Genomic DNA, 144,179 nt, shown 5'->3' on the forward strand with positions numbered 1-144,179 from the left:
GTCACAAAAGTCCCATATGAATGCAGTAGAAACAAGTGTACATGATTGTCCGTCACTAAGACAAATTGTCTAAATGCTGACTAAATACATAATGAAGTTAATTGGATTTAAAAAAAATGTGTTTCAGACATAAAATCCTCATACAGACGTGCACGGCTGATTATGGGATCCCTCTGTGTTGCGTAAAACGTTGTGCTGATAATCCATGCATGTCTGCAAACACAGGCCAGGTGATTATCCAGCAGTGTTACACAGACTGAGGGAGGGAGAGGGAGAGAGGCAGTGGGTGGGGGCAGAGCAGAGGGATATATCAACACAAATAGATAGGCCAATAGAAGCACAGGGCTGACACAGGACGGGTAAACAGGAGGAGGGAGACGTAGAAACAGAAACAGAGAGACACCTAGAAGAAGAAGAAGAAGAAGAAGAAGAAGAAGAAGGATTCTCTACCGACACGCTAAGGAATGCAAAAATGGCCCTGAAATTTCTTAACAGGAAACCAACCAAGTTTTCAACCTAACAGGATCATTCTTATTTAAAGTCACTTTTGATTTACTTGCTGGACGAGCCACAGCTTAACTGTTGCGCTGGACCTGTTGCGGAAAACACAGGGCCGGAGGAAGGGCACCAGGAGGAGACGGGCTGCTGCCAGGTCGAGCAAGAAGCTTGAGCGCAGTCTCCGTGGGGCGATGAGGACGGCCAGGCGGGCCAGCAACGTGGAGGTGCCCTCCTTCCTCCGCCAGCTGGTCAAAGAGACAGAAAAAATGGTCACCTTCTTCTTCAAAGGGGGGGCCAAGGAAACAGGCTCTGGGGAGGAGGACAGTTTAGATGAGGACGACTCGATGCCGAGCCCATACCTGGAGCGTCCCATCCTGGAGAAGCAAGTGTCAGAGGGGGGTTCTCAGTTGGTGAACTATGCTGTGGCGAGCATGCAGGGCTGGAGGTCTCAGATGGAGGATGCCCACACCTGCATGCCCCAGCTGAAAGGAGAGCTGTCAGAGTGGGGGTACTTTGCTGTGTTTGATGGACATGCAGGCACCACAGTGGCCCAGTACTGCTCCAGAAACCTGCTGGAGCACATCCTGCGAACAGGTACAGGACAATTAGTGACTAATACGATGAATCGAATTATTCAACATGATTAAAACTTGTACTGAAGGGGGATGTACGTCCAGGTGGCATATAGCTCTTGTTCATTGAGTTTAAATGCACTTACTGTAAGTCACCAAAGCATCTGCCAAATTAATGTGATGTAATATCATATATGGTAGAACCAGAACATTTTAACAAAGTCGTCATTTAAATTGAAAACTTACTGCATTTATATTTCCAATAAATTTAGAGCCGTGAACTGATCGGTAACCATATGAGAGAAGATTAACAATCACAATTACATGACAGTCATTTTTTGTCTGCAATTCTTGTTACTGCTACCTGTCATTGCCACTGATTGCCATTACCTTCAAAAAAGATATTCTTAAGCTATCTTGGTTGAATAAAGGTTAAACATATCCAGCTCTAAACTGTATTTGACACTTCAGCATCATTATGGCGGCCATGTTGTTGCACTGGGGCCACTTTACCTCAACATCACAGATGATGTTTTCTCTCTGTAGTGGATGTCTTAATTTCCAGTGGGCTATTCAATGTTAGTGAAAGTGAGCCACGGATTTCACAAATCAAACACAAGACAGAACCCCAGTTTATGTGGTACCTGGGTCCGTGTGTTACAGCCCCTAAACAAACAACATGGCAGTGCCAGAAACTATACAGAATTGTGTCTTAAAACCAAATGTTTTCCCCTGGTTTCCCACAGGTGGAGTGAAAGCAAACGAGGACCCCGAGCAGGTGAAGGAGGGGATCCGTGAAGGCTTCCTGGACATCGACCGCCACATGCACAAACTGGCTCGCCAGGACAACTGGGACCGAAGTGGCTCCACTGCGGCAGGCGTCATGATTTCACCACGCTACATTTACTTCATCAACTGTGGGGATTCCCGCACCCTGCTCTGCCATAAAGGCCAGGTGGTCTTCTACACGGAGGACCACAAGCCGTTCAACCCCAGAGAAAAGGAGCGCATCCAGAACGCTGGTGGTTCTGTGACCCTGCAGAGAGTGAATGGCTCGCTGGCTGTTTCCAGAGCACTGGGGGACTTTGACTTCAAGGAGGTGGACTGGAGGCCGCAGACAGAGCAGCTGGTGTCACCGGAGCCAGAGGTGTATGAGCTGGAGAGGACGCCCGAAGACGAGTTCATAATTCTAGCCTGTGACGGTGTATGGGACGCCATTGGTAATGAGGAACTGTGTGCCTTTGTGCGCAGCCGTCTGCTGGTGTGCAATGATCTGAGAGAGATTTGCACCCAGGTCATTGACCTCTGTCTCTATAAGGTGAGATGTCAACACCACAATTATAGCATACAAACAAGGTTCATTATGTGTTATGGTTATAGTTGTTATGATATATGTATATTCAAAATACAGGAAGGATGAATCACGGAAACAGATCGAAATAATTTGCTAATTGATGAAAAAGGGGAGCAAAAAGATGATACCTCAGCATAAAGGCATTTTAAACAGCTTTGTCATGATTAGGGATTGGAAATTTTAAATACTACTGCAAATTTAGTATTTGAGTTTAGGTACCAATAGCACTTTTTTCACAGCACCCATTTTGACATGAAATAGTAGCGTAAACACAACAGGTGTTACCAATTATACTAATTAAGGTTCTGTTCCATTTAGTGTATCAGCCTTTCCAGTGAGCCAACATTCACAATAGCAGCACCCTGACTCTGTTTGACCTGACTGGAACTGAACCTTCATTGGTATCATTGGTAACACCTGTGTTTAACCTACTATTTCATGTCAAAATGCTGTTGAGATTGAAGGTTGATTCTTGACCTTAGAAACAGTATTTGACAAAACAATGTAACCCCACATAAACGTTTAGTAGCTGCTCTTGAACTTTAAATCTTAAAAAAGTTCAAACATCTACATTTCCTTGACAACCGCTACTTTCAACAAAAAACTTTCAGTTTACAAAAATGTATTAATGAAGCTGGAGTTTTCAAATGTTGAATTCTGCCATAATAAAATGTATCAAACCTTTATGTGAATCATAGCTATGGGTCAATGTGCTCTAGGGACCTTAATACAGGCAGTGCAAAAAAACATAAGCTTCCCAAACTACGACTGCATGCTGAATTGATAAAGATGGTGATGGATGAGGATTGCTGTGATCATTTTGTGGAAACAGTGAAACATTTTGATCCAAAGCGTATAAGTTACGTTTCCATACAGTGTCTTATTTAACGTTTGTCAGAGCCGCCATCTTATCTGTCTCATACATGTTAACCAAAAGCACAGATCAACTGTATCATGGAAAAACATTTCAGTTCATCTACTTAACTACCCAACACCTGTGTATATGTAGTAGTGTCCTGTAGCCTAAACTCAGCTCATAGGACTTTTCTACGACACACTGTGTTACAGCAGGAGGATTTATGAATGGGGACCTTTACATTAAGAAGTGGGTGTTGTGGGCATGTGTAGACCGTGGGCAGGGTCTCTGTGAGGAGGAATCACCCTGTCGTTGTTATGTAAGTAGATTTATCCTGCAGGTCCTCCTAATGCTTGTTAGTAGCTGCCCATCTGAACACCCATGAGCCTTTAGCCCGCCCTATAAATAGCTGTATTAGGACACGCTGGGGACATGGGATAGGAGCGGAGAAATGCTACACATGGCTCGGATTAAGACTGAATGCGAGTGTGTTGACTGGAGCTCAGTGTTATGGATCTATGCACACCGGCTCAGAGGTTTTATCCTGGCCGGGATGGGCTGCTATTTATTTCACCTGAAAGGGCTTACTGTTCTGTACTGTTGAAAGACTGCATGTTCCAGGACACACTGAGCCTTACTCCTCGCATCTCTGACGTCATAACCAACAGGCTGATAGTTGTAAATCTGTGATCACTTCATTTTGGCATTTCTTTGCTGCATTTGGGTGAACTAAGCACTAATAAAGATATATCTGCAATAGGGTATTTTGGTTTGGACAATATATATTGTTCAAACCACAATATACTGTATCTCCATCCAACCTGCCACAGACCTCAGTCCCCTGCTATTTTCCCTTTCAACAGGTCTATTTTAAGTGATTTCAAGGGAGGAAGCAGTATTAAGATCCTTAAGTAAAAGAACAACAGTGTAAAAACACTGGATTAAAACGTTTGCATAAGTATCATCAGTAACATTTACTTAAAGCATCAAAAGTAAAAGTAGTCAAATGCAGGCAAAGGGACCCATGCAAGTTATATTATAATATATTATATTATTGGATTAATTACTGATTTAACATACATTAAACTGCTGTTTTAGTGCTTCACTAATAATTCTGTGTTCTGTCTCCCTCTGCAGGGCAGCTTGGATAACATGAGCATCATCATCGTCTGCTTCCCCAACGCCCCCCAGGTGTCACAGGAGGCACTGCAGCAAGAGGCAAAGCTGGAGCAACAGATTGATATGAAAGTGGAAGGTGATTTCCTTTAAGAGTTACTCCCCCCCCCCAAAAAAAACACTACACTTCAGACTACTGTTTGCTAACTCCTTTATAACCGTTTTGACTCCGTCCTTCACAGAAATTATCCAGATGATGAGGTCCAGAGATGAGGACCCTGACCTTTTGTATGTCATCAAATTTCTGGCTGCAGAAGAGATGCCAGGGCTTCCACCAGGAGGAGGCATCACCAGCAAGTGAGTCTGAGCAATTAATCCGCCCCCTCCGAAACACACAGGAACAATTTTGGGTAATCAAAACAGAAATACTTTCAACATATTAAAAACGGTTTCTCTCTTTGCAGGCGAGACTGTATCATCTCTGCATATCAGAAACATATCATGACTCTCAGATCTCAGGAGCCAATGGTAAGTTGATAGGTAAAGACAATTTTAAAAATGTCTACAGTATCACAATTATATGCCCAATTTACACAATTTTCCTGGTCTGCGCCAAATGTTTTATTACTTTTTCAATTAATTGATTACTCAGTTTGTCTATAAAACATTAGAAAACATATATAATATTCCATAACGTAGATATTCAAGAATTTATTTTGAAATAGATTAAATCATAACTCATGAACTTTTTTAAAATGACATAAAAGTACTTGCTGCCAGCCTGGAAAAGAAAGTGACGTCTACAATTCAGATATTCAGCGCCAGTAACATTATTGTCTTGTGACGTTTAAAGGACATTGAAGGATCGGAGGAGGACTCAACCTAAAGCTGTTACCGTGGAAACAGAATCATCACCAGCCTCACCATCTCCATGGAGACCAGCTTCACGAGAAACTCTACATTTTAGATGAGCACTAAGCTAATGAAGGATACTTTGTGCAAAATATTCTCTTTGAGCATTTGTTTTCTGGTCAATTAAAGTGAAATTGAAATCAAATTGTCAATCACTGAGTTGCTTTAGTAAAACTGGTACTCTCTATATATGTTTAATTTTAATAATAGTATATAAAACAAAAATATTTTACCATAAAACAGTATGCATATGCTAGAGGCTTCTGTTTTGTTTAAGGCAGCTCATTTTACATTACTGTGTGGATGATACTGTATACAAACTGTGGCCTGAGTGTGGAAACTAATGATCTGACACTCCTATATTCTAAAGCAATAAATCACACAAAAACCCAAAATAGTATTGCACACTTCAAAAACAACTTGGATGTAATTTATGTGCTCCACACATGGGCTACATGTGTATCAGAGAGTCTCGTGAGGGAACGCAGTATCTCTCAGTAAATAATTAGTTTGCACAATGCTGTCAGGTTGCACGGTGATATTGATAGCAATGACTTGTTACAGCAGGAACATAAACGTATGCCACAAGAGAAGAAAGCCAGAGGGGGAGACACAAAAGGATAAAGAACGCAAGAGAAAGCTGGAGAAAGAGATGGAGGGGCGGTAGAGGGCCATACTAGGTAAAGAGGATGAGATGTTCCCAGGAATTAGCACACATACCTCATTAAACGTGGACCCCCATGGCACTTTAGAGGGGATGTGTCATGTGTTACGTCACCGTGTGATTTAAAAAGTTGTTCTGCTGCAGGAAAAAGATGTGTGCAACGTGATTGAGCTCAATGTTACTGTGGTTTGTTCCATTATTATAAACCTCACAAAATGTGTTTTTGATATGTTTTTCATTTTACAATATTATGTTTATGACATCTAGATACACTTATTGTATCAAGATTTACAGTAGTTTAGGTTTTTAATGATTTAATTATCATCTGTTGATTCATTTCTTGATTAATGGCTTTGTCTATAAAATGTCAGAAATTTAAAAAAAAAAATCGAATTAACAACATTTAATAATTAGACCATATAAAAGGAAAAAAAAACAACCAAGCAAATTATTACATTTTCAGAAGCTGAAGCCAGCAAACGATTGGTATTTTCAGCTTTAAAACTCAAATGATGAGTAGATTATCCAGATTATTATGTATTTCCAATTAAAGGACCAGTGTGTATGATTTACCTTGCAGTATTCAATTAGTTTCAACCTGTAATTAACCTGGGAATGACAATGGGCTGTGAAGTGTGCAGAAGAAACAAAGGTGGCCGCAATTCCTCTATTCATGATATGCTACTAAAAACATACCTATGAATATTATATTCCATTTCTGCCAATAGATCCTCATAAATGTTACACTCTGGACCTTTAATTTAATGTATTATTCAGCTAATATATAAAAATATATGCCTGAAACATAACACTAGAGTTAATCTCTCATTGTATCTCTCTGCATTTCATTCAAACATTCAAAACCAAATAAAAGTGTGTGGGACATTCGTCACACTGACTGAAAACTACACAGGAGATACATAAAAATTAAAAAAAGATAGTTCAAGTCAAAGTCAAGACTGCCACATGAAGATCTCCGGGCTGGGGTGGGGTGGCGGGGGCTCTCTGTGGCAGTCATGGGTTCTTCAGAATGTGTTGAGAGGGTGTGGTGAGGCTCGGCACCTCTGTATTAATTGACTGAGCGGAGCTTTCACTGGACAGAGCGTCCTTCTCACCTCCTCACGCCTGACAAGTCAGATCACTCAAATATTCAACTCAGGACGGCACTGCTCGGCTGGGAACGCTTGTAGAGAAATATAAAAAGAAAAAGAAGAGGAGGAAAAGGAGAACAAAGGGAAAGGCAAGAAAGAAAGAAGAAAGAAACATCGGACAGAAAATGTGAGTAATGACTGTGACTGTGTTTGGGTGGTGTTTTTATAAGCAACATGGGGGACAAAGTGGTTAGTGCTGCCTTACAGCAGGATGGTGCTGGGTTTGAACCTGAACGGAGCCTTATGGTCCAGAGCAGCTGTTTACAGCCTAATGGCCACCAGAGGGCCCCTAAACCAGCAACTACTGCCAGGTAAAGCTTGTATCTACAAAACGTCAACATTTTATAGGAACTAACAGAAATGTCAATGCATTTGGGGGGAAGTTTATGAGGCCAATGTTTTTTAAATGGTATCAGTCCAGGCTCTAACTTTATATGACCAGGACATTGCCCCGTTGACATTAAAAATCTATTTTTACACGAGTGTCCTGGACAAGATGGCTGCAGCAATAGCAGACAGAGACTTAATAAAATAGATACGAAATCAAAATAGATATGAAGAGTGATGAAGGATCAACTAGTCAGCTGTGATCAAAGGGATACTATCAGACTGATAGAATAACAGCCATCAATATTAGAAAGTAGATACACATAGAGTATATAAACATCCATAATCCTATTTTAAGTTTGGTGTTCATTTATTTATTTATGTAAAATTAAAGAACATTCTGTATTTTGTACAGTGATAAGAAGTAAAGTCAGGGGTCAGTTCGTCTTGCCACTAACTCCTTGGGCAGCCCTGCTCTAAAGTTTGAATAACATAAAGGAAATATATGATTATGCTAAAATAAGACAGCACAGGTCAAATGGATATATTCCAAAATGTGACTCATTTTACTTTGAAAATCCCTCTTTGTTTGGGGCGGCAGTAGCTCAGTGTGTAGGGCCTTGGCTTGGGAACCGGAGGGTCGCCGGTTCAAAATCCCACAGACCACAATGTGGAGTGTGGACTGGTAGCTGGAGGTGTCAGTTTCACCTCCTGTGCACTGCCGAGGTGCCCTTGAGCAAGCCAACCTAACCCCAAGTGTGTGTGTGTGTGTGTGTAAGAATAAAAAAAGAGTGAAAAAAAGAATTTCTCCAATAGGGGATTAATAAAGTACATATCTTCTTCTTCTTCTATTGGGAAACCTTCACTGGGGCCTTTAGGAAAGGGTTTGTGATTAATTTGTGGGGTGTCACGTGACCTGCAGTTAATTGAATCAACTGAAACACCTGTATAACAGGAAGTAGCAGGGGGAAAGTTTTGAGTACTTCTGAGTACGGTGGTTGAATCCTGCAGCAGTGTTACCATCTGCGGTCCTCCCGTGGTTCACATGGAACAGAGTGACAGAGAGGAGACAGGCAGCGCGGTATGGAAACAAACAGGCCCAAACACAAACTTCAGCAACAGTTGGCCAACTTCTGCCTGCTATAAGTTGCCTGTCTGTTTATATTAATATTAATCTCACTACATGTCCTCCTACCTGCAGCCGGGCAGGATGCCTCTGAACGCGGGAGACACCGGGTACGGCAGAGTGCCAGGTCCCGGGCTGTCGGGCAGTGAGGTAGCCTCGGAGTCGGCCCCGCTGCTCATCCCGGTGCCAGAGCCGGAGTCGGTCCAAGAGTGGCAGCCCATGAGCAAGCAGCAGCTGGAGGTCGCGGCGGGGGGGCCGGGCTGGAGGAAGGTGCGTTGTTACCTGGTGCTGCTGTTCTGGTTGGCCTGGGTGGCCATGCTCGCCACCTCCATCGCTATCGTAGTGATGAGCCCCCGGCCGGTCGCGACGCCGCTCAGGTGGTGGCAGAAGTCGCTGTTCTATCAGCTGCAGCCCGACCTGTTCACCGAGGGGCAGGCCGAGGAGTCAGGGGGCGTCAATGGTGAGGAAATACCGGTATAATTTTTTAGAAAGGAGCAATATTTTAGAAAGTTTTGTTTTTTTGTTTTAGCCCCCCAAAACAATGCGCATTGTTCCAGGTGCTGTCAATGTGTAACCTTCATGAGGAGCACATTCATTCAGTTTGACTATCTGCCTCCTGGTGGCCACTTAAAGGAATGACAGTACCTCCAGACTGACCCCCACGTATCGTTCATGCTTTGGGGGGACACATACACTTTCTGTGTAAAGTGTAGTGATGGGAATGCCGGCTCTTTTGTTATGTTATGTTTATTATTTATATGGATTTATTAATTTAATTCAATTCAATTAAATTTTATTTGTATAGTGCCAATTCATAACAGTAAAGTGGCAGCTCATATTTATATTTAGCACACAAATTCAAGAATAAGGTTAAATATAAATCCAAAACTGAAATATGGTTTTAAAAGTAGATTTTGACACAAAACTTCAAGATCATGTAAGAAAGAAAAAGAGAGCCCACTTTAAAGGCCCTTGTCATGTTCATTGATACTGTAGCTTAAGTAATGCATTGCTCAGAGGTTGGTTGGTGGGAACGCAGTTTGTGAGAACCAGGTGGCTGTTATTAATTAGACAGTGTTCGAAAATCTTTTATCAGACCACAATCCTTGACAAAGCGGAAATCGGGCTGTTTGATCACTGTGAGAACGCATCTTATCTCATCTCTACTTAACATTAAATAGCTGCACATGGCTCTCATCAGAGCAGAAAATTACTGAGAACAGATAAGTTACCTTTTAAAAACAAGAACACCACATATGTTATGATCATCTGTTGCAACATGAAGCAATGTATTTAGTACTCTGCGTGAACCAAACATAAATGATGACTAAAAAGTGTACTGAGATTAAAAATAGGCACAAATGAAGTGAGGAATGATGTTGGTATGAAACGTTACTAACTCAGTTTAATGTTTGATCTCTCAAGCACTGTGTGAGCAGCTTCCGTACCTCAGGTCCCTGGGTATAGGGGCCCTAATCCTGGAGGGTCTGTTTGATAAAGAGGCATCTCCTTTCAATGTCACTGCAACTGGTGAAAGGTACAGCACTTTGGCTCAGATCCAACATCTGCTTGCAGAAAGCAATAAAGCAGGCAAGTAAATGACTAAGAATAAGACTTTTTTTTTTTTTTTTTCCTGCATGAATTGATGATTAATTCTTTTTTTTATTGTTCCTGCAGGTCTCAAAGTGGTGTTGGACTTCTGTCAACTGGATCTGTTGGGACCTCAAGATGTATCAGGAAATGCAGAAGAGCCCTCCAACACAGTACATGTACAAACCTATTCTCTGGTCATGCTACTAAATTCTCAGTGAGGCTAGATGTAGTATAACATAACGATACTTCTTCCACAGCATGTACTCCGGTTCTGGTTGGAGCAGGGTGTGGACGGCTTTGCAATCTGTGACACGGATGCAGCGTATTCAGAAAAGGTAAAATGATGCTCAGTAGTGTTTTTGTATTCTAACGCGCCGAGTTTCCACAAACTAATTTTCCAATAAAATATTTACATTTCAGACTCTGCTGGAGTGGAGAGGCGTTTTCAAGGAATTCAGCAAAAAGGAGGAGGAGGAGGAAAGGTATCGTTACACATGCAGATGTGGACAGATGCCTTTGTTCGTTTATATAATGAAGCTCCAAGGTGGTTTAATTTTTTTGTCTGTGTGTCTCTTCAGGATTGTGGTGGTAAAACAGACACAAGACGCTCTGTTTCCTCTAAACAACGTTACGCTGGTGGATGTGGTCATGAAGTCGATTCTGCCATCTTCACCTCACCTACTATCTGCTCAGGAAGTTGCTGTTGCTATAGAGACACGCCTGCAAACAAGAGAAGAAGATATATGGCCCAGCTGGAAGGTAAGACATACCGTATGTGTAGGGACCACATACAGTGAGCATAATTCAGTACATAATAAACTTCTATTAAAGTCCTTTTGTATATTCTGGTGGCAAAGTACAGTCTGAGTAAGATTTGTTTTATAAAACGACGGGGAAGCTTTAAATACCTATGTCTTCCCTTTTTTTATATATTTTATTTGGCAGAAATGTTTCATTTAGAAAGCATATAAATACTACTTGATGGTATAATTTTACATACTTTTACAAAGCCTGCATAAGTTGAATATACTGAATGTAGGACTGCAACTAATCTGATTCTTTTTTTTGATCAAATTAATTTTATTGTTTGGTCCCAAACATCAGAAAAAAAGTGAGAAACGCCCAAAAGAGTCCATGGCGGCTTTTCAGATATCTGGTTTTATCTGATCCAAAGGTATTTAATTGAGTAACATACTGTGTGTCAAAGAAAAGCAACAGTAACACATCAGTTTGTAAATATATGAACTCACATTGGAGAGACTTTAGCAGAAAATATTTGCCATCTTTGCTTTTAAGTCACTCAGTTATCAAAACTGCAACTATTTTGTCAGTTAGGTTATTATACAACTGCAATGTGTTTCTGCAGATTGGAGGTAAAGCTTCTCATGACTTGAAGAAATTACTTCTGGTGTTGATGATGACGCTGCCAGGATCCCCTGCAGTCCAGTATGACGAAGACATCGACCAAACACAGGTGAGGCCCTGCCTGAGGACTTTGAGGACCATTAACTATCCATTTCAAAAGTCAGATGTTACCAAATATTTTTTTCCATACAGAACGTGTCTCTGAAGGCCGGCTCGTCACATGGAGAGATGAATGAACCATCAGACACTCGTACAGTGAGTAACGAAGCCAGTTCGTCCATTCACATCACGTCATTAACAGTCTGACCCTTGTCTCTACCATCCCTCCCTCAGGACAAGAAGAAGGCGAAGCGTTTAGCTGTAGCTCTCTTTACCTCCCTCAGTCGCTCCAGAGCCAGAGAAGAAGCTCTTCTGTACGGCAGCTTCACTTTCCTCCCCTTCAATTCCTCCACCAACTCCTCCACCAACTCCTCCACCTCCACGCTACCCTCTCCTCCATCTCTTGCAGTCCTGGCCTACTTGCGCTCCTGGGGTTGTGTTCACTTCCTCATCCTGCTCAACGTCGGGCCTGAGGTTCATGCCCTGGATCCTGCCTGGGCCCCGAGTCTACCTAAAGCTGGAGTGTTTGTGTCAAGCACAGGAATGGACCGTTTAGGAGCAATGACTCTGGACACGTTGGAGCTGCAGCCCCACGAAGCCATCGTCATCAAACTGTTTGAGGCAGGAAGCTACTCGTAGAGCCTCCGTAGTCAGCTGTGTGGAGATTGAGCTACTGAGATTTGAGTTTTCCTCTCACAGGAGGACACACGTCTGACACAATTTGTTTTTTAAAGTTTTGACTGGTTTGTGGTCAGAACAGACACAGAAAATAAAATACTGCTTGTGTGGCATCATTTGTTGTCAGTATAGTGTGTCTTCTTTAGTCCTCTGGAGTTTGTTTATTCACTGGTGAATTCACTGAAAATGTTTTATTTATGGTAATGTAACTTGTATATGATGAGACGAGCTGAGAAAACCAATTGAAAATGCTGTTACGCAAAGAAACATGAATTAATATTTTCATAGTGAAGTCACAAACAAGTTGCAATAAAGTCACTCAGCATGTAATTATTGTGTGTGTGTGTGTGTGTGTGGAGAGAGAGAGATATAATGCTACCTTAAACAACTCTTTTAAGTGATTATCCCTAAAGATTTGTAGGGTTTTAGCAACTATGGTCATTTTCTTGTGTTTTGGGTCCCTGGCATGTTTATAATTTGTTGAGTTAACAAAATAATAAATCAGACTTAGTGCTTTTTTTTTTTTTTTTTTTTTTTTACATCAAAGAAAATGTGACCTTTCGTGATTAATTTCCATTCTTGTGAACATGTGGCCTGTGTTATGAACTCTCTGCAGAGGCGTTAATCAGTCCGCTGCCTGCGCTGCTGATAAAACAAACCACATTGTCATTCTTATTACTCTCACATGTGAAATCTTTTTCTCTGATACCCTGCAGGAGATCTTTTGCTGAGCAAGTCTGCACAGTTTTGCAACTGCATTGATTTACAGCATATGAACGTAATCCTTTTTGCCACTGCGCTGTCCCTGAATATCGACTGCCTGTGGAGAAACTGACAGTTTACCCCGTGTACACCAGTTAACCACACAGTGGTGCTGCAGAACCAGTCACTGCTCTGCTGATCTTCTAACAATAAATTATAAATGAGGCTTTGAGGTCATGAGTTTCTAAAGATGGCAAACCAATATTATTACATAAAAATTTGACTGTTTACATGATAAGTTGTCATCATTCATCTCTTGAATACAGTATTGTTAATGTTGCATGTCATTTTTATTTGCGTGAACCCTCCTTATTTCCCACATAAACCAGCACTTTCAAATGTAAATATTTATCTGTCAGTATTAACACTTTAGCTTTCTCTTACTCTGAATCACATGTCTGTTACTATTTTGTAAAAATGTCACATTTTTACACACACACACACACACACACACACACACACACACCATTTTCCTGCTGCATCATGACCTCTGATTGCTAAAAGTCAAATTAATAACATAAATATTTTGTGTACAAAAACAAGATTGCTCAGGCAATGCCCTCTAAAATCACTAAATGTTCTCAAACGTGGTGAACATATAAATAAGAACACAGACCTTAATGGGAATCTGAATGTTGCTGTTATGTAATGTTGCTCTCTCCCAAACTTTTATTTATGGAGAAAATGTAATTTCCAGAGTAACTCAACAAGTCAGTTACATGAACTACTGTTTCTACATTCTGACTTTATTTAATTTGGACAAGTTTTACTGAAACTTGATATACTGGAGAAAAATTTATTAGGTTATATAACTTAATTTCACTTTCAACATCTCCAAATAGCTACAGTCTTATATAACGGAGCACCACATGTCAAATGAATGTTCCCCTGTAGTCAAGGTTGACGTTAGGGTTGTAACAAGACAGAAACAAATTATAATCTAAACTTAAACACAATCATCTTTTGTTTATGTTGTCACTGCTTCCATTTCATATACTGTAAACGCACAGCAAATGTGCTCAGGTCCCACGACAGTTAAGACCTATACATGAGCTGAGATAAAGAGCAGTATGTTTTTTTGACTGTTAAACATCACAAAATCAGCATAAACATTTAACAAAACATCTCTCTGTTTCTCTTTGGGAACATATACAGACATAAGTTGTGAGACTTTTTTGAGTTTTTTTTTTGTATTATTAACACTTTATTTCACATGAACAAAATGTGTACCATATAATGAATGCTATTTTGTTTTCTAAAATCAATTCTTTCATTCATTTTTTAAAGGATTTACAACTCAAAAAATTGCACCCTCAAGGGTCAGATGTGCTAGTGGTAATGTGTATGACTTACCTCGGGATCATAAATGACTGAGCATTTAAAGACTATAAAGCGAAAAGTGAATGTGCAACACAGACAAAAAGGAAAACAAAAAAAACTGAACTCAAATCACCACGTCTGCACTCCACTGCATAAACCAAAACAACACAATTGCAAAGACAAACATTATAGCACAGTGTAAAAGGCATAAATATACTACATTTAAATGCAGTTACAGCATTAAAGTCAACAACAACGGACTAATTCTCACAGTGCCTTTTGGAGCAGCAGAGTTTTTCAAACACAGGAGGCTCTTAAGAGACCATTCACAGACAATCATCATCATAGATAGCTTAGAAATCAGTGAGGGTGAGAAGGAGGGGTGGAATCAAAAGTTCATGCAATACATTGAATATGAAATCAAGTCTAGTTTGAGACTAAAGGGACCTTTTAAACTGGATTGACTCACTTTCAGGCATGGTTGGGAATCGTCCTAAACTTAGTCTAGTCTCGGATTATCCAATCTTTTCACTAACTTTACTTTTCATTTCTTGCATTTTTGGACTGTGAGAGGGCTTAGATGATTTTAACAACAACAGTAACAATAGTAATTGATAATTTTTGAACTGACCACAACGACCGACAAGATGAAATTCGAATCTATTTGTACATTTATTACATACATCATATTCATGTTTCATAGTACTGGCAGTCTGTGCTGCAGGTGGAACAGTGTAGTCTGTAAGGAAACACCCCTGTGTTATTTGATCTATTTCAACAAAGAGCAAACGGCACTATGAGTCAGACAAGTACTTTCTGATAGGAACAATTTTCACAGGTACAGTGTAAATGCAACACAGCTAGGACCCAGACTTCCATTTTTATATTCCAGTAGTAACTAATCCAAATTCAAGATTTGTGTTTTTGAAAATCACTCTTTAGCCTCACTAGCGTTGTCACTCTAGAGATGGAAATGTCATCCATCTGTCCTCCACTTTGGTACTATCAGATGGATTGCCATATTTGGTGCCATCTGTGGTGCCAAGAGCATAAATTGTGATCACTTTATAGGCCCCTTAGCTTTTCATTTAGTGCCATCATAAGGTCAAAATGCAATTTGTCCAATACTTTGGTTTATTTAATTGAATTGAATTGAATTCATTTTTTTTGTTTAGCACAAATTCATAACAAAAGATATCTCCAGACACTTTTCAAATGGAGTAGGTCTAGACCGTACTCCTTATAAAATTTATGACCAAATAAACTGCAAAAATTGATGATGAGTCTCAGCTGTGGTTTGTTGTATTGTGCTAATAAGCAAATGTTAGTAAGGAAACACACTAAAGTAAGATGGAGAATATTGTAAACATTGTACCTGCTAAACGTCAGCATGTGTATTGTCATTGTGAGCACATTAACATGCTGGCATTAGATTTTAGCTCAAAGTAAAGTTGTGCCAAAGTGCCTTATAAGGACAGCAAGTGGGGCTGTAGACTTTTAGTTTTGTTAAGACGTGATTATTAATATTTATACTGCACTTTGTCTGAGGAACCTGCTTCATCTACATCTGTTCATTTATTCAAGTGACAACTTCTCCTCATTTTAATAAAATATGTGTCTCTGTTGCATCCCTCTCACTGATGATGGATGCATTATAATTCTGGTCAAGGGAATTGGATTACCAAGTCATCAACCCCAGTGATGACAGGGAAATAAAATACCATCTTCTCGTTGACTGTGACCTGCATCTCATTTAATCAGTCCACTAAATCAAGAGTTACCTGGCCAGTACCTTAGAAGAGAGAAAGAAGACAGTATACATTCATGCATATTGTGTACCCATATAGCTTTACCCGAGTGCATATATTCAGATTTTTCAGTATATTAATCATAGGCATGATATGGTTTGATGTGTTCCTTAGTGCTAAATTACAGTGTTGTTTGTTTTATGGCACAACGTTGAAACCGTTTCCATCAGTCAGTGGAAGTTTCAGACTTAGTGCAATCATTCTTTCCAACGTTAGTTCATAGGGAAAATGGAACGCGACATATAGCAGATTTCCACTGGGACAGATACTTCTTTGTCAAAGTCTTTCTGTCGCGAAAGGGTGAGCGGAGAACTCCTGTATGCAAATGTTAAACTTTCATTTCAGAATGCACCAATGTTTTATCAAACATGAAAGTCTCCTAGCCTCCAGTGACCCTGTACAGTTGAGGATTTCTGTTGGGTCACAGAGGTAAATTGGAGTACATGTTGGTCTGTGGAACTGTCGCGTCAACTGTCACATCTGGAGGGTTGCGCTGAATGTAATTGTCAAGGGGTAAAGACAGAGCGCTGTGTGCTGTTGTTTTCACAGCTCCTTTGCTGAAGTGGCAGCTCAGCAGAGAGCAAAGGTGGCGAAACACAGACTTGCGGCAGATGATGAAAACCCAGGGATCCACAATGGGGTTGAGGGCGTAGAAGCGGAACGCCGTCAGGTTCTCTGTGTCGCTGCAAAATGGGTGTATGGCGTTGATAAAACCTGCAATCTGAAGGAAGAGAGGGTTGGGGTTAGACAGAGTCTTTGCTATTCAGAGATTACAAATGTTCAGAAGGTTCTCCACACGTCACCAGTTTACAGAGCACAGGCATCCCCTCTTTCATCCTGCTCAGAGTTCACATAATGTAATGCCAGGAAAATACGAGAAAACTGTGTCTTCTGTTTTAACCGTTACTTATCCAGAGCAGGTTTAGTAGCATGAATGACCATCTGTCCTCAGCCATTACAACACACAAATACAGCCTATTATTTGATACCGGTCATTTTGGTGATTTGTTACTAAGATTAGGATGTATTTTAGAAAGCTTACATTTATAGTATTCAGTAAAATGTTATTTGAATATTATGGGACAAACAACGGTTCGGAGAGATCAGTATTATATCTTGTGTCATCACACTTAGAGCAGGTTTTCTTTGGTGTTTTGGGTGTGTTTTTGTTTATGATGCCTGACTACTAGCATACCAGGACAAGCTGACAAGTGCTTAATCAGTGACTACTGTTGGAAAATAATCAGTGACAATTTTGATCATCAGTTAATAGTTTCTACCAAAATATCAAAAACATTTGCTGATTACAGCTGGACTATTTACAGCTGATGGAAGACATTGCATTGGGCTGTGGTAAATGGTGAGGGACATTTGTCATTATCTTTTTTTGTCGTAGACCAAATTATTAATTGACTAATCAAAGAATCAATATATTAATTACAAAAACTGAAGCTTGCTCAGGGGACACTGTTTTGGTAACCCGTTGTCACACAAGATCAAACATATTGTCTGCTGGATGGAGCCAAATCGAACTGATTCAAGTCTCTGTAACAGCAGAACACGATGGACTTGTCGGCACTTTGGTGTTAAAACCAGATGAGGATACTAACCGTGTGTTTAGTATAAGTGTCAGTTGAGACTGTGGTTAGTCTTGTTACCAAATGTCAACATCCGTCTCGGTATGCCAATGCAACGCGCTCTGTGGGAACATGCCTTTAATCTTCAGGAGTACAAAGTGTGCTGATTACAGATGCTACACAATAAAACCACAACTTTTTCCTGCACTGACCTTTAAAATATGACACGCCACAGACAGGCATTCTAGACAGCTGCAGCTGGCTGCTTATTCATCCTGGGCAGAGACAGGAGCAGCAGCTGGCCCAGGAAGCTTCTTTGTCACCTCACTCCTCTTCTCTATCAACAATTCTCCATTTCCTCCATGAAATATCCAACAAACACTGGACTAATTAATGGCTTGTGCTGATTGAGTACTCTTGTGCATTGGTGTAAATGTTTCTCTGTTGCTATGGCCTGGGCTGAAAACTAATAAGCTAGAGACAGAGTAAGAGGGGCCAGAGCCAGGCCAAACCAGACTACCAGAGGGACCAGACATGGTACTGACTATGTCCTCTCCATGCTCATTAAATAGCTAAACTCACAAGGATGTGGTCGCTTATATTGATCTACATCTACACCCACAAGAAAACAGGGGGAGAGAGAAAGAGTCTGACATCATGCAAACACAGAACAACAGCAATTATTTTGTGATGCTTCTATGGGGATGGTGAGCTCAGTGGCAAAATTGCTTAAAAACCCTGGAACAGTGTTGTCATCTTAGAGGTCAGAAGTGGTTACACTCCAAGTGGAACAAAACAACGCCCGGATGTTCCTGACTTTTTAGGAAGTTATCATATTGTTTCAGGTTTTGTGAAATTTCTTGAATTGCACAACCGATGTTGGAGTCTCACTGATTCCACAGGCTTAATACCAGAAGTATTTATGGATTATAATAATACTCACACAGACACACACGCGATCAGAAATGAGATATACACAGATCGAGATGACGTGGCCTCAGTTTCCCCTTCCAATAATGTTTCCTTGCAAGAAACCAACTTCACATTTTGTAATTTGACCCGAAGCCACCTCTTTGTCACAGTCAGTCAATTTTCCCACATCAGTTACTCTGTTCATTTGCACTGGCATTTAACAGAAAATGTCAAGTTATGTAGGCTAATGAATATCTCCAGGATTGGGTTGCACCCTCTTTTCACAAATCCATTAGTTTGTGTGTTAAGTTCTTTCTTCTTCAGTTAGCTAACAATTACACTTTGTAGTTACTAGGTGTGATTATTTAGTAACAACTAATGTAAGAAGTTGCCTGTGTGATGCAACACATTTTAATTTAGTGTTGTGTAAATTTTGCACCCTTGTTTGAACTCAAACAAAGTGCAGTTTGAACTGGCTCCAGTTCCATTTGGAGCTTTTGTCAGGATATCAGCACAAGACAGGAGGCACAAGATCCAATACATGTTTCAAAAGCCTCAGAAACAATGTGAAAGATGTCCTTTTTGGACAAGAATCACAACACTATTAATTGTCTTGGCTTATCACCAAAAAAACAAGCCTTATACAGGCAACAATTTGTTATTTGAATTAATACTTGAAGGAAAAATGAAACGTGAGCCTACTGGCATAAAACACACTAACAAACACAATGACAAATGTCTCTTTTGCTCAACGTGCAGTTATCGTACACTTCATTCATCATGCAGTGTTGCCAGAAACTTTTCAAACAGAAATGCATCCTCATACGCTCTCCATCATCCTTGCCCTTGTTGTCTCGCTCCACATTACCACCCTCACCCTTGCTGCTGCTTCTGCATGCCACCCTGCCTCTTATGGTTGTCTCAGCAGACCTCAAGCCCCAGCAGAAAGGGACACTAATCACAAGCTGTCTTCTCCAAGCACTACAGGCTGTGGGGCCAAAACTGTGAGATGTCAGACTCTCCTTAAACAGGAGCATATTAATGTATCAGTCTGTGGATGAAGAGCAGGCCAGAAACGGTACGCAGCAGGCGAGGATCAGGGTGAATATTCTGGAGAACAAAGAATCGTGTCGATGCAGAAAGCTTTGATGGAACATACTGCGAGCGAAAGTAAATTTGTTCATACGTGTCCTGTATAAACAGATGCATATAGCACAGTCACAGACGGATGCACACACATTGAATGTTGTACATGTGCAAACACGCTCATTTATTACCATCCACTGCTCTGTGATCTTTATCTGGACTCATATCTTAAACTACTGTCAAATAAATAATTTTAGGACTGCAACTAACAATTATTTTAATGTTTGTTTAATCTGCAGATAATCTTTTTTTATCAAATCGATTCATTTCTCTATAAAATGACTGAAAAAATGTGAAAAATAGCATATCCTCACAGCTGGGGAGCTGGAAATAGGAAATGTTTCGGCATTTTTGACTTAAAAGATGAATCAATTATGAAAATATTTTTCTGTTTATCGATTTACTGACTAATCAATCACTTCTTTCAGGTCTAAATAATTTAACTGAAATCTCGACTGAGACTCTTCATATACCTGGACCCAGCTGGTGTGAATGGGTACATCCTGGCAGAGACACATAAGATGCTATTTGGGGCTGATGACTCCTGTGTCTTTCAGGAAACAGACCACGTAATGGATGTCTACACTCTATGACCCATTATTTTCCATCTTCTTGGTCCTGGAGGACTCTTCCCAACTCCTTCTTCCTGATCCTGTTTCACTGCAGAATCATTACATGGGGATGAGAGGAGCCAGTGAAGAGATTACAGGCCTTTCACAGAGGACTGTTTACAGCAGCGAGCAAGCACACAGAGAGAGAGGGAGAGTAAGGCTGCAGTCTTGCACAAGTCTTTAAAGGAGTTTTTCAACATTTCCGGAAATATGCTTATCTTTCCAAGAGTAAGATGAGAAGATTGATATCAGTCTAATTTATTTTTGTTAATCCAATAACTGCTTTTTGGTCCACTTAGAGGTAGTGAAAAACTGGAAACACAACACTAATATATTGTCATCTTTTAAGTTAATATGGCAAACCTGATAGCAAACAGTTGCTTATTTACACATCCAGCAGACATGGATAATGGAAGCATTTATTCTGGAGTGGAATATGATAGAAGAAGTCCAGTATTCACTCACTCACTTATCTTCGTTCAGTTTTGGTCTCCCAACAACTCCTGAGGAAAATATTTTGTTTTTTTAACAGCTAAATGTTCCACTATTCGGTAAATGTGTTTGTCTAACTTCGTGTGTCGTTTGATGCCGAGCAGGTAATGTGCGGTCGCTTTATCAGAGCCTTTTCACTCAAAACAGTGAGAGACAATCAAAACAACAAAGCTGCGCTCTGTAGTCTTATTGTTCAGCTAATAACATGCTAACTTACTGATCTTCCCCTTCTGCTATCTGTGTTTAACCGTATTCAAAGCTAGCAACCTGAAAATGGCACGTTGCCTTCATCCTGATCTGGTCACAAACAGTACGAACGTAAACAACCTTGCAGCTGTTATCTTTCTTTTTTTGCGAGAATTTCACCATTTTAATGCCATCCTCCACACCTGCAAATGTTCAACCAAAACAAGTCCCCAACACTATTTTGCAAGGGCTTAGCACAGCCGACGCCATTGGGATTCATTCAAAGAAATACAAACAAGGGGTTTTCCTCCTATGTGATGGGTTCAGCTAAAAGTGTGTCATTCTGGCGATGCAAGACTACAATGTACTTAACGTAAAGGCATGAGACTAATATCAAGAGATGATATTTTACAGAATATTGAACTTTTCCTTTAGAAAGAGCTGCAGTTTGATGTGGAAATTAGGCCTAAGTATGACAAAGAAATACGGTTTAAAGGTGTGTGAAACGAAACTAGTTTTTAGGTTGGAGACTGAGTTCTTTAAGCCAGGTTTATTCAGTTTTTCCATTGCACCTCTGCTGTTTCCATTGCACCTCTGCCCTACCTCCTAATCATTCAATCAGTCAATTTCCATCCTTCATTTCTTGTAACTCAGTATGAAGTTACAGTTCAGAGAAAGTTCAACATTAATTCAAAAATCTTTACACACTGTCCAATAAAGTGCATTGATCCAGGATTCCCAAGAACATTGGTGTTGATTGAACACTGGATTCCCACCCACTGCCTTCATTTCAAGTCAGTCAAAGAATTAAATATAAATGTTTCTCCCCCGGCTGTCTGACCTCTGCCACAGATTTAGTTCCTCTAGGACCACATAATAATGCTGGTGGAGAGTCACACGGTGGGTTAATGTAAAGGAAAGCGTGTTTCTGTGCTGTAGGGGAATTTCACAGAATTTCATACTCTGCAGTTAGAGCGTGAGGAGGTGGTTTGTGGCGTGTGAGATACAGAAAAAGATACAAAAGAAGAAGAATGAGTGGGTGTGCGCTAGCGAGAGCGTTAACATGCATCTGGTTCATGTAATCAATTTGTACAGTAAGTTCTCCTCAAGCTTTGTTTAGTGGCTTTTTCAACACAGAAAGCATATCTCTAGCATCACAGATGTCCTATAAATGTAAATGTGTTCTGTTTCAGGAGCAAGAAAACATTAAAACACGTGGCAGAAACACAAGGAAATAACCTCTGTTAACTTTCATCAGGGGAATTTCCCTGTCTGGACATCCATTAGTGAATTTCCTCTCTAACAAGTGCCTGAGACCGCAGCGAGTTACCTGAAGCAATGAGACCTTTTATAGCGTTTTCAAACCAGTTGTAGAGAACAGTCATCACTGCGACACTCAACTATCTGGGAGGAAAAGTGACCACAGGTCAAGATAAAATATTTTTCATACACACACACACACACACATACTTGCCTTCTGCTATAAATCATGCCTGTTGTTTTATTCTTCATTCTCTTCCTCAGTTTGTGAAAAAAATGACATATCAAATATAAGATGCAGCTTTTATGTCAACAGAATCTATATTTATCACCTTTTTTTCTCATGAGTAATGTAAAGGGAAGAATTTAGAAAGTGGCCTCTGAAACTGTCACTGTGAGGAGTAAACTGACATACATGTGAAGCTATAAGAGTTGCTGTCGACTTGACAACTGATGTTACCAAATATAAAGAAGAAGTGAAAGAAGCTGTGAAAGCCTGAAAACCCAACTTACAAATTGAAATATGAAGTGGGCTGATATGTCTCGATAAGAAAGCCCTTTGGCAATGTCAAAAGGACGTTGCAACCGAACCCAGCGCGTTAACCCCTTCTCTTCAACAGAGATAAAGCTGCAAGAGGTTTCTAATGTACTTACTTTATGCTGCTGATGAAAAAAAAGAGAAACTGTAATAGCTTTAATGTATGCGATTGAATTGCAGTGTTTCATTTCACTACTTGGAGCTAATTTAGATCCGTTTTTTGGTTTTGTAAGACAGTTGGGTCACACAGAGCCACATGGATGGCAATTACCCCCCACTTTTTTATTTCCTGGCCCTGTGCACACTTCATCATTTCATTTGCTAACCACTGAGCACTAGGCAATAAAAACGGTGTATTTTATTTTCTTTGGCAATGAACACACATCTACTTGAAATAATTTTGTTGTTTTAAAGCGATACGAGTTTATTCATCATTTCTATCGCTTATGACAACAACCTCATTACTGAGCTCGGGGAATGTGACAACATCTGTGATAACAATATAAGGGGTCAGACAATGAGATCAGTTGTTCCCAATCTTTTCTATCATTGAGTAAACCGACGACCCCTGACTAAATGACATATTTTATGGCTGTTATGGATATTTCATATTATATTCAATGCATAACAATAACAATTTAGAACAACTGATAAACAGTGTTTTATTAACCTGAATACTGAACACAATAATTGCATAAAGTTTGACAAGTGATTTAGAATAATTTTGAGCAGATTTTTCCCTGTGAATATAGTTTTCTTGATATTTCTATAAACATTTATATATTTCTTTGTTTGTATTTTTTTTTTTTTTTTTTTTTTAACAATCACATATACTTAATGGGCTTCTTTTTGACAAATTCAGTGTTTTCTTCTCCCTGGCCATTGTTCTATTAGCAGCTCTTTGCTTGTTGTAACTGTGTACTTTTCTAAAGATTCACAAGGCTGTTTAGCAGAAAGTGAAGGCTGTCTGAATATAGCTTGTCTTCAGGTCTTCACCATTCTTTTATCCTGTGAGGTTTTATTAATTGTATATCTTAAATAATAATCTAAACATTTAAAACAATTTCATTTAGTTTAGTTTTTCAGTTTTGAGATATTGGCTTACTTTATTTTTTTCGTACACGCCTTAAAATCAAGAAGGCCTAGCGAAACCCTGTGAAGCTCTGGCAACCCTTAGTGGGCATTGGGAACTAGTGCTTTAGACCACTTGTATATTTTATATATTAACATTATATAATGTGGCTGAACTGGTTTAATGTTTTTTCTGCTCATATTGATTTCCATGTCACATTTTCCCAATTTCCTAAAAAAAAAAAAAAAAAACTGTTCTGTTATGTTATCACAACATATAGTAATGATGGGCTCTACTCTTATTGTAATTCACCTTCCAGTCACCATACAGGGTATAAAAATCCCAGGGGCTTAGATATGTGTGTTGGGTACTTGAAGCTAAAATGTATAGCTTTTGAGGTTAAAATGTGGTACTTTCATGTCATCTGAATGCTGGAGTATTGCTACAAGTTAAGACTGACACTTTTACTGTGGCTCTGTTTATATGCTGCCATTAAGTGTTACTGATCTGGTTAGCGGCCCGCTACCTTTATGACAAGGCAAATAAAGTCTGTTCAAATCACACCTGGCACTTTTAAATTGCATGATGTACTTCACCCCAAGCGACTTTAGTGTCTAATTTCATTACTAACAAATGATAAATTAGATGTGTTAAGACATGATATTTTTTTGCACACAACAGTGCATAACATAAAAGTGACATTGGATATTGGGTGCATGATTATTGTTTTTGGAACATCGTTTCAATTACTTCTCACTGTCATACAGGGCATCAATGTGTAAACTTTTAACCTGTTATAGGTTGTGTTGGTCAGTCATTTGAATTAGTACAATCAAATCCAGATGTAAATGTCCTGTTTAATATTCCAGATAATTTTATGTGGCATTTAAACAAAGTTACTTGATGAATACATAATATAACAGTACATAACAATCAGCCAAGTCTTGACATGCCGGCCTGCAGTTTCCTCCAAAGAACAACAAACCAGAGCTAAATCAATCTTTCATTTCAACACACAGTGTGTAGGTGTTTTTGTTTTGTTTTGGGACTCTAAAAACAAACATGACATGTTATGCCTCATTGAACTAAAATGATGATAGGAATATCACAATGTTGTTTTTGGTTAAGCACAATAACATTGCATAAGTAACGCCAACTGTTGAGTAACATGCAGCATAATGGTGTAGATTACAATGTCACTATGAAGTATAACCAACAACAGCTCTAACTGTGCAGGTTGGCACAATTCAGACTGTGTTCAACAAATCTATTTTTTCTTAGCGCTGCTAACATGAATTGAGGAGAACCAGACGTGCTTCCATTACTTGTAAATGTAAAATAAATGCTAAAAAGTAGCTTTTATTTATTTTTTTCATCTTCAATTATCCTGGGAAAAGTTGGCTAGCTTGTTGTTTTGTTAATGATGGTCAGAACAGTTGGTATCCAGCATTCCTCACTGTCAATATCCAACTATGGGTTTTTCCAACTGGGCTTCTAGGACTATAAATCTGTGTGCCGGGCTGCCTGCCTGGTGGGCGTCAGCATTAAAGAGGCATCTAAGGCAAACTCTCAAACAGTAGATAATAACAAGGGTGGATGCCTGGATTATGGAATTCATCACAGACTGGTTGAGACCTAAATTTAATGAGGCGAATTTGTGACTAATAATAATTAAAAACGTGGTTTTAGTTTTTGTGTTCTTTACTTTACATTTTTCCCATCCAACGTCAGATTACAAGAAACCACAACATAATCAATGTGGAATAAAACACGACAACTGCTGTTAACATATAAAACATTTTTTTAGTGACAGATGAAACGATTGATACCACTATGATGTCTGTAAGGTAGCTGGTTGATTTAGTTTAAGTTAAACACCAGAAACAGCAGGACACAACTCGTCTGGCTCGGTCCAAAGGACTATTTCTCACTCTGACCTGTTGCCAGGTGACCAGCTGAGACACCGGAGAGTCACATGTAACAACAGCAACATATTTTTACCCTTTGGTTGTTGCACATTAAACAAATGAGATGTAGCATGTTTATTAGTGAGCTTTAAATGTGCTTGCAGGCAGATATTGTTACCTCTGAACTGAGCAGGCTAGCTTGTTTCCACCTGTTTCCAGTCTTTATGCTAAACTAACAGTCTGCTGGCTGTAAGCGTTATATTTAGCGTACAGACGTGTGGCGTCAATCTTCTTATCTAACACTCTGCAATAAAGCGAATAAGCTAAATCTTTAACTATTTCTTTAAATGTTATGTATTTGAGTAGCCAATGCAGTTCTCAGCCATTTTATCTTATTACACACACAAAAATTAGTCTATGAATATCTTTTCTGAGCTGCACATGTTAAAAAAATATAAATGGACTAAAAATAACTGATATGAGTACTAACAGTTTGTCAGCATTATTATAAAAAGCCAACTGTCAAGCTCCTGTATTTTAGGACTTTTAGAAAGTCTCTGGGGGGAGATGAGGGTGGGGAGATGATGATGGGGGGGGGGCTCATTCCCATCACATATTTTCAGGTTATTTGCACTAGTAAACATCAGCTAGGGTTCACTGGGCTCTGAAATCGCAAACCACAGAATCCGCACTGGCTGCCTGGTTGCAATTATCTTGTTGAATATGTTTAGTCCCTGTTGTCTGCATAGTCTGGCTCAGACGCTCTTTGAAGACAGAACTTTAATACGCAGGAGAAAAACTGTTTTGGAAAGCTCTCAAAGATGATTTCAGGATGCCTGTTCCCAAAATGTAAAACAAATACGTATTAAACCGGAAAACAGGGTGCAGTTTTCTGCAGTTTTAACATGCAGGAATAATCAGTTATTGAAAAAGAAAATCTGAGTGAGTCATACTGTGTCGTCACATCCAGGATCAGTTTTTGATTATTTACTAATTGTGATAGAAAAGTGAACACGCAGCCAGGCCACCGCACAGCACAAATATGTTTTTTAAGGCGAATGCTATGAATCATAGCCTATCTGATGCCAGCTGAAGTCAACTTCATAGAACAGGAAAGGGAATAAACCCCAGATTACATCCATACTTCCTTTACTCAGTGATTCGGTTACACTAAAAGATTTAACTTTTGTAATTAAATCATGTGGTTGAATTCTTATTTTACTAGTTTTTTTTCTACTTCTGATCAAACATTGATCTGAAACGTGTCAGTCTCATGTCGCCCTTAGTAATATCAGGCTTTTATTGAACTATATATCAGCAGTTTCCCCTTTTTCACACATCCCTCAGCACAACAACAGATGATCACCACACTGGTTTGTTTGATGTGAGGGTGTTGTATTTTACTGCTGTGTCTCAGCCAAGTCATATATCTCCATTATCTCCTGATCATATTGGCAAGGTGAAGTATGAAACAAGAATCCTTTTGTTCTCTACATTTCCCAGAAGATAAATGATTAAGTTAACACCAGGAAAGCCTTTGGATAGCCAGTTCCATTTCGGATACGTTTCTCAGTTAGCAAAATACCAGCATTTGTCCACGTGCAATATTCAATATTTTAAAACTCTTTATCTCTTCTCATTCTTCTTTATTAGCACACAGCAATGGACACATACAGGTAGCAGGCTTCTCGTTAAAGGACCAGTGTGCGGGATTTAGTGCCATCTAACAGTGAGATTGCAGATTGCAACTAACTGCAACCCCTTGACACAACTAAGGAGAAATTCCTGAAAAATATGAAAGACCCTATCTTAAGCCAGATAATCTTTATTTAGCACTATATGACCCTGCGTAGACTGTTTGGTTTTCAGGTCATTACTGTTTTGGCTCACTGTCATCCATCTCATACCATTGTTATTAGCTGCAGCAGGGAGCTGTTTTTAGTAGCCCTGAAGAAGCCAAAAAAAAATTTTAAACTGATTCATTTTATCAAGATTTTAATCCACTCAACTTCATAGATGTGAATCAGGACCTTCAGTATTTTGACTAATTAGCTTGTGAAGTACTGCAGGCTACATCTATACAGTGTGTCAGATACATTTAATTAACATTTCATACATGATACTCCTCAGCTAATTCTCAGCTTGTAGGTTCCTGTTGTGAACATTAATTAAGCTGTCACAAAAAAAACTACTAAAATCTTGAGGTGATTAGACATATTTGACATGTTATTTTAGCTTTTAGTGGTTTGCAAATGTTGAAAGGGAGAAATAATAATAAAAATATGTGGATTTTAATTTGAATGCAAAAAAATTGCACTCCATCCCTAGTCTACACCAATGTGCATATAACAAATAATTCATAGAGATAAAAGTTATCGAGCGATATAACTGTTTAGTCAAATCCTAGAAGTTGTCATGTTCAATTTTGTTTTCTATATTTTCACACAGTGACACTAAAAATAGATTACAAAGAAATTACATAGTCCTATACCTTCACAGCTTAAATAGTTTTTTATCTTTTTTATCAATATCAGTCTTTGCATATCAAGTGACCCCACGAGGGGTCCCAACCCTAAAGCTGAGAAACTCTAAACTAGGGTGTGGTGTACATTCCACACAATGCTGTTTAAACAATGAAGGTGTTGATGGATAGACAAATAACAGCGCAAACGAATGGCAAGAAACCAAAAGGACAAACATGGAAAGGACTAAATAATGGACGTACGGTAAACTGCTTCGTGAGAAAGATTTGCTGATATTTTCTCTATGTCTTGGCAACAACTGTGAATACTTTCAAACAACATCTCTGATAAACCCTATTTAGACACACAACCTGCTTCCAAAAAGTTAAATATTAATTGAAGCTTCTTTTAGAGGGCAAAGACGAGGAAGACACTATCCAAGAAAAGATGGAGAAAGAGAAAAGAGTTCATCTGGAATGCAGCAAAAATCCAAAAGCTGATGGTCTTACAGCATATAAATATACACTTTTTGATTGATTCTTGAACCTAGGGGTTCAACTAATGACTGTATGTATAATTGATTAATCCATTTATTATGATGTCATTTAATCAATATATTTTAAATGTAATGACCTCGCAAATAGTTTGCTTTGTCCAGCAAACACTCCAAAGGATATTTTTGAAATTATCTTCGACTGAGAAGCTGAAACAAAAAAGTTTGGCATTCTTGCTTGTTACAGTTTTGTTTATCAGTTATCACCATTGTTGTTGATGATGAATTTCTGTCAATCTATTAAATTAACTGACATATTGGACCAAATGTTTATGTTTCAAAAAGTGTTTAGCAAGAGGAAGTGGAAGAATCTCTCATATACGCTTGTTTATAATATGAGTAAGTGAAGTGGAATACATTTATACCTTCTGCAAGCCTTTGAAAGTTCCTTTCATTCATCTTTATGTTGTTTGTCTCACTGTTTTCTCACCTTTTTGCTCTGTAATATTGACAGCAATCATCAACTGCCCTCCTGTCAAATATCAGAGTGAAAACTACCTGAACTTTAAACACAAATGAAGACACGGTACAGCATCTTAGGCCGACTGCTCCTTCTCGTACTTGCAAATTGATTTTAAAAAAATAGAAAAAAACAGTGTGGCATGTTAATAATTTATATAAAGTTTGCCTGAAATCTCAGATCATATAAAAGAAGCTGCATCAAGCAATTTAAAAAATAAAAATCTGTATTTTAAAATAGCAGCTAACTACATGTCTCTCCAATAACTCCTGCAACAACAGCTGTTCAGTTAGAGGATGATTAACTAAACAAATGAGTCTGGAGGCAGCTATCGATTGGAGACGGCAGATTTATTCTGGGCTGACTGCTCTTCATCTCCTAAAGACGCAAGCACAACTAATACCATTTGCCAAGATCAATAATATTTTATTATTTGGTCGATGTAATAAACTGTTGGACGTTGAGAAGGAGATTCTACGAGGAGAAGTAGAACGTGTGCACGGATTTTAAGCTCCCATAACTATAATTATCTGTTGAAACATACCTCATTAAATACATGACAAACAAGTGTAATTAATTACACGTGCATCTTGCTAAAACTAAACAGTGTGCTGATTCTACTTTTGCCTTATCTCAAGGTGTTAACCTATTTCCCTTTTTAATTCCATGAAGCTATCTTGCACAGACGCACACAGCTTAATGAGGATGTGGTTCTGAAACACACATGGGTTTTTTTTACATAATTTTTTAACAGTACACAGCAGTGTTAATTAACTGTAACTGTGTCCCAACTGACACAATAACAATGCCGCATGGGAATTTAAATTACCGGTACAAGCCAAATTTTGACTCACTGAGACATCTTGTTACACTCTGCCATCTCCACTGACACCCAATGGAATACAGATGTGATCTAAGTGGCAGCCCACTGTCCTTTAATGAGTCATGAAAAAAAATTATATTTACTAATATGCACTTATCAATGCAATAGTATTAAAAGCAGAACTTATGTACACTTCTAAAACCTCACCAATGAATTTCCACACATCATCTGTTGCAACTACACATGTTGCCCACACTGCTGGGTTTCTTGTTCAAGGATGTTTGTGTAAGTGTGAATGCACGCCAAGAGGAAATATTTGGGGAACCTACATGTCATACTTCCAATACTGAAAATGTTGATTATTCATAAAGACACTATGGATCTTGCAACCTTCATAAAGAACAACATATTTTTACTATCAGTTATATTCAGCAATTAAGGGCATATAAATTAAAGGGTCATCAAGAGTTCAGCATGAGGGGACTATTGCATCTAATGGTATTTTCTCCCTCTACATTGCTTGGTTTTACATCAAAGTAATGTTTTCATAATGTAGCTGCAGAGAAAATATGTGGTGAGGAGTCTGACTGGAAGTAGACGGAGTTCAGTCGGGACAGAGAATGCATAATACATGAACACTCAAACAGGATATTGTCGGTGACGCAGTGTCAGTGTTCAAGTTAACATTGTATTGATTTCAAATGCACAAAGATTTGGCCACAGAGTTAACAATGAAGCTGTGACGCATTATGACTTATTCAAAATAGGGCTACATTGACTGTTTCCACTTCTAGAGAACGATCTGTTTAGCTGAAATTAAATTTAGGATGACATGATGATTGAGGGGAAAAAGAGGTGAGTTTTAAGCTTATAAGACATTACAGTTTAAAGTGCATATAATCAATAGGGTTACATAAGGAAAGGTCTTAGTTCCCTTTATGCTACATGTAAAAACATACAACTATATATAACTTTATAGTAACAAATTATATATATATACTAAAATTATGTACAGTAGAATTGACTAATAAGTCATAAAAATAAAAACAGTTTTACATAATTGAGTGCTGAGGATGAATGAAGCAGTCTCACAGCCCGAGGGAAGAAGCTTCTCTTTCCAGATGGCAGCAGGGTGAAGAGACTACTTCTATGTGCTCTATGAAGCACTTTAGTGTCTATCAGTTTATTGTTTTGGTTTTCCAGCCCACAGCTTTACTGTTTTTAATTCGCCATTCTCATCAGAATTGTTTCCAGCTGCAGCTCCAGCTGTTTTCAGCACAAAAGCTCTAAAAAAAATCCACTATACACAGCCAAAAGTCAAAGTTAGCGAGTAGCTGGTGAACACAGTGGAGCATTTAGCAGCTAAAGGGACAGATATTTCCTTCAAGAGTTGGTTGAGACCAAAAACAGAGCTAAAAGAGAGAATAGTGGACTTACGTTTACCAGGTGGCCAGAAAAACTTGAAATGGATGTTATGTTGCAACATATCTGCGATTGTAAATAAGTAACAAGTTCAACTTAAAAGCTGAAGTATTTGCCGCTTGTTTTTGCTGCCGCCAAGTGGCCAAATAAATTAGTTAATACAGGTCAAAATCTCAAATAAAGGCGTTAAAGGCACACTATGCAAGATTTTTACCTTACTATAACAGCCTCAAAGTCATTTCGATGGTAAATGAACTTGTAGTATAGCGAATCATCCCGCAAAGCAGGAGAGGGACGCTGTTGGCAGAACCAGCAATGCAAGTCTGAAAGGTGGCGTCCCGCCAAATCTCGCGAGAATCACAAATTGCTTTACGGCGTGACGTGACATACATCAGCGACATAAGAAGCAGCCTCAATGGAAGACACTAGCAGGCATTCACTCAGACGTTACCTGGTCAGTAGACATCTTCGGAGTCTATCTTTGCCTGTTCGATGTCCGACGCTTCCATCCTACTGAACATGTACCGGTATACAGGGGGGAGGGGATCAGGGCGCGAGTACAGAGACGCAGAGCCGTATATAGAGACGGCTCTGGTGAGTGGTATTTACGACAGTTAACGTTAAATACCGTTAAGAACTCCACAGCGACTCTAGGGGTGGCTGTTTGACAAAACCGGACAACTGCATAGTATGCCTTTAAAGCTAATTAGACATGAGGCAGCAGAGGACTCAGTCTATTTCCGCTACAAAATGCATGAAAACTCTGCTGCTAGGTTCAGGTAAGCACACAACGGGGCCATGGGCTCATGAATATTTTTCCATCCCGATAACTAAAAACATACCATGGAACAATAACCTCTCCTGTTCTGTTTTTACCCATCTGCTCTCCACATCTGCCTTTAATCACTTTTTGTCATTCTGTGCCTCAGCCATTAAAAATATCTCTGGCACCTGCTCCTCTCTTGTTGTCCTCTGACTAAACCCTAAGGCCACGATCTGCAGCACCCAAACACTTCAAGGACACATTAAAGGGGGTTCAATATCTACACATCATTACCTCGAGGATCTTCATTGCTATCATTTGTTGTCCCACTTTTTCCTGTGTGGCTCAAACCGAGTAAAACATACAACAAACCAGGATAAAACTGGTAATGAAAGGAAGGATTAACAAGCCTGCAGCCTTGTGACTGCTGTAATAGGAGTAAATGTGTACATGTTCATGTTAAAGTGTGTGTGTGCTGTGTGTACGCTGAATGGAGGATTAAACGTCCACCACTAAGAAAGGTAATTGTCATTGTTCATTTCCCATAGCCAGCTGCTGACTGCAGAGCATCATCTTTCCTTATAGAAACCTGAACGAACCTCACTGACATTTATGTCCCAGCAGCACCTGAGGCACCCCGAGCACAATAGTTTGGGAGACAAAGGCTCCTGTCTTGACTCTGTTACAGCATCTCATATCTCATATCGGTACCAATACCATTACCATGACATTTTTCATTCACATTGAACAAAAAACAAAACACATTATGGTACAATTACTCACTTCAAAGGAAGAAGCTGTTCAAAGATCTGGGAGCAGCTGGAGAAACTGTGGTCACTTTACTCAAGCTGGACTAAAAGGATGAAATAATACTGAATACGAGCAGATACAGGTTAGCTGCACGGGCTAGCCAACAAGCAGCACAAAGTTGAACTGAAGAGATTTTCTGTTAGTATCAAAATTGGTGCCCAATGACAACACATTTTTGATGCTCTGAAGTATTGACGCAATTCTGTCAGTGCCATAACAGTATTGAAGTTCTGCACCCAGCCCTACATTAACTGCACCACTCCCATGCCGCATGGATGCATATGACACCTCAGACTCAGGCAAAGGTCATGGTAAACTACGCTGTTGTCACACAGACTTCAACCATTATTTCCACATTTTGTGTTGTAGTAGACTCATCTGATACCACTTCTGGGAGCCATTACAGGGATTTCAGCATTGAGTCATCTCAGACAACGTCTGGATTTGGGGACTTCCCCTCTTTGTCCACACTGATTTACTAAATCTGGATCCAGTTGGATGTTGGGAGTGTCCTTGAATAGCTATCATCCTGTCATTCTGCATATTTTCAACAGCATTCGAGTCTGGGCCTGTCGAGGGGGTTAAGAGCTCCTGGCTGTTTTGGAACAATTCTAATGTTGATTTAGTTGTATGCTTAAGGTTAAAGACCTGTAGGGTTATAAACTGTAACATTTATCTTAATGTTTAAGCTGTTTTAAAGCGGGATTTAATCAAGAATTAGTTTTCATATGGCTCCTTTAACTAGTTTGCTCAATCTTTCTCTCCTGAACAAGCGAACATGGGTAGGTTTTGCATCTTCAAACAACAGAACCTTTTGCTTTATACTGTTTCACATAGCTTTTTTACAACTTCACTCCATATGCTTTTGTTTGGTGGTTTTCAGCCTGTCAAAAGGCCCAGATTAATGAGGTGCTGCACTGACTCCTGGAGGCATGATGCCCTGTGACTGTAAATGTGTCAGAGCTGTCGTTTATCTTCTTCCTGACAATCATCACCATAGCCCAGTTTGCTCAGAGCTATTGGACGGGGTTTGGTATTTCCATATTTCTTTTCCAAATCACAGAATGTACTTTGCTCTTGTGAACCACCCCAAGACTTTTTTTTATTTATTTTTTTTGCATTTCAATCTTTTTTTGGTAGCCACAGGGGAGAGAGGGGTTGTGAGTAAGAGGATGCTCAGGCACGTCTACATCGGTGACACAATACACAGTCATGTTGATCGTTTCAGGCTATTTGATTGATCTACAGGTGGGACTTAAGGGCCAAATGGCAAATTGTGCCAACAAAAGCAAGGAAGAAGAAGACTGCTAGCAAGCAATGGTGGATGTAAACAGAAGGACGGAAGTGCCTTCAGTAAGTCCTTGGAGATGCACACAATGTGCTTTGATGAGAAACACTGAATATAAACAAAACTTTTTTTACATCTCCACAGGGTCTCTTTAACTCTTTTTTAAATATACAACCTCTTGTCTATCATTCTGCATGTAACGTACTGTAATCATCATAGGATCTAGCATTTTCACTTGGTGTAAATCATCTCATTGCAGCTGCTATGTAATACTTTCAGCAACTCAGCGATGGATAATTTATTTCATGGATCTTTGTCAGGGAATGGTATCATCTAACCTCATGCACACAAATCAATATTAGTCTGCTGACTAAGACACAGACATGGTAGCTACACTAATGGAAAACCTTCATGACTGATTCAGATCTGCGCTGCTCCGGATTACAGTTGAAAACCTGCTTTGGGGTTATTGAGAGCTTCTTATAACACTTTTCTCAAAACTACTGATTAACATGATAACGGGTGAAATTTAGAGCTTACAGTCTTGCGTATAGGTTGTGATATGAGTGTAGCACTTTACTGATCCAGGTATTGATAGGCAACATATGGGCCCCAGGCAGGTTCTGTGGTCCGCATAGGAACAGCAAGGAGAGGGGATCTTGGTGATGATCACATCAGTCTGTACCTGTCCCCCGGAGGAGATTTACTGAAGCGAAATAGGCCTAATGGAGTTGTGTTGATTTCCTTTTCTGAGGGAAACCGTCAATACAAATGAAACACCCGAAATACTCACAAGAATGTAAACAGCACTTAAATCATCAGGCCCGACAGTGCGGTGACTCCATGTAGGAGGATGATCAGCTTTAACACTAACCCATCTATTAAATCTTTGGATTTCTTCTTTTTGATCATTGTTTTAGTCTGTAGAAAATGGTCCATCAAAGCCTCTCAGAACCGGAGGTGACATCTTTAAATTGCTTGTTTTGTCAAATCAACAGTGCAAAACCAGAGGATAATACATTTACAATGATTAGGAAAAGAAAGTTATGTCATATCAATAGTTTTAGGGGGAAAGTGTTATAGGACACCCTCAAATTAAATTTAAAGAGCAAATGGCATTTGTGCTTAAACAATTAGCAAAATTGTTAATTAAATTTCTTTTGATCAATTTACAGTTTCAGCATTAATTCCTATCATCCCAATCGGTGTATTTAATGTATGTTAGTTCTATTAAATACATTTGGTGGTGTAACCTTACATAATGTGTTTATTATACTCGGAGGGAAGGCTTTAAATCAATGAAATTGTGTAGCTGTATTTTAAAATGTTTAACAAGCAGTAACCATATTTTCCATATGGCATTTGTAACGATGTGTCAATAGTCCTTCCTAGAACAACCCGAGAAGGACCTCATGTTTCACGCAACATCAAACAAATTAAATGTTCTTTCACAGAACAGCTGCAGTGATAACATTCATCACATCAGGTTCAATTGGTTAATGGCACTTTATCATTTTTTTAGCTGTCTACTGTCATTGCACATTATATGTACAGTAGGTTTAAATCAGTCAGAGGGGATGTATAACATCCAGGGCTGCAGAGTGACAAGCCTGGGAACCTGGTGTATTTCAATTAATGGTGAACAGGACAAACATTTACAGTAATTTTTATTATCTTGAAAGTTAGGTCAACCCACTACACAACCCACACACGAGCATCTCCACAAAACAACTTGAATTTCTGAAAAATTCCCACACATCTGATTATCTTTTACCACTTCTCTTGAACTAATGCCGACTGAAACGTGAAAATTAATAATTAATAATTAACACCAGTTAGTTATTAATAATTATTAATTATTAATTAATAATCTTGTTATTCACACCTCTGCAATGTACCTACCAAAGAGCTACTGCATAGATTTTTGTCCAAAAACCACTTAACAAATGCGAGATCTTGCAACGTGATCTGCAAAGTCGCCAACATTAATCATGCCTGAGGCAAAGAACGCTGGAAATAATAATGTTCTAATTACAATCATGCATCTCCTGTCTTGCCAAACTTGCTTTAAAAAAAGGATGCATTCATTTAATAGCACCTGCTTTACCTGCTGCCCACCAACATGCAGTCCCTGCTGATGAGGGCAAACTGCAGACGGAGGCGATTCTTCAGAACTTGAAAGCATCGTTTTCCAAGGTATATTAAGTTACATTAAAGTGCTCTGAGTAAACTAAGACTAACTGGAAACATCTGCTGGAGCAGGAACACATGGTTCGTGTTGGCACATCGTTGTTTATAAGCAAGAATAACGACTGAATGCAGCTTATATACTTGCATATGCAAAAGAGCGAACTCGCAAAGATGTGAACTGTGTCAGTGCTGAGAGTAGAGTCAACTTACTCTTACCTTTACTTATTCATTTTCACAGAATCATACTTTCTTGACAACATCTGTTATGCTTTCTGGCAAACTAACTGGTGTTAATCATGAGGCCACATCAGTCTGGAAACATGTTAAGTTGGTTGAGATGCACTCATTCACTCACTCACAACACCACTGAGTCAGTCTTTTTCAGTTACAACCACAAAGACTTTCATGCACATGAGCAAACAAGCACATAGACACACACGCGTCCTCTGAGATGACACATAAAACACTAATCACTTAATAACAGGGTCTTGAATTATTCAGAATGATGTATGAATGATCAGGCTAGTAACTCTAGATTGTTTGGCAGAGATGTTTAAATTATGAACATGTATAAGTAAATCTAAAATCTGTTTTGCAAAAAAGTATGCAAATTAATTTATTTTGGAAAATAAAATTGACCATTTACTGTTCCATTTATAAATTACTTTGCCATTGAGCTTTCTAATTTTATTTAGAAACTGAAACATAAATGTACATCTAAGACACATAAACGCTTTTGCAAATAGAGAAGTTGGAGTTTCGGTTTCCTGAAGCCTGACTCACGAAGTGTTGACAAGTGTATATCATTATCACTGTTCATTTCCCGGAGCTCTCTCTGCCACCACTCTAGGCAAACTGCCCTACGTGCACCGTGGGTTAGTCAAAACCTTCAAATGTTACCACAAACTATCCAGATGCAGACTATGAGTAGTTGGTGAAGGGCAAGAACAAGAACAATTTTTACTGCTTCCTGTAAACTAATTAATCATCCAGACCAGGCTAGGCTAAATATGTGAAAGCATGGATTCCTTTATAATATAACTCGCATTAATCACATCCTCCAGCTGGTTTTTAACTTCTCAAACTTGACTTTCGCCAGGACCTCTGGCTAATGTTAAGGGGCAAGAGACAGGAGGCTGGTTTAACTCCTGCCAGAGGAGCTTCAAGGCAGGGCAGGGACCAGTCTTCCAGGGTTGTCAGGTTGCAGTGACAGATATGGAGCTGAGTAGACGAATGCACAACACAAACATTCACAGTGACAGCGTGCCTTGTGTGGCGAAGGCTGCAGTCTCAGGCACACCTTATACTGGTGGAGTCAGCAGAGCAGAGCACAACCATTAGTGAGACTCCAACAGGGCACACAAACACATACCACAGCAACAAAAACATCAACGGTCGCCATGCCAGCTGAGCTTTTATGTACATAATGATTACATACCTGCCAACTTTTCAAAAAACCTTTGAGTGAGATTTTGTCGGGGGTGACTAAATTTATGCTGCCACACAAGTTGGTGGCTCAGATATCAGAGAATTGGAATTCATTTGATGTTGTACCCATGTTGTACCCTGCATTCTGGTGGTTTGTGGGGAGGCCCAAAGCTGTTGATAGGGGCAGCCTACTGGAGATGGACAATACTGATTACATTCTGAGAAGCAGACATAGCTTAAGGTCCATCCCCAGGAAATTTTGGATTAAGTAGATGTGATTTCCTGCATTCTGGTGGATTTGGGTGGTCTGCTAAAGATGTATCAGCAATACCTGAACTTATTCTGATTCATGTTCGGCATCATGACTTGTAGTGCCTTCTAGACTTGAGCTGAACATTCAACCAGAAAACTATTGTTTTTGTTGCCTAAATGACAGCCTGTATCACAATAAAGCCTTATTCATAGACCAGTGTTTAACATTTGACCTAGGTACCTGTAGGTTGATTGATATTTTGATTAGAATGGTATTAAACTAATTCTTAACTAAAACCTAACCTATGTTGTGAATAATTGTATTCTTAAGAGCACTTTATGATTAATGTTCAGCCAAAAACGGGTCTCCTGCTACTTGTTATGAAAGCTTTCACCACACTAAATCATGTTCACATGCATAAACACAAACAAATAATTTATATAGTAGATTTAATTTATATAGAGAAAATAGATTCTCCCGCTGTCTTTCTCGGTATCTCTTCTTCTGTCGCTAACTTCGGGGTGCCATAGACTGTATATATAGAACGGGGTGCAGCATATATGGGTGCAGCGCATAGGGTTCAGTGGCGCTCATCAGCGGCATCTACAGTCGGGGAGTTTAAAAAGGAACGAACGAGTCTCGGCCCCACATCGGATTTTTTTTGCGTGAGAAATTGGATGTGTGGTGTGAGTGTGTGTGAAAACAGGCAAAACCTTGTGTTACACGGCGAAAGCGTGAGAGTTGGCAGCTCTGATAATGGTTACAGAAAGAGGAGAAGGAATTAATTTTATTGATGTGGACTCATAAGAGGTTGGGGAACTCTCTAATACTAAAGTGAGCCTCCTCCAGAAGAGTGTGCAGAAAAACATTCCGTCAGGGACACGTGTTAATGGAACAAACCCACCAAAAATCCCCTTTTCTGTTCCCTTTTCAGAACAAACCTTTTTGCACCTCGTTTTCCCATGAAGATGGTTAGTTCATGTTTCAACAGCGTAATAAATGACTAAGGATGATGTCAGTTCTTTCCTCCTCTTGCAGTGAAATAAATCCACAAGATACAGACGCACCGTCATTCAGAGGTAAAAGGGGAAAAAATGCAGAGGACCACCACACAATGTTACACACAAACACACACACACACACACACACACACACACACACACACACACACGAGAGAGAGAGAGAGAGAGAGAGACTGAAAGAAGGTCAAATGTGAACTTACAGTGAGCGGCAGGGAGCAGACCACAAAGATGACAGTGATGAGCGCCAGGAGCACCAGGTGGTCCATCTCCTCTTCCCCCTGTCCGAACCAGGCCAGACTCAGCCTCTTCCTTCTCCCCATGGACCCGACCGAGCCGCGCCGCATTTTCTGGCTCCGGTGCATCTGGCACAGGCTGACAATCACCGAACCGTTGCACACAAACACCGCCAAGATCAGCAGTGCCATGAGAGAGGAGTAGGAGAGAGAGAAGGCCCGCACCAAGTTGGCCCGGTCAACCCCTGTCGCATCCATGTCGATGAAGCACCATGTCCCGGGACAGTACTGTCTGAATTTACCATAGCCGCTGTATGGCAGGAGGCAGAAGGCCAAAGAAAAGAAGTAAATAAAAAAAAGAGTGAACTTGGCGAAGCGGCGGCGGATGTGCACAGAGTAAAAGTAAGGATGGCTGATGGCCAGACAGCGGTCCACGGCCATGGCGCACAGGATGAGCGTGGGCGCCAGGCCGAAGAAGATCATAGCGAAGCCAAAGAGATTGCACAGGCCTTCGCCGCCCAGTTTGATCAGGGACATGTTGCGGGCGTAGCAGATGAACACAGGCGGGCTGAGGAGGCAGGTGCCCAGCAGGTCGGTGAGGGCCAGCCCGGTCACCAGGATGCAGAAAACCGAGGACCTGGAGCGATGCTCCTTCTGGTGCACCCCGAGGATGAAGAGAGCCAGGAGGTTTCCCACCACACCGGCCAAAAACATGGTGATGCTTGGTGCTGGCTTGTAATGTCCATCCACGGTGAGGCTGCCACTGCAGGTGGTATTGATGCACGATCCGTTTGACAGCATGCTTTTGTTCATGTTTAACGTGCTGAGAAGAAAATCGCTGCTCAGTGCGAAATCAGTAAGGAATCGGCAGACAGCAAAGGGAAACCCTGACCTATTGACACCATCATTTGGCAACTTAGAAGGCGGGGTATGGCAAGATCCATAATGCTGAGTTACACATGACTCGTAACCTTCCCCCCTCTCTCTGTGTGTTTTCTTTCTTGCAGACAGTTGTGTAATATTTCTGTGAAACAAGTGACACAAGAACAAATCTTAGTGTTCAGACATTAAACTCTAACCCCATCAGGGAGATATCACGATATTCGTTTTCTTCTCAGTATAAGGCATTTTTCTACTGCTGCTTACTAACTGTGCTCTTACACTGTGAAAGTCCCCTCCTCAGCACAGTTTTAGTGACTAATAATCACTCACCTTTCACTGACTCTGCCGGAAAGCAGCAATACTTGAGCGACTGCTTAAAAGTTCCTTCTTCTTCTGTCTGATCGTCTTCTCTTTTCTCTTCCTCCACGGATTCACACTCCTGGTTTGTTAAACATTAATAATACTGAGCTGATATTCACATGCGGGGTTTAAAACTACCGGTGTCGGTAACGTGTCGGCTGACAGACTGAGAGACTGACTGACTGAGCTCTGAGTCTCCTCTGCTTTACTCTCTCTCTGTCTCTCTCTCTCCTCCCAGTCTCTTTTCGGATCAATGTCTGGTCCCACCCACTATAGGCTACTGGTGCACCGAAAACAAATTGACAGATAATTGTTAAAAAGAAATGTTTATTTTAAAGGTAACAAATGTGGAATAACTTCCAAACATAATGAATTGTCTCTGGAGTAATTTACGACGCTGAAGTTTGCTTTCGATTCGGCTTTAAGGGAAAACTTAAGGCAGATTGAATTTAAAGTGCTGAGCGACAGATCCTCCGTTTTTTGCTCCTCTGACTGTTGTAAAAGCTTTAGCGAAAGCCTTAAAGCTGCTTGAAACACACTTTAAAATTTGTGAAAACGGTATTTATTTGTCAAAATAAATAAAAAGAGGAGATTTTACGCTCTATTGAACCCAAAAACACAAAACTTGTCAAATCTGGACTACATTACCCCAGAGAGGCCAAATAATGTTTTGAATATCATTTCAGATTTGTGAATTTCATTGTTTTTTGACAAGTCCAGGTATAGAGATATAAATTGGGGGGAACAAATCTCCCTTTTAGCATTTTGACAAGTAGAATAAAGTTTTCACAAATTTGAAAGTGTGTTTCAGACAGAGTTAAGGCTTTATCTAAAGCTTTTAGAACAATAAAATGAGCTAAAATACAGAGGATCTGTTGCTCAGTTATAGTTACGTTTTCCCTTAAATGCAGAATTGAAAGCCAACTTCAGCCTGAATAAATTTCCATTTTCCAAGATATTGTAGACCGATACGTTTGTGTCCAGAAATAGAAGCAGATAGAGCTGCGTTATGAGCACACTAGATATAAATATCTTGCCCCACAGATTTAGGCTCAACAATAATTGATTTGAATTGCAGTATAAACTTAAAGAAATAACAAAACACAGCGAGAAATGATTAAGTTCCAGGGAAATGACACAGAGAGTTTGGTCAGCATTGACTTGTTCCCCCTTGTGAGCTCAGAAAAAAATGTAATCCAATTAGTCTTTGTGTAAGTATTTGGTTTGGCATTGCCTCTCCTTGGTTTTCAAAAAGGTGTTTTGAATAGACTTAATCTCAGTTTACATTTCATGCAGCCTTTGGTACAACTCAACTGAGAAAGGGTGAACCGGTGCTTCAGCTGAACATAACTGCAAATAAAAGAATGTTTTCTCTGCTTGATTTTGCCTCAGTTACCCTGCTGATTCATTCTTCTTCTTCTCTGGATCCTTTACTTTGTTGTATTTGTGCAGCCTTTGGTGAAATACCTGTAGACAGAGGTAACAGTGTGTGTACTCTGGAAGAGGCTGCATGCTTTGATTTCACCCTCAGGGTTAACAACACTCTCTTTACTCTTAATGTGCTGTCAAATGTTTGAAGAGTGTCTGACAAAAGTGTAACCAGAGAAAAATTGTTCGGAAAAAAGAATGAGTCTTCATACAAACCACAAGGACGCATGTATTGGAATACTTTAGTACAGTCAGGACCCCCAGATTGATACACATCATGAGACCCGTATTTGATAAGATGTAGTCTCAGGGATCCCTGTCTATGTGTGTGAGATTGAAGCCTATAAACAGAATAATCATTTTAATACATTCTCTCTCTGAGCTAACTTTTAGCCAATGAAATAATGGGGAAATTAAAATATTCCCTATGTTTCTGAGGACTCCTGGAATCATCTCAAGGGGTGGTTACCCAGTTGAGAACCACTGCTAGTAAAATATTCATTCAAAATTTGACCCAAGTAAAGATTCTGTATCAAAGAAATATAGTACACAAGTTCAGGTACTTATTATGCAGATCGAGCCCTTCATTATAATATAAACTGTACTGATTTTTATAGCAGATGAAATTGTAATTAACAGTTTAGTATTGTAATTAATCTTTTTGGTTCTTACCTATAATAATGCATCATATTTTAAAGAACATCTCGGAGGGAATCTTTTAGGTAAAAAGTCTGTTTCCCTTTCAGATGTAGCGGAGTAGAAGTCGCCATGAAATGGAAAAACCCAAATGGATGTACTTTGTTATTTTCCATCACCACAAAGGCAAGAAGGCTCGATTTTTTTATGGTTTCATTTTCCAAATAACATTTTTGGTTTTTTTTTCTCCCAAAGGGAGTGTGACCTTATTCATTTGTCCACTTAGTGTCTGACGTCTGAAACACCACTGGTAGATGTGACTAAAGCTTTTTTTTAATGGATCTTATTGACCCAGGAAAAATGCCTCAGTCACGCTGGCCGTATTTGATCATTATGCTAAACCCTATCTGGAGGCAGTGATGCAGATGTTAAAACCCCAACATGGCCATAGTACACTTACACAGGTGATTTCACTTAAAGTTCCTGATCAGACCTCTTCAGATTTTGTATTTTCCTCAAACTCTGTTACACTGGTTACAACTTACATCTTAATAGTTATTCTTATTATGTATCACACCTTCATCATTCTTACCGGTAGATGTAGTCTAACATGTCCCATGATTCTCTGCATCCCCCAACTTCAACCTCAGCGAAGGTCAAACAAGTTAAAAATAAGCAAAAAAACACACAGAGGAGAGCAAACTGAATCATCTGCAGGCACAGTTGTTTTGTTCTTCAGTATGGTTAGGAGACAGTCAGGGCTGAAGGATAAATCGCAGAACACAAGACACAACCAAGAGCTCATGCCAACTGCTATGATGATATGTTGGTTGATGCACATAAAATGACACAAACACACATAATGAACACATCACCATTTCCGCAGACACAGGATGTAATAAGGCTGAAGTTCCTGAGGAGCCATTGCTGCGCTCTCTAATGGTTTATTTCCATGACACCTAAAATAAGCACTAATAAAATCATCGCGACCAAAAAAATGGTCATGAATACAAACTGCTTTATAGTAATTACGTTTCGTTGCTCACTTTCCCCTCGCAGTTGTTCCACTTGATTGCTTCCTGTTGCTGTTCCGTCTGTAATTGACGAAACATAATGATAACAGTGTAGTGCAAGTGTTCAACTGTGGATGGAGTACTGGAGATCAGATTTCTCCTTGTTTTACACTCTGTAAATGAAAGTGTTGATGCACAGTTACTCAGCTGGTTGTGGGGTAGTTTGCTCGCTGGCACAGGGCACTGTGATATTGTTAAACAAAGACATGCAAATATTTGTTTTAATCTTCTTCTCACTTTGACTCCGTCTCTCCAGCCTTCACTCCTTCCGTGGCAAACACAGCTCTAATTTACTTTTAACTATCACAAGACACCCTAAGACATGGGTGGCACGCAGGTCGTTTACAGCTGCCCCGCTGATAAAACAAACCAGGCAGTCACCTTTAAATAAACAGCAGGCATAGACGCATTAAAACAAACGCAGATATATTTATAACTGAGACACAGAGATCATAACACTTGGTCATTTTACACGTTCCTATTTGATACATATGCAGTTTGCAATGAGTGCAGCGAAGCATCGATTTACAATAGAAGCTGCTGGTGTTTAGTGGTGATAGTACGTGTGTGTTGTTAATTAAAGAGTTGAAAGGTGTGGTGACTCAGCTTTCAGAGAGAGCAAACATGCAGTTCAGGTGAAATCCATATCCAAAAGTTAAGATGGGTGACTGGATGGTTTTGTAGTTGGATGGATGAATGAATGGACAGACAGAGTGATGGATGGATCAATGAATAATGGAGGATAGATCTGAATGAAAGAATGGACAGATAGATGGAGGGATGGATAAAAGGGTGATAGATGATAATAGATGGATGATTTATAGAGGATCAAGGGATTAATGATGTATTGATAATAGATGGATGGATGGATGAGTATATGAATGGATGGATAGATGGATGGATGAGAGATGGGTTGGTGGAAGGATGGAGGATGATGGTTGGAAGGATAAATGGGTGATGATGGGTGGATAAGCAGATGGATGATAGATATGTTGGATGGATGGATGTATGGATTGGTGGGTAAATGGATGGACAAAAGGGTGATGGATGATAATAGATGGATGGATCTATAGAGGCTCAAGGGATCGATGATGTATTGATGGATCATAAATAGATGGATGGATGGATGAGTGAATGAATGGATGGATTGATGAGGGATTGGTTGGTGGAAGGATGGATGGGTGGATGGATGGATGGATGGATGGATGATGAGTGAATGGACAAATGAGTGGATATAGAGATGGATAGATGGATGGATGGGCAAAAACAGGACATTGTAACTTCCATGATAAGGCCCCTTTAAAGTAGATTCAAGAACCGACGGAACAGAAATAGAAAAGGTGGAATCAAAACAAAAATGTCTTTTGACAATTTGAAAAATTCCAATATATAACATGCATAAGTATGGGCAGCAACATGATACACAAACTAGTATGTTGTATGTGTGTGTGTGTGTGTGTGTGTGTGTGTGTGTGTGTGTGTGTGTGTGTGTGTGTGTGTGTGTGTTTTGTCTGGAGCTGTCGCACCATGAAAAGGATATGCTTGGTCATCATTTCCTTCTTCAATTGAATCCCAGAGAAAACCATAGGGCTGTACAATTAATCAAATTATTATTGAAGTCGCAATATGGCCTAGTGTAATGTGCAAATGAGAAAAGCTCAAAGTTTTTGATTAAGATAAAATGTGTGATAAAACAGTGTTATAATGAAGTACTGCAGTGCTGCAGAGATGACCTGGCCTACAAAACATGTCGGTTTGGTACAGACCCAAACAAATTTATCATCATTATAATTCTATCTAAATTTTCAGCAAATTTTTGATGCAAAAATTATAATTCCCACTCTAATCATGAATCATACTGCAATCGTAATGTTGTGCAACCTTACTTCTATCCACTCACAGTTAAATGAAAGAGATGTAACATGTCAACCTCTGGATTGTTTTCCGTGAGTACAAGCGCACATATTTTCTTGCTGGTGTAAAACATTAGCGAAGAATGTCACAATTTTCAGGAAAAGAATCAGTATCAGTAAAAACATTGTGCATTTATCGTAACTCATAACTCAATGGAAGACGATAGGACTATCAAATAAGTTTGTCTTGACCAGAATTCACGACACTCATAGAGCTCAGGGAATTTCGGTCTTGGTTATTTTTTTCCCCAACTCTTTCATCCCTAATTGAAAGCAGAATGTTACAAATGATGCAACCCTGAACATGAAATAGAAACCCGAATCTGTAGAGACTTTAAAAAACTCAGCTTTAATTCGGATTTCATTATGAGGTCACATTTGATATATGTATGCTGTGTGACCGTACATATGTCAACGTTCTGTGTGAGCGTCTTATTATATTTCAAACCTGCAACCCACACTGTACATACTGTTACAGTTCCAACTCTGTAAAGAAATTCACTGAGGGGAAGGACAGCAACATGTATGGGTTAGTGAGAGAAAAGAGATGACAAAAAAGGTTTCATGTCTTGCTACTTTTATTGAATCTGATTGCCATATTTGTTGAGCGTTTCCTCTGTAATCTTTAGAGTGTGTTTTCATTGCTAGATAAGTATCACATATGTAAGTCATGGAAACATCAATAACCAAATCATTTAATTAGCCAGCACATGTTTTCAGCTGTGCATGCCACAATGTCTGAGAGTTTCTGCCTTCCAGAACTTCAATTCTGTCTTTGTGTTTGTTTTTGCATTCAGAAATCCAGTGATGCAAAACATGGTTTTAAGAACCATAACGGTAAACACTGCTCAATGAACCGGCGGCCGACGCTGACTGCAAAGATGTGGTGAGGAAAGATGCTGCTGATGTGAACAGTGAGACCACACACAAGGTTGACATTATGCTGATTAACATACTTTGGGTGTATTTGAGCTTCTGATGCACACAGGTTCTTTGATGTCCAAGTATGATGGTGACATCATGTTTAAACGAAGAAGAAGTCTCAAAGTCTGTATTTTTCATGATCACTAAATCTCTCCATATACAGTATTTCTTTGTTATGTCCTACAGATTGTTCACTCTAATTTTTCACCAACTGGTTGAAATCTCCAGCGTACCTGCTTTTAATAAAGCTAACAAAGAGTTTTGTCAGAATTTGAGTCAGTGGTTTGTCTTGTGCAACAAGTGCTCAATAAAAAGCTTAGCTAGCTGTCCTCTCTCATTTCCAGCTGTAGGTGAATAAATACTTTTAAAACCTACGTTGGTAAAAAAGTACGTCAGAAGAAGAAAAAACAGAACAGATAAAAGTATAAACATTATGTGCAACAGTAGTATGAGTTTATGTGTTTTATAGGTGTTACAGCACATTAGTTGTGGGATCTGACTTTGCTAACATTGCTACAGTGTGACATAAAACACATTCAAAAATATTAAACATTAAACATTAAAGGACTAGTGTGTAGGATTTGGTGGCATCTAGCAGTGTAGTTGCAGATTGCAACTCACTCACTTCACCCTCCCCTTCCAAGTGCGAGGTAGAAAGTACGGCGTCCACAAAATTCTCAAACAACGCAAAATGCCCCATGTTTGGTTTGTTCATTCTGGGTGACTGTTGAAAAGGTTTAACACAGGGGATTCGTGTAAGAGGACCCACTCTCCCTGTAGATATAAACAGCTCAATCTACGATAACAAAAACACTATGATCCTTCTTTTCAGGAATATTATATTCTATTTCTGCCAGTAGATCCTCCTAAATGTGACACACTGAACCTTTAAAACCACATTTTAGCACTAGACATATTCTCATAGATGCTTACGTTATGTGTCATGTGTCATACAATATATTTATTGGAGCTTTGAGATCTGTAAACTGAATTCTTATAGTAAAATAACCTTTCAGTTCATCTGCGTTGCTTAACTATTTGAACTATTTACCAAAGAAAATGGTTAAAAGTTGAGTACTGAAAAACATTTGACAGCCCTTTAGTAACACACACCCACAGATGCAGTCATGGTACAGTGGAAATTTACACAGAAACAGACAGGGCTTTCCCAATCCTGTAGACAATACACAGGCACCTATAATACAGAAATAATGGTCCAGGCCTGCATTGGCTTACCTTGTTTCATGTAACTTAAACCATAATGGAATTTGAAGATGTTTTCTCTCCTAACAGAGGTTGTTTATTCAGGAGCTTCCCTTGTTAGTTGTATAGTTTCTGTCTAAACAAGCGTCGGCTGGCATGGATGTCGTCTCATGCTATGCTTCCCACATACCAAATGAAAATTAAGATGCCGAACTCAGTCAACAACATATTTGGTGATGTATAAACTTTTCTCTCTTTAGAGCACACGCCCAAACACAACATCCATTTGAGGGTTGTATAAATGAATATTTAAATCATTCTTTCAGGTCCAGGGGGCTGCCCCTCTGACAGTGTATCACTCTAAACCCTCTGAAACCACCAATACAACAAGCACAGCCACTTCATGCAGTAATTGGTCGGGTCTATAGTCTATGCATGTGGAGCTCCAAGAAATCAAAAGTGAAATGCCAGAGATCCCTGCTCTTTGCGACAGAAAGAGAAAAGTTAGTTTCCCTTTTCTAGTAGTGTTTAAATGAAGAAGTTTTCACTTCCCTTTCCATTCTGTTACCAGTAACAGACAGTTGTTAAAGTTCAGGAGCTCAGCAGGCAGGAACTGTCCTCCCATGTGGGGTTGTAATCTGCAACTACACCGCTATGCCACTAAATCCTACACACTGGTCCTTTTTTTCCACAAGCCTCATATTGATTTAATTAGAAATAAAAATAAAAATAGACTTGCCATTTTGACAGTATGTTTTGTTTGACAGTATTAACTTACTTTATCTCATTGATTCTGTGTAGATGACATTTCTAAGACGTGTGTGTGATTGGAGATGGTGTGAGCCCTCTTATTTGTATGTCCTTGTGGATTGTACTATGTTGATTGTTTTGTGTCGCTGGATTGTTAAATTTATTACCATTACTATTATTTATGAGTTTATTTTTTGTTTAAATGTCTGTTGATTTCCATGTTTTTTGTGTCTGAGGAAGAAAAAACAGAAAGCCATTGTGGTCTGACATTAGAAAAGGGCCCTGTTGGGAATTCTCCAGTTAAAACCACTTTATTGATGTATTGATAGAGTAATAATGTGCTGAGAACAAACCATTTAAGGCCAAGAGAGGATTTTCTTTTCTTCTTTTGAGCTTCCCACATCAGTATCTTTTATTGATTAACACTTACAGTTTGCCAGGGATGACTCATAATCTCATTTTAAATACCATCACCTTTTTCTTTCACATTTAAAATTTGAAATAAACACTAAAAATCAAGAAAACTAAGGTTTAGCAGTTTTCAGTACCTGTTCTATAGATATATTTTTGATTAACTATTACGGTATTTTGAGCTGGTTTTGAGACCTTGTCCTGTTGGGAAATTTCCAGTTAAAACCACTTTATTGATGTATTGATAGAGGAATAGCATTATGAAAAGGCCAAGGGAGGATTTTCTCAAAACTAATGGTTTTGTCTTTTGAGCTTCCCACATCTTTTATTGATTCATGCTTCCAAGGATGACTCACCAATAATCTAATTCTAAATACCATAATCTTTTTCTAAACAGTGGCCGTCATCATTTTAATAACCCAGAGCTATTTTAATTTTGAAAACTGATAAAGATATTATGTCTATCAGATTATTTTTTATTAAAATGTTCTATAAGCATTTGTCTGTGCGATAGTAAGCTCCAGTCATAGTAACACAGCACAATCAGGCCATGATAGCACACAACAATGTCTGAAATGTTGTGCAAGAGACAGCCTAGTCATTATATAAGCATACACATGTAAAATGCTATCAAATGTGATTCTTTATGCTGACGTATTACACATCTTTTCAGTCAGGTTGTTACTTGAACTCGATGATCGTTGCGAGCACATGACATTTCTTATCATGTACTCTGTAGAGAGGCCTTTACATAATGTCCTTTAGTACTGTGAAAACTGCAAAGAGCTAGAAGTTCTTGATGTCAAATGTATAATAAGACAAGTTCAACTGCTTTTGAACATTAAAGAATAAAACTGAACACATTTTAAATTAACAACAGTAAAATCTCCAGGCTTATTAGAGTGTGAAAAACTTTGAACACACAACTTCTTAACCTAACTGATACTGTAAAATGATCTCATAACACATTATGTTATTTGTTAAAGGTCTTCTTCATGAACTTATAAATTAAGAAAATATCACACAACCACATTTTAGTTGTTACATTTTTGTGCAAATGTATTAGTGAGCATCTGGTTTCAATGCAGGGTTAAATGTGGAAAAGGAATTCAACTTTGTGTATTCTTCTTGAGAAATTTCCAGAAAACATTTTAACAGCGAGCATCCTATTGGATGAGTGGTTAAGATGGATACCACATAACCGCAGCATTCCCGGTTTTATTCCAGTCAGGGACCTATATAGTATGTTAAGTGTCATTCCCCTGTCTCTCTCCAAATCAACTGCCAAATAAAGACGGAAATGGAAAAAAAAAATGGTCCCAAAGAAGAAGAAGAAGCTACCATTTAGATAAGGATTTTATGTTCTCATAGTGGATGTGCTGGTTTTCACCTCTGACATTAAACATTTCTCATCGTTCACATATGAAACACATAACCAGAGAAGAGTTAGAAAGAGTTGTGGTCATTTATTAGCTAACTCTCCTGAGTGTTAATCAGCAGAGTTACTAAAACAACTGAAGTAGATGGAGGTCTGGACATACAGTCATCATGAGCAGTGGTTCCTACGCTGGGGGTCAGGATTCGCCCATGGTGTAGCAGAGAGTGAGTCGCGAGATGAAACAACAGAAACAAACATATTTATGCTGCACAAAAAAAGCTTATTTTTCTGAGTTTGGCCTTTTATTCTGGCCTCTAAAATATTCCAATATTGGTTTAACAGGCCACCAACCTGTGACAAGATTTGGCAAATTGTGTTAACGGGTCACAAGCCAAATGAGATGGAGACCACTGTTGTAGAGCAATTGTCCTCCACCTTTTAAAGCTGTGAGCCTCAAAATAATCAGGTTGGTGTTCACAACCCCGTCTGCCTGACGCACACAGGAAGACCATTGCTGTGCTCACAGACAGAACAGTGTAGTGTTTTTAGATTTATTGAACAGCACTTTCACAGTCAACAATAGCAGCTAGAAATACATGTCCACATTACTGAGGTAACTGGGCCTGTTAACATGTATAACGCCTATAGTATATAGTGCTTTTGAGTTCTTGTCCCCTGTTGTTTTATGTCATTAAAGGGGTGACACTGCTGTGAACTGCTTCCCGTATCTCATTCCGCGCTGCTTCCCACAAAATGCTTTTGTATTTGACTCCACAACCATTTGGCGACCCTCAGAAACGATCTCACGACCCCCAGGTTGAGACCCATTGTTGTAGAGGACCTCGTTTTAAAGAGCAGCTCAGTGTTGTTGATGGTGTACGTGGGATCAAGTACAGCGTTAGATATCGAACCAGACACACTGAACTGCTGAGAACAGGAATACCTCCAGCTTTTAAGAACTACTCTGCATCTATGTTTGTTTCAGTAGAAACTGGAGATTAATTCACCACAACAGCTGGTCTGATGAGCAGAGGAAGCGCTGCTTTTATTCTTCACTGGGTGTCCAAACAAACAGGTGCAAATCAGAATAGACTTTCCAAATGTCCCTTGTTTCTACATTTTGAATAGTCACAGCCAGAAAGCATATGGAAAGCAATCGTACTAGGATGTCTTGTGAGAGACAAGAAGGAAGACAGTGTGCAGGAGAAAGCAAATCTGTTTTATTGCATGCAAAAGAGCTGCCAGCAAGAAGCATGAGATCATGTCAAAACAGCAGATGTAAGACGAAAGACGGGGATTCTTTGAAGGGATAGTGTGTGTAAATTAAATGAACTATACAAATAAATTGTTCCAAAAATAGTTACATTGTTCTGGAGTCTGCATTGTTCAGTACAGTTTACATAATTTACTCCACAGCCCGATCCCTGAGGCATAATGACAATGAAAAGGAATACTCAGTGTTTCTCCAGTGAAGGGGTGATTAGGTTACATTGCAAAGTGTACACAATTATGAGTAGTGGGTGTGGTGCGCCTGAGCAAACACTTCAATAACATACCACACTTCATGCACACACACACACACACACACACCCATATATATGCACACAAACACCATCTTTGTTCAGCATTTTTTAAAAGAACTGGCTGTCTCTAAACAAGCTGCATTTCATCAATTGTTATTGGAAACTTACCTGTTTTTCATTTGTTCATTCAGCTGTTTTCAGTTATATTGTCTTATCTCCTTCCTGTCTCAGCCAATCTGCATGTGCTGCACCTGTCTTAACTTAGACAATGGTAGTAGTTGAGTTTGAAGATGTTGAAACAGCACCACCTAGTGTTAAAGTTATGGTCAAATCCTTTTTAACTGTACCAGGTTTGTGGTGGTGTCTAGAGGTTGACCTTTATTCATGTAATCATGTTTGATTAGACAATGGTGTGGACCAGGGGCTTGGTAAAGATGTATATTGTGGCCAGCAGTGGTGGAAAGTAACTAAGTCCATTTAATCACCAGTACTTGAGAACATTTTTGAGGTACTTGTATTTTTAGTATTCAAACTTTAGGCTACTGTTTTACTTCACTACTTTTCAGAGGGACCTTTACTCACTACTTTACTTTTAAGTCCATTACATTTACTTGACAGCTATGTAATATTTGTAAAAATGCTTACAGTACACATGAAGGCATCAGCAATAATATAATGTATAATAATCCACATACTGAATAGCTCAGACTCTTTATTTAAGTAAACGCTGCAATACCACAATGTAAAAATACTTAATTACAAGTGGAAGTCCTGCATTCACTAATGCTGTTGCATTAATGCACTAATACACTAATAATGTTACTAAAGTAAAAGCACAAAAGTATTGGTGACAAAATGTACTTTAAGTTTCAGAGTGCTGCCTTTTATAATTACATCACTGGATTATTATAATTGATGTAATAACATTCAAGCAGTATGTTAATAGGTTGAGGTGTAGTTTATTTTAACAGCTTTATATACTGTTGGGTAGTTTAATTGTTAATATTGGATATCATATTTTATAGTCATCATATATTTTTTATGTACAAATGAAACCTGAAAAGTATCCAATATCCAATGCTGTCCAATAAATACAGTGGGGTTAAAAGTAGAAGTCCAAAGTAGCACAAAATTAAAATACTCAAATAAAGTGCAAATATTTGAGTGCGAAATTATACTTTCCCACCACTGAAGATGATGCTGTAGATTTAAGGCTTTTTGATAAATTAATTCTGATATTATATTCAAAGTGCAGCCAACAAAACCAGCATATCATTTAAAACAAATATCTATAATTCTCAATTTATTATTGCACAACACAGTGGGAGCTGCACCAGTGAGCCTTTCCAGTCTGCCATTACACAACCAGAGAGGGATAATCACACCTGCCTGTGATACTGCAGTTCTTATTGTCCTGCTGAGTGTGCTCCTGTTTCCTAATTCATTTATCTACTTAACCACACGATTAGCATGCGGACACGGGTCCAATCACATCTACCTGCTCCAGATAAAGCCTCGCCCCATTTGCTCTTGATTTTGCCTGTCAGCGAGAAGGCGAGCGCTCCTCGTTTGCATTTAGAGCGTCTGGGTGAGAGGTCACGACACTAGAGCTGACCTGGATTACCACAGGCTTCTGAAACAATCTCATGAGCCACTAAATATAGCCTGTGCCTGGGATGGTTTCTCCAGTGAAGAGGGTAGGGTGACCTGACCTAACCCAATCTAAGACTGTCTGGGATTACTGCTCCTTTTCTGGCACAGGGGTGCTGGCAGGAAAAGGATTTAGTGCAATATGGAGAGACGGCATTTGTGAATATTAGTCAGATTTCTCTTCCGGTCATTGGCTTTAAATGAAAACAAACAACAGGAAGTAAAATACAGATTCGTGTTCGAATAAACGTGACAATGAAATGTAGGTGAAGTAAAGCTCAGTCAATTTATTGATTTATGGAAAATATATCACATCTTTACATTTTTGAGATACCTTCAGAAATTAACAGTCCATTTACCATTTACTTCCCAACATCTGAATCAAAGCTAATCAATTAAAACGCCTCAAGCAGAGCAGTTTTTTTTTTAAGTTTCGTGCTTTGAGGAAATCACAAGATACCTCAGCTAACGTGCTTCTTAAATTTAGCCAACTGTTCAAAAAACCCTAACACCGAAACCAATCTCACATCTAAAGCTTAATCCTTTTGCTACAACCCCCATTTCATCCCCATCTGGAAGTCCCATTCTAATAGCCCAAATGAAAACACATCACCCCCACCACAAGTAGTGTTTGTGAATATACAGTATATGTATTCTGTTCAGTAAAACAGCAAGCAGATTGAAGTTTGAATCACTGGACTACAAATCGAAGATCAGACAACAAGGACGAGAAATGAGTGTAACTTATGAGTTGTTATAGCAGCAGCAACAGTGACATTTGGTTTCTTTTTCTTCTTTTAGAACAAAACCTTTATAATATCCACATGGTTTATACCAAAGTGCAAATATGTTCAACTGCGTGTATTTTTATATGTTATTATATTAAGTAGAGTTATTATATTCTAATGAACTACGAGTCTTGCAAGAAGGTTGAGGCGTTTTAGAGTATTATGGCACATTTCAAAACCGAAAACATGTCACAGGTAATTTACTACAACAATAGGCAATGCAAACTTTACGACACACTAATATATATTGATATATTTGGTGACCAAAGTTTGTCATCAATACATTAATATTTGAGAACACATTTATAAAGCATTACATCAATATTGTATCATCAGGATATCTGTTTGCAGAACAAATGTATCAACTGCAATCCTCAACTGTGTTTTTACAATTATCATCCTGAAGCAATACAACATACTACTGTCTCCAACCAGTGCTGCGGGCAATGTAAAGCCCACGACTCAAAACAAAGACGATATAATATCCCCAAGGGGAAAAAACATCAGCACTTTTCAGTCTCTCATTCTTGTCCGAACTCTTCAAGGTATAAGGATGCTCATCTCCAACCGAGCACCAATGAACACCCTACATCGCAACTATTTGCTCTTGCAATAATCAATAGTGACACAAATTTTACAGATATATAGCTATATAGTAATGTATATACCTCCAGTGTGTACACAATCTGACCACTACCTCTGATGGGATCAGAGCCTCCTTGTTGTGACAAGAGACCGCCACAGAAAGGGTGCATGCAAGAAGAGGACTCAATTCAGTATTTAGAGAATCACCACTGGTGCAAGAGAGTCAATTTTCTTTGTTGAATACCGGAAAGAATTAAATAGCCAACTTCTACGAACTGTGGCATGGGTTCCTATCCCTCTGCCTTTTCAGTGTTGCTCTTTCCTCTAAATTAATCAGGAGCTGGGTGACTCAGCAGAATCTTGGTCTGAAGTACAGGGCGTCGACCCTCATAAAGCTTGGTCCATTAACTTCTCTAGGGATTATTCTGTTGGTGTTTGCTAAACAGATACCTTAGAAGTAGTTGGATATACTGAAGCACAAATTGCAAAATTCTACAGATAAGTGATTTTTGGGGGGGAAGTTTATCTATCGTTTCATAATTGTTCCTTTTTTTTGGTTCTTAAAGACAGTGATCTTAGGAGGACAAGCAACGTAGAGAGAAACGTCAGTGTTCTCTTCACTTGGCGGTCATCATCTGGACGAACTCTGTACAAAGAGCAGAAAACAATGTTTAACACAGATGCAAATTTTGGCAGTTCAATCAAGTTATGTTGAAAGACATGTTTCCTGATTTATGTCTTAGCAATGTAGCAGTACATGTGTTTGTTGTTCAAATAACATTTTAGTAAAAACACAAATATCCTGTTGCAATTAAAACAAGACGAATGGAAGAGAGAAAAATCATGCAAGCAGTTGTACGTTTCTAATTAGTGACTCGTGCAAGATAAAAGCACATATGATTCATTTTATTTGTGTGACAAAAGGCAGAAAAACAAACAAAAAGAACATCTCACCCTCGTAGTTGACTTGACCGTCGCCATCAATGTCAGCTTCGCGGATCATCTCATCCACCTCCTCGTCAGTGAGCTTCTCCCCCAAGTTGGTCATTACGTGCCGTAGCTCTGCTGCACTGATGTAGCCGTTACCATCCTGCAGACGGCAACAGAAGAACTGCTGTTATTGTATTTATTTTACCATTTTACATTCTATGATGTACTAGGACAGCTGGGTCAGTAATATGTACTGTACTTCTTTAGCCTCACTTGTACTTGTATAGCAAGTTAGCCTGCTAAAGATTACTGTTCAGCTAGCAGAGAGACACAAATGAAAAAGCCTTTTAATGGACTCAAGTGTTGCGCTGCAAATAAATCTGTGATCTTGTGTGAAAGCTCAATATCAATATTGTGAGTGGTGGTAACGTACCTTGTCAAAGACTCTGAAGGCTTCTCTGATCTCCTCCTCACTGTCTGTATCTTTCATCTTCCTAGCCATCATGGTCAGGAACTCAGGAAAGTCAATTGTGCCATTACCTGTGCACAGGGGTTGAGTTGGGATTTATTATGTGGGGCAGGGTCTGTGGTTTCAGGGTTACCATGGGTACGTGTGTGTGTGTGCATAGACTACAATACCTGATTGATATAATTTGGCAAAGTGTAAATAATAATAATATTAATTCATATTATGTTTAAGTGTTTTTAAAACTGTCATCCCTACCTTGTCACCCACCTATCACTGCCATCTGTGCTGACAGACTAAGGTGACTGATCTGTTAGGTAGCTTTTAAGGAAACAAATTGACAAAAAAAAAAAAAAAAGGGAAATCCCTGAAAGTTCAGATTTTTGCAGGTTATTACATAACCTCATTTAGGTCTATTTTCTCTATAGCTTCAAAAATGTGTTTGTTATTTGAATTATTAAGACCGAGAAAAGTGTAAAAATATATACATTTCGGAAGATGTGCCAAGTTAATCATCCTCTAATGAATAGTGTAGGAAACTAATTTCTTTTCTAGCAAGAGGAACATTTGAGAAGAAGATGACCCCTAATTATACATTTTAACAAGTACAATTTTCCCGTGCTATTTGTCCTCACCATCAGCGTCCACCTCATTGATCATGTCCTGCAGCTCCGCCTCAGTGGGGTTCTGTCCCAGAGAACGCATCACAGTCCCGAGCTCCTTGGTAGTGATTGTACCATCACCATCCTTATCGAACAGTGAGAACGCCTCTTTGAACTCTGTGCAAGTGGAGAAATAACACCGTTAGCATGCCATGAGCATTCACTTCAATTAATAGATTTCACTTTCAGTCTTTCAAGAAGTCTAGAAAGGAAGAAAAAGACACTGTAAGCATTAAGAGGTAGGGCGTATTAATAACAAAATATCAATAAACTTGAGTATCACAATATTTTGTTGTGGGATATTGTATTGATTCTCAAAAACATATTCTCGGTTTTTGTGTTTAGATAGCTAGATAGTGTTGTAAATGTAACCTGGCGGTTATGATGTTGGATGTGATGAAACACAGTTCCCACTGTTCTGGTTGTATTAAAAAAGTATACTTTTTTTGTACTATGACAGTTTTCCTAAAATTATTATTATTTTTTAAATTGCAATAAATCTCCTTGCTTACAGTATCGCAATATATCAAATTGTAACCCCTGTATTATCCTACGTACTGCCAGATACTTGCCAATACAGAACCCTATTAACAGGACCTGTGCATGATTAATTCAATGCTACAAAGGAACAAAAGGTGAGAGGCTGGCACAGCTTGAGTAAAAGCACTGGTGCATCTGTTTCAGAATTATAAGATCTAAAATTGATGTGCATATTTGAGATTTGCACCTTGGGAAGCCATGTGAATATAATTAACTAGCTAGTCAGTAGGATAAGACCATAATCAGGACAGGACCATCATTATCCTCACACACCTTTGGTTCCTTTAATCTCTTAGAAACTTAGTTTCTTAGATTTGGTGGTGAGCTGCTAATACAAACTAAACACCATTGGTTGCACTCACCAGCAATCTGCTCCTCAGTCAGCTGATCAGCCTGTTAACAAAAAGACAAGACACTGATTAAACATTCATAGTCCATAACAAACATAATTTAGGTCAGACTTACTTCTGTATTTGGGTGTAACATTCATGCTTAAAAAAGTAGTCAAATGTTAAATTTAGTTGGTTAGTTGAAATTCTAGGTGATATTTTACATGATGATACACAAAATAATACACACTAAGTCATCGTCTTATTTCCATTGTGGTTATTGATGTGGTGCACATCCAAGTCCACATGGATAGGGAACATTATTCACTCAACAAATCAATAAATATATTGTATTCGTACTGTAAACAATGAAGCCGCACCATGTACTCAAATACAATAGTGTTTCCATTAAATTAGTTCAGAGTTTTGTTTGAGTACTGAAAATGACCAATGCATTTTCTTTTACAGTACAGGCTACATAAACCTACGTAGCAGATGACATATATATCTTAGTTAGCCCAGTACTCCTTGTCCAGTTTTGCTACGATTTACTTGAAAACCATAAAGCTCCCAAACAAGAGATTATATGGTCGTTCATTTGAATTCACCGTAACCACGATACTAGCTACACAGGTTTAGACAACCTGGCTACATATAGAGGCTGTAGTAGGTTTCTTTTTATAGCATCAGCTCAACACATAACAGGACAACTCACAGTGGAGATTGTCTTGAAGGACAGGAGAAGTACATTTTAAAAACAAAACAGATGTGCTTTTGTTTTTAGGGTCTTAGTTCTAGTGTAGCAGTGTAGTGTCCATTTCATATATTCCTGTTTTCAATGTCTGTCTTCACCAACATGTCACAGTTGCGACAGCAGCTGTTCTTTGTGAAGGAAGGAAGGAAACCTCAAACTTTAACCGTCACCTTTCGTGCCTACAGAGGGTCTGTGTATGATACTCCGAGATTCATTTTGGGTGAATGTGACTTTAAAAATGCAACGAAAGCTTTGGGTAGGCCTAATGAGGAGCACCTGCAGCAGACTCCACTGAGTAAACAACCTACACAGACCTATGCCAATGCAAATACCCTCTAAACAAACTAATTCAAAACAGACACAGATACTATCTGACAGCTGGACCCAGACTTTGCCTGTGATCTACCTAAAGACCCTCCTTACAGACACAAAGTAATGAAAAGCCACTAAAATAATGCTTAACCTCACTGTCCTTTATCAGGGGGGCTTAATCAAGGACAGATTAATTGCTGGGCCTTATAATCCATTAAAGATGATATTTTACACACAGTCTGAAATTAAAGACTTGTTGCATTGCTTAAGTCATAGATCAAACACGCCTGAGTGTTTTATACAAACCACAATGCTAAGACCTCGTGGCAATGTTATCCATACCTGTGCTGCTCTTAGACAGGCACTTGATTCATTTCAATTCATTTTTAAACTTCATCCAAGACGTCATTCTCTCGTCCTCATGAGGTCTTAGCAGGCCTGTCTAAGTCAGTCAACATGCCCACTTCAGGCTGAGAAAGTGTGATGAGGGACGGGTATAAATACTCCACAGCCCGAAATACCTACGCCTGCTATAATTAGTGAGACACGAACAGGGTCGCCAATGTAGCACACTGAATATCATCGCAACTAACCACCTCTTTGTATCTTTTTTTGCTGAACAGATGTGAGGCTCGGTTCATTATCATAGACTAACCCCTGCGCCAACTGTTGCTTGACAGTGCTCGCTGCTTTGTGTCTGTGTGTAGTCCTTCATACGGTCAGGAAATGATTCACAGATGATATGGAAACAACTGGCACGATGAGACAGAAGAAGAACTTTACTGCTGCATAAAAATAAAACCTACAGACAAAATAATATAGTACTATTATGTATTGGGTAAGTGATTAAGATAAACTTATAATGCTATAATGTCGTACAGCCTTAAAGACTCATTTAAGTACAAACTAAATAATGAATTAAGCAATTAAATTCTTACTTGCTCTACAGCTATTAGAAATAGCACTGGGTACCGAAACACCGGTTCCTGTACAACCGGTAACTACCAGACCGAATCGCAATGCAGATGTCGGTGCCTCATTTCGGTACCAGAGCTGTCTATTAAAATATTTGCCCTCTGGTGCAGACGTAACAGCACGTCCCAACACTCGTTAACATAACAACACTTGGTTGTAGAGGGTGGAAGCATCAGGCGATGCAAGGGATGCACTTGAAAGCAGAGAGATGCACCGTGCTCGACAGCTTGTGTGACTCCATGCTAAGCACATTGACCAGCAGCGTGGGCGCCTCGGCCCCGGCGATGGGGCGCATGGATAGTAGACGCTATGTGTCATCATGACTTGTCATTTAGAAGACAATTAATAAAGATGACAGCAGGCTTTCCTCAGATCAGCAAATATGATCATATTTCTGCAAAATAATTGCTCAAGTCTGACGCAGGAGTTTGGAAAATACCAAGAATAGCAGCATTTTAAAAGTATAGTTTTGGCCCCACTATCAGAAAAACCCCAAACAATACTCAGTCTTAATTATAAACTCTAATAGTTGCAGCTTTAATACATGAAATAAACAATAATCTTGTTTCCACTGCGCCCATGTGCTCTTGCACCACAGATGAATGATAAATGAGTTTCTAACAATCCCTTTTCAGAACCAACATAACATTTCCGTAGCCGGAGGCCGTGGTAACGCCATGTGTTCTTCGAGTCGATTTCAATGAGTCACCGTGTTGGTTGAGGGGAGGAGGGGAAGGGGGGGAATAAAAAAGATGGGAGCAAGACAGACTGCAGAGTACCCATTATGTCCACCGCCAACCAGTCTGGTGGTGCTGAAGCAAGCAGTGTCTGGATCAGAGCACAGTACAGTGGAGCGTTAGAGGATTTGTACGGCTGCTCAGCAATACAGCCCTGCTGCCTTTGAACTCATCATATCACATATTCTCATGTCGAGGACAACAAAAAACTCTAATAGGGTGCTGCAGGTTTAAATCTTAAAGTCAAAAACACACACAAATACACCACGTGACTGCTGTTGTAGCATGATCCAAGTTCTCTTACTTGGCAGCTGACAATATCTACCACAGACCATGTGTCTGTTCTTTCACCAGGCGGAGAACAATAGCAGGGAAAGATAAAGGATGAGACACAAAGGCAGGGATTCAGCTGTAGTGGCACAATGGGCCCTTTATTTAAATATAAATATATATATATATATATGTACACACTTAGTTCCCATTTTGGAGGGTGCACTGCGGGTCCTGACAGCCTACTGCACCAAGCATGGTTTGGTTCAATGCAGGGGGGGGAGGGAGACGCGGAAGGAGGGGTGGCAAAGAGGATCATTCAGCAGGAGCAGAATGCGGTTCAACTATATGCCGCAATATGTAACGGAGGAGATGCTGTCATGGTGGTTTGTGCGAGAAAAAAAAAAAATGTTGCAAAATAACCTCCATGCAGTGATACACACGAAACAATTGTTGCACACGGCGAGCAGCACACTTCTACCTGTGAGCTGGATGCTTATGTAATCGCAACTGATGGTGATTACAACCTTTTTCCCTGCTTGTTGCGCATGTCACACTATATATTCAAAACACCCTGCTGGTGGTGCGACTGCAGGAGCTAAATGACCCCCCACCGATGTTGCAGCAACTAAAAATGGTAACGTTAGTAAAGCCCAGAGTTGTGATACCTGTCTTGCGAGATTAACGTAACGAGATGGGTTTCAAGATCACGTTAACACAGGACGGTCTATTCTTGCACAGCACCCCCCTCCACCACCCCCCTCCACCTCCACCACCACCACCAGCACCAGCACCACGCCCACTCTCGACTCAACCTAACCATAAAAAAACCCTTTAAAATCAAGCATGGAGGTTAATTTAAACCCTTAATATTCACAAACACTTGAGCTTTAAAAAGGCAGCTGTATTACTGCTGTCTCCTCTCACACGTCGATGTGTTGACGTTATGCTGCGCAGTTCACACACACACACACACACACACACACACACAACACACACACACAGCCTGCTAATAAAAACATAAAAACATAAAATGGGTTTTTTTCTCTCATCAACTGTCAACAACAAAAAAAATACCACACCGACCAAAAAACTGCGATACAACGATGTTATTGTGGTGTAACGTTGTTATATAAACCCGCACCGCCGCATAATCTCTCCTGCAAGATGTCCAGCTAACTAAACACATTAAAAAGCCGTCGTTAGCTCGTATTTAACTCGGGTTATTTAGATGATATGCTGCAGTGCAATAACGATTACCTGCTGGCTGTTATCTGAAACCGTAACCATAGCTAAGCTAACATCAGCTACGAGTTAACGTTAGCAAGCCCCGTACTCACCATTGTCCCGTAGACTTTTTTTTCTTTTTAAAGCTCCGCGAAGATCACAAAACGACCAGTGTAAGGTTTTGTATTCGCCTTACTTAAGAGACTCCTAGTCCAATGAAGAAACTCGAACTTTACTAATATATATATATATATGTATATATGAGGAAATCAGTGCAGACTGTAACCCGGTGTTGCAGTAGAGTTTCCCGGAGACCTCAGGGACGCCGGTTTGCTGTGGCGGAGTTAGTAGATTACTGTATCCCTCCGCCGGTACACCTTTGGTCCTCCCACTCAAAACAGGGACAAAATACCGGATCACCGCACATGTGGAAGTGTTTTAATCCCAATACGCGTCCACTGTGCATTGCTGAATATTAATTTCACACATAACAAAAGAGCAAAAAAAAAAAAAAAAACAACCCAAAAAAAAAAAAGATTATTGCTCTATATAAACGCGCAAAGATACAACCCCCACCACGCCGTCTCCGGTGTATGGAAGATTAACAATGTCTAATGTGATAATGGAGTTGGGAGATGCGAGGTGGCTGGCTTCTAGGAAGTGTTTTTCGTCTTTCTGTATTCACATTAATTATTATTATTTTCAACAATATCTTCAATGTTACCAAACAGAGAAACAGGACTGTCTCCTGCGTATATCAATCATATAGGTTTATGTTGTGACCACCAGTGTCAATTATTAATTATTCCCTCTCAGAAAATAATAAAATCTTATGGCATCAGAGACCTGCAAAGGACAGTGACTTTAGGGAGCTTGGCCTGGGATCAAGGTAAATATTGCAAGACGGCGCCACGTACGGTCGCCTCGGTGTATTGGTGCGCATTGTTTTTTCTTGTTTTGTTTGTTGTGTGATTTTTGTGTGATTTTTATAATTTTGTATTTTATGCACCAATTTACCCAGACATATTCCTCGTAGGTGTAAAAACTTACTTGGCAATAAACCTAATTCTGATTCTGATTCAGTTCGAACCTCTGCGCCAAAATAGAAAAACACTAAGTAGAAGTTTAACCAAATAATTGCATAGACTGTCGATGATGCCTCTCCCTTAATATACAAATGCTAAAATATGGTAGTGTGGACGTAGCCTTAAAAATAATAAGTGCAGCAGTTTCAAAAACTCCCACTCAAAGCCGAGGCTGCCCTCTTCTGACTAGAGGATGCAAACACAGTTTTTTTTTATAAATGTGACATTGAGTCTCCCCAAACAGTCGACTCTGTCTCATCATTAAAAGGCACAGGGTGATTTAGAAAATTAGAGCCCCTTGCTGAGCATAAATTTGGCAATAATGTTAATTTTTAACACCAGCATTGATGTGTTTCATCACTGTATTTAATAAAGTAATATAATTCAGTTTACAGCTCAAAAAACCACATGAGAATTCATGTATGGTGCATACTCTTAACACAATACCCATGAGCCTTAGCCATCGTTGCCATGGAGAGGAAGCCATTCAGAGGCATGAATCAGAACAGTAGCAGATTTAAAGATCCAGTATTGAAGGATTTAGTAGCATCTGGTGGTGTAATTGTAGATCACAACTATATCACTTTACTCTTCCCTTGCAAGTGCTGTGAAGACACTATGGTGGTTGGAAATAAGCCAAAAAAAACCAAAAAACAAATAGGCCTACGCCATCTAGAATCAGTGTTTGTTTGGCCCCTATTGTGCTACTGTAGAAACGGTTCAACATAGCAGACTCCATCAAAGGCAACCCGCAGAATTTAAGATAAATAAGATATATCTGTAGATATAAACACAACAGCTCATTCAACTCACTCAACATGGCCATTCTTATTTTCAGGTGATTACACACAAATGAAAACACATGTGTTAATATTACATTAAATTTCTTCCAATAGAGCCTATTACATATTGGACCTTTAAAAGTGCTATGTTGGCACCAGTGCCTGAGCTTGAACAAATATCCAAGGGGGGCTCAAGGCAGGAGGGCACCAAATTACTGGCCAGCGTAGCCATGCATAGTGAAAATGATCCATCCGGTGGCTTCTCCAGGAGAGAATCCCCAAAATAATGCATTTTAATCACTTTCCTAATAATCTGACCAAAAACACAAGGAGGAATCACTTAGGTGTAACAGAAAATGAAGTTTAGTTTATTTACATATGACGATCTTCATACATCAATATAGTATATACCAAATAATTACGCCAGTATCAGCAGGGTGGGACATTTAATCAGCGAAACTAAAAACTGTGGTACTGTTGCTTAAACAGACGAACCCACAAGCAGAGTATGATTACCAAAACAAAGTTTTATTGTTGTCTAGTTGGGGCTGATGGGATGGTGAGGTGAGGTTCCAGCTGGCAGACAGGAGCAGGGGTGGAGGCAGTGGAAACTCGGGAAAAACAAGGTTAAGTACGTCAGTGCCAGGGAAAAGGTGTTTTATGAATTTCACAAGATCTGGGGGAGAGTGGGTGAACCAGGGGTGATTTACCGCATGACTAATAACTGACAGGTTTGAGCAGACAGGTCCTCAGCCAATCAGGGAGAGTGTCAAAAGTCCCACACAAGCACAGAGAGACAGACAGGAACACCAGAGAGGGGAAAACAATAGAAACAAGAGGAACGAGTATGGTACCATAACAAGTTATAAACTTGACAGAACAGAGGGAACAAAATTAAACTTTTAGCCTCTAAAATTGTTTATAAAAATGTTTTAGACAGCTCTGATGGAGCTCAGGATTTATCAGGAGGTTGCTGCTTTACTGAACAGTTTTACTTTATCAACCTGGACTGTTACATTTTAAATAAATACAAGTTTCACTGCTGTGCATCGTGTGTAAATGTCCACAGTGTCTCTCTTAATGGGGAGAAGCTTCACCCTATTTCCCAATCTGCGGATTATTACTACTCATATAAATCATATCCACCATTGAACACCACTGTACAAAAATTAATCCAAAATATCCCAAATACAGCCGCTGCCATCTTGTGCTGGTGACTGTAACCCATGTCCCTTCTGCAGCTGGCTTTAAAATAATGTCTTACATGCACTTTAGTCTTTAGACCTGTACTGTATATTCATAGCCCTGTTAAATCATTGCTGTATAATATATATTTGTTTGTTATTTCTACAATATGTCCCTACCTCCTTCTGTAACCTGTGCAATATTATATTTTAACTTTAAATCACATTTGTATAAACGATTCTGTATATAGTGTACATACAACACTAATTCATATTTTGATATCTATTTTATTTTGTTATTTAATGTGTCTGGAGCTGCAGTAACAAGTGAATTTCCCCAGTGTGGGACCAATAAAGTCTATCTTATCTTACGTTTAACTTCATAGTTCAGGAGACTTAAAGGCCTGTAGGAGAGCTTAATTTATCAGAGGCTCGTCCTTCTTCAGCAAAAGAGAAATTCTAATAATACTTTAGCTAATGGAAAAGGAGCCTCTACTGATGGAAGCATATTTACCGACTGAGGACCACACTGGGGCCGAAAAGAAACTTTTTTTAATGCTATTTCCACAGCACACCAGGAGAGGGAGACATTGCACTAGTATTGCCTACCTACAGTGACACAACATCCAGCGTAACAGCGGAAACGAGCCCACGAGTGTCAATTAACAGCGAATCTCCTGACACACAACAAATCATTTCATTTAAATAGTCAACTTTTTGTTTAGACCTCCATCTAGAATGGAAAATCCCAAGCCTGCAGTGATTACCTAAAGTGTTTTGTTTTTCTTAATATTTTCGATGGACGGAAGCATGATGAAGCTGATGCAATTATTTTGTTACTTTTTTTTAGTAGTTCAAAATGCTGATTGAGCAGACGATAGACATAGCTTTGAGGATGTCTGGTGCCGGGTCCTTGCGTAAATAAACAAAGCAATTAAGACACACGAGGATGATTCGACCAATAGACATGACACAACGTCTCAAAAAGCCACGTTTTGCGTCAAAATATTTGGCTCGGTTGGGAGACGCCGGCCACATTACCCGACTTTCCGCTTAAGTAGACATAGGTCTACTTCTAGCTTTTTATTATTTTCATTCTTTTCTTTCATTGGTTAAGGCGTTTGAGTATTGACACACAGCGCTTCTTAGACTCACCCACGCAGACTGGATGTCTTGATCATCTGTTGTCAATAGAACCGCTGGTGATGCAGGCCTATCGGTACACAGATTAACATTACAATCATGTGCTGAATAGTTTCATTTCTTGAGAAACATGTCCCAGCGTAGTAGGCTCAGTAGTAGGCTAATAGTAATGGTAATATATAATATAAATGTATTATTTCAAGGTCTTCAAGGCTTAGAATACTTTATACTTTATTGAGTTGGCTAAAGTAACAAATGACCAGTTGCGCTTAAAAAGATATATTAACTAACGCCGAAGATGACCAAAATATTACTTTCACCACTATTATCTACTTGGATATTCTCTGCCAAACTGAAGGGCCTCTGTTAATAACCGCTTCCTCTGGGTCGGTGGTGTGGGTCTGTTGGGACCAGGATGTGGGGGGTTTCATTTTTCATGTGCCTGGGGTCGATCGATCCGCCCACCACTAGTCAGTAGCATTGTTTCAATTCAATTCAATTAAATTTTATTTGTATAGCGCCAATTCATAACAGAGGTTATCTCAGAACACTTTTCAAATGGAGCAGGTCTAGACCGAACTCTTTATAACATTTACAGAGACCCAACAGTACCACCATGAGCAAGCACTTGGCGACGAGGGCAAGGAAAAAACCTAGGACAGACCCTTCGGCTCTAGGTGGGTGGTCGTCTGCCTCGACCGTGTATGATCGTTTGTAGCCGTGTCAAAACCGTATCCCCTGTGATTTCTAATCTTTTAATTTTGTAGATAAATGACTGCACACACAAGCATGACAGTAGCTGATGTCATAGTCTCTTACACGAAGTGTAACATGGCAGAGTTGTTGATGATTGTGTTTTATTGAACCTTAAATATACAAAATATGTGTGTATATCTGTGTATTGCCTGCCTCCTTCACGATAACGGTTAAGGTTGACATTAATAATCCACTCAGCACCAAATGTGCTTGAAATAATTAAATCTTACACAGTTAATGTTGCTGAAGCAAACACAAAGCAAACTATATCACATCTAGCACCTGAGCTATCTGAAATAAACAACATTATTAATTAATTCTAACCTTTTTATTACTATAAAACTACAGATTACTCTTTGTTGACAATATATTGAGAAATAGTTTACTTTGGCCAAGTAGATTACAGCCTTTTCATATAAACTGTCTTGGTCTGTTTTGCAGATATTTATCTGTCTATGCTCCTGTTGCACACTGTTTCCACTTTAGATTCATCACAAAGGCATTTACCAATAGCACTGGGAAAACAGGAGCGCCATACCGTGCTGTGGCCTTAACAGGAAACTGCTTGCACCTGCTGTCTATGCGGATTGTTATCTTCACAATAACATTTGGGTGGCTCGGAGTCAGAAAAACAGAGTTTGAACAGTGGTCTGAGTTGCAGCCTGTAGTTACAGATGCCACTATACATCCAGGCCAGTGTCCTCAGCATCCAGTTCAGTCCCTGTTTGATGATCACAGAGATGGCGTTAAAGAGGGAGTAAGTGCAGCACACTCCCAAGAGCATCAGAAGACAGTTCCCAACCTGGTACACCCGGGTGTCCTCATGGTGCTCTCTCTGGCCACTGACAAAGTCTCCAAAGCCCACTGTGCTGAACGCCACAAAGCAGAAGTAGAGCGACTCCAAGTAACTCCAGCCCTCCATGGCTGAATAGAGAGAGGCTGCCCCACATGCAACCAGCAGCACAGCAACAAAAAGGATGAGCGTGACCTGGTACACAGACGGTTTCCATTCTTCATTTCGGTTACCGTCACTGTCCTCCAGTCCGCTGTGTCCACCTCTCCTTCTGTGGCACCAGAATATTAGGAAGCTCAGTAAGGTTATGACTCTCTCCAGGAAGAGATTGAAAAACAATATTGTAGACGAGCACCCGAGCAACCCATAGAAAACAAGCAGGACCTTCCCTGTCAGAGTGGATGGGGCAGTCACTCCAAATCCTATAGAGAAACACTTGAGGTTAAGGGTCACATCTGTAATAACAGATACTATAACATCAATAACAGACACTATAACATCAATAACAACAATAGTATCATTGCACAAATGCCTTGATTGTTTGCTTAAATGTTAGCAATATCATATATAGTTGAAAGAAAAAGTATGTGAACCCTTTGGAATTACCTGGATTTCTGCATAAATTGGTCATACAGTGTGTTCTGATCTGCATCTAAGTCACAACAATAGACAAACACAGTCTGCTTAAACTAATACCAAACAAACAATTATATGTTTTCATGTTTTTATTGAACACACCATGTAAACATTCACACGTTTCCTGTAGTTGCAGATCAGACCTGCAATAAACTAGGGAAAACATTTTTCCATCCGTTTTAAGCAAAAAAACCTTTTCTAAATTATCTACATATGGTGTTTCTGTCTGTGGGGAGAGAGTCTGTGACTCCTGCTTCATGACTCCTGCTTCATCCTACGAACGTAAGAAAATGAGGACCCTGTGACTCTTGTTTATTGACTCCAATATGCTACTATATTACACTAAATTAATATTATACTGAATTATTAAAAGCAAAAAGTCTGCTTTTTTGTTGATTTACTGAGTGATGACTTGTTTGGTCAAATTGCATAACTGCTGAAGTGAACTGCTGTTATCACAAAGTGTGTCATGTATGCATGAGGAGTGATTGTGTGAGAGAGTTCGTGAAAGTCCTAACTGAAGCCAAATACTCAGTATATAAATAGGTAGTGTGAAGAAGTCCTAGGCAAGTCACTGTGTGTACTCATTGATCTAGGCGGAAGTAGTGAAAAAAAGACAATAGCATCTTGCTGAGAAACCGCTGTCTATTGCTATATAAATAGGCAGGGCAGGCCCGGTAGTGAATACTAGCCGAGATTCCGCTACATTAGGATCATCCTTATGGTCTGTTTGACTGTAGGGCTAGGCCGGTTCATAAAAGTAGTTTAAAGTAGAAGAAACAAAAAATAAATAAAAAGACTTAACAAACATCGTTTTACCTTCAGCAAATCCTAGGCGCTGAGGTAGATAGTCAGTCAATTCAGAACGCTGCAGCACGAGTACTCACAGGAACTAGAAAAAGAGATCACATCTCTCCTGTACTAGCTTCTCTGCATTGGCTCCCTGTGAAATGTAGATTAGAATTTAAAATCCTCCTCCTCACCTATAAAGCTCTTCATGGTCAGGCCCCTTCATATCTTAAGGAGCTCATAGTACCCTATTACTCCTCTAGAACACTACGTTCTCTGAATGCTGGGCTACTTGTGGTTCCTATAGTCTCTAAAAGTAGAACAGGAGCCAGAGCCTTCAGTTACCAAGCTCCTCTCCTGTGGAACCAGCTTCCAGTTGTGGTTCGGGAGGCAGACACCCTCACCACATTCAAGAGTAGGCTTAAGACATTCCTCTTTGATGATGCTTATAGTTAGGACTGGATCAGGTGAGTCCTGAACCATCCCTTAGTTATGCTGCTATAGGCCTAGACTATCGGGGGATTTCCCATGGTGCACTGAGCTCCTCCCTTCCTCTCTCTTTCTGCACTCATTCATGTCCCATTAATGCATGTTACTAACTTCACTTCTTCCCCGGAGTTCTTGTGCTTTCTCGTCTCGCAGGTTCTTATCGATCCTTGTGGAGCCTCCTGCCATGGTCCTGCTAGATTGCCATTGCCAATACTGTTGTTGCTGTACACCTGTCTGTCTGTCTGTCTCTCGCTCTCTCTCTCTCTCTCTCTGCCTCTCCCTCTCTCTCTCACCCCAACTGGTCGAGACAGACGACCACCCACCTAGAGCCGGAGGATCTGTCCTAGGTTTCTGCCTTTTAACAGGCAGTTTTTCCTTGCCCTTGGTGCTTGCTCATGGTGGTACTGTTGGTTCTCTGTAATTAATGTTTTAAAGAGTTCGGTCTAGACCTGCTCTATTTGAAAAGTGTCCTGAGATAACTTCTTTTATGAATTGGCGCTATACAAATAACATTGAATTGAAATTGAATTGAATTGAATTCAGAGGCGGAGCTAGAGGGGTGGCCAGTGCTACCCTGGCCACCCCTGGAACCTGATTGGACAACCTGGGTGCCACCCCAGTTGATTGACAGGTCACTGTATGTCACGTCGAAAACAGCAAGATTTTTAAACGCAAACAGAGAAGGCAGAATAAACAGATAACAATGAAGAGGAAGGGAGATATTTCCAACTTTTTTGCTAAAAAAACAAATCAGGCACAGACAGATCCCAGCCCAGATATCAGCAGCCCGGGCAGCTCCCAACATGAAACTAGCCAGGCAAGTCATTCATTAATTCTCATGCCAATGGTGTCTTTATTTGATCCTTGAGCTGAGTCTTGCGCAGTGTCCGTGATATGCAGCCTTCTCTTTGTTTTGCCAAGACACCGACCACCCTCTGGCCACCCCTTGTATAAAAGTCTAGTTCCGCCACTCTAGTCAGTGAAATAAATTAACCCCAGAAGCTTAACAGGAGAAGAACATACAAGAACTGTATTAGTACAGTTGAGTCTGCATGTCCTAAATAACTTGAGTGAACATCATAAAGTGCAGCTAGGAGAGCTAGTGTTGGTTACATTTGGAGCATATCAATTACTATTCTTTAAAGCCTAATGATTTTATGGACCCTGTTCTTGTGCTATTGGGTATGCCTAACGTTACAACACATTTTTGGGACAACAAATATTAGAGATGCTGAGGACATAATCAGCTAAGCTACACTACCATATATATAATATAATAATATCAATTATTAATTGTACACAGGGGTAAAGTAAAGACATTCTAGTCAAAAAAATGAAAATGGGGACGACATATTAAATGAATTTTGGTCTTGTCATATAGCTGGTGGAAATGGTTGATGACAATGACGAGGACAGCGAAAGCAAATACGATCGAACTAGTTCCAGATCATCCTGTACCCAACAGCCCGCCAGACACCTATGAACAAAGCATGCCACAGAAGCATGCCACCAGACATGCAACAGCTGTATGCTCCCCTTTTAGTACAGCAGAGCTTAGGGCTTTAGCTGCAGTATAACGGTTAAGGATGATGATCCCACCATTTTATTGCGTGCTCTGGCTGAGGTACCGTCGACTGCTTCTGCAGAGGAGAACCAACTTTGGTTTGACAGGGGAGTTGTTACAGACTCCATTGGACGGTTTTCGTTCTGCCGCAGGGTGGTTGGTGGCACCTGCATCTTTGATACCACAGTTGTTTGTTGTTGTGCATGGTGTTTACCATGTCGCAAGGGGGGAAGTATTGAAAGTGGTACGAAACACTTGGTGGTCTCCATAGATGGTCGCTACAGTGAAATCTGCGTAGAACACAACATCAGATGGCCATTTTAAGCAAAGCCTGTACAAAAAAAAGTTGACAGATTCAATCTGACTTAATAGCTCACATGAAGTGTACTTAGAACATGTAGTCAACCTGCATAAGAAGGGAAATCTATCATCTAATAAAAAAAATGTAACACAGGGGTTTTTTCTATGTTTAGGCACAATGGCATTTATATAATTAATTTTAAGTATTGACGTAAAATGAGAAGGTATCATTGAGACAGTTACAAAAGAAAAAATAATGTTTGAAATTGAAAGTTCAGTCCTAAATAAGGGATTTATCAGGGGATTATCATGTACTATAATATCATCATATTGTATGTGGATTGTTTAGCAGGACTTTTTGAGAAAAAATTGAAGAGGTAACATTCTGTAATCTGGACACAAACTGGTAAGAGAATGCATTTTTGTTTTTGTGAGTGACAAGAGTCACTCAAGGGGGGAAATGTAGTGGGAAAATGCATTCAGGGGTAAGGGTCTGTGAACATGAAGCAAACTATATTATGTTCTGTTATTCCATGTTTAATTTTACAGGCTTACAGTATAATATTTTATGTTCATGTATGTTCATCCTCATGTTTTCACACTCTGGCTATCTCACCCTAGTTAGGAGAGGTGTTATTCATTGTGCCATGAGCTAAGCACATTCCAAAGGCTTTCTCAGGGAAGTTGGGCATCAGATGTGTTATGAGTACTGGTTATCAGACGTTAGACATCATTGGGAAAGAGGCTACATTCTTTTGGAAAGAGGCATATAATAGATTTTCCTTGTTCAAGTCAGTTGTATCCTGGGACAACTCGGCTGGCTTGCATCCTGTGTTGATGCAAGTAGTTCTTGCCCGCCAGCTAGTAGTTGGCAATCGTTCTCCAGCAACGAAACCCAGTAAACTACTCAAGGATCTTGCCAGGGCGTCGCCAGTTTTACTATACAAAAGTATATATATATATATATATATATCATATGTACGTGATTTGATATGATATGATGAAAAGAAGAATACATGTTACAGTACACACGTTACTGTTGTACTGTGTCTACTTACTTACTTACTTACTTACTTACTTACAGTTACTTTGCATACATACCATCGTACAGTTATTACAACTACATTAACGTTACAACCTAACAGATTGCTAACAGGATTAAAGGCATTTTGCTGCCCCAGCTGCTCGTGTCTGTTGTCTGATGCTATGTGGAGTGGATAAGCAGGTAGGCTACAATGTTTGACATCCTGCTAGCCATATATGATACAGCCTAGTTGGCGTAAGGTTTTTTTTAAACTAACGTTACGTATCAAGCTGTCATTCGCCGGCTAGCTACAAACATGCAAACATTAGCAAACGTTAGCGGGTAACGTTAGCTAGCTAACTAGTTACACTCGCATTTGCTTTCATTATGAAGATATTCCTGTTTTTCACCTCCCATACGACAGCGTTGTTAACCCATCCACCCTTGAAGAAAAGATAGCTATCCGTACTTTTGTAGGCTTTCATTTTTTGTGCGGTGTAAGGTGACGTATATATGTAAATATATTTGTTTCTTTCCCACCAGGTAACCATGGTAATCACGTGACTGCAAAGTATGAATACTCTTTGATTTCTGTGAGTCGGGTGTCACCATTCTGGATAGCTTCAGTGGGAGTTTGTGGTCTCTCACTATAGTCGGAAAGCTAAAAGTTTAAGTCAGATAGACATCAATTGAGGTGCATTAAAACAAGAAAAATTAAACCACAACATTAACCAATGTTCTTGTTTAGTGTTTTACGTATCGTAGATTACATTACCTCTGTACAGGACGGCCATTCCTAGGGAGAGTAGCAACAGTTCTGAACTTTCACCATTTATAGACAATTTGCCTTAACATGGACTGATGAACATCAAGGCTTTTAGAGATACTTTTGTAACTCTTTCTAGCTTCATGCAAGTCAACAATTCTTAATCGTAGGTCTTCTGAGAGCTCTTTTGTGCCAGGCATGGTTCATATAAAGCAATGCCTCTTGAGAATAGCCAACTCAAAACCGGTTTGTGTTTATTATAGGGCAGGCAGCTTTAACCAACTCCTCTAATCCCGTCTCATTGATGTGACTCCAGGTTGGCTGGCACCTTATTCCAATTAGCTCTTGGAGTCATTAGCCTAGGGTAAACATACTTTTTCCTCCCTGCACTGTGAATGTTGGTGTGTTCAATAAAAACATGAAAACATATAAATTGTCTGTGTGGTAATAGTTTAAGCAGGCTTTCTTTGTTTATTGTTGTCACTTAGATGAAGATCATAACACATATTATGACCAATTTATGCAGAAATCCAGGAAATGCCATTCTTGCAACTGTATCAGGAAAAAACTGTCTTATGCCCACTCAGACTGCTCACTGAATCGTGGAACTATTTGTTGCAAGGACTATGACTCAGAGACTCATAGAGTAAAAGTTCACATTTATGGACTGCACAAAGGAAAAACAGATGGGCAGGAAAAAGCAATTCAACTTTTTCAAAGGATCAGGGAAGCTAAGCAGACGTGAGAATGTCAGACTAAAAATTGGCTGGTAATGTGCCATAAACATGTTCTCTCCCTGAAGTGGCGGAGGTTGCTTCCCTCCTTCCCCTGGTTTATTTTGATAATGACTGTACTGGATTTTAGTTCAGACACACAGGAGATGAAGTCTTTTCATTAAGGCGGCCTTCACTTGTCACTCACTGAAAGCAAATAAAGTAATCTTCCAGCTGCTTGACACATACAGTATTCTCACTGTTTTATCTCTGCCATATGGTCACAGTTTGTCTATCTTAACATTAACCCTGCCACAGAAATTCTCCCTTGGGGATGAATAAAGTTTTTGAATTTAATTGAATATTATTACACTATTTTTGTAATTTGTTAAATCTCTTTGTGAGCGCTGTCTCCTTAATGTGCAGCAAACCATTAGTTATTCACAATTACTAAAAAATAATATAAAAATAATTATGAACAGTATTATGTTCCTTCCATGGGTTGTATATGTATTCCTCATATCCTCTTCCTGTAGGTTCACCCACTGTATCCTCTCTTAGATTGATGAAGGCCAGTGGAAGCGGATTAAAATATTCCCAGATGAGAAATAATGACTTTATGACGTTCTTAAGGTCAGTGTGGTGTCATGTGCGTGTTGACAGTTCACTTTAATGTCATGTTACCATACACTGCGGTGCCCATGTGGTAAAGAAACACACTCAGTTACATATAAACATAACTCTTTTATCATATTGAAAGATTATGTCTTACATCACACTTTGCTTACTACATTAAAGTCATTACTAAAAAAATATTAATCTTTCATGCACATCCAGTAAGAAAATATTTACGTCACAACGTGCTAGAAGGGAGGAAGGAACGGCTCATTAATGAGGGAACCATCATGAGTCATATGAAATGTCAAATGTTTGGCCTTTGAAAACAAAAAAGTTCACCAGGAAATCTCACAAATCCCAGGTGCACAGTTACATCATGAGCTGATTACAGTCAGTAAATACATAAGTTGTTGTAAAAAGGAAATTGATCGGGCTTAGTGGCATTTGTACCATGACGAGGAGCGCCTAAAGATAGTGCATACAATTTGAAGGCTGTAAATTGATTCTCAGAGATGAGGCTGGCTTCCTTTTTATCTTTGAGACATGTTTGTCCTCTATAGGTTCAGGTGAAATATTGATATTTTAATGGACTCTAGTAGAGTTTGAACGATCTTTCCCTTGTGGACCTCACCAAATCAATATAGCTTCATATGCCCTGTCTAATTAGGTTCATATGATTAGTTAAATTGTGTGAATTGTTATAAATTTGTATGACATGGACGTGGTATTGATTGGCTGTCAAAGGGTCCTCCCTGTATATAGACATGCTGGACATCTGGCCTCTATTTTATATGTTTCTATCTGGCATAACACTTTGGCTACAGCAATCACAATGATACAACCTTCACAGGGTAATGAAGTAGTTTGTGAAAATGACTGTACTTATCAGTGTATTAAGTTAACTTTCACATTTAACTGTAAAATCATGACAAAGTTGTTATTCATGTAGTCATCTGACAGGCTGGTAATTTATAAGATGGTTTACAATAACCGTGGCACTGTTGACAGATTTGTTCTTTTAATCCTTAAAAGCTATAACTCTACAATATTTCCAGTAGTGACTCACCAATGGTGGAGACCACAGTTCCCACAAAGTAGAATGCACCAGGGATGTCCCATAGGGCTCTGCCTTGTTCTGTCCGGATGCCTGCAGTCCTAGCCTCCTCATAATGGTGCAACAGAGATTTCAGGTCTTCATAACTAATGTTGTGCTCATGACGGAAGTCCTGTAGCCTCCTTTCCCAGAGCAGGTGAGCCTGTAGCTCCGCTGGTCTCTCCAAGGAAGAAAATATGGCAGCACCAGCCAGCATGTAAAGAGCAATGAGCACAAAGAGCAGGTAGAAGCGAGCAGTTTCCCTGCTGGGGATCAGGGATGGGCAGCAGCAGGAGAAATATTTCTTCATTGTCACTTGTAAAGGCTGCAGATGGATCTTCTTTGTGTGCTGTAAAACAATTTAATGTGCTAAGCAACCGCAACAAGATAAATTATATTTGCGCAGTGGTTTGATACCATCACTACACAGGTTCTACAGGAGAGACCGTTGTTAGTGCTGTTTGCTCTTCTCTCCGTCTGTTTTTAATCTAGTTATCTTATTTAATGCAATTCACACGGCTTACAAAACAACAGTTTCTCCTTCCGAAAATGTGTTGCTAACTGTTGCTTCTGTGTCTGCAGGTGCCTTTAACTGTGGATTTAATGAGCTGTGTTTGGTTACTGCTTATCACCAGCTCAATAATCCATCTTTACTCTTCTTTTATGAGCCACAAACATACATAAACATATGCACTGCTCTCCCTTGGTCTTTTTTGGTCAACATATATAGAGTAACATAAAACAGATAATATGTGTGTTTACTGCCAGAGTTTGTTTCACAGCTATGAATCATTTTGCTTCTAGACCCACCCTAATTTCTTTCCATTGTATTTATTATTCCTAGTTATCAGTTTTTTTGTGTGTTTTATTTCTGTGGAAACGTGTACCTCGAGCATGTTTACAAAAACACGTTCTTGGACATGTCTGTCTGGAAGACATTTTAAAGGAATACATTGGTAACACTTTATAATGAGTACACACTATAAAGCATTAGTTAAGCATGAATGAACACTGAATTCATCATTTATTACGCATGAATACACATTAGTATGTAGTTTATAAACACAGTTAAAAATGATTTATTCATCATTGATAAGCACATTAATTATGGATTAGTAAATACTGAATTCATCATTTATAAAGCATGATTCTGCTTTAAATAGTCATTACTATGTGGTTTATTATCACAGTTATAAAATGTTTTACTCTTCATTGTACTATACATTTCTGCATGCACTTGCACATCCACTGTTCAGACATGTATTAATAATTAGTGACTGTGTCAGCAGATGTTCTATAAAAACTCACAACAAATTCATTTTCTAATGATGGCCTACAAACAGTTATTAATGCAGGAATTCACAGTTACAAAGCACTTACTACTCGTTAATTAAGTATTTTGCGCGAGCTCATGTAAAGTGAGCACTATCTATGGCTTATTAAGCATTTACAAATGAGATATAAAGGCTGACAATGCCTCGAGACTCAAAATGTTCAGTTATCTTAACCATAACTAATGTGCTTATCAATGATGAATAATACATTTTTAACTGTGTTTATAAACTACATACAAATGTGTATTCATGCATTATAAATGATGAATTCATTATTTATTCATGCTTAACTAATGCTTAGTAGTGTGTACTCATATCTGTTTCCCACCAAATTTGTTTTGGCTACTTTTCAATTAGTTGTTCCTAATGGCATGTTAAGTATTTCAGCCTCTCCCTAACAGCTGCTGTAAGGCACGTCTGGCATTTTCTTTACCAGAAACTCAGCCCTTTTATTTAGACATTCCAGTCTGTAACATGAAAATGTGTCTGGAATGGAAAATAAACAATAAGAGCCAAATGGAAAGCGATCAAGCTTCTTTTTCTCCTTTCTTTCCGTCTATTGATCATTATGAGTAACTGAAAGTTTTATATCACTCCCACACACACACGTTTTTATACCAACAAAGTGGAAGAGAAATTAACCTAATACTAATGACAATAGCCTATTTTATACCTTACAATACAGTTTATTCCATGGTCGGGGTGAATTCTGATTGACTGGGTGTCCATTCCTGATGTTTGACACCTACTAAATAGAGACAGTTAAACTGTTAACTGTTCTAAACTAACACACTGAAATCAAGCTACTTAAAAATCTCATAAATATGTCTCACAACACTATGTGTGGTCCTTCAGTGCCTCATCCTCTGAACACCACAGGGTGTACACGCATTCCCCCTCAAGTGCCCCTTTGAACTATAAGCGATCATCCCACCCCCACATCCACTCTTCAACTTGCTACTTCAGGCTGCAGCCATCAGTACACACGCCCTGTCATACATGAAAATCTTAAAAAACAAGGTGGTGTAAGTGGGATAATGCCCTTTGAGGTGTTCATAATCCGAAACGAATGGACCTCGCAGATGCAACTGTCCAAACTCGTTTTGGCCTCGACTTCCTCCATTAACGGTTGGTCCACATAGGATGCTGTCATGGTCGTGGCTCTTCCCCTTCATCTTTCCTTGTGTTTTCTTATGTTTCCCATTCCCCTTTGTGTCATATGCTCGGGTCTGTCTCTGGGCCTTTCTCATTCCTCTCATTTCTTCACACGCCTGACGTGATCACACGAGCTGCTGCTGCCACCCTATCTTTCTATACTGAGTTTGCCTTTGATAAATACAATACAATAATAGTTTTGTTAACATATATAAAGGCGACCTGCGTTTGTAGATAAAAAGGGTTTATTCTAAGGTAATGAAACAGCAATTCTTATTTTCAGGTGATTATACACAAATGGAAAACACACCTACGAATATTATATTCCATTGATAGATCCTGCTAAATGTTACACACTGGACCTTTAAAGTCCTGACAAAGAGCTGCAGTGGTTGATACATTCTGGCTTTTCTAATGACTTGGCTATTACAAAAAAGGATTTTTAATATATTTGAATATGATATAATACAATAATAATAAGTGCCTGGATGGCCTTTTGGTCCATCCAGTTTTCCCCCTGTTTCTCAGAGCACCTGACATATATATTTATCTATGATTGAGTGTTTAGAGCAACCAGTCATCTTCCTTTTCCTACCATAGCAGAGGAGTTTGAATTGTTTTTGATTAAACCTGCTTGGTCCTCATGAACTAGAACATTCATATCGAGAGGCAAGAGCTTTTTGTTTTCTTAAACTTTTTAAAGATATATATTATATAACATACCTATGAATATTATATTCCATTTCTGCCAGTAGATCCCCCTAAATGTAACATACTGGACCTTTAACGCATTAACTATTTGAGAAACCAAACTGATGCCAGAGAAGACTCTCAAACAGCTTTTATATCATTAACAGTACAGGATGAGGTCAAATACATACACTGATGTTACTTGTATGGACTTATATGTACAGTATACAATAGAAAGAATAGTACGGGAATGCCATTACCCTATAGTGACAGCATACTACCATAAGTTATGAGTTGACAGTGCATGACTACATATGTTGCTTCTTCAGCCATTTACACTAATTACATTGTAGTTAGAGTATGTGGGCTATAAAATAAAGCAGGGTATGTAATATGTAACAATGTATATGTATTACTTTGGTATAATTCTACTGTACAGAGTATCATTGCAATAAATACTATTAAAAGTAAAACGAGGAATGTCAATGTGATGACCCCTCCCACTCTGGTTGTTCTGTGTGTTTCCCCTTCTTCTGTGCAGGAGTGTGGCTGGAGGATGAGCTATACCTGATTTAAATTGCTCCCTGATTGCTAGGCTGTATAGGGAGCTAGGAGATAGTTAAATATTGGTTAAATAAATGTCTTTTGTGTTAAAACCTTAATTGCCTGTGTGGTCTCCCTTGTTTTGTCTGAACTTTGAGCCGGTTCATGACAGTCAATCTAAGTGTTAAAACAGACCAGTCAAGTTCAAAGTAAGAGATAAAAGATGAAGAACAGTGTATGGTATTTGTGTTCTGTGTTAGATCTGTGGCTCTGAATGGAAGCTTGAAGCCTTTGGGTAATGCTGAATTAAGCTGCAGCTATACACATATTATGATGTACTTTTTCCCTTATCTCTACTGTTCAATACCCTTCAATTGTTGGGATTTTTTTTACTATAAAACAATCCACAAGCTAACATAAATAGAAAAAAGACCTGGGAACCAATATTTCACCACTCTCTCAGCATTTGTTTCATGACCCTTCCCAAACTTCCTATGAAACATTCAGATTCTCTTTGATAGCCGCCCTACAGTTGGCTTCCATAGAAAGTTATGTAAGGTATGTGCCAAAAATACTAGTTCAAAGTGGAGCCATTTGAAAATAGTTTTGCCTATCCCTTGGCCTGGTCAGTGCTGTGACACATGGATTTGTAAAAAAGGGCTGTGTTCCCTGGTACAGTAAGTGTATATGGCTGTATATAATTGACTATAAAAAAGAATAACTGTGCAGGTAAATTAAAATGATTCTGGGTGTCTCATAGAGATTATTGTAAAAGTAAAGGGTGGATTGAAACTCTCAAATGTGAGTTGTGTTTGTGTTGCAACATGGCAGGCTCCATGAAAGGCGACCTGCGTTTGTAGATAAAAATGGTTCATTCTAAGGTAATCAAGGTGTTGCATATGCGCATGTGTAAGTGTCCATGGGTGTGTGTGTGCACATAAGCCTGGAGAGTCGCTTCGTCTAGCCTCTCAATCAGTGCCTCGGTTCACATGGTGTCATCACGATAACACAGCAGTTTGCCATGGAGACGTCCCTGATCAGGTCCTAAACAGAGTCAACTATCAACAGGTGTCCGTGTGGGAAGGGAGGGAGGAATAGGGCAGAGCATCTCAAGAGAAATAATGGCATTTGAGTAGTCTTTAATACTATAGTATGACAGGATTCAGTGATATTGGGATAGGGAAGTGGTTTACATTATTTGTGGCAAGGTGGTTTTTGATTAACTAGAAAATTCATATCAAGAGGCAAGAGCTTTTTAAAAAAAAACTGTTTTAAGACAATTGAAATTACAGAATAATTTACATCAAGACAAGGTCTAACCTGCGGTAGAGGAACAGCTCTATGCATGAGGAAGTCTGCTCTGTGTCTGAGTAATTGGTTATATATATTTTTAAGCCTATCTTAATATTATACTTACAAATGTACAATGACAGAATTATAGGTCGCTATGTTAATTCTTCCTTCCCAGCAGCATGGCTTTGAGATAAACTTGAAAAAAAAAACCTTTAAGATCTTTGCTTTGTACCTCCCTCTTTGGAGCCAATTCAGGGTTCACATTCAGGGCCATATTTTTTACTTCAGCTATTTTTCAGATTCTTGAATGTGCTATAATACAGATTTATTTAGATTGGAAGCAAACCTTGTTTTATGCCTGATGAATATCTTCCCCACCTCCCACATAACACTGGGATTATCCCAATGCGGTCAACTTCTAGTATCTGCACAAAACATGCATTCATTTTTATTTTCCTTTGCCACTTTCTGTAAATTCCATTAAAATAGCTTGAATGAAACCAAAACCAAAAAAGGTCCCAAAAAACAATAGTCCACTGCAAAGGATACATCTTGTGATGTCAAAGTACCATTGTGGTGAAAAGCTTCGACTAAAAGAAAGTTAAGTTAAAGTCAAAGACTATGTAAGATAAGACACAACAAGTTCTTCATTAGATATAACTTTATTTAAAAATATACTGTCACATATTACAAATAAAGTGCAGTATAAAATTGTTACAAATATTTTTAGTTAAAATGAAAATGTTTTTATAGCTTAAATTCCCATCTTTCACATATACAGTAAACATTAAGTTTACAGAGTGTTGTGGAAATTTCTCTGCTGCTGGTGAAGAATGAAATAGAGAACTTCTGCCGGCCGACAAGTTTATTTTCTTTGCAAAGAAAAGGTCAATCAACACGCGAGCGGTCAAAGATGAAGAAAGACCCCGAACATGGGGAGATCTAAACATTTATACCTGAGGACCACCTCTTTCACACACCTTTGTCTGCTGTAGGGGTGTGGCCCTCCAGGAAGTGCTTCCACACCCCTCTGCCCACTGCAGGCATCGGGGCCGACCCCCTACTGGTGTGTTTTACATATGAGGTGTCCTGCAGGATCTTGCATTCAGGTGCAAAGCCAAGTGCAGATATCACAATCTACAAAACACAAAAGGACCTGGCATCTTGTGTTAGGAAGGGGGAGGTTGGGCATCTGCAGTGGCTGAAACAAAGAAACTGAATCTACCATTACAAGAGTAATGTACAGTTCAAATTCAATATAGGCACCAGGTCCACAACCTCATTACAGTACAAAATAATATTAACATGAAAAATGGCAACCTAAATGCAACTAAGGAAAACAGAAATTATAATTACAATTTGGGATACTTGTATCCCTGATATTTTTAAAGAAATGCTCATCAATTTACATGTAAACATACAATTGTATGAGTGTAGGACTTGTGTGCATTTGGCATGTAGATTGAAGGGTACAATCAGTAAACCAAAAAATAGACTAATAAAGTTATGAAAATGGTCTGAACAACCAAACATATTAGCTGATAGCTGGTTAGCTTATGTGAAAATCATATAAGTAGTGCCATGATGGCAAAGAAGTCAGCTACTTTCAGGCTAACATATTCCTTGCAGCTTTTATCGCTGTAGCGTCTGTAAATCTTTTGTAATGAATAGTGTGTTATAAAGCATACAGATAAATATGTCGTCATGCACCATGTTGGGCAGTCTTACTATAGTGGTTACTGCCTTTAGTAACAGGTAATGGATAGTTAATAATCCCAGTAATGCTACGTCTCTTATTTGAGGACTGACTGTTTGGGACATGTTAGCTTAATGCAGAAGCTCAAGGTCAAAGTTGGCAGCTAGCCTACAACAAAGAAGAAGGAAAACACCTTAAAAATGTTATAATTTACACATTGTGTCTTCTAGTTAGTCTCTTGTAAGAGTACATTCAGGAATCACTAGGGTTTTGGAGTTTTGAGTTGGAGGGAGTGGGTATGGATAGGATTTCTAGAGTGCTGCCTGCAGCCATAGACCATCAGAGGGCCTGAAGGATAGAGGTTGACTGGGTGACATTTGTTTGTGGTAAAAAAAAAAAAAAAAATATTCAAAAGTAATACTGTAAATTGCCAAAGTTATTATTTTCACTACAGAGTAACTATGAATTGCTAATACATAAACAATACACAAATAGTATTGTCACTGTGTTGTAAGTTGGCAACTTTTTTGCTAACAGTTTATTAAAATTTAAGTTTAACTACTGATATGTGTAATGTTCTTAGTTAATTTAATAATTGTAACATAATAATTTTCTAACAGTAATGTCTAACGTCTTATTTTTCTAAATAAATATTGTTCGAACCATTTTAAATAATAAGCGCTGCCGGTTTAGCTGCTAATTAGGTTGTTCCTGAGTTGGCCAAAATGAACATCAGTGCTGCCAACAGATGTGGAAATGTACTTCTGTCGTACACAATGAGATAACATCTTTCAACAAGTCCAAATGATGCAGTAAAGACTGGCCCAGAGCTATTTTTTCCATAGGGTCCCCAGAGTAAATTAATTTCGCCCTGTCCAGGGCTGCCACACCAAGAACAATAACTAACAATAACAATGCAAGCACCCACACCATAATAAACAATTAAGCCAGCTCTCAATGGTCAGTGAATACCTCCGAATCGTTGGCTGGTTGCATGTGAAACCACAGGGCGTGGAGGCTTTGGAGTTTTTAAAAGGCACCTTTGAGCGAGATGGGAGAAGTTACAGAAAGCAATGTAACATGTAATGTAACTTGTAACTGCCACTAATGAGTTATTAGTAAAGTGTTGTCATTACTTTTTCGGTGAGTTAAAAATATTGAGTGATAACAGTAGATCTGACCAGTGCTGACCAACAGATTAACAGGAGGTCACCTGACTACACTTGGAAGTAATGAAATGAAATGACTGGAGAATAGAGTCATGGTTGAAATCAGTGAAGACATTAACTTCATTAAAGAAGTAGGTCTTCCCATGGATCAGTTTCGGGAAGTTGCAACGATCAGGTTTTTTTAGGATGTGAGGCGAGGGCAGAGGAATCATAGTTCTTCCATGGATTTTCAGCACACTCCTGAACACGATGCTGTGCAGAGACACACTGTCCACAGTCCCGATGAGCACTAAACAGGGACATAAAAAGAAAATACATTCAATTTACAAAACCACATGTATTCATTACCAGTATTTGTTACCAAGTTCACAGAAAAATATAAATGGTAAACTGATATCTTACTTTCTTTACAAAGATCTGTTTCATTCAGGTTGTTCAGTGAGAGAATCATCTTGTTCTGATGATGTCCTGGTTGGTGTAGTGGACTCAGCTTATCTGCACAGCATGACCACAGAGAGGTGTTGTAGTAGAGGTGACCACAGCATCTGAATCTTGTCTTGGCAGAGTAGAGCAACTCCTTGTCCTCATGTGAGCAGCAAACATCCTAGTTATAAAGTAGATTTAAAGAATTTTTATGAACCATATGAATGGTCAGTAAAAATATGCTTGATCTGACCCCTGATATCACTGTATGTGTCCACGACATAAAATATGTAAACTAAATAGATCCATAACACACTGTTGGGGATCTCACCAGGATTATGGGCAGAAGTGTTAAGAGTGGTGCACCAGATGGTTGAGTTTTGGTATAATATAAATTCAAATTCAAATTTATACCTATATGCCATGTTAAATTTACATATAAAATAAAAAAAAATGTGTCAGATTAGAGATGTTGTCTTCAGTTTGGTGTAAGAATCTGTGCAGCACTTCTTCTGTCTCTAAGCTATAAGATATAAGTTTACGCATACTGTTATTTTAGACAAAACTAATTTACTGAACAGTCCTCGTGGTAAATATGTCGGCTTGGCGCGCCTTCCAGAACTGGACAAAAGGCTGGATGCATTGACCATTTAAAACATGTCAAATTTTGTAGTTGTTGAAGGAATATTGTTTTTCCTTTTTGTTACTTTTGACAGAGCTTGTCTAGTTGTTTGGCCCCTCTTTCAGATTGTGCTTACATACTCTAAAGTAAGATGGAAAATGATCAGATTATCCCAACAAAATTTGCTTTAAATCTTTTCATCTCTTGAGGTACATTTAAGTTCATGGATGTATTTTAAAATGGGCACAAATCATAGACCCTGAACAGTGTTAATAATGGTAAAAATAAAACCTACCTGTGCTTTTTGCAGAAGGGATCCACAGCACCGCGCCGTATGTATGTCAGTGCCTAACGATGTCAGGTTGTACAATGTCCCTGCGCAGCACTTCATCTGGTGGTTGCTTATGTTGTATGCTTTCACTCCACAACATTGCATGTTTTCTTTGGGATGTCTGGGAGGAGAAACACAGTTCGTAGTTAATATCAAATGAGGTGAGTCAGATAAAACTAGGCTATTACTATACACTAAGGACAGAGGATTTTATATTCAAAAGAGGGTGAGAATTTGCTTTCTCTGGTCATTAAGTACATGGTCATTATGTCACCAGCGTAGCTCTTTGTCAGCATCTACACAGGATATGTTAAGCCACAGTACTACTACTATTACAGTAGTTAGGAAAATAAAGTGTGCTATTATGTGACTTTAGATACTAATTAAAACAGAGGAATAACTGTTCGGAAACCAAGCTGAAATGCTTTGTGTAAGTTATACTTGGCAAAAGAACTGTAAAACAAGTTGATACACAACAGCCGAGAACTACTACATTATCATGTCGATCTGATCCGTTAAGAAACACTTGCTGACTTAGATCTAGCAGACACAGATAACGCCTATGTCTGTATCTCTTGGCAATATTCCCTCTCCCTCTAGCTCTGCTGTGCTCACCACCAAATCCTCAGAAAAATATCAAGGTTTTTATCTTCATTTCAGTAATAAATTATATATTATTACGATATTGATGAGAGTAGGATATAATTCAACCAGCTCAAACAATACTAACCATAAAACCAAAACTGTGACCTTAGGGTTAAAAGCTGAAAGAGCTGCTGAGTTGAGTGATAATTCTCTCTGGAACTACTGCTTTCTTATTTGATTGTTTTTAAATATGTGTTAATGCAGCTTCATTCAGAATGCCAGAGTAAATCATACTGTAACTCTTTAATGTCAGAGCCCCATTAAAATATTTTAATAACATATTATATTGTCTACCCCTAGAAGATTCCGTAAAAGGGTAATCACAAGCACATAAGATACAGACAGATTTTAAGCAGCAGCAATCCGAGACACAGTCATTCTGTGTGTTTTACACATTGGCAGGAAAAGATAGGAGGTAAAGGGTGAGCGGAGTTGCTGGAATGAAAGCCTGTCTGGAGACAATCAGCTCCAGAGAATTTTCCCCAGCATTCCTGTCTAAGTTTGTCTGTATCCTCACGCCCTACGAGACACAAAAATTTACTGTTTTCCACTTGTCTGTGGAAACACAATATGAGGGGAAAAAGCACAGTTCCAGACACGGCGACATACCAGGCCGATTAAAAAAAAGGTCTCCATGCTTCACTGCATTTTATCATCTTTTCATGCACATGCACATAAGCACCTGTGTCCGTCGCAGCACATTTCAATGTGAGGTCGATAGACTTCTGTCCCGCAACAGTGTTGTCCGGGTGTAGCATGAAACTGAGAACAACATGTAGTCCATTTAGTTGGGTTGTAAGGAACACTGATCTCTGAACATTCCTCTCCATCTTCTCTGTCCTTGTACAAGGTGTTATTACAACAGAGAACTCCACGTTCCGCCAAACCATAGGGTGTCTCTCCGCAACACTTGAATCAGAAAAAATACAATAAAGTGTGCAGCAATACAGACACAAGTAGGCAAGGCACTGTCATGCACACATACAAATTCACATATGGTAACATATATGTATGGATTTTGACAGAAATATGAGGAAAAATAAAGACCTAACAAAGAAAAACAAATGCAAATATTTATCTAAACACAAAAAAATGTGCTCAAGTTGCTGAAGTCTTACCAGAGAATTTCTATATCATCCTTTAGCATGTGTGGTTACTGTTAATAACGCCAACGTCTGCAGGGATTTTTATACGATAGACACAAAACACTACGATGGCTGTATAAGAGCAGCTGGGTGGAGCTTTGGGCTCTCTCATCAAATTTGCACCAAAATAGCAGTCTTGTTTTTGACTCACTGATGTGGGGGTGAAGTTCTCAAATTCATGAATAATTATTGGAATCTTGGATTATATAAAATATATGTCTTGTTTTTATTGTTTAAAAATGTTACATGAGGCCACATTACACTTAAAAATAATTCTGCCTTTTACTTTTTTCAAGCACAAATGGAAATTCCCACAGAAAGAAAAATACATCCTGTCTCCACCCAGCTGACAACATTGGAAACAAGAAAAGGTCATTACTTGATCCATCCAAGGTTTCCTCTCTGACACACAGCCGTCACAGCAGACCTGGGTATGTGGGTTATACACAGTGGGAGCAGCATCACATCGATCTAAACAGAGGGAGGGGGGATATGGGAGTGTGGGGTGGATACAGGAAAATAGGAGTTAATGTTGCATAGAAATGTGTGTATGGAAGGGTGAGAGAGGGTGGGTTTATGGAGGAGGAGGGTGTGGGGATGAATGACGTCCGCAAAAGCTGGCTCAGAGGAAGACAGCAAGACTAAGACTTTATGGAGGTGTGACAAAAATCAACACCTGGCTCATAACATGTCTGTATTTCCAGCACCTGCAATTTCAGAATATATTTCTCAAGACAACACTCTTCTGGGAAAAAAAGGGTTGGGAACCATGTGTTTCCCTTTTCTATTATTTCAGACACAGCATTCAGTATAAACTATGACCTACTCTTTTGTCCACTGATAAAACGGGCCCATGTTCTCAACACCCAGCTCTGAACATTAAGGAGCAAAAATGTTTACAAGGCACCAGCAGTAAATCACCTCAGGGATGGGTGGAGATAGAAAGCAGAAAACGTTATCAAATTACTGCCTGGAAACTCTTCAGTGAGAAATATCTTCCATTCAGTTCACACACCCATTCTTCTGAATCTGTTTTTGCTTTAAATGTTTTCCTTTCGATGTTTGTCTTCTTTGATCGATTTGTGTGTGCAAACTTGTTGGACATTTCACAGCCTTTTAGTGTTGCTTCTCTCCTCTGTCACCTTCTTTAAGAATTTAAGTATAGAAGTGCAGGTGAGAAGCATTTACTTGACACTGTCCTCACAAAACAAAACAACAGGAACAATGGGTTAATTCCCTCTTTAATACCTTCAACACTGTTTTTCTTTCACACATGAGAATGATCTTTCCCTTACCCTTAACCAAATTGCTTTGTGACAGATCAGCACTCATATATATCAGTCTTGTAACATAACAGGAAGGAACAGATGATACGGATAGGGATGTCTCTCTCTCTCACCCCAACTGGTCGAGACAGACGACCACCCACCTAGAGCCGGAGTATCAGTCCTAGGTTTCTGCCTTTTAACAGGCAGTTTTTCCTTGCCCTTGTCACCAAGTGCTTGCTCATGGTGGTACTGTTGGGTCTCTGTAATTAATGTTTTAAAGAGTTCGGTCTAGACCTGCTCTATTTGAAAAGTGTCCTGAGATAACTTCTGTTATGAATTGGTGCTATACAAATAAAATTGAATTGAATTGAATTGAACAGAAAACACTACTGTACTAATACTAAATACAATGTGCAAACAAACATGGATTGGCATACATGTGGACAAGTGACAAATTAAAGCAATAAACAAAATGAATGAGTGGAGAAACATGGTCATGGAATGAGAGGTCTATATGTTCTTAAACTCTGTCAGTCTATATAAAATAAATGTCCTGTTTTTCCTTAAACCAGCATTTATTTTGCATACGAATGTGGCCACTTGTAAAAAGGCCTGTTTTTTTTGGAAAGTGAAATAATTTTTGTCCAGCCTACAAACGTCACTGGAAATTCCCACAGATACAGCTGGGGGGAAAGCCAGAACACCATACTAGCTCACATTCATGTGTTTCTTCAAAACCAATGTTTCTGGACTGTGGAAGGTAGGTCTGCCAAAATGATGACATTATCGACTAATTCTACAATATGTCAATATTGCCTTTCTACTTAAGAATGTTATCAACATTTTAGCCAACATGTTGTCAGAATAAACAGCAGGGTTTCCCCTTCCATTACTACTGCCCGATAAGGAATAACTGACTCTACAGCCTATCCCAGTATATTTATTTAATAGTGATAGGCCTAGTGAAAGGAATCTGGAGCATGCAGAGAAAAAGCCCAGCAGGCTTGAGGAGAACATGCAAATTCCACACTCAAACTCAATACAAACTTCTAACCCTTAGATTGTTCACCAGATCATACTATACCCATGATATTAGAGTAGGTACATATGGTATAAATTACTCTTAAATTCCCAGGTTGTTACCCCCTTCTCATCTTGTTCCTTTGTACCAATTGGTATGCAATGTAAATTGGGAATGCTATACGTTACTACAGCTGATGTGCTGAACTGCTGCAGCTGCTGCTAGCCCTATCTTTCTATAATTGATTTTGCCTTTGATAAAAACAGTACAGTACAATCAATAAAAGCCTTGTTAACATATGAATTGATTCTGTGCACAGAAACGGAAGAGGGTCTTTGATTTGAAATGGACAGAAGGTGTTGAGTTTAAAAGAAGTATTCATATGTTTTTCATGTCTGTGACATAATCTATAGATAGAGACATTGGAATTGTAGTGAAACGTGCGATTTTGCGATCCATATAACTATCAACAGATCATTTTCACAGTCCACTTTTACTGAGAACCATGTGAGTTAAGCATTACAAATGCACAAGACACCAAATTTCTAGATGATGTGCCCTGCAGACTCGTGTGAGTCTCCTGACATGGGCTGTGTGGGTGGCTGCTCTAATCTGTCAGCACAGGCCCTACTGTTATGGCACGCAGTAGTTGTACCTACAGCTTAGTTTAACAAAAAAAAGATTCTCAGCAGTTAGGCTATCCTTTCTGCATGCCTGTGCAATCAACTAATAAATACATCATGCCCCCAAATCTGATTAGATCATATGCCTTCAGGTAGAATTTCCCACACAATTTCTCAGTGTGTCAATGTGACAGGTAAGTGCCATCATCATTCTAACCGCTGACTTAACTCTAACATCCAGGTGAGCGATTATCTCATTTGTAGATGCTACCACCATGACCATGCAATATTTCAACAACAAACAGATATAACCCAAACAAACACACGCTTTACCTGGGCCGCAGCACCACTTAGACTTGGTCTGGTTTCTCTCACAGCAGCGAAATTCATTTGGATTGTAACATGATGACCCACAGAGACTTGTTTGTAGTTCGGTGCTGTAAACAGAAAATAATAATTTAAAAAAACAATAAAAAAGATAAGTAAAAACTATAACAATATAATAAATATAAAAGCAGTTTACATCACATTAATACTACAGGAAAAAGAATAACTGATTTGTTTTGAACCAGTGTTATTTTGTTTTTGCTACTGCATCGTTTACTGTTTTTGAACCGTTATACTCAAGCGCTTTTTAAAACTTCAATACTGGAAATAATATGGCCATCATTTTATGCAGCTAATAATACAGTTGAGACTGTTTTAAACTAAAACCTGAGCTCTAGTATCTAAGACTGGGTGAAAACAACTCATTGGTACTGGGTAGGGTTAACACACTCTGCCTCTGTCTCTCCAACCAACCACATTTCCAATCACTTCAACCACTGTCACTCTCTTCCTATCCACAAGAGTTCCTCAGACTTTCGCTCTTTCCCCATCACCTGACAGCCCAACCCATCTACCCACCTGTTTTCACATATCTCATCAGCCCTGCAGTTACCTGATCTTCGTTGTCCGCCTACACACCTATTTTCATTTGTCAGCTTTGTGGTGATTAACAACACATTGTTGTTCACTCCTTGTGAGTAACTGTGTGGTTTTGTTACCTGGAGCTGTAACAGTCTGGCTGCCTGTAAGCCTACTGAATCAATAAATCATTCTCAGACCTCAGCTGTCTGCGTTTGGGTCCTATCTCCATTGCCTTGCATAACCAGCCATATTGACCTAGACTGGGTCGATATATAACCACATGATTATTACTGCCTTAAGCATGATTTGATGATTGTCAGTCTGTGGCAGAAATAAAGTCTTGTTGGTCTCAGAATGATAAACTACATGTTTGTTTGGTACAGACCCCAACACATTTCACACCACCATGGTTTTAATAGGTTTTGGATAGCAAATTTAATTTATGATGCAAAAATGATCATTCCCACAGTAATCGTGCAGCCCTACTGGAAAGTCCCCAGAGAAAGAGAGACTTCAAACAGACCAAACATAAATAAAATAAATGGTCATTGATATGATATTATGACGAAAACATAACATTTCCAATGGTTAAAACAAGTTGGAGCATGAAGATCGAAACTAGTTACAATGATAAACTACTTTGACTTACCAGTTGGATTGAGGTTCTGGTTGCTAAAACACACACACACACACACACACACACACACACACACACACAAACAAAAAAAAAATTTAATATCTCAAAGGGCAACCCACTATGTCATTGCTTTGTGCCTGATCCTTCCAGATCAATGCAAGGCAATCCAATACAACAACATTACTAAACATTATTGTGATCCAGCTAAATCAACATAAACTCTCAACGAAAACAGTATGAGCCTCACAAACCTGATGTAGTGGATTGCATTATATTAACGCATATATTGTGTTTCATCCACACTTATGTATTACAGATAGTAGATATATGTGAGGTTAGTCATCCTTTGATACTGAAGATAGTAGGTTGTTTCTTACCTGTTTCTGCACACCTGTGGAGATAAAGCATGAAGTATTTTGAGTGCATGTGGGTGAAAAAAAGACAAGACACGATTATACCATCTAGACCAGACGAAGGAGAATGTCAGTGACTCATCCTGCACGTTAAGACATTTACATTCGCTTAAAAACTAGACAAATCAACAGATCCACAAAGCTGCATCGGTGTCTAAGATAGTTTGCATCTATTTTGTCGATTTTAGATTATTAAATAAAGGAAATCAGGAATTTTAAAATTCTAAAATCAGTTAAAGGGCTTCATATTCAAGTAGGGTAGACTATCACCAACACCACAGTTGACAGATGAGCTTCATACTGTTAAACATGAACCTGAGAGTATCTTAAACAGATCTACATGAGACTGTTTTAATGGGGTAAGGGATGGCGTTCAGATGTACCTGAATCATTTTTGCAGCAACTGGAGGCCCAAGGATGTATCATAAGTGTATCATTCATCACACAGCAACAATGAGTCTTAGTGTTGTACTGCTTCAGTCCACAACACAGGATCGTTGGGTTTTCAGATGGACTACAACGCATCTGCTTGTTTACATCAACAGGGTCTGTAAAAAAGATCAGGATGATACTTAGAACTGGAACGTTGACCTCACCCATATACAGCTGAAAACTGATCCTATCTTTAGATCTTATCGAGACTTCTTTGAAAGACTGCCTTGTAATGTAAATGCTGCAGGCATTTTGTAATTGGCACAGGTAACGCCTTTCTAGTCTTCTGACCACTCAAAGCGCTGTACACTACATTCACCCATTCACACACCAATGCACAGCGTCTTGCTCTTGCTGTCTTCAACATGCAGCAGGAGTTGCCAAGGATCGATGACCCACTCTACCTCCTGAGCTACAGCCGCCATGGCCAACATGACACTTTAAGCACCCACGCATGCACAAGATACATATCAATACTACATTTAATTAAAATGAAAGTGGTGCAACTTCTTTGCCGTGTCACTGCTTGCAATCTCTAACATCTTACTTTATTAACGTCATGTCTCAAATGTTATCACTTTCATCTCACACAGTGTGACGGGACTTGTGAGATCACTGGTATGACAGAGTGCGTAGGGACCGTAGGCGTTGAAATTAAGACGCACCTGACTTGTTTGCAAAGCCACTGGAGTTGCTTTTTTCTAGTATTTGGAGGCTTCCATTTATCGGAGAGCAGCAATGACTCGTAGTGTTGAACTGTTGACTTCCACAGCACTGGTGATGAATGGATTTCCTAGTCAGGATCGTCCTGTTTTTACCACAACACATCTGCTTGTCCACGTCAATAGCCTCTGTGGAAAAGACCAGGATCATACTTTAAACTGTATGAGTGTACCTCACCCACAACTACTAGCTATTGTGGTGTAGCTGCAGTATTAACAGTGATTTTTGTATCAGAAAACAAACAAGTATTCATGTATTCATATTTTTAACACACTTTCTAAGCATTTTAGCTAAGCCTTACTGTTGCTGTCCTTACTGTTCAATACTCTGTAAATATCAGTATCATAGGTGTCTGGTTATACTTAGACACTTGACAGCTAATAAGAATCAAGAAACTTTAGTAGGAATGGCATGGATTAGAAAGTGATCACTATTATGCTTATATGATGTTTTACATCTATCAGTTGTATCCAGCTCTACTCACCTTTACCACAACACTCAGCCTTAGGCACAGGTTTGGGTACAACGGTTGATTCACAGCATATTTCATTGAGAGGGTTGAAGGCGTTCAGGCCACAGCAATCTGAAACTTTTTGGCTCAAACCCAGAGTAAGAGCTGTACACAGAGATCAAGACACCACACACAAACATAAATCAAGTCCTAGATACAAACACCAGCACCACACTAAAAGCTGAAAGTGCTATGTATTACAGAAGGGGCACAAGGCAGTGCTGGGAATATGGCCAAGTGCAATATGCAAATTGCATAGTCGCAAGTTCAATAAGGTAAAACGTGTGACAAAACAGCATTATAATGATGTAATGTAGTGCTGCAGAGATGCCCTGGCCAGCAAATATTGTTCTCCAGATTTAAGAAAACATGTTTGTTTGGTACAGACCCCAACAAATTTCACACCATCATGGTTTTAATACATAAATAAAACAAATGGTCTTTGATATGAAGCTAGGTGTGGAACAAAACATGTGATGAGACACCTGAAATATGTTAAATATTTTCAAGTTCTTAATTACTCACCATGGTCATTGTGTGCACTTGTTTGCTGCTATGTTTTATTTACAGTTTCCTTGGTTACGACGAAAACATCACATTACCAATGATTAAAAGAAGTTGGAGCATGAAGATTGAAACTAGTTACAATCCAAGTTAGCGGCTACTCTAAACCTTTGCGCGTTTGCCATGCCATTAAGTATTTATTTATATTACTACATTTTCTTGAATCACTCCCCGCATTCAACAGCTCCACTCCTTGTTTTTTACCTGTTTTCGGCTTGGGGTGTCCATCTCTTTCTGTACAACAAGTGGCTTTTGCAGGGTTGAAAGGCTCCCCTCCACAGCACGAAAGCCCTGCCCCTGAATGAAGGCGATTCTCACAGCACACAGCCTCACGGATGTCATAATTTATGTTCCCACAAGTTTTTCTGCAAAACACAGATAACATAACCCAGGCTATTATTAGTGACGATCATGACTTTACATACAGTATATACTGTAGTTAGCAGTTATTTTACAGATAAAGGTAGCCTCCTGTCAGGTCTATGCACATTTCACCTTTATCCTTTGTAATACTGCCCTCTGATGGACTTTTGTGAAAACACTTGCATGATTTATGGGGTACCCATACTGGCCCACTAATAGATAACATTTTAAGGTTCCAGCAGGCAGGGTTTAAACCTTTAACATAACTGAACAGTTGCTGGGATTTTCAATGGTGACAATCTTGTACAACTATTAGAACAGAGGATGGGAGATGCTGGGTTGCTCGGGCTGTAAGAAGTTACTATCAGAGCGAAGATTTTAGCCTGATGATACTCCAGAGAAAAAGTCTCATTTAGCATGGTCCCCAACTGTTGGGGAGACTTTGATCTGGGATTAGGAGTCACCATAACCACATTGCTGCTGGATTTATTGTTATCAATATTGTCTGATATGGAAAAAACAGCAACCTTTGTCTAAGCCCATTTCCGCCAATATGATGGAGAAAAAAAATATTCTTTAAGTCATTATAATGAGAAACTTTCTCAAAATAATGATTTAGTATCTCAATATTTTGACTTAGTATCTCAAAATGAGAAACTTTCTCAAAATATTGACTTAGTATCTCAATATATATTGACTTATATATATATTATAGATGCTGTGACCGAAAACAATTGATGTCCACATCAAGTCTGGTTAGATTATGGTACTGAGAATACCCACTTTGCAAACCGTACATCGGTCCCATCCATCAGTCGCATCAATTGACCCACAGTTATCTGTCAGCATTTATCTGTAGCCGTGCTGTCTGCCAGACATTTGTAACTGCTGCTCAGTGAAGGATGCTACTTCAGCTACATGTCTTATTTCATCTCCGCCCGAGCAAATTCTTTTGTAGATTTCTCTCTAGGGTCCGGAGCCTTAGTTTGATATTATGTGATCCCTCCAAAACTGCTAAAATCTCACGATTTGTGAATCCACTTCTAAAGCAGTCTTCAATGACGGTGTCCATTTGGTCTGCCAAACTTTGTCTCATTCACTTGCTTCTGTGGCTTTGGAGCATATGAGGGAACAACACACAGGCCAATTCTAATTTAGGATTCTCCCTATTTTGAGATACTAAGTAAAAATATTGGAAAAATAGTCGAAATATTGAGATATCAAGTCATTATTTTGAGATACTATGTCAATATTTTTGAGATACTAAGTCAAAGTATTAAGTCATTATTTTGAGACAGTAAGTCGAAATATTGAGATATTGAGTCATTATTTTGAGATACTAAGTAAAAATATTGGAAAACTAAGACGAAATATTGAGATACTAAGTCATAATTTTTGGATAATAAGTCAAAATATTAAGATAATAAGTCATTATTTTGAGACAGTAAGTCAAAATCATGAGGTTATAAGTCAACATATTGAGAAACTAAGTCAGTTTTAAGAAAGTTTCTCATTTCAATGACGTGAAGAATATTTTTTTTCGTCCTATTGGCGGAAATGGGCTTCCATAATCATTTGCTTCTATTAGGGGACATTACATTGGCTTGCAGTCCCTTCCTGGAGTCTGTCCATGCCGGAATCACTGTAGCTAAAACAAGCCTACCCACAGAAAAAAAAAAAAAAACCACTTACCGGTAGCAGGCGTTTTTAGCAGATGCATCTGGCCCCGGGGTAGACCCTGTGTACAATAAGAGGGGAAATGTGTTAATCTGTCTTTTCCCCAGTCATAAAAAAAGAGTGACGATCAACCTACGACTAGTTGATTAAATAGTTGAGCAATGATAGTTGTTTGCCGTGTCTGATGATTTTCAAGCTCACAGTAAGGACAGACTAAGTGTCACAGTCTGACTACTGCTGAGTCCAGTCCCCAATGGATAAGGCGCACAGACACAGACACAGAGTGGGACGAAGAAAGTTTTTTTCTGCCAGTGAAAGTTATGATATAACCCTGCTATGCGTCGATTGTGCTGACAAGGATGAAATATAAAGTGAATAAGATCATACATCAATAATAGCCAAGTTAATGAAGATTTATTTATATTTAATATTTCAGAGCCAAGTGCCCCCTGAATTCCCTGTAGTTCGCATAATGCTCTGCGGATAAATCAAGCAGCAGTCAATCCCTGACTCCTTGCTTCCCATTTCATCATCATATAAAAACATTATATTGCACAATCATTGCCAGCAACGGCATTACGCATCAGTCTTCACCCACAGGTTGCGTCGGATTTTTCATCACCGGATAGTCTAATAATAGCAACTTTTAGTTGCATCTCATGGCTCATAAGGTAAAGAAAAAAGAGAATCCTAAATTTTCTTTCCACAAACTTGAGACATGCTGGATGAGACAAGACATCTGCCGGAGACACAACTTCACATCACGTACATCCTCAGTTTCTCTCCTCTCTTAATTCTCTCATTGTGTATACACAAACACACACACACACACACACACACACACACACACACACACACACACACACACACACAGGATCACACTATTTAAAAATAGCATCCCAACAAGGACGAGGGAAAACTGGAACAAAAACACATCATAGAAAGCAACACCATCTATGTTCTGGGAAAACTCAGAGAACAAGTGACCCATCAATTAAGGGAAATGAATAAGCAATACTCACCACAAAATGTAGGGGAGCCCCAAACAAGCCAAACTGAAACAATGTAATATAAATCATTATTACACTGGTTAAAAAAATATATCTCAAATACATCAAAATCTGTTTGTGTACAGATGCGCCCATCATACCCAATGCAAGAGCCCAAAGCGACAACATCTGGGAGCCTGTTTGGCGCATCTTACAGCCCTCTCTGCACTTGAGAATGGGATGCAAGAAAATGCACATCTAAATAGGCCTGCAACAAAGCCACTCCTACCTCGTGATATCACTTAAAAATATCACGTTTATAAACCTGTGGAGTCAAGGTTCAGTCGTGCACGTACACACTAGACAACAGACAGTGAGTTTAGCTACTATTTGAGAGATAAGAATGTGGAACCAAAAAAATATATATATTTTTTTTTTCCCAGCTTCACAGACATGTAATATGTTTATTTAAAGGAGCCATCATATGTTCGTTTCTGGGTACAGTAACTATATGCGGTCTAGATTTGATAAGTGGACAGACTATAATATGTCTTTGGGGTCTTTTTGTGTGTTTGTTGTTTTGCTCCTCTCAGGTGGAATAAACTTCATCAGGATCTGGAGTTGGACTGGGTTATGTGATAAAGCCTGGATTTAATAAGGGAGATTCATAATGACAGCAGTAATTCTCACTGACGTTTCGAGGGTCTCAGGGTTATTGTTATTACACTTACTGGCTTTTTTACTATCTGTAAGTAGAAAAGTGAAAATGTCCAGTTCATCGTTGCTCACCACGATGTAACCCTGTTCAGTATCCACTGTGATGATTCTAACATAAACTGAAGAAAGCTGATCTCAAACATCCGGCAACCCCCTACCACACTTTACGACACCTTGCAGCTATTCCTGTAGTCCAATGAGTCAACAGGAAGCTCCGTTTATTCATGATTCACCAGTCACACGATTCTATTTCATCACACAATCATAATTGCCTTCAGTGGCGGTTTTGGGCATGGACGGGGTGACAGCACTTAAAAAAAAAGAAATCCTCTGCGCCTCCAAGCGGTTTTCTATTATCGATCTGCTCTACCACATCACTGTGTGGGGAATTGGCAAATTGGCGTGCCGACGTGCACAGAAGCTGTGTGAGAAGGGGAGGGGGCGGGGGACAGTTCACCTCTGGGTCTCCCTAATGGAACGGACAAGGGGGGGAGAGAGAGAGAGAGAGACGGGGGATCCACTGTAAGTCAGTCACACCTCGACTTTCTTCCAAATAACGCACATTTCATTCATTATATAATAAATACAGGCCTATAGTTCATGCACATTTTTGTTTTTCTGAATTGTGTGAAATGGCTAACAAAAATAGGTAATACAAAACGATTATGTGGTCACCAAGGTGATTTTGTGCTATTTAGAATATGTATTTTATATATTAGCTGTACATTATTTGTAATATTATATATTATTGTTGCTCTCTGCTCATGTTACATTTTTATATATCTGATTGTATATATTTTGGCACATTTATGTATACAGTGTATATTTATGGATGTCCTTGTGGTTCTCTAAGTTCTGATAACTTATACTGTCATATTTTGGGCAGAACTGGGTTCATTGTCTTTTGGCAATGTTGGAGGTGGAGATTGTGCACCTTAAAAAGTGTGTTTCCTGTTCCAAGTGCAATAGTTAAATCCAGTTGTTCTGATGAAGGATTTGTGCAATCGAGAAATATAATCATCTGCTTTACTTATGTTGTTATAATGAAACATAACAGTTTGTGCAGAGTTTGGGTTTTTTTGGGCGGTGTCATTCTAGATAAAAAGAGGGAAAAAAAAAACTCAGATCCTCATCACAAGTGAAAGACTATTTAGGCGTGCAAAAGTTATTTTCATTATCACCTGAGACAGAGAGAAGTGCCAGTTTCTGTAACGGACGTCTGTGACAATCTGTTGTTTACGAGAATGGTTTTACACTGACATGCATCCACCTACACCCAGTTCACTCTCTCACCAGCCTGTAACAATACGCTATCTTATTCTGTACTCTTTATGGGCTGGTCTCCCAGAGGGGAAACTGCAGCACAAGGACAGAATGATTGTGCATATAGTTATCGTCATAATCAATATATAATAAGATTTTAATTCAATTCAGTTTTATTTGTATTTGACACTTTTCAAATGGAGCAGGTCTAGACTCCTTATAAGATTATTTACAGAGACCCAACAATTCCCATTCTACCATAAGCAAGCAATTAATGTGTACAAGAATAAATTAAAGTAGAAACGACCCTTTCCACGCACATTCCTTGACTCCCACGCCCTCACGTCATGCTGCCCACTTCATCACGCTCTCAGCACGAGGATACACTCGCTCTGCTAATGCGCCAGTCCACATGGTTGCGTAGGGCTTCTCAATTATTTATTAATGTATAATCTAATGCAATAAAAAGTTCCTAAAAAATGTTGATGTTTAAGTACTATTCCCGAAGAGGTCTGGTTAGGTCTACTTATAACCACTGCGACACAAGCTATATAGAAATGTTTCCCATATTCAGTAAGGCTGTAGGAGAAACTCCGTGGTGGAAGTAGCGCGGCCTAATACACTATCATTATCGATTGATCATATTTTGATTCGTTGTATAGGCTACTATATTACGCACATTAATAGTATGCCTCATTGCGTGCAGTTGTGTCGTGTTACCGGTTCTTTTTTTTAAATTTTATTAAGTAGCCTACAGGAAAGAAAAAAGGAAAGAGTAAAAGACGGGAGAGGAAAAGGCCCTGAGCCATACATGCAAACTCAAATCCCTCTCAAAAAATACGTCGAATATAATAAAAAATCGCTGGCCTGATGCATAAAAAAAAGAAAGAAAAAGAATGAATGAATGTTAAATTTGATCACAGCTTTCGTTTTGTTACCATTATATATTTTGTCCTGCAGGGATTAGTTTACTGGGTGTAGAAATCATTGCCAGAGCTCTGATGAGTCAGCTGTGGGGAGGTAAGCTCTGTGTGGAAGAAACAAAAACACCCGCAGCAGCAACCAACATATTTGGATATGTTTTGTGGCTTGATGAAATAAACACTCAGTTAGGACGAAAAAGCATCGAAGCATCCATCACAACCTGTCAGGGTTATTTTCAAAGCTCTAAATAGGAGATATTGCTTTAAATACAGGTAGAATATATCACAATTATTTCCCCGTCGGTTCTGTATCGTCTTCCTTGCGTAAAGAAACGTCTGCAGGACAAAGTGGTTACATTTATAATACATTTATAATACATTTATAATAATAGAATAACTCCCGTGGACCGAAACCTGCCGACGTTTTTAATGCTAATAATGAAACGCACGCTTTAAATAAGCTGTAATCACCTAGGCTGTTTAGTCGTTACGTGAAATGTATGCACCTATAGTTTACCATTATGCCATGATGTTTAGACCCAAAATATTAATATAATATGAGCTAACACGCACAAAAGTTATGACATCAAAAAAACAACAACAAAGCTCTGATATCCCGCTCTTCCGATATGCTTCCCACTCCCACACAAGTAGGTTAAAATTAGGTTATTGGAAGCGCATACCAAACAGCATTGTTTTCATGTTTTTAGTTCAGTTATCTTTCCTTTTTCCTGCTGGCTGGTGGCCACTGTCCACTGCACTGAGAAAAGACAACAATCCTTCCCACGTTCATAAATTGGCTGATTACTTTGTTCTGACAATAATATCCCAGCCAACATGTACACGTGGGCCCCATATGGGCCCCAAAGGGGCTGCGTGGGTACCAAGTGGGCATGGGCTAGAACTGGGCAAAATGTCTGGACTCAGCTAATGTTCTATGTTTTAGCTAACTTTAGCTAATGTTAGTAGTTAGGCCTAATCAACCTAATTAGTCGACATAACGTTACTGGTTTTATACAGCCCCTCTCCAAATCAAAGGCAGAATAAACAATTATTGAATGAACTGAATTAGCTCAGCAGCACATCTGGTGGCTCTTTTTGTTGCAGCTGCTGCTTTTTTCCTTTTAGTTTTGTGTGAATGAGTTAAAAGATATTTGCTAATATTATTCAGAGTGGTTCGAGGGCACTGACAGAAAATTACGCTGGTGGCCACCAGCCACATTGCTCAATGTGACCAAGGCCGTGAAAGAGGGCACACCACCAGCTCAAAACTGGATTCTGTGTAATGTGCGTGTGATGAGAAATGCAGTTAGCTTTAATTTTCCTCACTAACTACTGCTCTCCTTTACTTACTTTAAAGCCCCTGTGATCCCCTACTTAGTCTTTTTTATTTAAAAGCCGTCACACTTCTATCAAGTGAATTCCTGACCATGACTTTGCGCATTTACAGCCGTGATTGTATTTGACAGCGGTCATTGTATTTTACAGCTACTTATGCGGAGGCCAGGGTAAAGCTACATCAAGCTGAGTATACATCAGACCTGACAGACACCGAAGATGGTCTGATAAAGAGAAAGTAGGTGTGTGGGGGAATACAGGTTAACGGTCATTTCCATAATATAGAGGCAGTAGGTATGGTTTACCTTATATATCTTCATTAACCTCTCTAGGGCAAGGTCAAAACTCTTCCAGATTCAGAGCAAGCATCTAGAATCAAGTGACCATTCTGATTCAAAGGACGAACTTCCACCCACTCCCTCAGAAAAACTCCTTTGGCCAGCATCAAAGAAAATGACCAGCCGGATCACCATGCCCAGAAGTTTGCAGGCCCCAGTTGTGAAGCCATGTTCTCTAAACTTCTTACAATTGTAGAAGAAATTAAGGAGACCCAGAAGGTTCATGGTAAGATGCTAAATGTCCTGCTGAAGAAGCAAGATGCATCAGTTATGGAGGTTCCTGATGGAGTGGTCTTCCCACTTCAAACTCAAGCAGATGTTGAGGCACTTGAGGAGCAACTGGGGGACTGCAGTCTAATGTCTGCTGTTGTAAGTTTTTTTGGTTTGTTTTTTTTTTTTAACTTTTTTTCCAAATTGATTTGCATTAGCCTACAAAATAAAAATATGTATTACATTACAGTAAATTACACAAAGGCTACAACTTTAAATGTTTAGTTGACTTTCCAGCTGAATTTTCTAATATTTGAAGCTTATTGGCTTGGCAGTTAATGTAAGCGTTTTTTCTCCTTTTGGCTCTCATCCCTAGGTTGCCATGGTGGCAGATGTAGGGGGCACAAATGTAGATGATGCAACGAGGCGAATGATGAAATACATTCTGTCAAACGAGCTGGCATTGGACTATAACATGTTAGGCCATCACGGGAAAAGGAAGTTTAAGGACTTGCGTCTTTTCAACGTTGTGTGTGGTAAGTAAATTAGAGAAGTTCTTCAACTAATGAAAATCATTTGTTGAAGAACATTCAATCTGCAGGGATTAAAGTTCTCCGTCGCCGTCAAATAAATGTAGTGGAGTAGAAAGTATAATATTTCCATCTGAGATGTAGTGGAGTGGAAAAATAAAGTAGCATCACATAGGAAAGTATTTGATTTATTTGACAGTTAAAAGAATGAAACACAATACAATCCCCCGTCCACAAACACAGTAAAGCAATGACGGCATGATGTTCCTATAAAACTAACGAGAATAAATACACAGAAAAGTTCAAGACTTATTTCCACTGTGGTCCTCTTAGGATGTTACTTTCCACCACTGCAAACTTCCTGTATTTACTTAGCATTATTTTATTAGTTGCTTATATTTATATATATACATGCTGAAGGTTTAACCTGTAACATTCAGAGTCTATTGTGTGCTACTGAATCAACCGGAGGACAAAGCACAGAGATGCTACCTGCTGAGGGGCAGAATAGAAATGTTCATTTTTTAAGTTGGATAGACATTAGGCCTATATCAAAATGTTAGACTCCCTCTCAGCATTGGGTGTGTGAGATAAATACAAACATGCACTGAAAAGGTATGTAGATGGTTGATTATTTATAAAAGTCTTAAGCTTAAGAGATTGAAAACACACTGACAATAGAAAAGCTGTTCAAAATCACCATTTTCCTTTAAAAATGCTCTTAGTATTTAGATTGTGTAGGTTAAAGCCTATGGAGGACTGAAAGTGCCACAATTAAATAAATAAATACACCATTAAATAATTACTTAAATGGGTCATTAATTAATTAAAATTGGAATTAAATACATAAATGTGTTATTAAATGTGTCATTAATTAAATCAAATACTGATTCATTTCATGTAAAGTACATATATAATTATTTCACTATTTACATTTACATTTCATTGTCCTGCGTTACTTCATGAATTACTTAAAACTGTCAAAGCCAGCCATCAAACTCAGTGGGTGGGGGCGAATCTAGCCTGATCCATTGCTTTGGTCTGAAGTAGAGTGCCTGAACGATCTTCATGACCTTTCTGTTTAATTCTAAATGGTGTTTAAAGAGAATATATTTTTAATGTTAGCTCATACTGTCAACCAAATTTGTTTTACAGTGGCTCTTAAGAAGAATTCGTTGACGGCACAGGTGAACCAGCAGGAAGCAGAGAGGGCCCTGTCGAAATGGTTTACTGGGGCAAGAGACAGAGGGGTCGAAGGGCACCCAGACAGCCAGTGCCAAATTAAACAGTAATGAGCAGTGGTACAATATGAGTGAAATATAACATTGTTTTCCATTGTTTTTCTGGAACAATTATTTTCATTACCAATGAATCTGTTGATCATTTTGTCTATTAATCAGCAAAATATTCATAAATAAAAAGTTGAAATCAGAGAATGTGGCCATTTTTTAAATTAGATAGAGCCTGACTCAAACTGGTTGGTGATTAATAATTTATTTTTTTGATTAATTGTTGCAGCTCTAGGTTGGATGTTTATTCAAACTGTACTGAGTACTCAATTAGGATTTTTTAAAGTATATCTTGCCCAGCTGGGGCCCACCTAAAACCTGGTGTAATCTTTCATTAAACCCACATGGGCAATTGGCTTGGGGCCAACATGGAACCCACGGACAATCCCATATGGGTGTGATCTGACAATCCCACCTGGGGCCCATGATTCTGCCCACTTTTTTACCCACATGGGCCCCACATAAAAATGTTGGCTGGGATTCATTTGACTGAGACTTTATTACTTGATTGGTTAATGGTTTTATTAAAGTAGTATGTATCTGTGGTGGTTCCAGCTCTGTACCCCAAAAGACATCAAAACTGGTGCCCCACCAAGAAGCAGGCATACACCAAAACTATCACACAGTCAATGTATGTCCATTTTATGGTTGAATCTATGTTTTTTAAATGAATGTTAATTTAGAAATAAGTGAGGTGGTGTTAATTGATGCTTTATGTTGGATTTTTTAACAATTTTGGCCCCTAACATAATAAGAAACAAGGCCACTACATACAGTGACTCTCCTTCCAGTCTTTCAAATGAAAATGTGAGTTAACTGTACCAGTGATAAAGCCTTCAGAACTCTATCCTATCATTTCATAACCACACTCTAAAAACAACCTAATTTTACAGTAGTTTTTCCGTTTTTTAAAATAGTGTAAAAAAAATTGTAAAATTACAGACATTATCTGTAAATTAACAACCCGTCTGTTATTTTATGTGTTATGCCAATAATAACAAACTACAGTAATTTCCCTTTTTTACAGAAAATTACTATAATAATTACGATATTTGCCCGTAATTAAATGTTTTGCTCGTTATATAAAGGTTTATTTCCATACTGACAACTTAAGATTTTTTTCTGCAATTTTAAGGTAAATCTCATTAGTTGTACGTGGTTTCACATTCAAGAGAGAAAGAGGGACAGACAGACAGACAGACAGACAGAGATGGAGAGACAGAGAGGGACATCAAGAAAGCAGTGCAGCAGAAACTTTTTGCTATATGTGATTTAGTGTGGACTTAACTGTTAAGTGATGCTGCTATTATTATTATTTTTATTATTATTATTATGAATAATACAAAGGTATTTCCCAATTTTGGGATCACTAAAATATTTGAATAATGATTTTGATTATGAAATCATCTTTCTTTGCGTTATCCCGCTGAAACAATTGCTATTGGCTGTCTCGCCATGTTGCTTTGAGTATGATTGGTCAATGTGGCTGTCATCCAGGAAACTGGCCAATGAGCACTGAGCGCGCCTTCATTTGAAAGTAACGTCAGTTTGAATGCTGCAGGACTTCAGCGCTACTCTGTCGGTCCACTCTAATGAATTATGTGGATCATGACCTGGATTATTTTACATCTGCACGCCAAATTATTATTTGAGTGAATTTGAGTTGTGGGATTTCATCGGAGAACAAAACAAGAAAACAAAAACGGGAATATGGACACCGTGGAAGAGTCAGGATCTGTTTGCTCTCCTAACATGAACTTCACGTTATAACTGTTAACCTGGCGATATCAGGTAAGAAAACATTGCCCTGTTATTTTTCTAAGTTAATAACCTAACGTAATGTTTGTGTTCAAATCCATAATTTAGACTGTGACGTTGTCGGACTGTTAGGAGTAATTAACTGATGTTACAGGTAACTTAAGGTGGTAACGTTACGTTAGCTAACATTAGCTTGTTAAGCTTGGCATGATTCATGTTAGCAAACCACAGCGTTAATATTGAGTGTGGTTTTAGTCGGGATAGTTTGCTTGTTCTGTTTACAGGCAGCAAATCTTTATAATACCATTAACGTTATGTTACTAACGTTACAGACACTTGTTGCTGAGTCAACCTAATGTACAGCTCAGTAACAGCGTTAACTTGTAATTGTACGTTATAACGGTAGCAGCTTTGGTGAGTGGTAACAGCCTTACTGCCTTCGGAAAATATTAATTTAAAAGTTATAATGCAGCCCAATTTCTGGTCACAACGTGTGTGTAGGTGTGTGTGTGTGTGTGTGTGTGTGTGAGAGAGAGAGAGAGAGAGAGAGAGGGGAGGGAGAGATCACTGGTCTAATGTAATGTAATGCTCATTAGAACTAACTGGAATCTTTTGGTTTGTGTTTGCCCTGCCTATCCCTCCCTTGTTAGCTTTAGATGGTCAGATGTGACTATTTTACATTAACACCTTGTTATAACATCCAAAATGTTAACCTACACAGACATTGTGTAACTGTTAGAGGATTTAGGCTAATCTCGTCCTTGTTTAATGGATATTTCTTTAATTTAACCCTTACAAACTGTTCATATCCAATGCCTTCACAGTATGGACAGGGTCAAATTGACTCAGTCCAAGAAAGTCCTTATAAAAAGTGTCTATACCATATTTTGAACTACAGATCTATTTAGAATATGTAAATAGCCTATCTTACATTAATAAATTCATTATTAAGCCTTTATTTATTTCCTTATTTAGTAGTAGGAAACTTTGCGTGTGTGGGACTTGCAAATGTGCTTCCCACATTTACTGCAGGTTGTCCCTGTTTTGCAGTCCTTTTTTGGAGAGCGGAGGTTGCATCACCTTCTCTTTTGTCCCTTTGTGCATACACACGCACCCGCATACATGCACGCACGCACGCACGCATGCACACACACACACACATTGATTATATTGTTACATTGCAGGTGCAGATGCAGATGCAGGTGCAAGTCTCTGTATCAAGGCACCCTCTGACCTCAGTATGACCAGAGCCCGACTACGGAGAGCCTGGCCACTCTCTATTAAGTCCCATTGTACCAAATTTTGGTTGCAGTTCCACCAGAGTTCCACTGGGGGCGATCGCCCATGAGTGCAGAATGAATGGGAGCAGATGGAGCTAGACGGCTGAATTTGTCTCTTTCACCTGATTGTTGTTGAGAAATCTCAGATTTGATTGTAGTTTTTGCAAGTTCAACATGGGTTATAGGTCGAAAGTTGAATAAATGGGTACTTATGTCCTTTCGATTTCTTACAGGTTGAGTTGTTGTTGCCCATAACACGCTAGCATTCTGCTAATGAACGCTGATTGGTCAGTGAAGGACTGATTACGACCAGAGATCCCGCTTGATGGCATCGTGTAATTTCTTTGAATCCCCTTTCGAATGCAACATTCAAATTACTAGACAAAAAATGATATCCTGAGAAAAGTGGATTTTGAGGGTATAGCTCCATAGACCACCATTCATGCTGCACTCATCCTGTGAGCGCCCTCATATGGAGCCAGAGTGAAACTGCAACAGTTCAGAAGCCGGAAGTATACAGAGAGTGGAACTTCTCTCCTTATTAGACATTCTCTGGTATGACCTTATGTATGTGCACCATATATGACCACTCCTATGCTGTTTTACTATTTCACTGTTTCGAGGTTCCCCCATGGCCCCCCACGACCAGCAGGGGCCTGTCCCTGCGTGAACCTGGGTGAACAGTTATTGTGACAGTGTCAAGATCACCCCCTCCCCCAACTCTGTCACCACTGTCCAATAAAAATACACACAGACATAGAATATACAGTTTCACAGTTTCAAGATTCCCTAGAACCATTTTCCTTGATTTGACCCACTCTAGTGGCACCTGTATAAAAGTATAACATTTTAAAATATTAAAATTTTTGTGTATGCCACACTTCGCTTTTCTCCTCCAACTTAACCTGTAGCATGTACAGTATGACCTCTCGGTTACCTCTGAGTGGTCTTGAACGCAGCATCCAGGCCGGCTTTGTTTCACTGAAATCCAAAGATGGAAGGGAAATTCATGAAGCCTGGAGAAGACATCCTGCCTGAAAAAGGACTTAAAAATAAATGGCGCTGGGTGTGGATAGAAGAAAGGGGCAGAGACGGCAAGCCTTTTGGTAGCTGGTACCAAAAATTAAGAGAGCCAGGTGCATGTTTCTGTGTGTTGTGCGCGAAGAAGCTAATATATGCTACTAGCGGCAAAAAAGTTCTTCGACGTCACGAAGGTGACCCCGGCCATAGAGCTGCTGTTCGCGCTCTGCAACACACAAGTCATTTGCCGGGAGCAACAGTCACAGCTGACGTACCGGGGCCAATGACAGATCGAGTTTGTGATTTGAAAATACGTGTGTGCGCGTTCATTGCTGAACACAATTTATCATTTACGATCGCTCAACCGCTGGTAGATCTTTGTAAAAAGTTAGCCATTGATAAAACTGACGAAACTCTCTGTTTCCAATCAGCATGCCAGTTATATGAACACCCATGGCATAGCACCAGAGTTCAAAAAACGACTGTCTGATAAGCTCAAAGGGTGTATGTTTTCTATAAATGTTGATGAAGCCACCAGCCAGAACATGCACAAAATTCTCAATGTACTGGACCGCTTTTTTGATGATGATGCGGCCAAAGTAATAACACAACATCTGGCAAGCAGGAAAGTTAATATTGGCAATGCTTCATCACTTATGATGGAACTAAAAGATGTCCTGCAGTGTTATGATCTCAAGTGGAATCAAGTCACCAGTATTCTATTGGACAATTGTGCTGTTATGAGAGGGAAGAAGACTGGACTTGAGACACAAGCTAGGAAGGAAAACCCTTACCTCCTCGACATCTCTGGAGACACTGTCCATACGGTGTCCAATGCTGCCAAGGCCCTCATGAGCCCATTCAGGTCAGAACTGGAAGATTTCTGCTCGGACTTATATTATGATATTGAGAAGTCGCCCAAACAGAAGGAGATTTTTTCAGAGTTCCAGAGTCTGCTACATCTTCCCCCCAAGAGCTTGATCAGACCAATCGGCAACAGATTTATTCAAATGCTGGACGTGTGCAACAGGCTGAATGAGCTCCTGGATGTACTGGTGGTGCACTATTACCATGTGTTGGATCCAAGCGACGAACATAAATACAGGTAATACAAATCATGTAAATGTATTCGATTCATATGTATTTTAATGAACTGCTTCTGTTAATCTGTAGCAAGTGCATTGTTTGTGGGCTATAGTGCTGTAATGTGCTGCTTTTTAATCCACATTCTAGAGTGGTTAAGTTTGAAACAATGTCCTCAGTGATATGTGTGTGGGTATGTATGTATACTGTACATACTTGAGTGTGCTTGTGTATGTGTGCTACAGAAGGCTTCTTTACCAAGTGCTTGAGAAAAATGAGCTCACAGTTGAGGAAAAGGCCAGAACAGAAGTCCTTCAACAAGAGCAGGCCACAGCATCCCGAATGAGAACACAGGTTAACCAGAACCGGAAGGCACGGATCTCTGTGCTCTTCATAGAGTTCGAAAGAATGAAGGTCCTGATCAACTTGTTCAGAGGTATCTTAAAATAGGATAAGATAAGATAAGATAAGACTATGTTAATCCCACACTGGAGAAATCTACGACGCAGCAGCAAACAAACAAGATGGTGCAGAAACAAGACAGTGTACAAACAAGTACATTATACTATACACACACAGGCTATATACACACTATAAACACTAAAGTTGTGTACATAAAAAAATAGCAGAAGATTGACTTGTATGAGTAGGCAAACTCATGGCAGCTTGAAAATGTAATAAGAGCTATTAACAATCTCTGACGGATGTCCTAAATCCTTGTTTTATAAAAGGTACAAATGGAACAGTCAGGCCTCTTCTGCAAAAACAATAACCAACTTTATGAGATTCTGTCATAGTATTCTATAGTTAATAACAGTGTAATCTTGTTATGAGCAGTGTTAAGAAGGTTACCTTTAAAATGTATTTTGATACAGAATACATGTCCTATAAAGTTCTTTGTAATATAATCTGATAGATTTCTCAAGGTGAGAAGAAGACGACCCCACTTCATAGGGTAGACTGATGTAACATTATTTCCATTGTGTCAAATAACTTAAACAAAAAAAATTTTAAGCACAAAATCTTCTCACATTAATATTTAAATTTGAGTTTAAAAGCATGTAAATTCATAAAAGAATGTATCAAAAAGTAATCCCTTCAATTGATCAATGTAACTGTTCTGAATACCACCCATTTAAAATGTAACTGTAACTAAATACAGTTACTCATATTTTGTAAATACATAATTCTGAAAAGAATTATTTAGTTGTTTGGTAATACTTGTGAGTTTTAATTACTATATATTTAATTACAATTATGTTACAATTATACTTTGTGTTATGTTTGCAGGCATCCCTCCATCATTTCAGGGATTTGTGAAAAAACTGCAACATGAAAAACCAATGGTGCACTTGCTTCATGTGGAAATGGTGGCCCTTGTGAGAGAGATTCTCAGCAAATTTATGAAGCCAAACGCTATCCCACTGAGCTCAAAGGAGATCCTCAAGGTCGATGTGCGGAGTAGAGATTTGCAACTGCCAGACAAAAGGCTCTGTTGGAAGGTTCTGCTACTCTGCGATGAACAAAGCCCGTGTGGAGAGGAAGATATGGGTTGGAAATATCTACAACTCTCTCAGAGAAGGGTACATGAAAGCAGCAGAGTTCCTCCTCAAAAACCTTCCACTAGACAACAGCATAGTGACCTCACTCTCTGCTCTGACATCTCTAATTCAGTGTGACTCTGTGTGTGGAGCTTTTATCACATTAGGAGAGGCCTTGCCTAATGTTGTTCCTCCAGAAGAGCTTGGTCAACTAGAGGAAGAGGCTCGGGCATACCAGATTGATATAGACCTGATACATCATGCCCAGACCTATGATGAAGAGGATGGCCGAGTGGATGTAGACTGGTGGAGCATGTTGCATCTCTGAAAAATCCAGAGAGAGGTGTGAGGTATCCCAGCCTGTGTAAGCTGGTTAAAGCTCTTCTCTCCATTTTCACAGGCCCACTGGTGGAAGGATCATTCAATTTAATGGATGATATCCTTGAAGCTGACAGGTACTCCATGAATGTGGAAACTTATGACAGCCTTGCAGTTGTTAAGTCCACAATGAAAGCCTGGGACTGGACAGCCTCAACTATGACCATAGACCAGCCTTTGAGGCGGCCCTGCCTGTCATACCAAAATGACCAATTACACGCAGAAAAATAAAATGAAAGAACAGGCACTAAAGGAGAAAAGGCTGAGTGAGGCAGCAAGGATGCAGTCATCAAAGGTGGCAAACAAACTGGTACAACAGGCCAGGAAACCCAAAAGGCCAGCCACCACCTCCTCTGAACCAGCCAGACCTCTTCCCTCCTCTGGACCAGCCAGACATCTTCCCTTGTCTGGACCAGCCAGACATATTCCCTCCTCTGGACCAGTCACCTCTTCCTCTGGACCAGACACCACCTCCTCTGGACCAGTCACTTCTTCCTCTGAACCAGACACCACCTCCTCTGAACCAGACACCACCTCCCCTGAACCAGACACCACCTCCTCTGGACCAGTCAACTCTTCCTCTGAACCAGACACCACCTCCCCTGAACCAGACACCACCTCCTCTGGACCAGTCAACTCTTCCTCTGAACCAGACACCACCTCATCTGGACTATCCAAGTTCTTTCCTCTCTTTTATAGCCAAGCCAAAGTTTCCCCTACTCCCTCTGCACCAGCCCCAGAAACTGCCTCTGCAAATATGTTAAAAAGGAGGGGTAAAAATAGAAATAGAACAGAAAAAAAGGAAGGTGTCAATGAACTGTGATGATTGCACTGGAAGCTTCAGTTTACCAGTTCTCAGGTTTCTGTATTAAACTGTATTTGTTTATTTTCTCTTTATTTCATGTTATTCAGTTTACTAGTTCTTGGAGCACTTTACTGTTTTTGTTGTTTTGAACGAAAAAACCGGAAATGTTGCAATTTAAAATTACAATTTAATTGTTACAATTACACGGTTGTACTGTGACTGTTTATACTGTACACATTTTATATAAATTGTTCCTTACTGAATTAAGTGGTTGCTAATTGAATTCCTGAAATTAATTACAGTTTCACACGCCTTCTCTTAAAGAGAGAACTGCCTCTCCATCCTCTCCCTGCTCTCCTGGGCTCTCCTCTCCTCTGCCTCCCTTTGCAACTTCATGTCCTCCTTTATGAGGTCCAGCAGCTCATCCTCTCAGTCTTTCTTTTTGGCCCTCTTGGCCCTGGCTGTCTTTCCTCCACCTCGTCCTGCTCCTCCACCTCCTGGTCACCCACTGCTGTACTTAGCCCTGGTGTGTCCTCAGGGATGGAGGCAATTAGGACAAGTGGGTTGGTCGAATGCCGCTGCCATTTTCTCCAGAAAAGATTGTGAGCACTTTCAGTCACAGCTGGCTACGGAGCAGAAACCTTGCCGTGGTCCAGTAAGAGCTCAAACTCCCTGAGCATCAACTGAAAACAGAGTGCCCAACAAGATGGGGATCAAGGCAAGAGATGATTCAGAGGATTCTGGAACAGCTTCCAGCCATTTCACAGGTCTTCAATGATCGAAAGGTTAGACACCTAGTGCCCACATGGCAGGACGTAGAAGTCCTTGAGGCAATGAACAACATCCTAACTCCTCTGGCTGATTTCACCGATGCCCTCTCGGGAGAACTATATGTCAGCATATCCTCTGTGAAGCCGGTTCTCCACCTTTTCAAAACCTCTGTTTTGGCTGTGCAAGATGATGACACAGAATCAGAGGTGGGTAGAGTAGCCAAAAATTGTACTCAAGTAAAAGTACTGTTACTTCAGAATAATATGACTCAAGTAAAAGTAAAAAGTAGTCATCCAAATAATTACTTGAGTAAGAGTTAAAAAGTGTTTGGTGAAAAAACTACTCAAGTACTGAGTAACTGTTGAGTAACGTCTGATTTATTTTTTAACACAAGCATTCAATCAGACAGACAAAAATACAAAATAATCATCTTTAGGCAAATTATAGTTCATCCAATCAATAAAATAAATTAAAATAACTAATTAATTACAAAATAGCTTACATTAAAATAATCCAGGTAAATTCAAGTACTTAAAGAATAAAATCAATAAAATAATAATAAAAAATAAATAAATAAGCACAAGTAACAAAAATTTCCAAACCTTTATACTTTTTTACCAGGCTCTGCAGGCAGAACTAGAACAAGGCAGCCCATAAACTCTCATAAACTGTGTGTGTGTGTGTGTGTGTATTACCGCTACATGTTTCCTCAAGTTAGATGTTGAGTTTTTGAATGCTGAAATGTCCGTTTGTTTTGGTAGACACAGAAGACACCGAATAATGTAGCTGCTGTTTCACACTTTTACTAAGGTAAACATGCTTTCAATATGAGGCCAGGGGTGTTCCTCCTTGTCTGTGTCTGCATTGCCGACGGTTGATTCTGACATTTTTGTTTGCCACGACTGTAAAGCTCTGTCCCGCCGCTGAGATTGAGTTTGGTCACGCGACGAGACTGCACAACTAGGTTTGATGGGTGAAACACAGTCACGTTGTAGAGCCTTTAGCGGAAGTCTCTCTATCTGTCAAAATAAAACATTAAAATAAGGTGTACGCGGGGGGGATAAAAACAATGACGCGTAGAATACCAAAGAGGTAAAAAGAAAAGTAACGAGCTCATTGTAGCCTAATGTAGCGGAGTAAGTGTACAGTTTCTTCTTCACAAATCTATTCAAGTAAAAGTAAAAAGTATAGTGATTTAAAACTACTCCTAGAAGTATAATTTTTTCAAAAACTTACTCAAGTAAATGTAACAGAGTAAATGTAACTCGTTACTACCCACCTCTGCACAGAATTGACAAACTCAGTCAAGTCAAACATCCTGAAATATCTGCGAGAGAAGTACAGTGATCCCCAAACTCAGGATCTACTCGACATGGCCACAACCCTAGGTTCAAGATGAACTACATCAGTGAGGAGAAGAAAGCCACAGTTAGAGTGAGACAGATGACATGACTGGCGTAACTCTAGCTATGGTAAGGTCATTGCCACATTTCAATACAATTGTCTAGTCCTGGACTGTTGTGATATATTATATTACTTAATATTAATTGAGATTATTAATTTATTTTCCAGCAAAATCCCCAGCCAAATGCCTCCCTAGCACTCCCCATGAAGAAGGGCCGAAAGACCCTGGGAAGTTTCTTCAAAGCAGCACAAGGCAATGATGACAAGTCCTCCTCTTTAGAGCAAGCAGTGTCCACAGAGCTGGAGACATGCAACATCGACAGTGAAGATGACCCCTTAATCTGGCGGTGGCAAAATTGCAATGTATATCCATGGTTGTCTGTGTTGGTGAAGAAATACCTATGCATTCCAGCTCCCAGCTCACCTTCTGAGCGGCTGTTCAGTACAGGGGGCAACATTGTGACATGCCACCGTGCATCACTAAAGCCAGAGCATGTTGACAGGCTTGTGTTTCTGGCCAGGAATCTTTAAGTGCCATATTCAGGGTCACATATAGGGTCATGTGAGAGGCCTGTGTCCCAAAGAAAATATAATTGAATTTACTCTTTTGTAATGGCCAAATGAATATTCATTTTCTTTTGTCACTGACGCCTTAGTAGGTTGGCAGATTTGTGTTTTATTTATGCTTATTTATGTTACAATTTTTAGAGCCTAATTGAATGTTTTCTTTTTTCATTGAAGCCTTCATTTACAGGTGTGTGGAGTTGGCTCATGAAACATTAAACTAGTTATAAAAGGCCAGCAATTAAAGACAATGTGCTGCTATATGTACAAAATAAATCATAGATTTGTGATACTGCACTTCAATGGTCAATTGATGGCCCTTTTATTTAGACACTGAAGCCTCAGAATGTTGAATGATGTTTCACTTAGCCTATTTAGAGCCATGTTCAGGGCCATATTCAGCGCAGTGCGTTAAAGTTCACTATTTTTGGTAACATACTTGAATGGCCAGTTGAATGTTAATTATCTAAATGGCCAGTATGCACTTTATTTTCTTTATTCATTGAAGCCTATGTTTACAGGCTTGTGGCGATGTGCAATGTGAATCCAGTGGTGCCAAATGGTTAACAATGGTTAAACAACTTCTTTTAAATATGAAAATGTACATAGTGGGTCAAACATGAATCCCATTCCACACATAAACATGAATCCCTCATACATGAAAATCACTCACCTTTCGGCGAAATTCGCCGTTTTGAAACCAAAATAGGTGACCAACGTGAATCGTGTAGATTCAATGAGAAAATGTTTATGGGGGGAGGCGGGGCACGTAGGTACCAAAGATTCAGTGAACTGCGAACAGGTGCGCGTGCCATAAGGGAGCTTTCTCTGGGAAGGTAGAGGAGGGAATACCATTACCTGATTGGTTTACAAGCAGTTCGCTTTGCTCGTGTTTTTATATTTTCTGGTATATGTAAGAGTTACCCAGGAGCTCTGTTGACATAGGCTTAGCTAACGTTAGCTACAGCTTGATGAATTGAGTCATTGAACACAGCAGGAGAGACAGTTAACGTTAGCCTAACATTAGCTAGATATTGTTACTAAAGTTAGCTGCTAGCTTGTATAGCTAATGGTAAATCACAAAAAAGAAATAATAAAATGTATTCAAATCTGAATTACATAACATTGTATTGGCTGTCAATCGTGATGGAAGAGTAGACATGTTAAGTTACAGCAGGTCCACCATCTCTTGTGGGGGTTATGCATTGGGCCACATTGTGCCTCATATACTGCAAATGTTAGACCCAGGGACAGGCTGGCATGAAATGGCTTGCATAATACTTAGTAAGGAGGCCATAATATTTTTGACTCATGGCTGAAGTTAAGTTTCTCCAGCTCTCCCCAGGTTGGCAAAAAATGCATCTCAAAATGAATCAGATTGATGCTTTAAAATATGGAATATTAAAAATCTTCTTCCGGGTGACCATGCTCCTGGACCCCCCTAGCCTCCTAGGGCTTAGCGGTCACATACGTGGACAGCACTTTTTAGCTCTTATGTCCACAATTGTGTTCACTGCTGAATTGGGGGTGTTATGGTACGTATATGGGGTACTTACACTACCATATGGTGGTGTCAGAAATTTCTAACACACTACGGTGCCAATTCAAAATGGCAGGAAAATTCAAGTGGTAGCTCCATACACAAACGTCGACCAGGTAAGAAGTTCTGTCATATTTCATGGCTTATTCTGATTTAGATATTTATAAAAGCCTTGTACATTTGTCATGACATTTAACTGTCCAAAATGGGCAAAAATGCAATGTTTCCATGTTGTTTTTACTCTCTGATATTCAAAAAATGTTACAAAAATATGTGTGTATGTGTTATTAATACATTAAAAAACAGTCAGGAAAAAACTGCTGTGTTCAAGGTGGAAATAAAGAGTTTTTTATTCTATTACACAAAGGTGACTTTATTGTGTTTTATGGAAATTCGGACCATGAATCCACATATGTGGACATCATTTTTCTCTAAAAGTACATCATATCAAAAGATGATACTTAGTTTTTATTCTAATTAGGTTCCAATAAGCCCAAATAGCAAAGAGAAATAAAAAATGCATGTAAAAAAACAGCTTGGGCCTTAGGAGGCTAGAGGGGTTATATCCTTCTCACATCTTTCACCCCTGACCCGTTTTCATGCCTGATCCCTGTTTTCTATGACTTTTCCATCATGCTGGCCAGTAGTATTTGTAACACAGTAATGTAAGTTGGCTAGTCATTCCCCAAAGTTATCCAGGAAAAAGCTCTGCAGTCCAGTGGCCCCTTTAACATCCTTTCTGAGTAAAAACCTTTAACTATAATGTCTCATCAATTTAAATGAAGTTTGTTTAAAAGAGTAGTTCACTTTAAATTAAAAATCAGTCATTACCTAACACTTATGCTGAAAGAAGGTCATGTTATTTTTTTCAATTCACAAAACACTTGCATGAAAACAGCTTGCCGCATCCTCCCAAACAACTGTAGTCAACAGCGGCTTTGTTTCAAACGTTAAAAAACAACTTTACAAAAACAAAATACAGGCCTTCATACTGCTTGTCTATCGTAATCCAAGTTTTCAAAAGTCCAGACATGCCAAGTTGACCTGAAAAGTCGTCATTTACACCATGTATTTAGCAGAAATCTTCACTGTAGCTTCTTAGCTGGGAGCTGTATACACTGTTTGATCTGTGGGTGTGGGTTTGCTTGACCACAGTGCAGAGCTAAGCACCTGAGGATTCTTCAGTTCTTTTTTGCATTTCAAACGTAGGCACTATTTTCTGCAGTTGTTTGGGAAAATGCTACAACACTGATTTCCTGTTAAACTCCAGCAGTGTTTATTTAAAATGACTGATTTAAAACTATAAATAAAATCCTACTTTTTACAGTAAAGACCTTTCAGTAATAGTTTCTCTCTGTGTGTGTCCCCTCTAGGAGCATGAAAGATCCAGACGATTACTGGCAATTTGGAGGAGGATTCTGATTTTCATGCTTTTTCTGCTGTGTTGCACCTCTGTTACAGATTCATTGACATTTTGTGGTATGTTTTAATTTTACTTGATAATACACTGTATAGTTAGGATTCTTTATTATTTGTTATCAGAACTACCTCATACAGAGCCACCAAGGGGTAGGAGAATGAAGAAGAAGAAGACCACGACTCCCTCAGCTCAACAGCACAATTTGTTGCTTCCTCCATCTATTTCAAAGGTGAAATCTTGACCTCATTTTGATAGAAATGCTAACAGACACACATTACACACATGGAGAAGTACCATCTTTAGTTTTTCAGTTCCTCCTGGGGGGCTCTATATTATATTGTAAATTGACATCTGAATACAATAAATAAAAGGATTTTAGAATCAATAGTGGTGTTTACATTATTTGTAGTTAATTTCCCACTACATTTTAATTGAAACTGAAAATCTTTAGCTGTATCTATTATGTATGGCTTAAAGGGACATTGTGTAGGAATTTCTCCCATCTAGCGGTGAAATTGTATTTTGCATTCAAACGAATAGTGCTCTCTAGTGCCTCACGTTTTCAAATGCGTATTGCAACTATGGTAGCCGTTACATACAAAGAAGCTATGCCAACCCATCCCCCATTCGCGGGTGGGGGTTGTCGTCAACACACCTGGGTTTGCATTCAGGAGCACTCTTAGCATGAATAAGAAAAATAGAAATGTCCCTTGAGACAAAAATAATATTACAACTTGATGGCAGGCGTAAGACCATCATGAAAAGTAGGCTACTGATGGAGGTAGCTAGTGGGCATAGCTGGCTAGCTGCTATTTACCAACCAACGAGGCTGTTTAGCGCTTAACTATACATGTTCTACTGTTATGCTGCCTATATAATGCCTTACACACCCAAGCAATAAAAAAAACCTTGTAATTTAGACCGTAACATTGACCTACCTGTGGAGGAGAAAGCAGGCAACTTCAGCGTCCCTTTGAAAGTTTTTCTCCTTCATTAGCTCTTTCCACCTGGGAAAAGCTACCCCGATGTTTACCCTCGTTTTTTGAATTCTCCGGTCACGTTGCCTTTTTAATTCCCTTTTTCGCTTTTTTGGCGACAAGGATTCCTTCTCCTGTGGCTCGGCATAAGTATGACCCTCCATTATTAACTAAAATGCAGTACAGACTTTCAAATGTGCCGGGGCAGTGACAAGCGCCTCTCACTGATCTCCTTCTCCGTTATAGCTGGTTTCAGTCACGTGACGCTGGCTCTGAACGAAAACGCGTTGTGGATTAGTTACACAGGTAGGCTAGTGCTTTATGTCCCTCTCGGCGATTATAGTTTTTTAAAATGGCGGAACGACATGGAAGCCTCCATGGACTTGCCCGTCCAATGTATGTACAGATAACAAATCTTCGCTTACGAGGATAAGTCAGATCATTGGCAGAGGTAATTTTACACCAATGAGGACACATTTATGAATGAAGACATTGATTTTAGCTAATAAAATACTTAAAACACTACACAATGTCCCTTTAAGTATGTTTTCAGTTGAGGATATTTCACAGTAATTTTGAAGATCATATTTTGGGGTCTGATCATAATAATTTAGCAAAAATCTGTAAAATAATCATATTTTCCTGCAGAACTTTTAGCATTGTCCCTTTATTGGAGGTATTTGATCATAATTATTTGGGAAAAATCAGTAAAATAACTGTATTTTCCTGTAAACATTTAAATTAAATTTTCTGTAAATTTAATGTTGTTATACATTATTTGAATTAGGGTATTTTACTTTAATTTTACGTCAATGTTTGGCAGCCTTAGCTGCCAGTGCATTAAATTGTTTCAGTGCACCACAGGATGTTGTTTCAGCGTTCTTCATCACAGAAGAGTCTTACATCTCTTTTCCAGTTTTCTAAAGACAAATCCCCCTGGTCCCATCACAATCTCATATTCTCTTACAAATATATAAAACCAAGAAATACCAGTTCAAAGAGGAATTTAAACAATTCATATTAATATTAAACGACAATGCTGTATGAGGTTAATTCCACTAAAACACATCAAAACAATAAAATTCTATTCACCTACCCAAAAATTAATTTTTTAGAGCTATTTAAAAGAAAGATACCCACCGGAAGATCTCAGGCTGCACTCAGGCTCATATGAACTTAGCAGGTCAGATATATATATATATATATATAGATTTTCATCATATATATAGATCAGGGATCAACCCCATATATAATCATTAAAATCTTAAAATGGCAATTTTTCTCAATGTCAAATCAATGTAGGGATGCCAAATCTGGGGTTTCTTGCTGAGGCATTCAGGGCCTGTTGAAGCTTAGGTAGGCTATACTGACTCAAATAGGAATAAAGTGAGTTGCAGTTATCTAATAAAAATAACAGGTTAAATCATTTCAAATTTAATTCTAAAGTATAACACAAATTACATTTTGTAATAGCCAGTTTTTACTGTCTGTAGGAAGGATTGTAGTTTGTTCAATTGCATTGTGTGTGCAATGAAAAGAGAAATCAATCTGGGAGTCGTCTGCATAGAAAAAGAAAGTGATAAGGAGCTTTCTAAAGATTTGAACAAGAGACCATGTAAATGGAGAATAATAATGGACTGTGGGCTCAACCCGGAGGAACATCGTTAGTAAACTGGGTAGTGAAGGACCTACAGTCACCACACGCAAACTCCTTAGGAACAAAACTGTAGTGCAGCTAATAGGAATGCTCAATTTTCAGTTTCAAGTTCACCCCAGTGTGTTAGCCAGAACATCACTTAGTCTGTGTAAAGCAATAATAAAGAATTTTTTTAGTGAGTCTAAAAAAAAAGCCACGCCAGTGTTACGCCCATTAGTTACAAACACAGTGTAATCCCCAGTTTTTACAGTTAAACAATGTGTAGAGCTATACAGCCTAATAGATTTCAGATGTAGTTGCTTAGTTTTCACCAGCAGGGGTGCGCATTTATCCCACACAAACGCTGGCAGCGCCTTAAGGCTGTTAAATACTCGCCGTTCCCGACCTGTCGCGCGACAATGTGACATCAAAATGATGTAGATCTCGCTGGCGCGCCAGGATTTAGGCCCGGTCATGCCAGGTAGCACACCACTCTTTTTTTTCAGCTGAGCGCGCCAAAGCGGAAACAGGAAGATGGACAAGTTTGAGGGCAAGCTTTCCGAGCAAGTGCGCCTCTACAGGCATCTGTACGTTCAACATTGTTGAAAAAGAGTAGGCCATATAAAATTTGAAAGAACCTCGGCGACCGATTTGGAAAATCAAGAAGAAATAGAAATAGCAAAGTCGGTAGCCTTTCCTCAGTTGCGACACCTCTGTTCAGGAGAAGACTGCAACTAGTGTCGCGGCCACCAAATGCAAGTATAAATAGTTACGGCGCTCCCGTGGCGTCACATTGTCACGCTACAGGTCGGGAACGGCGAGTATGTAACAGGCTTTAGTTTCCTTGTTAATTTTTCTTTTTTTTTTTTTTTTTTTCCCATGTCCCTTTAGGGGCTCGGTACAGACCAGAGCCCCACGTGAGAGACGAGCGAGTTTGATAAAGTGAATAACTGCCTGTAAGGTTGTTAAAATTACAATTTTGGAGGAAGAGGGTTCTTCTTGTCAAACCTGACCGTGTGGATATTGTATTTTATCGAGTGAAAACTCCGGTGAGTAAATGCTATAAACGATTAGCATAGCATTCTAGCGATGTCGCCACAGCTCATTACTTGCTTATTTGATTGAATATGTCTCCACTGTTTATAGATATGCTTCCGTGATAGTGCTTAAAAACCAACCGGAGTCTGCTGAGCTGTGTTAATTGCACTAGCACATGCTATACAGCCAAGAAAGCTGTTTGTTGAGCTAAAACACACGCAGCTGTGTGCACTTATATAGATATATATAGAAGATACATTTAATTTTCTTGGGTAAAAACATGATTGAAAGTCATTCATAATTCATAATTTGTGTACATTAAGCTGTGACGAGTTAAAACCATTTTAAGATTTATATACATAATTGTGTGTTGGCTGTTAAAAAGTTATTGTGCAGCTGTATATATTATATTATTTTATCATTAATATTATTTTTTTATTATAAGATTTTATTTTAAAAGAGCTGCTATTACTACTGCTCTATGCAGGTTGGTTTTTTTGTATGAGTGGATTCAGATTCTGACCGGTGGATCGTGGAGCGGGACGCAGGCCTACACGCGTGGAGGGTGTGATGTCAGCGAGTGCTTCGCTGTGCATTGGAAACAACATCTCTCCATACAGATAAGACATAAAACATAAAATCACACTACCCGGGTAGATGAACAATTACACAAACACACTGAAGAAGGACAAACTGTGAATATTGACTTAATTCAGACTTGACTTTCTTTTTGGACTCTTCTGAATTTTCTTTATTGTTTTGTTTATTATTTTGGGCCCATATATTTCATAACTCATACTGTGAAGTGTTTTGTTGTTCTACTAAGCGTTATTCAGTGTAATTTTCTGTTTGATAACTTCTGATACAAGAAAGAAATTTCAGTCATATCTGAAATATTTTGTTTTGCACCTAAATGTGGCACTGTTGCCAATAAAGCTATTTTTGTTGCTACTCTTTCCAAACCGTTGTCCTGTTCCATCAATCCTCCTTGAGCGTATCTATATCTTCTGATTTGGCCTAAATTGAGAGTACATGACAGTAATTTTATTATATGTACATTAGACAGTGTTACACCAAATTTGAGTAATGGTCAAACTCTACAATTCAGTATTACATAGTTCCCAGTCTTTTAGAATGTTTTCGGCAATTATTTTCTAACATGTATAGTGTGTTTATAAAGAAATCTCCAGATTTCCTTTACATGGATGCCAATCAAGAGATAAGAGATTTTTGATACGCTGTTTAAAACTTAACCGCTTACCCAGTGCTTAAGCATTTCAAATTAAGTAGTCAACTGAATCAAAAGCTTCTAACAAACCACATGTGATAGAGCTGAATTGCATCATTTATGGAGCAGTTGAGGCAATATTGAAATTGGAGAGGGCCCTTTTGATATGTCTTATGACTCACTTCATCGAGGTGCTATCGGGAAATCTTTCTCTTTTTTTGAGGCCTGTGGGGAAAACTTGGTTGCTAAATACACACAAGCTAGTGATGATATCATCACATAAAGAGTTCTATGAAATGGAGTGAAACCAGGAAGCTAGATCAGTATCCAGTCACACTTCTGTTTAGATGATAATATGTTTTCGTTTTCAGGTAAGAGGAAAGTGTAAATCCACTTGAACTGTAAACAGCTGAAAACAGATTAAAACAAAAACAGCTGTTGCCATAGTCAAAATCTCCTGGTCCAGTCGATTTGAACAATTTTGGTTTTAGCCCTTAAAAATCTGTAATCAATGCACTGAAGAAGAGTTTTATCTTGTGTCATCCATGAGAGTGTCACTCTCACTGAGATCATTGCTGCTGCAAAGCAGTATCACCTGTCAAACTGACTGGTACACATGTCCACAGAACAACTACAAAACCTTAAAATATTAGTTTAGATATATAAATTGTTTAACATAATAACTGTATATTACTGTTGTTGATCATTTCACATTACTTTTAAATCTTCTAATTGCATTATATTGCATCTCACCATGTAACTGTATTCTATTATATTATGTGTAGATCCCTGCAACACTACAAAATAAGAGCTGTGAGAATAAACTGCGTGAATAAAGAATGAATGAATAGGTTTTTAATATTGTCAATTAGGTCGGCCCACGGCCACTCCACTTGATGAATGACTGTAGGATACACGATTGTTTCCTCACTCTCAACTCCTCCACAAGCCTCCTCTCTCCTCGCTCCTCATCTCCCACAGATGCAATAAGGAATTGGAAGATCATTCATGATGGTGGAGGGGGTTTCCAGGTCACAGGAGGAGAGAGGACGCGAGAAAGCATAACTTAGAGTTATGAAAAGCACCTATTATGTTGTGCGATGACGAGGGGTCTTATCTTGTCCATGGTGTTGAAGTCTAAACATCTTGTTGTTTACTTGGACAAAAAATCTAAACACAAGGTTTACTGTATCCATGTGATAGCCTTTCTTTGATGAAGACAAAATCGGACTCAAAAAACATAACATTTTCAATTATGTCACAATGAAAACAAACATCGCCATGAATCATGAATACATGTCTTTATTGCACCAGATCTAGGCAGGTCATAAACCCTTGTCGGGAAGATCTATGGAGCATTCACAAGGTCAGAAAGAACACGCTGTCTACTTAACACCTCTCACCTCTCTAAGTCATTATGTTCTTAAAGTGTCAACAACCTCCCACTCACTTGCCCTGATTAGCTAGTGCATGGTGGAGTGATGGCATGGCGTAGGTTGTCTGAATCTGCTGGGTCCATGTTGGCCAGTTAGTTCTTTAATGTTTAGCTTTGCAGAATATGAGCAGCAGACCCAGGCACAGGAATGAGTTTAAATAATAAAGGGGATTTTGTTGTAAAAGGGAAGATGGGAGGTAGAGAGGGATGGAGCTGAGATGCTATCTCTCTATAAAAGCATGCAATCTCTGTCTGTGTCTGTGTGTGTGTGTGTGTGTGTGTGTGTGTGTGTGTGTGTGTGTGTGTGTGGGCCTTAAATATCTGCATATCAGGATCTGACTGACCTGAGAGTTTCAACATGGCTGCTGTGTGGTTTAAGGGAGTGCAACGTCAGCTTTGTTTAGACTACAAAAATACCGTTAATAAATTATTTCATAAATGCTATAGCCACCATAGCTACGTGCGCACCAGAGCCAATCACTGCAAAGCCCACCCCCACGACACACCTTAAGAAACACGCTGATCTATACCTGCAGTGGATTTTGCCGGCTGTTTGGTCCCATTCTGTGCATCTAAACTGATTGTTGTGGATTACTGAGACTGAACGAGTCCGGGCCGAGTCTGTTCCGGTCTGAGGAGATCCGGAAAAGCGAGGATAACAAACTGGAATCGGAATCTGTGGATGTTCGTCTGTAGCTAGCTGCTACACCTTCAAACACAACCTCATTTGGCCATCCATGAAAAAGCTACTTAACCTCCCACTTTTCTATAGCACTACATACTTCCTATGGGCACTGCACTAGTATAAGTAAGCAGGGCAGGCCCGGTCGTGAATGCTAGCTGAGATTCCGCTACATTAGGATCATCCTTATGGTCTGTTTGACTGTAGGGCTAGGCTCGTTAATAAAAGTAGTTTAAAGTAGAACTATGTAAAATAGCATCTTGTGAAGTAACCTCCAAAATAAAGGCTAATTATTGATAAAACAAAATCATAAAATAATAATAATAATAAAGTTGCTTGTTGGAACCGCAAAGAGAAAAGGTTTACTTAAATAAGTTTACAACATTCAAATAAGTAATTGAATACTTTACCACAGAAGAGAGAGAGAGAGAGAGAGAGAGAGAGAGAGAGAGAGAGGAGGAAAAGGATTGATATTTGAACAGAAAAAAACAGGACCCCTACACAATAGTAGTAAAGGAAAAGAATGAAATAAAACAGACTTGATGGATAAATTAATAACATGAAGTAGTGGTTAAGCCCAAGAGAGGAAAACAAAAGAAGAAAGGAAGGGGAAAAAATAAAAACAAGTAAAAAATAGAATAAAATAAAAAGATAACAAACATCAGTAACATCCTATGCTACTGGAGCTGTAAATATTGTTGCTGTGGTGACCATTGTGTGTGCTGGCTGATTTTGTTTTGTTTGTTCTGTGGTGACATATATGATGACATAGGGGGGCTGCGGGTCGGATTCGAGCCTGGGCTGCTGTGAATATGGGTCCCCAGCTCTACTGACTGAGCTAACTGGGAACCCAAATTCCCAATATTTTTAAGCCTGTTATCTTATGTGGAGTGATTGAGTGTTTACCTAGGACACTAGGTACTGTGGTTTCGGACGTGTTCACCCCTTAGATCCCTCTGTGAGGTTTGCAGCTGTTGTCTTATAATCCTGCACAGTGCAGGTAGGAGCCTAATGATTTTATGGACCCTGTACTGGTTCTATTGGGTACGCCCAACGTTACTTCACATTTTTTTGGGACAACAAATATTAGAGACGCTGAGGACATAATCAGTTAAGCTACACTACCATATATATAATAATAATAATATAATAATAATAGGCAATGACATGGGGGTAAAGTAAAGACATTCTAGGCAAATAATGTCCACATGAAAAAGGGGACAACATATTAAATTAATTTTTGTCTCCCTCAGTTTTAGGTCCAGCTTTGCACTCATTGTTAGAGGCCTCTGGATCGTGCGCTGCAATAATCCTGGTGTATGAATTAAAGGGAGACAGGGGAAGTTTAAATAAACACAAACTTGCAAAGTACCAGCTGAGACAGATGCCAGATACTGTATATATGCATGCAGCCCCACCCACACTGAAACCACTTACATACATACATACACATACATACAGTTCTCTATGTTGTATTACTGGGGATGTTTTTTTTAACTCATCACTGGCAACTATACCAATGTGGGTTGGTTATCTGTTACTGTCTCCTTTCGTCGTCAAACACGCTCGTATGAAATTATATATAAATTCCTCAGGTCCAGCGGCTGATTTCAATTTTTTTTTGTTTTTACTGTTGCTGAATATATTCTTCTTGTTTTAGAAATAAAGACAAAGAAAATAACATAAGTTTGAAGGCGCTAGCCTACCAGCCACAGCATCTGAATGTGCAGCCGTTGCTGTCAAAATTTCCTGAATCCAGTCGATTTGAACAATTTTGACTTGACTGCCCTTTATCATTAAACTCAATCAGACATCATTCAATGATGTTTCAGCAATAAAGCCGAAAAACAAACTGAAGAAGTTTGAAGGCCCCTACTGGCCCTTGCATCTGAAACATTCTGAATAAATCAGTACTGATCCCAACAGAAAGATTAAATTTATGTCTGTCTGGGTCTGAAAAAATCCAAACGTCAGCCACTTTGGGAGCAAGAAACTCAATGAGCCATTGTTTCATTCAGTACTGTCCTGGCATGTACCTTTGAGAAGGCAAGTACAGACAATGTTGAAATCATGTAAAAAATAACGTGGTTGACAGTAATTGTGAGTGTACCCATTTGTGTTTGACCTTTCAGTTTTGCTGTTGTTTATCTTTGTAATATCAATTAGGCATAAGTTTCAGATTTAAAAATAGAAAATAGATTACCCCCGTCAATTGTTGAGTCTAACAATGCATCTGTGTATTACATGATGCATTATGCCAGGATTTCCAGGAATGTTACTCCCTGTGCTGTTATTTTCTAAAGAACTTGGCTTACTAAAGTACCTGGCAACAATCAGAATCAGAAATACTTTAATAATCCCAGGGGGAAATTAAACGAATGAACAGTAATGCTGCATTGATGCCTTCCCAGGTGTGGAAATATGAAAAAAAAATTGTGCCCCACCCTGATGAAAATGACTATGGTGCATGCATATGTAAGTACATGTGCACAGACATACTCTTTAAGGGTCTCAGATTACGGCCGCCCCAAATAGCTCACCTGTAGAGCTGGTCCTTGCTGCACCAGCCATGGGCTCTACCCCCTTTCCTGTCTATCTTCAGCTGTCCTATCTAATAAGAAAAAAAAGGTCCTGGTTCTGGGGGCTGAGCCTTACTGATTACTGGGCAAAAACTAAAAACCTTTAATATTATTTTTTTGCATTCTTTGGGCTCTGTGCTGACACCTCACCTCACCAAAATCACCTGCTACAGAGTTCTCCTATCTGTTAACAGAAACTTGACATTGGAATTTTGTTTTCTTATGTTTCCTTAAGAACAGGACAATGGTTCCTGTGCCCAGCAACCTGAAAATGTTTACCTGTTCTACCTCAGCTCCAATAATATAGACAGGTTTCCAGACTTACAGTTCTGTAACATTGGCTCTCGAAAAGAAACATATTGTCAGATACTCAATAAGCTCAACATGCTGAGCTTTATGCAATGATCTGTGCAAGTGTGACATCCAGGCTAAATACTGTACTGGTAGTAGGAAGAAAATATGTTTGTTTTTTATTTGATTTTGTGATATGGGTGACCATTTACAAACAAGACGGTAAAGCCAAAAGTTAGATTTATGTCTGAAATGGAAAAAGCAAGACAAGAACCAATGAATTTCTTTGTCTGTTTTTTATGAAGAGCAAACATCACGGAGGCCAACACAGTCTGGACCAAATGTTAAATGTGTTTTCTCTGGGATCCACTGACCATCAGAGCAGGTTGACCACCCACACACGGACAACACACAGACCCATTATCCACTCTTACTAGGCCTACAATATGCTGTGCACATGCTGTACAATATGCCAGACTCCTACGTAGACGTAAAAAACAGGAACATATTAGACCTGTATCAGTGTCTTTGCACTGCCCCCGCCCAATCAGGTGGCCTATCGACTTCTCCTTTCTTATGGAGGGTGGTTGTGCCTGCCTTAAGAGAGGACTGAACTGATCGACTCACGTTATGCTGACAACAAAACAGAGCAACAAATAAAGCAACAATTCAGCGTGCAAATGATTGGGACTAATTAAGTTTTTCTCCTTATAAAATGATCAACAGAGGCCCAACAATTCCCTCCATGAGCAAGCACTTTTGCAACAGTGGCAAGGATAAACTTCCTTTTAACAGGCAGAAACCTCAAGAAGACCCTGGCTCTAGGTGAGTGGCTGTCATCCTCTACTGTTTGGGGTTAGAGGACAGAGATTATTTCTCAGTAGGTCATACATTCTCTGTAATAACAGAATACATGTCCAGTAGTTAACAAATACCTACAGTATAAGTTCTCTATAATTGTTACTCCCTTCTTCCATAATTTCTTATCTTCTTGTCCAGTACCTACATATATGTACGGGAACATGCTGTATCGTTGCACTGTTTTGATTTTGGGGATATAAACACACTCATACCATTAAAAAGACTTCACAATTAGCAAAAAAAATCAAACAATGGTATATCTGAATAGTGGTGCGTGGTGGGCCCCAAAGGGTTAATGACTTGTGTTAAATAACATTTATAGGCACTTCACTAGCTACCCTTACATAGCTATAGTACTGGCAGCATCACATTACACTGAGTTCAGTAGCAGATCTGCCATTCAGTGCCAACATATCGTTATTCATTATAGGCTAATTAAGCTGTCATTTAGTCAATAAGTGAGGAAGCTTTAGCTTCTGTCATATGTTACGTCACTCACATGAGCACACCTCCTGTTATTATTTGCAGTTTAAAATTAGTAAACCGAATTAGGTTATGTTAGGAAATTACGGATGCATTTGTTTACAGATGTACTTGGACGTAGGTGGAACATGTTGGAACTGGTGCTCCATGTCCATGGCTGAATCATTACTTCAGCAGCCATAAATTCAAGTCTGTTCAAGTAGCCACTTTCCTGTCCATCTTGAGCTACCCTATCAAATAAAGAAAAAAAAGAAAAACATTGGGCGTATTGTGCTGTTTTGAAAACGTCAGTGAGTTTAAATATATTTCTAATAATAGGTTGTTTGAAAAATGTACCAGCTTTGCCAAATTTTGTGTGGCCTCTGCTGTCTGTATGCTTTCTGTTATGCTGGTCTTTTAAGGTGACTCATCAGTTGTGGTTAGATTAATTTACTGTTTTAGGACAACTCAGGAAAATGTTTTTGGGTGGTCTGTGTGTCTGCCTTGGCCCACCCTGGTCTATATTGGTAATTTCCTTCTGTATCTAACATTATGTGATACATATATATCTGCTAGATAAATCTAATACATTAGTCGTTGTGTTAAGAGCTGTAATTATTTTAATTTTCAGCTAACTATAAATGTCTACTATTAACCAATATTCAACTAAATATCTGTAACTATCAAAGACAGCCCCATACGGAAAGGTTTAATGTATGAGGTCTGACAATAGTGCAGAATTCATTGGGAAGAATTACCAGGCACTACTCAGCAAAAATGGGATTAAACAAGACACTGTAGCTCCATACTAACCGCAATAAAATGGCGCAGCTGAGCAAAATTGGTGCACCCTGTTTGACATGGCTAGGTGTATGCTAATAGAGAGTGAGCTGCCAAAAGAGTTATGAACGTATGCAGTGTAGACAGCAGCTATAGTGAGGAACAGGTGTTATAATAATCAAGTGTGTTATGCCTATAAACAGTGGCGGGGCTTCCATGGTGGCACAGGGGGGCATCCGCCCCCCGTAATCTGATTGGCCACCCCTTGTGCCCCCCCAATGGTCATTGACTCGGGGTAATGTCAATCATTGCGCTAAAGCTCTTTACCGACGCTGCATGTAAAACGGAAGCAAAGCCAAAACCTTGTATGACTGGACTGTGTTAAGAACTCATGAAGGCTTTTATTTTGGAAAACAGAAAGGAAGTGGCTCCCTGGCTGCGCTAATGAACTCGCGTAACTTCATCAGTCACAGACTTTTTTGCAACGTGATGCTCCTAGGTGCACCGAGTTAAGGTAAGAACAGAACTCTACAGGTTCTTTAAGACTGTCACAACAATGTTTTGCCAACTTCTGTTCCATTTGGGTCTAATTTGGTTCAATTTGCATGGGAAACTATTCTTGTGTGTTTTACTTTAGTTAGCTCTCCATCTGGATAAACGTAAACATCTCTCCACTGTTTCAGTAACATTAGCAATTACTAATGTTTCGCGTTTTGTGATATGAATTAACAGTCAACAACAGAGTATCATATCATTGTTGCCACTGTGATGTTGGTGCAGTACAAATAACATGTTGCTATTCATTGTGTTTGTGGACACGTTTTGAATGTAGACTACAGTATGAAACGGAGGCAGGGAGATATCTCCAATTTCTTCACAAAGAAGAAAATTAGCAGGGAGAGTGCAGGTGACCACCAGGAGTGTGAGAGTAGTCAAGCTGAATGCAGCCAGGCAGCTAACACAGGCCAAAACTTCCAGGGCCATAACTGCCCTCACGGACCTCCAGGTGAAAATGCAGGTATTAGGGAAATGCTTTAGTACACCCAGCAGATTTAATGTGGCCAAGAAAAGCAAGATGAAAACAAGCAGTGTGTAACTGTACAATATAAATTGAAATGATCGCCCATATTGAAGTGGGCGATCAGTGGCAGCTTTCATTTTTGTTACTTTTGGGCGGCCCCCCCAGATTAATTGTTGTTACCCCCTGTGCCCCCCACCAGAAACTATTCTGGACCCGCCCCTGCCCATAAACAGAATAAGAGAAAACATGACTCAAGATGTCAGGATATTCCAGCCCACACAGTTATCCTGACAACAGGAAAGTACACAAGCACAGACTGGTGAAATTTATGATGAAAACATAGAGTGTCAATCACAGACTGACATGACCCCTGAAGCAGTAACGCCTCACTGTGTTTTTATTGCTCTGAAATTATTTTTGTTCTAATACTGGGTAAACATAAGAGAATCGACGATCAACTTACCTCTGCTTACAACATCAACACTGGATTACTGAAGTCAACATGAGGCTAAATTACAGTAAAACATACTCTATATAGGCAGTACATCAGAGAAAGAAAGCTCCTTTATTTTAACAAAATATTACAAACAGTACAAACCATTCTCAACATCATTGCACGGGCAGCAAATAATTATTTTACAGTGAAAAGTACTACAAAATATTAAGAGTCAAGTGTGTAGGATTTACTGACATCTACAGGTGTAATTGCAGGTCGCAACTCGCTTACTTCACTCTCCCCTTCCAAGCGTGAAGGAGAAACTACCTATAGTCAGCGTTTGGTTTGTCCCTTCTGGACTGCTGTAGAAACATGGTGGTTCAACATGGAAGACTCCATGGAAGATGTAAAAGACTCATTCTAAGGTAACAGAAATATAATTATTCCAATACTCAGGTTATTATACATTAATTAAAACATGCTTAAGAATATTCATTTTCTGTCAACGAATCCTCCTAAATGTTACACAATGAAGTCCTTCACTATTCATTTTTTTAACGTATGGTGTAGGGCAGGGGTGCCCACACTTTTTCGGCTTGCAAGCTACTTTTAACATGACCAAGTCAAAATGATCTACCTACATTACAAATGCTAAACATATATTTATTTTTATATATATATATACTGAATATACCTTATATATGCAATATATGTTGATGTACCTTGCATAAGTGCATGAACTCGTATGGCACAATACAACTCCATTCTTGGTCATCACCTTACTCTGATGATTTGCACTGAATGGAATTAGCCAGGGTGGCACAGTCCACACAGTAGCCGGCCTCAAGCAGACTTCCAAATGATCATCAATCATGGTGGAACAGTAATTGGACTGACTCACATAAATGAGTGAGGCTAAACAACAGTGCAATTGTTGGTGCAAGTGAATCAACGTCAACATCTTCCTGTAATAAATGTAGCGACTAGCATGATCTAGCTTGAATAGAAAAGGTGATCTTTATTGCCACCTCCGCTATCTCTTTCATGTTTGGCATTTTTGCACGTAACACTTGTTGGTGAGGGCGTCCGGTTAGCTCAGTGGGTAGAGCTGGCGACTCATGTGCCGAGGCTGAGTCCTTGCTGCAGCGGCCCAGGATTCGAATCCGACCTGCGGCCCTTTGCTGCATGTCATCCCCTCTCTCTGCCCCCCCTTCCTGTCTGTCTTCAGCTGTCACTATAATAAAGCCAAAAAAATATACTTAAAAAAAAAACACTTGGTGTATTATGCAGTGGTAATTAAGGAAGTCGGGGCAAGCATCATCCTCCCTGCACTTGGCAATAATTCCATTCAAGTGGCCAACCATCGTCCGTGGTGATTGACACCAATTTGTATACTGGGAGCTGGGTTTTCTCAATAAGTCTGAAAAATGTCCTTTCCCTGTGTGTGTTCTTTCATCACAGCATAGAGACAGCACTGGTTAAGTCAGGCAGGCGTTACAGGAGTGTGAACGCAAGGACAAAAAGTAGTGGTGGGTGGATCGATCCAAAATATCGATATATCGAGCCAACGTTGGTATTGATATTAATCGACACCAGTGTAATGAGATCGATACTTTAGTTTTAGTTCCCATCCTGTCTGCACTGCTGCGGAGGCGACCTGGCTGTCTGTCTCTAAGTGCCGCTGCTTTTGAGTGCCGCTCCTGTCACAGCGCGGAGCACAGCCAGGCACACTCTGCTCCTCCTCCCCCCTCTTGTGCTTTAATGTCACTTAACGCAGGTAAACAAGCAAGCAGGTCTGCCGGCCAAGAGTCACACACACACACACACACACACACACACACACACACACACACACACACAGATAAGAGACGGGGCAGAAGAATGGCGGAGAGAAAGAGGAGTGCTGTGTAGCTTTATTTTCAGGTTACAAATGAAACGACGGCAAATTGTTTAGTTCATAAACAGGCTGTACTCGATCAGTATTGGAGCAATACCAATTCTTGCGGTATCACCCAACACTAACAGAAATACTCTAACAGTTTCTTCCCCCAGGCCATCAGACTCTGCCCACACCGCCCTCGCCCACTGTGATGTAATGTCACTTGGCACCTTAAGTGAAACTGTGAAGCACAGAGCACCTTTCAACTCAAGGTTTCTTTGTTAACTGTATGGGTAGCTTGCCATAAGGTATTTAAAGCTGTTTAAGATAAAAAAAAAAAGGCATAATTTTATGTCGTAGTGCTGTTCATTCTGTTTTTATGGTAGGGATTTCTCATACTTGGGTGTTCTCTGAGTCTTCGGTTCTGGAAGCAATCACACCATCTGTTAAAAAAAAAGGAAAAAAAAGGGAGGGGAACCTGAAGCTGAAAGAAAAACGCTTCTACCTAAGGATCCTAAAAATATCTTTAAATGAATCATGGACTTGAAAGCGTCACCAGCTGAAGGTTTTGGAATGGCCCTCACAGTGACGTAACAATTCATAACAGAAGTTATCTCGGGACACTTTTCAAATTAGAGTAGGTCTAGACCATACTCCTTATAAAAGTATTTACAGAGACCCAACAGTCCCCAACAGTCCCCACCACGAGCAAGCACTTGGCGACGACGAGAGTGCACAGCTTATTTCTCCATGTGAGTTTTAGCTCTCCGGCAGAGGGGGACATTATCCCTGGAGTGTATAAAACCTCAGTCTTGATTTCCACATTCCCTTAGGACCACATCATTACTGTGGTTAAACAGAGTGGTGTTTTAGGTGTCTTTTCATAAACCCAGAAGAAGTAGAAGGCATGACAAGGATATTTTGTACATCCTGAATGGTTGAACACATATATTTTACAGGAAAGTGCTGAAAGAGAGGAGGGGAAAGCAGCACATTTGTCCGACAACATAAATTTGTCAAAAGGTCACAAGTCAAAGTGTCCATAGTGTTGCGATATTCTGTGATTTATACTCTATATATTTTTACCTGTATGATTATTAACTAGAATAGAAATATGTCTGCTTACATTGATTATGCTTACATTGATAAAGGGCTGTTAAGGGAATACTAATAACAGAAATAAAGTAATGAATATTAGATGTTTGTATGATGTGTTATAGAATTATAAGTTACTAATGAATATGAATAGCAGGCACAGTATAAGGGAGAAGAGTGTGGGTAGTTGCAGATATAACATGACATTCTTTTGGAGAGATAGCGGTAAACACGACCTCCGAGGTCAGTATCAGACAAAACAATGATGGAGCCAGACGGACTCCTTCCAGTTCCAGGTTGTGGCTACCCCAACAACACCATCCTTGGAGTCGAGATACCAAGTGGACGAGGGGTGGAGATTCTACCATCTGGTGCTATGTGTGTTATCTGCAAAAATATAAGAACTGATGTTAGAAACAAGAGGTTGCTCAGACTTCGTGAACTGGCAAACCTTGTGCATGTCAGGTTAATCGTTGTTGAACCCAGAGCTCTGTAAACTTTGCACATTCTACTGGTGTTAAGAATAAAGCTGATTATTGAGTAAACTAAATCTTCTCCTATTGCTTCATTAAACGAACGCGCGAGGAATGAGTTTTTGAAATACAGAAATTCCTCAACAATTGTTTGGTATTTTTACAACATAAAATATTCCAGTCTTTGATATTCAAGAAACCAGATGTGTATAGTAAAATCTATAAATGTCAGTAAACACATACATCTTAAAAGACATGTTTATTTGATGTTTGATTGTTTAAAATAGTTTAAAACACCCTTGTTGAGTGGGTGTGGCTTCTATTTTATAAAATCTTGCATCTAACTATACAATAACAATACAGAAACAAAATGTTTGTACAAATGTAGCTTGGTAAAGGCAATGGCTCTAAAACCTCAAACCCAAAGCTGCACTAAGAAAAACATAAGTACCTTTACCATTCAGCACATTGTTAGGCCTTCATTAGAATAGAATGGGTGGAAAAATAATGTTTGCTTTGAAGTGCTATCATGTCAACACAGTTTCTGTCACATCAATTTATATATTTCAGTTATTAAAACAAAACTGCAAGTAACAAATTCAGTTTAAGCTTTTAGTCAACAGAAAGTCTTCGGCAGTATTACTTTAAAAAAGTAATTAGTTATAGTTACAAATTACTTCTCCCAAAAAGTAATTGAGTTAGTAACTCAGTTACCACATCATAAAAGTAATTAGTTACTCAGCAAAGTAACTGTGACGTTATATTGTATGTTGTATGACGCTATTACATTCTATGACATCTTCTATAACGTCAAAGATGTTTATAATAACTGAATGAAGAATAAAAACACTATATACAGTATTTTAGAACATTTGGGATTTATTTGAACTCAATAGATTGCAGTCGGTCATATGCATAGAAATAAAAGTATATAAAAAATAAATATTGAAAATAAAATTCACACGTTACATAAACATTATTGCCTTTAACTTCAGTAAGCGAGAAGTAGTGTCGGTACTTTCAGTTTGTAAACGCTACCTTTGGATTTCCCTGGCTCGTCGCCATTGTCTCTGTCTTGTGTTTACAGTAGTAGTGAGGACGTGCTACGGCAAGCGTACTGACTCATTTCCGGTTTCCTTCCTGCTCTGTACACTGTTTGGTGCTGTAGCTCTGTCAGTGAACGCTAAATATAAATTAGTTTTACTCGTTACAGCGGTTATTTTCCCGCTTAACATTTAAACGTAGATTAGTTCTACCTAAGCACTCGGAGTTTCTCCTTCTTTTAGCGACTTTTCACTTCATCGCTTCATTAGCATTAGCAGTTAGCTATGGCTTCTCCCTCTCCTCTGTCCTGCTCAGTGTGTCAGATGTTTAGTTATTCCTCTGCCTCCTTTAAAGATAATGGTATCTGTATTAAATGTAGTTTATTTACTGCGCTGGAGGCGAGGCTTAGTGAGTTAGAGGAACGGTACCGCAGCACGGAGATATCTTTAGCCGCTATAGTTAGTCAGCCCCCAGTAGTTCCTCCGGTAGTTCCTCCGGTAGTTCCTCCGGTAGTTCCCGAGCAGCCGGGCAGACAGGGAGGCTGGGTGACTGAGCGAAGGAAGACTAAAACGCCGAAGCCCACAGGTCACCACCAACCCATTCATGTTTCTAATACATTGTCCCCACTCAGCGACACACCCGCTGAGGAACCAACTCTGGTAATTGACAGCTCCATAGTTAAATGTTTCCCTGGGGCCAGAGCGGCGACATTGAATCATATTTAAAACTGCTGGCTAAAGATAAACGTAAATACAGTAAGATTGTTATCCACGTCGGCGGTAACGACATCCGTTTACGCCAATCGGAGGTCACTAAAGTTAATGTGGAGTCGGTGTGTAATTATGCTAAAACTATGTCGGACTCCGTAGTTTTCTCTGGACCCCTCCCCAGTGTGACCAGCGATGACATGTATAGCCGCATGTCGTCATTCCACCGCTGGCTGTCGAGGTGGGGTCCAGAAAACGATGTGGGCTTTGGAAGCCTTTTTGGGGAAAACCTGGTCTGATTAGGAGAGACGGCATCCATCCCACTTTGGATGGAGCGGCTCTCTTATCTAGAAATATGGCGAAGTTTATCTCTAAAACCTGACAGTCCAGAGTTAGGACCAGGAAGAAGAGCTGCTGTCTTACACACTTCTCTGCTCTTTCTTTAGAACAGTCACCCACCCAAAACCCCATAGAGACTGTGTCTGTCCCCCGACCACCTAAATTATTTAAAGAAATAAAAACAAGAGGAGTTCAACATAAAAATCTAATAAAAATTAAAACCAACTCCTCAGTATCACAAAATAAGAGAATGAAATGTGGGCTGTTAAATATCAGGTCTCTGTCCTCTAAAGCTGTTTTAGTGAATGAATTAATATCAGATTATGAAATTGATTTACTTTGTCTTACTGAGACCTGGTTGTCCCACGAGGAGTATGTTGGCCTAAATGAATCCACCCCCCCAGTCATATTAATACTCACATTCCTCGAGGCACAGGCCGAGGAGGTGGAGTGGCAGACATATATGATTCGAGTGTTTTAATGGACCCTAAACCTAAACTAAATTATAATTCATTTGAAAGCCTTGTTCTTAGTCTTTCTCACCCAAACTGGAAAACACGCACCAGTTCTATTTGTTATAGTGTACCGCGCTCGGACCGACTCTGATTTTATATCTGAATTCTCAGAGTTTCTATCAAGTTTAGTCCTTAAATCAGATAAAGTAATTATTGTAGGTGATTTTAATATTCATGTGGATGTTGACAATGACAGCCTTAGTAACGCATTTATATCATTAATAGACTCAATTGGCTTCTGTCAGAGTGTAAATAAACCAACTCATTGTTTTAATCACACTCTTGACCTTGTTCTATCATATGGCATTGATATTGAACATTTAATAGTGTTCCCACATAATCCTTTCCTATCTGACCATTATTTAATAACTTTTGAATTCATACTATTAGATTATAAGCCATTAGGCAAAACTTCCTACAGCAGATGGCTATCTGACAGTGCTGTAGCTAAATTTAAGGAGGAGATTCCTTCAGTGTTTAATTCAATGCCATGTCTGAATTTAACAGAATCCTATAACGACTTTAGTCCCTCTGAAATTGATAATCTTGTCGATAGTGCTACAGGCTCACTACGATCAACATTAGACTCTATCGCTCCTATAAAAAGGAAATTATTAAAACGTAGGAGACTAGCACCTTGGTATAACCACCAAACCCGCCAGTTAAAGCAAATAGCGAGGAAATCTGAAAGGAAATGGCGCTCTACCAAATTATCAGAATATCGCTCAAATTGGCATGATAATCTTAAAACCTATAGAAAGGCCCTCCGTAATGCCAGAGGAGCCTATTACTCAGCACTAATAGAAGAAAATAAGAACAACCCTAGGTTCCTCTTCAGCACTGTAGCCAGGCTGACAGAGAGTCACAGCTCTATCGAGCCACATATCCCCATAAACTTAAGTAGCAATGACTTCATGAGCTTCTATAATAAAATTATTACTATTAGAGAAAAAATTAATCACCAACTGCCATCAACAGTTATCAGTGGCTCTCCAAGTTCAGGGACTTCTGTCAATGTAAACTTAGATATATATTTAGACTGTTTTTCTGCTATCGATCTTCATCAGTTAACTTCAATCATTTCTTCATCGAAGCCATCAACCTGTCTATTAGACCCGATCCCAACTAGGCTGCTTAAAGAAGTTGTTCCCTTAATTGGCACTTCTTTACTGGATATGATTAATCTTTCTTTATTATCAGGATATGTACCACAGTCCTTTAAAGTAGCTGTAATTAAACCCCTTCTTAAAAAGTCCACTCTTGACCCAGGGGTTTTAGCCAACTATAGACCGATTTCTAACCTCCCCTTCCTCTCTAACATTCTGGAGAAAGTAGTCGCCAAAGAGTTGTGTGACTTTCTACATAACAATAGTTTATTTGAGGATTTAGAGTTCATCAGAGACAGCTCTGGTTAAAGTTAATAATGACCTTCTGACTGCTTCTGACAATGGACTTGTCTCTGTACTTGTATTATTTGATCTTAGTGCTGCATTTGACACCATTGACCATAATATTCTTTTACAGAGACTTGAGCATCAAATTGGCATTAAAGGAACCGCACTAAGCTGGTTAAAGTCATATTTATCAGATCGCTCGCAGTTTGTACATGTTAACGATGAATCTTCAATAAATACTACAGTTAGTCATGGAATTCCACAAGGTTCTGTACTTGGACCAATACTATTTACTTTATATATGCTCCCTTTAGGCAACATTATTAGGAATCACTCCATTAACTTTCACTGTTATGCAGATGATACGCAGTTATATCTATCAATCAAGCCCAATGAAATTAATCAATAATCTAAATTACAAACATGTCTTAAGGACATAAAGTCCTGGATGACCTGCAATTTTCGGATGTTAAACTCAGAAAAAAACGAAATTCTTGTTCTTGGCCCCAAAAACCTTAGAGACTCACTGTCTAAAGATATAGTTACTCTAGATGGCATTAACTTGGCCTCTAGCACCACTGTCAGGAATCTTGGAGTTATCTTTGATCAGGATTTGTCATTTAACTCCCACATAAAGCAGACCTCTAGGACTGCCTTCTTTCATTTACGTAATATTAGAAAAATTAGACACATACTATCACAGACAGATGCAGAAAAACTAATCCATGCATTTGTTACTTCAAGGCTGGATTACTGCATCTCTTTATTATCAGGCTGCCCCAATAAGTCCATTAAAACGCTCCAATTAATTCAGAACGCTGCAGCACGAGTACTGACAGGAACTAGAAAAAGAGATCACATCTCTCCTGTACTAGCTTCTCTGCATTGGCTCCCTGTAAAATGTAGAATAGAATTTAAAATCCTCCTCCTCACCTATAAAGCTCTTCATGGTCAGGCCCCTTCATATCTTAAAGAGCTTATAGTACCCTATTACCCCTCTAGAACACTACGTTCTCTGAATGCTGGGCTACTTGTGGTTCCTATAGTCTCTAAAAGTAGAACAGGAGCCAGAGCCTTCAGTTACCAAGCTCCTCTCCTGTGGAACCAGCTTTCAGTTGTGGTTCGGGAGGCAGACACCCTCACCACATTCAAGAGTAGGCTTAAGACATTCCTCTTTGATGATGCTTATAGTTAGGACTGGATCAGGTGAGTCCTGAACCATCCCTTCGTTATGCTGCTATAGGCCTAGACTATCGGGGGATTTCCCATGGTGCACTGAGCTCCTCTCTTCCTCTCTCTTTCTTCACTCATTCATGTCCCATTAATGCATGTTACTAACTTCACTTCTTCCCCGGAGTTCTTGTGCTTTCTCGTCTCGCAGGTTCTTGTCGATCCTGGTGGAGCCTCCTGCCATGGTCCTGCTACATTGCCATTGCCAATACTGTTGTTGCTGTGCACCTGTCTGTCTGTCTCTCGCTCTCTCTCTCTCTCTCTCTCTCTCTCTCTCTCTCACCCCCCAACTGGTCGAGACAGACGACCACCCACCTAGAGCCGGAGGATCTGTCCTAGGTTTCTGCCTTTTAACAGGCAGTTTTTCCTTGCCCTTGTCACCAAGTGCTTGCTCATGGTGTTACTGTTGGGTGTCTGTAATTAATGTTTTAAAGAGTTCGGTCTAGACCTGCTCTATTTGAAAAGTGTCCTGAGATAACTTCTGTTATGAATTGGCGCTACACAAATAAAATTGAATTGAATTGAATTGAATTGAATAGTGAGACAGCGTGCAGTGAGACAGCTGCTCTCTCCCGCAGCTGATGTGTGGCTGTCAGAAAGCCTGACACTGCTGCGCTTCATTCAACCACATTGTAGTAACGCAAGTAACGCGCCACTTTACATTCTCAGTAACGGTAACGGCGTTGCAACGATGGGAAAAGTAATAAATTAGATTACTCCGTTAATGAAAAAATAACGCCGTTAGTAACGCCGTTATACTTAAACGCCGTTACTCCCAACACTGGTCTTCGGCACTTAGATTCTATGAGGAGATTTTTGGGATTGAGGGGCCAAACAGTGAGTGCAACAGTGGTGGCTGGTTCGTTTAAAAGCAGCAGGAATGAACTGAAGGCAGAGAGAAAGAATCATATTTAAAAAGACAGCAGCAAAATGATTACGGCCAACAATGCAGGAGGGAAAGATAAATTAAGCCTATATGCAAAAGAATAGTCTTCCTGGTTGAACTGGGGAGGTGGAGAAAGAGCCAGAGATGCACAGTGTTGTGGTTTAATTTTTCTTGTCTCAATGCACCTCAACTGATGTCTATCTGCTATCTGACTATAGTGAGAGACCACAAACTCCCACTGAAGGTACCCAGAATGGTGACACAGACTCATAGAAAGCAAAGAGAAATGACAGTTTTCACTATTCACAAATGTACAGGATTTATTTGCATCACACAAACCGAGTTGTCCCAGGATACAACTGACTTGAACAAAGAAAATCACTCTATTATATGCCTCTTTCCCAAGGATGTCTATTGGTGACGTCTGATAAACAGTAGTCGTAACACATCTGATGCCCAACTCTCCCTGAGAAAGCCTTGGTCTTGTGCTTAGCTCATGGCACATTGAATAACACCTCTCCTAACTAGGGTGAGACAGCCAGAATGTGAAACATGAGGATGAACATACATGAAAATAAAATATTGTACTGTAAGCCTGTAAAATTAAACATGGAATAACACAACATCATATAGTCTGCTTTATGTTCACAGAACCTTACCCCTGAATGCAGCAACAACGCTAGTAACAATAACAAATATAATGGAAGAAATATGACTAACAATTATTATGATGATGACAGGAATGATCACAGCAATAATAATAATCAGAATAATAAGAATAAGAATATTAGCAGGGGGCGTCAAGCATGACCATGGCAGTAGGCGCAACCACGAAGGACTCCAGGCTGGTTCCACAGAAGAGGGGCTTAGTAGCTGAAGGCTCTGGCTCCCTTTGAGACGTGGAGACTAAAGAAACCACAAGAAACCATGAATCCTGAATAGATTTACGTACAGTCTGACAAAATCCATTGTTAATACAACAAAAAATGTTAAAGCTGTCAATGTGTATTTCTAAATGTCTCTTTTTACTTTCCAGTTACAGTCTGCATCATACATAAGTGGGTGGGAAACAGGAGGGAAACAGGAGAGAAACAAAGCAGAATAAGAGATTAGTCATTACCACATTACCACGTCATTTAGAGTATAAAGACACAACATGTGAAATTAATTTGCAGTTCACTTTATTTATTCAAAAATGCAAACATAAAGCACTCCATAAGTAAATACAGTATATGGCCCCATATGTTCTAAATAAACATACATTGTAAAATTGTGAGCTGGTTGTATTATTGTAATATATATAACACATTTATATATATTCTAAAAAGGGCTACTACAGTGCATTAAAGGAGACAGTATCTTTGCTAAATGATGCCATTGTTACTACTACATATTAAAAACCAGATCTTGATAGCCTATTTGCATCCCTAATGTGTTTGATGAAATGCTAATTTATTGCTTGTTTGGGGTCAGTTGCTCACTGTCCCCCTGTTGATACTGTAATTCAGGCTAGGTGAAATATTGTGTGCAAACAGTTGCCATTTAAAATCATTACAGTGCAGAAATAAAACTAACATAAAATGAATGACTAGCATAATATCCTGAAGAACATATTTCCGTGGGCTCATATGATAGCTTAGAAGTCTAAGTTACTTTAACTTTCTATATGAAACAAACACTAGTTTGTTTAGCCTAACTTCTACTGTAGTATGTAACATTTACATCAGTGGCTCCCAATCTGGGGGTCTGGACCCCCCAGTAGGTTGTCAAAGCTTCACAAGGGGTCGCGAGGTCCTTCTTGATTTTAAGAGGCATAAGAAAACTTTAAAAATACACACAGAAGGCCTATATCTCAGAATTTAGTTCATTTCCGTGAAGGAAACTAAATTGTGTTTTTTTTAAAGTTTAGATTATTTTAGGTCTTAACATGGAAGATCTGAACACAAGCTATATTCACAGTCTTCACTCCCTGCTAAACAGCCTCATCGTGCATTAGAAAAGTACACAGATCTAATAGAACTAATTTGTCAAAATAAAAAGCTTATTAAGTATTTATGATTGTTAAAAAACAAACACAATACAGACAGAGAATTGTATAAAACGTTTCAGCAATTGTTTTGTTAATATCCATAAAATATGTTACTTAGGGGTTTGTCAGTTCACTCAGTGATTTAAAAAAGGGGTTTCTTCAGGAAAAAGGTTGGGAACCACTGATTTACATTGTACAGATGAGTTTTTCCACATGCAAGAACAGATTAATCAGTTCCAACCTTAGGAAAATAACACCTTGAAATAATTAAGATAGACTGGGTGGAGAATAGAGTCATGATTGAAATCTTCAAACGAGTCCTGTCTTTCTGGGAAACTCAACCTAAACAGAGGTGTGAGAGGATGAATAACAGACAACACAGTTAGGGTAGAATGGGAAACATAAACGTTGGTTTATAAGGCAGAGGTTGTGGGAAAAATGCTGCCTGTACAGTGAACATAAATCTGAAAGCACAATATTTAACAGATTTCTAAGATGAATGAAACTGTAGTAGAAAGCTGTTGTTGCCCTGCTCGTGTCTACAGCAACGGTATGTTTTTTTGGTTCTACGAGAGATTTCTGTGTTGTCGAACAACTCCTTGTGCTCATCAATAACATCTTTGGAAAAGATCATAATGATACTGTGTCACTTTTGTATGAGCCAACACTCAGATGATGAGCAGTGTTCAGTACCATCTACACTACAGTCTATTAGAATCAATAGATTAAAGTATGTTACATAAATGCAACAATAAATGTGAGTAAATAGCTGTAAATTTAGCCCCAACATGGTAAACGTATAGATTTCTCTAGCACAGTGGTTCTCAAACTGTCCTTGACATGCTTCCACAGGAGTCTAAATAAAAATTGAGAATAATTTAATTTCACTATTATTATATTGTTATACTTATTTCATTGGCTAAAAGCCCAATGAACATTTTTTAAGAATGATCTTATCAGACAGGGATCCATCTTATCAACTAAAGGTCAGTGGCTTGATGTAGAAGAGAACCACTGCTCTAGCTGAATCTGATACATCTGCACCTTTCCTGTTTAATGTGAGAGGATCACATAACCCTTAAGTGCCTTGCTATCTGTGGATTAGGATGTTTAGATAAGGACAAACTTTCTGGCTCTGTGTGCATAAGGCTTGTTATCTTGTTTAGTACCAGGTAAACATGGCTAAGTATTAGGGATTTAATAGGTTTAGTAGACCACTTTGTGGTTCATTTTTTTGTGATTGATCATGGTTTATTTGGATCTATATCTTCTAAATGTTCTTAGTATTCTTAAAACTGCTGAATCTTTCAGATCTTCACTGCTTTTATTTGTGGCTTGAAGCCTGGGACTCTGTATGCTCTACATGTAGAAGCTAGACAGAATCTACCTCTGCAACAATTCCTCACAAACAATGCTTAATCTTTTCCAACCTCATCCAGTGAAATTCAGAGAGCCTGTTCATGTTCAAGGTAGGCTATTGTATCCATAGTTCACTGCATGGTTTATTAGATGCAAAGCACCCGAATGGCTTTGATCCTGCCCTTAACCCAGCACAGCAATTATATAGCCCTTATTGAGAAAAAGGTTGAGAATATTATTCTTATTTGTTAGGTTTCTCCTCATATATTCAAGTTGTCAGCAGTAGATTTTAGCCCTGCATGTGATTCAGGAATTCTTGTATTCAGATCAGGTTTCTTATCAATCAGATTTCCTCTATTAAAAATGTACTATCACTAAAGTGTCTATGTAATAATCAAAAAGATT

At 39.2% G+C, this 144,179-nt stretch overlaps 6 protein-coding genes and 1 long non-coding RNA gene across 12 annotated transcripts; 2 read left to right on the forward strand and 5 right to left on the reverse strand.

Annotated features, from left to right (window-relative positions):
* The first annotated feature begins 361 nt into the window (after positions 1–361).
* Positions 362–5,453, forward strand: ppm1na (protein phosphatase, Mg2+/Mn2+ dependent, 1Na (putative)). Of its 2 annotated transcripts, XM_051396934.1 has the most exons (6): positions 365–1,092; positions 1,817–2,388; positions 4,418–4,535; positions 4,639–4,753; positions 4,861–4,924; positions 5,250–5,453. In XM_051396934.1, the coding sequence occupies exons 1-6, from the start codon at positions 690–692 to the stop codon at positions 5,280–5,282; spliced, it is 1,305 nt and encodes a 434-aa protein (XP_051252894.1). In that variant the 5' UTR covers positions 365–689; the 3' UTR covers positions 5,283–5,453. The 2 variants fall into 2 exon arrangements, with proteins under 2 accessions (XP_051252895.1, XP_051252894.1); XM_051396935.1 differs by lacking the exon at positions 4,861–4,924 and having other exon boundaries at positions 362–1,092.
* A 1,649-nt stretch (positions 5,454–7,102) lies between these two features.
* On the forward strand, positions 7,103–12,427 carry si:dkey-202g17.3 (4F2 cell-surface antigen heavy chain). 3 transcript variants are annotated; one of them, XM_051396930.1, is made up of 10 exons: positions 7,103–7,250; positions 8,652–9,036; positions 10,002–10,166; positions 10,254–10,345; positions 10,427–10,504; positions 10,590–10,651; positions 10,748–10,928; positions 11,536–11,643; positions 11,727–11,789; positions 11,868–12,427. In XM_051396930.1, the coding sequence occupies exons 2-10, from the start codon at positions 8,661–8,663 to the stop codon at positions 12,270–12,272; spliced, it is 1,530 nt and encodes a 509-aa protein (XP_051252890.1). In that variant the 5' UTR covers positions 7,103–7,250; positions 8,652–8,660; the 3' UTR covers positions 12,273–12,427. The 3 variants fall into 3 exon arrangements, with proteins under 3 accessions (XP_051252890.1, XP_051252889.1, XP_051252888.1); XM_051396929.1 differs by lacking the exon at positions 7,103–7,250 and adding an exon at positions 7,952–8,531 and having other exon boundaries at positions 10,254–10,339; XM_051396928.1 differs by lacking the exon at positions 7,103–7,250 and adding an exon at positions 8,069–8,531.
* A 1,374-nt stretch (positions 12,428–13,801) lies between these two features.
* ptgir (prostaglandin I2 receptor) lies at positions 13,802–41,069 on the reverse strand. The gene is made up of 3 exons (XM_051396937.1): positions 40,822–41,069; positions 39,577–40,633; positions 13,802–16,922 (listed from the first exon to the last, which is right to left on the reverse strand). Exons 2-3 carry the CDS (start codon positions 40,420–40,422, stop codon positions 16,623–16,625), a joined length of 1,146 nt encoding a protein of 381 aa, XP_051252897.1. The 5' UTR covers positions 40,423–40,633; positions 40,822–41,069; the 3' UTR covers positions 13,802–16,622.
* Positions 41,070–54,007: 12,938 nt separating this feature from the next.
* calm3a (calmodulin 3a (phosphorylase kinase, delta)) lies at positions 54,008–62,662 on the reverse strand. The gene is made up of 6 exons (XM_051397720.1): positions 62,429–62,662; positions 58,074–58,104; positions 57,145–57,288; positions 56,477–56,583; positions 56,068–56,203; positions 54,008–55,759 (listed from the first exon to the last, which is right to left on the reverse strand). The coding sequence occupies exons 1-6, from the start codon at positions 62,429–62,431 to the stop codon at positions 55,731–55,733; spliced, it is 450 nt and encodes a 149-aa protein (XP_051253680.1). The 5' UTR covers positions 62,432–62,662; the 3' UTR covers positions 54,008–55,730.
* Positions 62,663–67,349: 4,687 nt separating this feature from the next.
* On the reverse strand, positions 67,350–76,360 carry si:ch211-261a10.5 (potassium channel subfamily K member 13). The gene is made up of 2 exons (XM_051397261.1): positions 76,024–76,360; positions 67,350–68,480 (listed from the first exon to the last, which is right to left on the reverse strand). The coding sequence occupies exons 1-2, from the start codon at positions 76,358–76,360 to the stop codon at positions 67,816–67,818; spliced, it is 1,002 nt and encodes a 333-aa protein (XP_051253221.1). The 3' UTR covers positions 67,350–67,815.
* A 5,348-nt stretch (positions 76,361–81,708) lies between these two features.
* si:ch211-195m9.3 (uncharacterized) lies at positions 81,709–97,454 on the reverse strand. 2 transcript variants are annotated; one of them, XM_051399118.1, is made up of 15 exons: positions 97,388–97,454; positions 97,260–97,292; positions 96,253–96,298; positions 94,402–94,562; positions 93,607–93,738; positions 93,065–93,250; positions 92,351–92,515; positions 91,932–91,945; positions 91,567–91,589; positions 90,342–90,445; positions 87,476–87,567; positions 86,634–86,713; positions 85,271–85,427; positions 84,333–84,534; positions 81,709–84,219 (listed from the first exon to the last, which is right to left on the reverse strand). In XM_051399118.1, the coding sequence occupies exons 1-15, from the start codon at positions 97,434–97,436 to the stop codon at positions 83,960–83,962; spliced, it is 1,704 nt and encodes a 567-aa protein (XP_051255078.1). In that variant the 5' UTR covers positions 97,437–97,454; the 3' UTR covers positions 81,709–83,959. The 2 variants fall into 2 exon arrangements, with proteins under 2 accessions (XP_051255078.1, XP_051255077.1); XM_051399117.1 differs by having other exon boundaries at positions 86,634–86,860.
* A 35,252-nt stretch (positions 97,455–132,706) lies between these two features.
* Positions 132,707–136,410, reverse strand: LOC127362890 (uncharacterized). 2 transcript variants are annotated; one of them, XR_007884602.1, is made up of 2 exons: positions 135,744–136,410; positions 132,707–134,185 (listed from the first exon to the last, which is right to left on the reverse strand). It is a non-coding gene; the product is annotated as an uncharacterized LOC127362890 (long non-coding RNA). The 2 variants fall into 2 exon arrangements; XR_007884603.1 differs by having other exon boundaries at positions 135,310–136,410.
* Between the last annotated feature and the right edge of the window lie 7,769 nt (positions 136,411–144,179).

The sequence above is a fragment of the Dicentrarchus labrax genome, unplaced genomic scaffold (genome assembly GCF_905237075.1).
Source record: "Dicentrarchus labrax unplaced genomic scaffold, dlabrax2021, whole genome shotgun sequence".
Taxonomy (NCBI): domain Eukaryota; kingdom Metazoa; phylum Chordata; class Actinopteri; family Moronidae; genus Dicentrarchus; species Dicentrarchus labrax.

Coding starts and splice junctions, on each gene's coding strand:
- ppm1na (XM_051396935.1), top strand. CDS start 690: ATGAGGACGGCCAGGCGGGCCAGCAACGTGGAGGTGCCCTCCTTCCTC. Junction 1,093..1,816: donor GGAGCACATCCTGCGAACAG/GTACAGGACAAT, acceptor GGTTTCCCACAG/GTGGAGTGAAAGCAAACGAG. Junction 4,754..5,249: donor GGAGGAGGCATCACCAGCAA/GTGAGTCTGAGC, acceptor TGACGTTTAAAG/GACATTGAAGGATCGGAGGA.
- si:dkey-202g17.3 (XM_051396928.1), top strand. CDS start 8,496: ATGGAACAGAGTGACAGAGAGGAGACAGGCAGCGCG. Junction 10,167..10,253: donor TGCAGAAAGCAATAAAGCAG/GCAAGTAAATGA, acceptor TTGTTCCTGCAG/GTCTCAAAGTGGTGTTGGAC. Junction 10,505..10,589: donor ATGCAGCGTATTCAGAAAAG/GTAAAATGATGC, acceptor TTTACATTTCAG/ACTCTGCTGGAGTGGAGAGG.
- ptgir (XM_051396937.1), bottom strand. CDS start 40,422: ATGAACAAAAGCATGCTGTCAAACGGATCGTGCATCAATACCACCTGC. Junction 16,923..39,576: donor TCTGCTCCCTGCCGCTCACT/GTAAGTTCACAT, acceptor CTCTTCCTTCAG/ATTGCAGGTTTTATCAACGC.
- calm3a (XM_051397720.1), bottom strand. Junction 56,584..57,144: donor CAATGAGGTGGACGCTGATG/GTGAGGACAAAT, acceptor CCCTGTGCACAG/GTAATGGCACAATTGACTTT. Junction 55,760..56,067: donor CGGTCAAGTCAACTACGAGG/GTGAGATGTTCT, acceptor CTCTTTGTACAG/AGTTCGTCCAGATGATGACC.
- si:ch211-261a10.5 (XM_051397261.1), bottom strand. CDS start 76,360: ATGAAGAAATATTTCTCCTGCTGCTGCCCATCCCTGATCCCCAGCAGG. Junction 68,481..76,023: donor AACTGTGGTCTCCACCATTG/GTGAGTCACTAC, acceptor GTTTCTCTATAG/GATTTGGAGTGACTGCCCCA.
- si:ch211-195m9.3 (XM_051399117.1), bottom strand. CDS start 97,436: ATGCGCCAAACAGGCTCCCAGATGTTGTCGCTTTGGGCTCTTGCATTG. Junction 97,293..97,387: donor GCTTTGGGCTCTTGCATTGG/GTATGATGGGCG, acceptor ACATTGTTTCAG/TTTGGCTTGTTTGGGGCTCC. Junction 84,220..84,332: donor AACAGATCTTTGTAAAGAAA/GTAAGATATCAG, acceptor GTCCCTGTTTAG/TGCTCATCGGGACTGTGGAC.